General features: G+C 42.4%; 1 protein-coding gene across 2 annotated transcripts; it reads right to left on the reverse strand.

The window, feature by feature from the left end:
* Positions 1–5,445: 5,445 nt before the first annotated feature.
* On the reverse strand, positions 5,446–85,932 carry PRICKLE1 (prickle planar cell polarity protein 1). 2 transcript variants are annotated; one of them, XM_040343879.1, is made up of 8 exons: positions 85,770–85,932; positions 15,540–15,720; positions 14,083–14,196; positions 12,083–12,220; positions 11,022–11,225; positions 10,413–10,599; positions 8,677–9,540; positions 5,446–7,373 (listed from the first exon to the last, which is right to left on the reverse strand). In XM_040343879.1, exons 2-8 carry the CDS (start codon positions 15,663–15,665, stop codon positions 6,511–6,513), a joined length of 2,496 nt encoding a protein of 831 aa, XP_040199813.1. In that variant the 5' UTR covers positions 15,666–15,720; positions 85,770–85,932; the 3' UTR covers positions 5,446–6,510. The 2 variants fall into 2 exon arrangements, with proteins under 2 accessions (XP_040199813.1, XP_040199814.1); XM_040343880.1 differs by lacking the exon at positions 85,770–85,932 and adding an exon at positions 21,622–21,762.
* Positions 85,933–144,179: the final 58,247 nt, after the last annotated feature.

Raw genomic sequence — 144,179 nt, forward strand, 5'->3', positions numbered from 1 at the left:
GCTCCCAAAAGGCCCCTGCCCATTGCAATGAATGGGCATGCCCTATCGAAGCACCTAAAAAGTGTTTCGGAAGTGCCACAACACAGGAGTTTTTAACCCCTTTTATGCGCTTAAAAGTGCTCCACTAGCGGACAAAAAGCAATGCAAAAAATGAGCAGCGCTTCACCACAAACGCTGCCCCAGTGTAAAAAGGGTCTTAGTGAAAATGTCCAACTTGGGCCCAATTAACCATTTTCCCTCCTCAATGACATGTGACCAGTTAGTGTTACAAGGTCTCAGGTGTGAATGGGGATCAGGGGTGTTAAATTTGGGGTCATCGCTCTCACTCGCTCATACTGGTCACTGGAAATTTAACATGGCAAAGAACTCTTAAAAAAAAAAAAAAAAAAAGAACTGTTGCTCTACATAAAGATGGCCTAGGCTATAAGAAGATTGCCAAGACCCTGAAACTGAGCTGCAGCACGGTGGTCACCATGATCGACCGAAGACATTAAGTGCACGTGATCAGCATCATATCCAGAGGTTGTCTTTGGGAAATAGACATATAAGTGCTGCCAGCATTGCTGCAGAGGTTGACTTTACAAAAGAGATTATACCTCAATCTAGAGAGGTTCGTCTTTTAGTGAATGAGCATTTCACTTACCTTGGTAACAGGATACACTCCAGAGTAATTTCTTGATAAATCACTTTATTTTTATTGTTTTGGGACCAATTATACACTTGTGATTGAACACAGGATTATATATATTTGTGTATGTGTGCTGGAGGATTAGTTACTACAATTTGTGTAATACAGATGATAGTGTGGTGCTATAATTCTTGGCTTATTAAACAGCAGTAGCTTGTTATTGAATCCGGAGGCTAGGATGTTTACATCCAAAATGTGCCATCTTTGGCATATCAGACGGAACACATCTGGAGAGACCCTTCCCCCTTGGTCCAAGGGCTGGCAGCTGCTATAATCCACCTGCCAGTTGTCCACTCTTGGCATATGGACCACAGCACTGGAAAGAAAGTTTCTGTGCACAAGAGAATCTTGTTTTCTTCATTGAAGGGGAGACAAGCTCCTTGTGTCCCTTTGATTGATATATGAACCTGGGGTGGCATGGTTGGACTGCACCCATATTGGGTGACACTCCCAAAGGAAGGCCCAGTGTTGAAGGGATAACCTGACCACTCAGCTTCAGAAAATTGATGGGGAGCTTGGCTTCTTTTCCTGACTCTGTTCCTTGAATTCGAGGATTGAACACTCCTCCCCCCAGCCTGCTAGATCTGCATCTGTTGTAACAACTCCCCCCTCTGTTAGGGCTTGTGTGGTAATCCACCAAGATGAGGAAGTTCTTGCTTGGCTGGATGGGACCATGGGTAAGTCAAGGAAGGGAAAGAGCCTGCTTTTTTCCATGCCAACAAAATGTTTTGTTGGAGAGTTATTTATTGAATTGGGCAAAAGGCACTGCCACGAAGGAGGCAACCTCTAGACCTATAACTCTCTCAAAGAATCTCACTGTGGGATTTCTATCTCAGTTATCGAACATAAGCTCTTGAAGAAAGATTTTCCTTTTCTGAAAGAAAGACTTGCACTTGGGGTGTGTCCAGGACCAGATGCAAGCATTCCAGGCAAAAGGTTGGAGAGCAGACATTACACTAAGTACCCACGAGTGCTTTGGGCACTTGATCGTGCATAAAGGTAAACAGAAGCTGCCCCTACAAAGTTTGGTCTGGGTATGGCTCCCAAGGTTGCATTGATCCACATACAGTGTTCCAATGCCTGCACAGAAGCTGTGGGGTTGATTAAGGAATTTGAGGGAAATGAGAAACTAGTAAAGCCAATGTCTCTGTGCAGAAGTCCATTACCTTAGGACAATGGTACAAACGTGAGGATTTAAAGGAGAGAAGCAGGGTTATAGGCGAGGTACCTGAGAGGGGCATGTCCTCAAAGGATTACCAGTGTCCATCACCTGAAGGTTCATGCGGCAGCATCACAGCTCTCAAATATGGTTTGGTAGAACTTGGTGGTTTTTGTGCACTCTGTATGCACTTATTTTAAAATGAGATAGGGCTGTTAGGTGGACTTCAGGCTACCCTTGAGTTCTCTGACTGAATAAGGGGGTAGGGTAAATAATAGATAGGCAGAAATAGCAACCTGGCTGATGCAAGGAAACACCAGAAGAACAAGAGGGTGACCAGAAAACAGGGGGTGGTTGAGGCCTGACCGAGGAAATCTGCAGATCCTGCCTAACCTTGAGAACAAAACATGGCTCCAAGAATCTCCTGACCAGATCCCAGTCCATAGTCATGGGGGAAATGGGCAGGAACCTTTGCTACACCGCTAGCAACATTCACCCGATTTAGAATAGAAGCGAGAAATGGTTTTGGAGATACTTTCTCATAGGGCTGAGGATCAGCTACAAACAGAGGACATCTTTCTCTAGGTGATCAGGTCCTACCAATGCCTTTTGGACACAGGGGGTACCCGCTACCAAAATAAAATTTAGAAGGGTAAAATTCCTCCGACGCCTCCACAGATCTCCTATGTTGACTCTGCAGCACACTCTGGCCACCTGTGGCGCTGCTAATCAGAGTCAAGTGTAGAGCCAGAGACACCAAAGGGCTTAAAGTGGTTGTAAACCTCAGAAATGAAATATGAATGAAGCAGTCCCTGCTATACTGTGTAGACTGATTTTACTGTTGTGGGTTTAGCAACACTTTAACCACTTAAGACCTGAACCAATATGCAGGTTAAGGACCTTGCCCCTTTTTGCGATTCCGCACTGCGTCGCTTTAACTGACAATTGCGGTCGTGCGACGTGGCTCCCAAACAAAATTGGCGTCCTTTTTTTCCAACAAATAAAGCTTTCTTTTGGTGGTATTTGATCACCTCTGCGGTTTTTATTTTTTGCGCTATAAACAAAAATAGAGCGACAATTTTGAAAAAAATTCAATATTGTTTACTTTTTGCTATAATAAATATCCCCAAAAAAGATAAAAAAAACTTTTTTTCCTCAGTTTAGGTCGATACGTTATTCTTCTACCTATTTTTGGTAAAAAAAATAAAAAAATCTCAATAAGCGTGTATCTATTGGTTTGCGCAAAATGTATAGCGTTTACAAAATAGGGGATAGTTTTATGGCATTTTCATTAATATTGTTTTTTTTGTTTTTTTACTACCAATGGCGGCGATCAGCATTTTTTTCGTGACTGCGACATTATGGCGGACACATCGAACAACTGACACATTTTTGGGACCATTGTCATTTTCACAGCGAAAAGTGCTATAAAAATGCACGGATTACTGTGAAAATGACAATTGCAGTTTAGGAGTTAACCACTAGGGGGCACTGTAGGGGTTAAGTGTGACCTCATATGTGTTTCCAACTGTAGAGGGGCGGGGCTGGACATGTGACTTCAGCGATAGTATTTCCTATATCAGGGAACAGACAATCACTGACATTGCCACAATGAAGAACGGGGAAGGTGTGTTTACACACACACCTCTCCCTGTTCTTCAGCTCCTGTGACCAATCGCGGGACACCGGCAGCGATCGGGTCCGCAGGTCCAGTGGGCGTGGTCACGGAGCTTCGGACCAGGTCTGGGCTCTTAAAGAGGACGTACAGGTACGTGCTTGTGCCCAGCTGTGCCATTCTGCCAACGTATATCGGCGTGAAGGGGTCCTTAAGTGGTTAAGAAAAGACTAACTGCCAGTTCCTAGAATCCCAAAAGGGGATCGCAATCTCATCCAGCTTAGTGGCATTTCTCGTAAGCTGGGCCCATTGGTGTATCCACATTAAAACCTGACCACAGATTAACTAATCCCCTCTCAAAAAGGAAAAGTTGCTACACTCAGTGAGGTCCCAGGACCCTTTAGGGCATTTCAGTCTGCATAGAGGAAGGACTTAAAAAGCAGGTGTAGTGAAAAAGGTTTCATAAAGCTTCTTCAGCTGAAAAGAGCTAAGGCTTAGAACAGCAGGCTAAACCTCCAGATGCAGGGTAAGATGCACCCCATCAATAGGGTTTGAAACAACCCCCTGTATATCTGAGCGAACAGCAGGAAACTGCAGTGCCTCAAAAAAGACTGTTGAAACTCTGAACCTAGGTCAAAAAAAAAAAAAAGTAATGGTGTAATTTAAGGCCTTGTTTGATTTAAGACCTCAGCAGGGCCACAGACTGTGAAGGGGATGGCTCTGGAGCCCCAGGAGCTTAGAGATTCAGTGGGTAGAATGCCCCAGTAGTTGAGCAAAAACAGCCACAAAGTCCAGAAAGGACATAGGAGGTCCCACTATGGACATGGGTAGGCCTCAGCCTCACCCAACAGTGCTGAAGAAAACCCCAAATATGAGGACTAGCAATAGGTTTTAGATTACAGGCGTTTGTGGTTCTGGGGGTTTTACCCAGTATCCCTGAAGGAACCAAGAATGTGCTAAGGGCACACGTGGCAGCAGGACTGTCCTCAAGTGGATGCAACTTGTCTTTGCTACAACACTAACAGTAACGCAACTGGGCCCAATGTAAGGAAAGACCTCAGGTACTCACACCTGGACAACTAGTACTGATGAGAGTTTTAGGTGGCTGGAGGTAAAGTGCCTGTAGGCAGGCAGTGAAAATAGACCAGATATCCATGTAATGCTTTAAGAGCGGGAACAGCAGTGACATGATCCTTTCACAAGGCTGAATGCTAAGAAAGAATGAAATATGCATGAGGCACTCCACTGAGCAGACAACACATGCACTTAGTCCATCATCCTCAACCCTTACAGCAATAAAACCAGCAGTGGTGGGAAATTTGAAAAGTTGGCCAGCTTGACCGACCTTACAAAGTCTACAGGGTCACACCTGGAACTGTGCTACAGCTTTGGACCTAGAAAACGCTCTGTGGCTAACAAAGACAGTACACTAAAGTCTGGAAAGCAGGACAATGCAGAGTCCAGTAGCTGAAGGTCACATTCCAGGCTATAGGGGTACAGTTACAGCCAGCAAAACTGGTGCTGAGGAAATTCTGATCCAGATAACCACTATAGAGAGACCAGTGTAAACATAGGTATAAGTGAGGAATCTCAACTGAAGACCAGAGGGGAAAATTCTATGAAGCAAAGAGGGCTTGCAAACAATAGATACAGCAGCGCTGAAGAAAAAGGTGTCCAACCTTCTATGACACAAAAACTGAGGCAAGGTAGCCAAGGGGTTTTATGGGGTCTCTCCCAACCTCTTGTAGGTGACATTATATGCAACAGTTTCTGAATTTCTGTGTTCTTGTTTGACAAAAAAAAAAAAAAAGTCTTACACATCTGTTCTCAGAATTACCTGGAGTGCTTGCCTTTATTTTTATGTTAGCCATTTCACTGGCTTACACACCTAGTGGAACCAGAAGAAGGAACTGAAAATGTCTCTATTGAATTACAAGACAAAACCAAAGGAAGGAAAGATAGAACACGTACTAAAACACAAAATGGCAATTCATCTATATTTTTATTCACAAAAAGTGTCAATATTTTAGAAATATCAAACAAGTGACCTATGGTATCTAAAACATGTTTTTCAGAGACAGTCTGTTGCTGCACAATGGAGAGATCTGTCTTCTACTAATCTCTGGCCTATAAATAAAACCTACATGTTACACAGGTGTAGAAGAACTTACACCACTGCAGTGCCAAATACAGGGCCAAAGAACTTAGGCGAGGACATATTCAAGGACATGGTTGCTAAATACTGTTGGGTATTGTTTTCTGAACTGCTTGTGGCAACTGAAGAGAAACTAAACTGTAGCAATAAATCATCTTTTGTGTGCCCTATACTTTGCAGAGAAGAAATATAAAAAATAACATGTTCTGCATTTAACATATACACTATATACATTTATTATTTGCACAGTTAAATTAGGGCTAAATTTGTCTGAACATAAATAACTTGCAGCTAAATATTCTACACTTAGCATGAATTTAAAGGCTTTCCAGAGTAAATACCCACTGACATGAAAAATGTATAGAAAAAAAAAAAATATTCGGAATCTTGCAGGTTGAATTACCATTGACCATCCCTAACAAAAGGAATCTGATCTAAATACACAAAGCGTAAACTATGGCCTGAAAGATGCAAACTGTTAGGAGCAAACATCTCATTTGCATGAAAATATACCATATTCATGAGTAAATGATTGCTGGAATTGGCAAACAAGGGTTTGGCCCACACACAATGTCTCCCTTACAGAGTAGGCTCCAGACTTCGGGAGTCTTGGACATGCGTGTCAGGTAAGCATACGGTGCACATTCTAATTTCTAACTTAAGTATTCTGTGTAAAGCAATAAAGTAAACCTGTACTGTAAACCTGTGATCGTCTAAGTAAATAACCTGCTAAACAAACATTTCCATAGTCATTACACAATGTAAACACCAGCTGCTCAGTTTTGGTACACTTGACATGGTATTAAAAAAAAATATTTTGCAAATAGCAGAACTATAAAATAAAATGGTCTCTCTGGACTGAGAATGTCTTCACAGGTATTCACCTAGGGGTTTTAAGAAATGATACAGTTTTTGCCTTTGTGTCCCTTCTTCTTTTTGGATTTAGTGGTCCTTTGGCCAAAATGAGTACTAGATAGTGAAGTTGTGGGACTAGGGAGATCATCTGTAAAATATTGGCATCTTTGTGGTCGTGGCTGAGGAATAGGTTGTCCAAGAAAATATCCTTCCTCTTCTGAGTCAGAAGAGGATGAGGAACAGGTTGAACACCAAGAGTCATCATCTTCGCCATGCAACCCAAAAAATTTATTCATCAATTGGCTTGGCAGTCTATAATCTGAAGCAGCATTTGTATACTGTCCAAATAGTTCACCATTTTGCATATATGCTTGCACCTCTTGAGGGGGTCTGTTCTGAAAGACTCTGTCATAATCCTCAGACGTGTAACATCTTGGTTTTTCCCGTCCTGGAGGTTTGTGGTCTGCTGCAAGATTAAGTGCATTTTCAGAGCGAGACTTCCTATTTTTCCTGCGCCGGTGATGTTGGCGTGGCCTCTGGCTACTTTCTTCAAGATTGTAAACCCTTCTCCTACTCCTCTCACTCATTGGGGGCCGTCTGATTTCAATACTGCCATAGTCGCCATTGTCGATCACATCATCAGAAAATTTGACTTGTGGCCTGGTCTGTGACTTAGACCTTCTTAGTGCTGACATATGAACTGGCTTTTCTTCTGGAAGCGGCTTTTCCTGGCACAGTTCTGAACTTAGACTTTTCAAAGATTCAGTGCTCCTGTTCAGCATGGAAGAGTTGAGAGTACCCATGTTGCTCATTTTCTCACAGTCCCTTGAGTCCAAGTCTTGGAAGCTTGGATAAGAAAAGTGTGAGGTCCGAGCTTTACTTTCCCCATCAACAGATGCTCCTGGAAAAAAAAGAAACAAAAATTATTTGTAGAAAGCAAAACCACAAACAGAGCACAAAGCTTATCAAACATAGGTATAATGGACTTAAACTAATTTAACAGGTTTCCCATGGATACCGATTAGCTAGCAAGCTAAACTGGACAAAGATTAAAAGTGAACTCCAGCAATTTATAAATCATAATAGGCTTTGCTTGTGTTCATTATGGTTGTTACAAAAGACAGATTTATACCCATGTAGAAAAAAACCTGAATATAAAACATGGGAAAAAGAAAATCCTAAACAAAAAGGATGCAAATTTATGAGATTTGCTAGTAATTGTACTATTAACCTGGCTAATTGTGTGTGACTGTGGTGGTGACAGATGCAAGATAAACTTGAATAGGGGACTGATGTGAATGGCTCAATATATCCTTAAAAGCAGAACTTGACTCAAAAAGAGGAAGTTACGCTCTCCCTCCTCTGCCACATTTGTAATACATTTTTCTTGCTGGGGGGGTGCAAGTACCTGGAGTTACCCTCTCCCCCCCCCCCTGCAACCTTTTGGGCTGCAGGACCAGTCACAAAACGCATGGGTGGCTCATACATACACATTGGGAAGTCAACTGTGAAGCTGCAAGTAGTCCCAGCCAACTGACAACACACAGACGCTGGGGACCTGAAGACCGGTGAAGAACCAGCTTGGGTGAGGATGGCGCTGGATTCTTGGACAGGCGAGTATCTGTCTGTTAAATGTCAGCAGCTGACATTTACCTGACTGAAGCTCCTCTTTACAGGTTCATGCACATTTTTTTCATTTAGACACCCTTTCTCCTTATAGTGCCACAAAAAAATGTGGTAAAAGCCAAGTTTTTGCATATGTATCTATGTGCATTTGTGCAGAATAGAATATAATCTGGCTATTAAGATGTATTAACATGTGAACACACATTTATTTCAGCCCAAACACTGCTCTTCAAAATGCACAAGTGGTGTTTAATTTTTTTCTGCCTCTAAAATGCACGTGTATGGACACAGACTGACATGGAGGAGTGTTTAGAGGCAGAGCATAAACAGGTGCTTTTGAGCTGCAGTGTGCATAAAGCCTAACAGAGAATCAATTGGTATCAAAAGGGTAATATAGATCTAAAATCAATTCTAATATTAGTATATGTTATCCTAAAGATCATGGATGTCAGTCATGTGACACATCAAATTCTGTAAGCAAAGGATTTGCATTGTATCAAAATATTGCTATGCAAAATATGTTCTTGGACCAAATGGTTAAAAATGGAATAAGTCCAAGAAAAAAAAAAAGTCAGTACCTGTTATATTGGACAATGCCAACGAATCCATTGAATCACGTATGTTTTCAATCTGTGGCTTCATATCATCAGACAAGCATTCCAGAGAACTCTTGTACCAAGGTATCTTGTCAGGTTTGTAACCAGATGCACCATGCTCTAAATCCAGCTCTTGTATTTTCCTGCTGCTGGCAGGGCCTGGGTGACTGCCATATGCCGAATCTCCAAGTCCATCCTGTGACTGTGCCCAATACATATCAGTTTGATACTTTTTACTTGCCAAACTCTGATTTTGCCTGCTCCTTTTTAGGTCACTATTCATTTTGGAATTTTCAGACATCCAAGGCTCACTAGATCCATGATCTTCAGCAGGCTGCTGAAAGAGTCCCTTGTCACCAAACTTTAAAAGTAATTGAGTCATGTAGTCATCATGCTCAGCCCATTCTTCATGGTCCTCTGGAGTATCCCGCTCGTCCCTTCCTTTCCAAAAGTCATTATCAAAATTGGCCCCATGCCTTGATACGCCAACGTCATCCACCTTCCGAGAGAGCGTATCATCAGCATTTCCAGAAAGGCCAGGAAACTTGTAATTCAGTGCTGGAGACAGCAAGAGAGATTGTCTACATTGATCTGCGGACCTGCTGCTCTTTCCCATTCGCACGCTTCTCCTTGATTCCCTGGATCTAGCAGATTGGAAGGCAGAGTCGGAAGAATCTGATGCGTGCATATCTTCTCCCAAGCTGCAGGTCTTGGAACAATAAATGCGGCCTTTTTTTGGCAGAAAGGGACAACCCAGAAGTGAAATTTTGCACTGAGCACAACAAAAGCAGTTTTCTGTAGCATGCCAGTGTTGGCCATCATAGGTCATCTGAGCATGATCCACACCTAAAAGAAACATAAAAACTCTACTTAATCAAAGAATGCAATACAACACATGACTTCATTATAGCACACTACTTAACTATGGCAGTGCAAAAGGTTAAAGTAGAATTATAGGCAAAACTCCCCCCCCATTTCGGATAAAGTAAGGGAGGGCCATGAACCATGTCCATTTATTTTTTGCCATTTGTGCCACATTAGGGAGATCACCCTTCACTTCCTGCCCCATAGTCAGAACAGAAAGCGAGTGGAAAACCCTGCAAAGTAAAAGAATTACTTGAGGACCACCAGGTCACTCACCAGAACTAGTGTCCCCGTTGGAAATGTTCCCCTCTATTACTTTTCTGGGCACAATCCAAAATTTGGGATTTACTTTTACTTTCAATGATGATGCTAAAGAGGACAAATAAAGAGGGTGAATCTCCCCAACGGGGCCACAGACCTTAATAAAAACCTGACAGGTGTTCTAATCCCTCACCACTCTACCCAAAACATGGGGGGGGGGGGGAAATACCTTTAGTTATACTTTAAGAGCTCTTAGTACATTATTGGCATTACTTGGAATGCATACAGTTCCGGAAAAAAGAAAACAAATCGCCATAAGAATATTGCGGCTTTAACGGTTACACAATGGGGTTGATTTACTAAAGGCAAGTGCACTGCCAGTGCAGTCACTGTAGATCTGAGGGGAAGATCTGAAATGAGGGCAATCTCTGCCGATTTTATCATCCAATCACATGCAAGCAATGCTGTTTTTTCCTTGCATGTCCCATTCAGATCTACAGCAACTTCACTACTAAGTGCACAGTGGTTTTACCTTTAGTAAATAACCCCCACTGTACCGCATTTTCAGTCTACTGAAAAGTGAGCCAACCTACCTATATGTTCTCCACAGGATTCACAGTACTCTGCATAATGAGATTCAAAGCAACTACAACAGAAGGGGCGACCATCCTTCATTATATATCTCTGTCCACCAAGCACAGTTTCACACTCATAGCAACAAAAATGCTTCATATGCCAGTGACGCCCCTCAGCCTCTGTGCATTCATCAGAAAAGATAATCTGAAAGAAGAAAAGAACTCATAAGCAATATATAAGCAGAATGACAAATGCTGTAGCATAAAATTACAGACAGCCACAAAAAAATAAAAAAAATATACAATGAAAATGTGTTTATATATAATAAATATTAATACAGTTGCACATCTGATTGTAAGCTATTGGTTCAAAGCTATTATTAGCCCTATATTAGTCCTAAGCTATTACTAACACTTCAGACTAGGCAAATGGATAGAGTGCCATATACATTCCCAGTGAAAAGTAAAACTAAGCTGCCAGCTGTACACATTTTTAATAGACTCAGAATTTGACACATAGGCTTGACTTCTACATTCTATTCAAACAGTGCCAGAAAGCTTGCAATAAAAGACAACTGCAAAACGAACATGTAATGGGCATTTGCCCAAATAAGTCATTTTATATACCTCATCACAGGCAGAGCATCTTGGTTTGAGCAGTTCAGCATGATGCCTGCCACAATGTACTTTTCCATCCTGGTAAAAGTATATGAGATCAACAAGCAGCTCATTACACGTGGAGCAAGCAAAACACGCTGGGTGCCAGCATACCCCAGGACCGGCTCTTGAAACAAAAATTCCTATTTCTCCACCATTAATCTTTTCATGGCACTAAAGAGGGTGAAAAAAAAAAAGAAAAGAAAATTACAATATAAACTATATTTAAACACATCTATTCTATACCATGTTGACTGAATGTTGGCACATTTGTTACAGTTCACATTAAAAGGAAAAATACTACTTCTGACATACAACCAGCAAAGGAGTTTAAACACCCATTTAAAATCCAAAAGGGAGAAAAGTCGAATAATCTGACCATAAACGGATTCTAAACCAAGAAAAATATTGCTGATGTATGTTAAGTAGATATTTAGAGGACCACTTAAGCTGGTTTTCATTATTTGAATGTGGTTTTAATAAACTTAGCCATCTGGCTACAATTTGACACTTCTCCCATAGAGAAAATACATTATTATCCAAAGCCCGCACATACACGAGACATGAGAATGTACACAGACCAGCTCGGGGCTTTCTACGGGATATATTTAAGAAAAAAAATCAATCATAGGACAACTGCGGTATACGGCATAAATAAGCAGTGTCACTTTAATCGTGAGTGACCCTAGATCCAAAATGTTTTATTTAAATTTAAACGGGCCCTGCATTTTACTACTAAAACATAAGCGACAGTACATCTTGAAATGGAATTCCCTCAAATCCTCTGAAAGGCTCTGTAGTTGAAGCTCCATTTCTTTTACCCCCTGGCCATGTGTGGGCATACAGACACTACCCCTGCAACAGTCTAATAAAGCTGAACAATGACAGCCTTCCCAAACCTTTATGGGTTCTTTTCTATTCAGAACATGGCATTAGAGCTCCTTGTTATTGTCCAGATTAGTAAAATACTGACCCCAATATAATTGTTACTAACAAGATTTCTCTAAAATGCTCAAAAGCATGGCACATACCTGCTCACATACTGCATGCATCGCAGCCCTTGATAACAGTTTAATATTGCCTCTCCCAAGGGCCTCTTTCTTGCGCTGTGTACTAAACATTATTAATTCTTTCTTCTCCTCCTCACTTAATGCCTGGCAGTATCTCACCTATGGAAACAAAAGATTTATGTCTTAGCATTAGCAGACACTTGACTGTCACATTCTTACAGAGGTGCAAGCATTCGGGTTGTGCCAATACTTGGCATTTGCATGAGCACTCGCACAATTGTTGCAATACCTGAAACAGATACTTTTGTGGTGCGATTTAAACCCATATAAAATGAATGCAGTGCAATTCCTGTCCGAATCACATGCGGTTCCCTCACAGCTTCTGTACAAACCCAGGCTTGTCATAGGGACTTCAGCCTGAGTTCACACAGGAGCATTGCGGGAAACCGCATGTGATTTTTAGTGCAATTTGATATCGGGATTGGCAAGTACTTGAACGAAAGTATAGGTACTTGTACTCACCGGTAAGAAAAAATGGTTTTGGTGCAACCCTAGCAAGCATGCTACTCTAGTTTTAATTTGCCAACTTACAAATCTTCACATCTCTGAACTTCCGATGCTGCAGGTTTAGAAGCGTCAGGTTATCTGTGAAAAAGTTCCAGACGAAAACAAGGACCTGCACCCCCTTCTCCAGTCAGAAATGCGCTTTCGTTGCTTACACTGCCTGCAACAGGATCTGTGAATGGGGGAAAGAATCCTTTGACTCTCCCCCATTCACAACCTGTGTTACAGGTAGTGGAATCAATAAAAGCATGTTCTGCAAAAGAGAATGATGATGGGTCCTTGTCTGAAGCTTTTACACAGCAGCCATCAACCCTCGCAGTGGCAGGTGGTCAGACAGAAAGATGACAGGCATCCCTGCAGTGAAGATTTCCACAGTATTCAGCTGCCTGCACAATGTGAGACATTCTTCATTAAAGTAAGTTTACCCACTAAAACTTTAGCTTTAAGGGTAAGCATAATCTCAAAATTAAGAAAATGTCAAATGGCTAAAAAAATTAAAAACAAACACACTTATAACTAAGTAAATGTATATACCGTTTGCAATGAGACAAAAACGAAACAGTAGAACAAAACTATAAACATTGGAATTTAAACAGCCTTGTAAATGGGAAGGAAAGCAGTTAAACACTTTAAATACAGAGAGTGTTAAAAAGGGCACTGGACAAATGTTATTTTTAAGATGCATCTGGAAAAGGTTTGTCTCTTTCAAACTATTGACCTGAACAACGGGCAGAGCCAGCTGTCCAGTAGCAGTAAAGGGTACCGTTACAAAAAAATCATAAAGTACAGCAGCGAGCAATTATATTTCTTTTTAAAACACTGCACAGTCTAGGGGGTTTTCATTTTTGACTGGTTTCATACATAAATGGGAACTCCTGGCTTGCAAAAGTCTTGCATGGCTGTAAAATGGTACTGGATTTGGAGAAGAACTTGGACATCACCACTGGATTATATGGTGAGCATTTAAAAGGAATGATTTGTATGCATATAGACCCTCATAGCTGACTTATTTGAATAGAAAAATACATGGATGTTACCCTCAATAGCTTAATAAGGAGTGAAGTGTAGGCACAGGGCACATTGCTGGTGTACAACACGATGGAACAGATGATAAAATGGAACCGAAGACAAGTCCTGATTGGATTACCACTGTCAAAAGGTGAGAATTCCCCTTGCTTTAGGAAAAATGTAATTCCAATTTCCATTAGGTTTCTGGTACAGAAAAAGGGGCGATATAACCCCTAATAATAGGTACAAACACAACAGATTCTAACCTCTCTCACCAAGTCCAAAACCATTTTAATAATGCATTGGTGTGGAAAGGTTGGCTCCACACAAGGGTGTGTTCTACAAATGTGCTTTTTCATGCTTAAAAAGGAAACAGAATAAAAACCTGATGCCCATTTGCATGCTTCAGATTATGTAAGGTTTTTACTTTAACCATGCTGCAGTCTTACCTCATTGTCATGTGGAGGAAGCTGGTACAGAAGCTGTTTGATTCGATACTTTTCACCCACGCTGTTGACATAAGGGACCTTTTCTTCAGGCAGACAGGAAAAATATAACTGAACCTGCATTAGAACAATCAGCATTATTCATTTTGTTGTTTTTTCCCCCCCCTCAAACAATGATCAGCTTGTACTGCAAGCATAAGTAGAGCGTGTTAAATAAAGGTGAAATGGCCAAGAGAAGAAAACAATGTAACACCAGGTCTTGGGCAACTTCAGACTTATCTGATAATGAGCACCAGATGAGCCGGCTCAGCACAAGTAGAGATGATCACTTTGCACCCAGCTGCTGAATTGCTCTTCTGGAATGCAACTAGTAGAGACTATTAGGGGGTATCATAAACTGTGCACATTTAATGTGGCAATTATGCCCAGCTCCTTTAACAGTAGTCAACAACTCTATGGAAACCTCAACTTTTTTTTTATCAACAATTACTCTGCAAAGCGCGAGAAGCCTTCTAGAAAACAACCCCTATAAACAGGTTTAATTTGCTTCTTGCATTTTACACATTGGTGAGACAAAAGCTGCTTTGTTGGCTCCTGCTGGTAGGTTCATCCCAAGCCACAGTTTCATTGCTTCCATCTGAGCTCTTTCCAGAGAACCTGAAGTCAACTCCGTGGGAGGGGTCACATCTGAACATGTTTCAGCCAGATGCTGTTTCTACTGTTTAACCAATCATTCTATCCAAATGCCACACTACAGCCATGTCCTGGATATGTAATATGCCTTTAAACAAATTATGTAGCAGTAGATGGGCCCTTTCATTTTACAAGCTGATCTAACTTTATTGGCACTTCTAGCAGTGCACAACATTCTTAAAGCAGTGAAAATACACTAAAATTAAAAAAAAAAAATGCCCAAATTTTGAATTACTTGTGATCTGGAATAGTTTATTCTAGGTATACAAATTTTTTTATATGCATATATATTACTGCTATCAAACAACTGGTTTTGTAGCTCAACTAAAGTCAGCAATAAAGATGACAGTGCAGTGTGGGCGCTATATGAACAAAAGATAAAAGGAAATGTACATTACATTCATTCATATTAAAACGGGTTATAAAAGGTTTGTTTTTATTTTCTAAATAGGTTGCCTTAAGCGAGTGCATTGTTGGTTCACTTAGCTTTTCCTTCGATTTCCCTCCAAAATGTTTTTGTTTTCTTTATCTGAATTTCTCACTTCCTGTTTCTCCTCAGTAAGCTTGCCCCATCATCCATTGGGGTTAGTCAGCCAGAACAGCTTACTGAGGAGGAACAGGAAGTGAGAAATTGAGACAAAGAAAAAAAAATTAGAAGGGAAATCGAAGGAAAAAGCAAAGTGAACCAACAATGCACTAGCTTAAAGGAAACTATTTACAAAATAAACAAACTTTTACAACCCCTTTAACTGAAAACTTCCTCTTACCTGTTCAGGACGCAGTCCTGGTGGAACCCAAGTATACTCCTCCATAGCACATCCAGAGTCGTCATCTGATGTGGAGCTTCGCTGGCACCCATAAGTTAGCTTACAGATTTTCTGCTCCATTGCCATGGTTAAAACACTTGGCAATATTCTATTTTTGGTTGTTCCAGCACATTAAAGTACCCTAAAAAAAAAAAAACAGTAAAACATGTAAATATACTACAGTAGAAGATAGAAGTTTAACAGAAACACATATTTGTGCCCATTCAACTACACAGCTACCAACTTTGAAATGAATGGGTGCCATTGTAGAAGGTAAAAGCCGGTTCCTTAGATGTCGGCTCAAAAAAAAAAAAAAATCCTTGTAGTATAGAAAGTTCATTTAGAACATCAATAAACAATTTTCACATAGCTTCATGTGTGAGAAACTTAAACAGATCAAAGAAAAAAGGTCATTTGGCAAGAAAAAAAAAAAAAAAAAAAAAAAAGTATGAGCCCTAGTACAGGCAGTATAAAAACAGAACCCATTTTTTTGAACACTTGTAATATTGCATAAAATGTAGAGTTTATAAAATACTACTTTTTGTATTTGGCAGAGAAGCAAGTGAATTCATAGGTAGTCTCTACAAAACTTGGAACGAAATGTTTGACATACCACAAAATTGTGATAAAGGGGGCTAGAGGCAGAACACCAACAAAGGAAGCTACAGTTTCATCCTATGGGGAGCCCGACCTTTTGACCTTGGGCAATACTGGAAAACTGTTCTGCCTCTTCAAGTACTAACAGTTAAGCAAACTTCTATTTAACAGGTGCAGACCAGCCATTCACACCAACCAACTGTTCACAAGTATTTACGTATAACTTGTTTTGATGCCTTCGGTTATGCTTAATACATTGATCTGAAAGTGCATGCATTGGGGGAAAAAAAAAAAAATAAATAAAAAAAAAAAAAGCATCTATAAAAAGTTTCTGGCCTGTCACTATATTGCATTTAACTTCATTTTGGTCACACATTTAGAAATAAAAAAAAAAAAAACTTAGCACGCACCCACCCACCCATTACAGTTTGCATTACACAGCAGATGTTTTGTGAAAGAGGAACCTTTAGATGGCCCCACTGTAAAAAGTCAAAAGAAGAAGTCAAGACCCCCATCCACAGCCTACCCTAAAACGGAAGGGACATGTGCCATGAACGTGAGCAAAAAAAGGGAAGCACCACAACATAAAAAAATAAATTCTAAAATACACACACATGGCATGGGCACCTAGCAAGAGACTGTTACTTCTGCCAGGTTGATCACACTACTGTTACAGCCACGCCCATCGCATGACACTAGCTGGCAGGAAAGCAACAATTGCAGTGTAATAGAAAAGACGCAAACACAACTACCTGAGCAAAATTAGTATAGAATAGGATTATATTGTAAATTCACACCAAAATAGAACTTGATTACACCAATTAAAAAAGGTTTCACTTTTTTTTTTTTTTTTAACCAAAAACCGTTCCAGGATTTTGCATCCAATCTTTGTGTTAAACAGGCCAATACATTTCAAGAGCTTAAAATTCATACCTGAAATTATTACTATTTTTTTTTATTCCAAATTGCTGAGGATCATACATTGGAGACATCACCCTGGCAAAGGCAGTAAAGCTCAACTGTGTAACGTTATTTGGCTTAGAAGTCGTTACAAAGAAGGTCTTATCCACGTGAAACATGATGGTTTAACCAGACTGAAATATTAGCATCTGCATACAGTACAGACACTGTGATACACGTATAATGGCCAAGTTGTCTTCACAGCTGCTCACTTGCAGGTCAAGGCTTAAGGTTTTGAATAGACATTTTAAAGACTACACTACACATTCATGATGCAATAAACTGATTCAAATTCATATCCACATGAGTGGAAAGCAATGCTTTGGAAAAACATTTGCTACTTTGGTAGTTCAAACTACATATTTTTGATTGAATGTTATGATTTCAGCCATGGTATGTAAAATATACAAGCCAAGCTAATTGAATTTATTGCATAGGTTGTTAACACACTGCAAAATAAGCTAATTCTGTTATACTGGAAAGGGAAGAAATAAAAAACACTTCTCAAATGTGTCATACATATTTAGGGCCATAAAAATTAAATGTCAATGTCTTAAAGGCAACCAAAGTCAGCAGTCAACTTTTCTTTTTTTTTTTAATTGAGCCAGTGATGGGCACCAAGAAAGTAGGCACCAGAATTTAGTTCGTCCAACTGTGCTTATTTTTAGACTAAACCAACCCCAATTTTAATAACTGAAGAAGTGCCCAATTCAGCCACTGTTGGCAATCAGAGTACACAGAACATATACCAGACACATTCTACTTCTAGGGTTTATTAGCATGCTGGAAGATCTTTATATTTAGAGAGTGTTGCATCCCCCCATTAGATGCCACTAGAAACTCTGCCATTTGCTAAATATAGAACATGTTCTGCCATTTAGGTTTTAGAAATCTTTGTGTTTAAAGATGTGTTACAAATAAAAGCCACAATGGCCAAGAAGCTAGATTTCCAAAATTCACAGAAATGGACAATATATTTTGCGTGGACTGAGAAAAACCTGATCATTGGGGAACGATTTTACAGCACTATTACCTTCCTTCCTTCCTTTAAAAATGTCAAGATAGACCATGTAAGAGATTCTTGAAAATGACCACCACTGAGACCTATAACTTTATTGCAGGGTAATGGCGACAAGCTAACTGCCATTTAAAATCCAGTGCCCTGAAGTCAAGTGGTTGCTTACACCTGTCAAGATTAATGCGACTCCCCTGGACTTCAAAAAGGGAAGAGCTTTGACAGTTGGAAATGATAAAAAGCAGCATCCAATTATTGGGCTCCATCCCCGCCTCCCTACACAAAATGATGGTGGCCTCGAATTCTTAAAGGGGAAAATAAAAATACTCAAACCAATCTGTCCAGAAAGATTGTGAGTGCTGACGGAATCACACAAGTAAATGCTTTTACAGTTGTACGCGTTCTTCAAAGGAAGTAGTAATGTGCTGTCCCTGTCAGTGGCAGCCAGCATGTACAAACCAGCTTAGCAGCTGTAAAAACGAATCCTGATAACAAGTCTATTTTAAGGCAAAAGTAGACCGCCATGTATGAATAAGATGAAGCTTTGTAAAATGTGTGCTTACATTTCCTGAATGCCTTTAGAAGGCGTCACCATTAAAACTTAAAAATTAGAAAAATAGTTGACATAATTTTGTGCTATGTGTATTGGATGGGCCGTGTGTAGTTAGTTTTTCGACTCAACAAATGAGTAGTCCCAGCTAAAAGGACACTGAAACACCACAAATCCAGATAACGCCTGATGGAGAAGCGGAGGATACTCAGCTTGCTTAGGTTTGATTGGGAAAACCTGAAAGCTTGGTGAACAAAGTAGTCAGATTAAGTGAAGAGATTGAAAAAAAAAAAAAAAAAAATGGATAAAGTCCATAAAGAGTGTACACTAAAATGTTTCTATTTGAAATGTAAATAAAAAGGGAAGGCCTCTGCCTGCAAACCGTTACGTGTGAACTAGGTTTCTTCCCGAAGACCTACTAAATTCAGAGCTTTTCCGCTTGATAACATGCGCCTCAAAAGTTAAGGCCAAATGTTTCAAGTAAAGGTGGCTTTTTCCAGAAGTAAGCAGGCAAGGTCAGTTATTCAGGGACAAAATACTGTACATTACATCCCTGTTGCAAGTCTTAGTCAGGACAGGAGCACAACATGGTGGAAATAACCTATGTCCAATGACTACAATCATTTGGACATCAACTTTTTTTGCAAAGTGTGGAAGTTATGGTCATTGGTGTATTACATGTGCCCCATACATCCATTATGGAGCTGGTATCAAAGCATAGGTCAGCATAAAGCTACAAGTCATTGCACCATGTGGGCTTTTAGTGTAGAACTTCCTAGTCCTGTGTTTCATTTGTATTTTTTTTAATGGTTACAGGTACTTTTTATAGCGCCATCAATTTACGCAGCACTTTACATATATATTGTGCATTCACATCAGTGCCTGCCCTCAAAAAGCACACAATCTAAGGGTCCCCAACTCCCGTTCATACATACACATACTAGGCCGATTAAGGCTGGGTTCACACTACTACACTACTTTCATCCTACTTTGCTCTGTGTTCAATGTTTCCCTATGAGAGAGTCTTGTAGCGTCCTACACAAGTCGGTCCGACTTTGAAAGTGCTCCCTGTACTACTTTTGGTCCTACATTGATCCTACTTCAGGCCCATTGAATATCATTGAAGTCGGACCAAAGTAGTATCCTGTTCATGAAAGTAGGATGGATGTAGGACCAATGTAGGATACATGTAGGGCCAATGTAGCAGAGCAAAGTAGGATGAAAGTAGTGTAGTAGTGTGAACCCAGCCTAAGACAGGAGCCAATTAACCCAACTGTTTTTGGAGTACCCAGAGGAAACTCACACAGGCACAGGGAGAACATGCAAATTTTGTATATGTAGTGTTGTGGTTGGGATGTTCCAATACAGGGGTCTCCAAACTTTGTAAACAAAAAAGGGCCAGTTTACAGTCCTTTATACTTTAGGGGGGGGGCATACTGTGGCCAGCAAGAATAGAACATTTTGTATTAGGGGGAGGAAATCACCCCATTGTTGGCATGTGTGGAAGAAATTGTGTCCCATTGTTGGTGTCATTGGCAGGACTTATGCCCCATTATTGGTGTCCGAATAGCACAGATTAGTGTCTCAGTTGCCACAGTTTGGAGACCCCTGTTCTAATACATTACTTTGTAAAGCTTTTAAAAAAGGGGCATATATCAACTACCTGGGAGGAAATTACCAAATCACAACTCAATAAGGTTTTAGGAATAAAGGGTAAAACAAAAGTAACAAAATATGTCAAGAAGTGCCATCCAATTAGGATGCTTCAGTTTGTTCTAATGCATTTAACAAATTTAGACTATCAGAAAATAGCACCATTTTGGAGTCATTTCTCTACCTTTTCACATGAAAAGGCTGGCAAAGGTTATATAAAAGTCTTGACAGCAGAGAAGAGGTGGAGTTCTAGCGATTGATTTGTAACCAGCACAAACAGCAAGATTAGTTCACAACAATAAAGTTTTAGTAGCCATAATTATGCAGTTTCTGGGATTTGTCCTGCTCTGACCTCTTGGAAACAGTAGACGGGCCATTCCAATGTACACAGATATTTACATCTCACACTGTCACCTGCTGGACTGAACAACACTCTTTTGTCTTTTATATTAGCAGAGCCATTGAAACCAACTTCCCAGGAAAAGGAGAGGAAAAAAAAAAAAAGAAGGACAATCGTGATAGTTTGAAAACCTGTACAAAGACCAGAGGAATCCCTTTTCAGTTACACATCCAGTTTGTGTGACACAGACGCTGAACATGCTCCTTAGGGTAATCTTACAACGAACAGCATACCAGAACCTCTCTATAGGAGATTTAGGATTAATAGGAACATCTTTTGTTCAACAAAGTTATCAGCAATGGCAAAAGCCATGTAATAAAGCATTTCCCTGAGAAGACAGAAAATCACAGCCATTCAAAGATGAAATTTAAAGCGCACTCAGACCACCTGCAGATCAGACAGGCCAGCTGACAACAAACATCCACATGCAGCGCACAAATGCAATGTCTGTTCCATAAAAGGGATCAAATTTGGGGCCAACTTGTATGTCAGCAGGAACAGAGGCACACACAGGCAGAGCTGACCCCTCTTAGCTTACAGGTCCATAACTCAGGCATCAACATCCAATTAACCTCACTTAAAGAAAGCCTGGGGATTAAGCTTCTACATTAAGCTGCAGGTAATGTGAATTATGGCTGGAACCATATTCTAGCAGCAAGTTTTAAATACACCTTACAAGTCTACAGCTATAAAACACCAATAAAATCGGCTTCTGCCCATTTCTAGATTAAAATGCTACATTTATGTTTGCCTTTAGATGCCAAAACTATAAACACAATGCAGATGTAAAGAAACAAAAATAATGTAATTGTTCGATATTTTCCAGAATTCAATCCTGAAGATATATTAGTAGATGAATTGTCCTCACCTTCTTTCAGAAGATATCGTTTTCAGTAAGTCCTGTGATAAAGATTCAGTGAGCAGCTAGAGACATAGCTAGGTTGTGTCTCCTGAGCTGGTTACCATCCTCTGAGTGAGTACAGCAGATCATATCCTACCTGTAGTTACAAGAGCCAGCCCACTACTTATTCACACCCTCATTGGCCAAGCCCCCCCCCCCCTTTCATCCCTTTGGTTACACAGAATTCCAACAGTTAGGTCAGATGACCACCAGCATTCCCAACTTCCTCTACCTAAAGTTCATACATGTGAACTCTGCCCACTCCTCTGTGCATCAAAAGCAGAACAAGGAAAACTGCCCATTGAGAGCTCTTCAAGCACACCGGGAGGCTCTCTACATAAACAGCAATGCATGTGTGCAAAACATTCCTGCTGTACAATGTGGAAACAGAGACGCTCCTGCACAGTATGCCCAGCTAATTAGGGACTTTGGATTAAAGCTCTACCACAAGTTTTCATTTTTCACCAGAACACCATCTGTAAAGACAATGCCACAAAAACAATGGAAATCCCTGACTTACAAAAACAAAAATCACTTAATCTGTTCAGAGGAATGAAATCTCATCACTTTATACTCTTTGTTCTAAAGTAACTCTCCTTTGTGTGTCACAACCCCAGACTACAGATTGTTTTACTCAACTAATCCCTTTTCATTACTACAAACACAGCGACCACTATCATGTCTTACTATAGTCTGGGTAATGAAGTGCATGGAAATATTGTGCATCAGTAGTGCCAATCAATATGGATTTGTATCCACCTTAAAAAAGGAAAAAAAAACACACACTTGAGGCACAAGTTAAAAACAAAGACACGGTTCACACTGGGGCGGCACAACTTTGGGGACGACTCGGCAAGGCGTCCTGAAGACGACTTCAGAGGCGACTTGCAAAATTACTTCTGTATAGAAGTCAATGCAAGTCGCCCCCGAAGTCGTACAAGAACCTTTTTCCAAGTCGGAGCGACTTGTGTCGCTCCTATTAGAACGGTTCTATTCAATAAAATGGGACACGACTTGGCAGGCGCTAGAGTCGCACGATGAGTTCTCCCCCAGTGTGAACCGGCTCGAAGGCAGTCCATACAATAGGCCCGGTGCACACTGATGCAAACCGAAAGGCATAGATTTGTGTGTCATCTAAAAATACATTGTTTTCTATGAAGGCCGTTCACATCGATGCGCGTCATTTTTATTCGGTTAAAAAAATGGTCCTGTGCGAGTTTAGTGCGGGTGCGGAGCAAAATTTATTCTCCAGCTATGCAAGTCCCCTCAGAAAATCACATTAAATTCACACCTGCCAAAACACACATCGCACCAATTCGCACTGAATCAGTGTGAACTGAGCCTTCTGCACTTATTATTTCACACGTTGAAGAAAATAAAATTGCTTAGTTTCACCAACATGAACTTCCTCACAGCGCTACTGTGTTTTGCCAGCAGGAGCCTTCCCCACCAGCAGAATAAAATGATCACTGATGGTTGCTATAGCTGCCGGGAGTGATCGGGCGATAAAAAACTCCACAGGCTGGTTGTATGGAACTCGAACTCGAACGATAGATTGACTTTAGTACAACCAGCCCACCCATAGACCGATTAAAATTTGGTCGGTTCCTGCTGTTGGGCCGAGTTGAACCAATTCCCCATCCACCCATTTACTGGGTCATTGTATTTTGAAAGCAGAGGAGTCAGCTGGACTCCTCTGCTGTCAGAATACACTGATCAGCGCTGCAGTGCTATCTGAACTTAATTCACCAGAACCAAAAAGGGAATAAAATGCAAATGTTCAATGTTCGGATTTACATACACAGCTCAATATTTTGGAAATCTTCAGAAATTTGAGCCATGGCTGACCCTGTCTGTACCACCCGGCTTGACAAACTTCATGTGAAAAAAAATCATAGAAACCGAGTGGGAAATTCTCTGCCGAAAAGGGAATACAGCCAGATGCAGCCACTGTTCAAGTATTCTGACAGCCATGGGCGCTGCGACTGACTGAATACAAATCGGAAAGGGGAAATTAATCCATCCAGGCTGTCCATCGTGGATGGAAAATTCATTTCCCTAGTTCAGCCTGATAGCACCTACAAGATGATGTAGGAATCAGGACTAAAGTGTATTTGTTCTGCATGGGTAAAGCATAGGTTCAAGTGACAGCAAGCGCTTGCAAGCTGTGCAACATACTAGGAGATCAATGTAATTGATTAGCGGTAATTCCCTTTTCCAAACAGTAAAGAGAACTCTTCACAGCAGGTCTGCCACATTCATAGGTGAGGAACGTCATGGCAGGTCCTAGCAGACCAATTTAAATACAGATCTCTTCACAAAAATGTAAAGAAAAAAAAAAAAAAAAAAAGTTTGCTCCTTTTACCCATCATTGCATCTAGAACTGCTCATATATATAGAATTGCACATAATAAATCATAGTTTTACAAAACTGATCAACTAGCAGTTTCTGGATTTTTTGTCCTCATCAGTACAAGATATGATGGCGTATGGCTTGGGTGTCCAGGGGAACAGTACAACCATTAAGGTTGCGGTGAGGCGATATCAAGGACCACCATGCATGTCTTAACTACAACCTGTTCCACTGTATAGTACTATATAAAATATTTATATAAAAATACTGCTACAGAAGTGCCGAATTAAAAAATAATGGTGATGGCTAAGCGAGGGTAATTTTTTTGAGTAAACCATACACTTAAAAAAAAATCTATTCAACAGTTTAGCGTTGCTTTAAATAGTGCAGATTCTGGGGTTCTATCCCCATGCTGAATTCACTGCTAGAGTCACTGACTTGGGAAAATCATGTAGGGCAGAGAATCTAACTTTAAGTAGACAAACCCTAAAACACAAACATTTGCCAGCAGGTAGGGTCCTTCGGTAGAAGAGAACTTTTTTGATTCTCTTATGCCAAAAAGCTTTTACTTACCTGCTAGCATTTTTTTTTAAATCTGCACGAATATGGTGCATGCGTAGTACAGCATGCAGTCCCAGGCATGGAGCCAAGTGTCACCATACTGTAACTCCAGGGTACATGCATGGGAGTTACTGCATCAGTGCCAGTCTGATGGATGAAGCCAGGAGCACCTGGAAGAGAAGAGCATGGCAATGTTGGGGACAAAATGGATGTGGTGAGCTATGACATCACATCGCTGGAGGAGTAATGCATCATTTTTTTGTTCAACTAGCGGAAAAAAAACCTCAATAGGCTGGTTGCACAAAAGTTGATCAATAGATTGGTTTGTGTGCAACCAGCCTGCCCATACATAGATCGAAATTCGGCCAGTCCCTGCTGAATTGGCTGAAAAATTGATACATTAAAGGCATGGATACATGGATCGATGTGCAAGTATGAAGTGCAGAAATCCTGAAAGCAAATACCACTCAAAGACATTACAAGATGCATGCTTTCTTCAGGTCAAAATGACTCAGAAACAGAAGCCAGAGCAGGAACTATACCTAGTCCCATTGATCAGACAAAAAAAAAAAAAAAAATACTGCTTTCACAGCGATTGTACGATGATCGGATCATTTGGAACAGCTTTCAAGAGTTGATCACGACAATTCATGTGAAATCATTAAGGAGAACACACACAAAACATTATTACATCACTTCCGAAGTTGTATTCAGTTGTATGATAATTTTCATAACTTTAGTAACCTATTGGTTTTCCATACAAGACCAGCATGCAAAAACAGAAATGGCTGATTATTCGTCCAATATTCTCATTGTGTGTACGAGGCATAACATCCCAGAGTCTGCAACTTTATAAACAAGTCGGCAATGACAGCTCCCAGAGACGGCTAACATTCTCCATTATCATACAGTTTATTTACAAACAAATACTGAAACAAATTTTTCAGAAGAAGCTGTTTACATTGTTGACCCAACTGAGGTTGGCCATTAAATGGTAGACGTTTCCTCAAGAAAGAGGAAACGGGCTTGTGTTTTGTAGCCCTGAGGCGTGTGTTTGTGTGACTTTACTGAGAACTGCTAATGTGCACTTCCGTCTATTAAACGCTTTGTACTCCTATGGAGAATTTACAACAATTTGGAAAACCACTGTAAATAAAAACACAATTATTCCAGTGGTGAGAAGTGCTTGTCGAATTTCTTTTCAAAATCAGAAAGTTTGTTTTTTGTGATCCGATGATGCCACCATTGATTTTCAAAAATTCGGCCGCCCAAGCCTTCACGTTGCTTCAGAAAATTTCTGGCCGGGAATTCTTTTCTTGCACATGCGCGTTTTTTTTCTATTACATTTCTCGCACGATTCTCCCATCATTGATTAGAAAATCGTTTGTTTTTCAAAAAATTTCAAACATGTCCGATTACTCAAATTTGATTGCTGCACACAAATTGGCTGTTGCTGCAGCCCTATAACGGTGAGAAAATTATTTCGGGAATTCAAACCGTGTATGGCCAGCTTTATCAGCCCCATTAGCCCCCATTCACACCTAGGCGTTTTGTCGCCTGTAGTGTGACGCCGCAGCAGCCCCGAGACGCTGGAGGGATGAAAACACATTGCCCTCTATGGAGATGGTTCACATCTCCACGCCGAACGCTGTACGCCTGCAAAATGTCCCGGACCTTTTTTTCCGGCGGCTTTCGGCATAGGAGATGTGAACCATCTCCATAGAGGGGGTGAGGCTGCATTCACAATCGCGGCGTTTTGTCGCCGCAAATCGCGGTACAAAACGCCGCAATTTGTCGCCGCAATTCGCGGGACAAAACGCAGCGATTTTGTACGCCTAGGTGTGAATGCAGCCTTATGGCTTGAATTGATTCAATTGATCCAAGTGTCATCAGTGCTGGGAATGCAACAGTTTTGGGCTTCCGTAAATTAAAATTCAGTTGGCTTCCAAATCAGACATTGCTGCTTCCATACTGGTAAAAAAAAAAAAAAAAAAAAAAAGAAGAAGGAGGGTATATGCGGCATACACTCCAATATTGCAGAGAGTAGTCAGTAAAGGAATAATCCAAGTACAAAACAAAGAGCTTAAAAGCACTTTAGCCAGGAAAAAAAAAAGTCAGCCACAAACGGAGGACAGTTAGGCACTCGTTAGACAGTTAAAATGAGCAAAAACATACACACTAATTATATATAGAAAGCTATATAATAAGAGAGATCATATATATATATATATAAATATAATATCTCTCTTATCAACTGACAGGAGTACAATGTGACCAAATGGGGTTCTTCGATTCCTGCAACGGAAGCAGACCAAGGTGCCGAGGTGGCTAAGCCTAGAACAGGCCACAAAACAATTATCTCCATTATTTACATTACTGTGCGATTAGTACAAATGCAGATTGCTTGTGCATGGGTGATAGGAAATTGCAGCACATAACAGTGGCATGCTCCGTTTTAAAAATCAGTGATAATGGATGTGTCTTTATCTTTTATCATACAGTGTGGTAAGCCCATAAGTAGTTGCAGTTCAACCTATATGTTGAACAAAGCTTATGCAGCAAAATTACGGTACTAGCTAAAAACCAGCCTATGTACCATTACCCGACACACATTTCTTCCTTTGTCTGCAACATAATGGCGCACACAAAAATGCGCCCAAAATCATTTCTGAAAAGAATATGCATTATGTGAACTTTATAATATTGTAAAACCATTTAATGATAGCGATATGCATAATGTAAGTGTTTAACACCTGCAAATATGATATTTTGCTCATTTGCAATGAATGGATGCATTATGTCGAGAAGCGTCTGATTAGTGATATAGTTAATGTTTACTTTCCTGGCCAGCCATGAAGGGGAATGATTGAGTGCCATTTCTTCAGCAGACTTCCCGCAATGCCTGCTTTGGACATAAGTCAACAACACAGAAGGACTCTGCTGGTGGTTTCTAGCATCCAATAATTTACACTGCTCGACATTGTCAAATCAAATGCGGCTTGAATAATCCAGGTAAAAAACACATCACAAAACACTTAGCACCACTGAAGCCGTTACCAGAGTGCGACATGCATATGTATGGAGAGTTTTATAGGAACAGGGATTATTCAGGCATTTCCTATAATAACTTTATTCAAGGAAGTCTATGTATCCTACACCGGAAATCTTATACACCTACTAGAATACAAATCTGTTCTAAAATTACAAGTTCCCCTGTTTACCAACGACCAGATGATTTCTGAAACTACTAATAAAAATATATGCCATAGTATATAAAGGGAAAATACTATGTCTCCAGATGTAGATAGAAAAATCAGCAGATATTACAGATGACATGGGAGGAAATAGGCAGAGTGCACGTTTGTACAGCCTATGGAATACAAGCACAACCGATAATGGTTTAATTGTTGGACAGTAAAATGGTACATTGTTTTTCTCACTACAGAAAACTATTTGAAACACAAGACAGTTATTTGCATTATACGATACTCTTGTCCAGATATGTATTTATCATGGTTAAACACACATACATATATATACACACACACACACACACACACACACACACACACACACACACTGAGAAAATATATTTTTATTTATATATATATATATATAAATAAAAAGTTATGCAACACAGGGCTCACCCCTAGGAATCGAATAGGAGCGATGACATCACTGACCATAGGGGTAGTTTACGGTGGGGTGAAGTTCACTCCCATATTATACAAGAAATACTTTTATCTAAAAGGTCAGTGTGTAGGACAAACTCTCTCAACCGCCAAGTCTATCAAAATCTGCGAATGCATCTTTTTTTTTTCCCAACCCAGAGCTCAGCTATTGTGTTCTGATAAGGGGACCAGGGCAAGGGGAAGCTACTGGCTGCCAGCACCGAACGGACACCAATCGGCTGGTTTTCCAGCATGTCCGTTTGGCCCGCTTCTTTCAGACAGGCTGATGTACACATGGACCGAATGTCGGCCGATTTCTGTTGAACCGGCAAATATTCGGCCCGTGTGTACCAGGCTCAAAACTACCCTCTTTCCCCAAACTGAAAATGTGGCTGTCCAAAGGAATCTGCTGCACCTCGAGTGTAGTTTAATGCCAAGTACACACGATCCGAATATAACACGACAGATCATACGACTTTTCTCGCTTAATAGTCGCAAGTAGAAATTAAATGTGTTATTAAAAAGTCACGAAAATTCTCGTACGACATAAAAATAAATAAATAATTAAAAAAAAAAAAAAAAAAACGGAAGTGATGTCATGTGTTGTAATGCATTTGTATTGTATTTTCGGACGACAACATTTCTGACTAAACGAAAATCGTACGAGGAAATTTTTCGTGCAGGTCTGAAAATAATATTGAATGAACTGTCATGATCGACTCTCGAAAGCTCTGTACCAACGATCCGATTATCGTATGATTCTTCCTCGGACGACATTTTTCGTACAATATTCGGATTGTGTGTACGTGCCATAAGGGGTTGCACCCGATTTTGCACTTTCTAGCTTTAGTAAATCAACCCCTAAACCAGGAAGTGTTACTGGCTTAATGACCAGGTGAAAAAAATAAAAAAATAAAACACACACACACACACACACACACACCTTAAAAATAAAAAAAGGAAACCAATGCAGCCGCCAGATTTAAGGATTGGTAAATGTTTTGTTTTTTGGGTTTAATACCACTCTGAGGCCTCGTACACACGACAGAGTTTCTCGGCAGAATTCGGCGAGAAACTCGGTCAGAGCCGGATTCTGCCGAGAAACTCTGTCGTCTGTACACTTTTGGCCCGATGGAGCAGCCGAGGAACTCGTCGAGAAAATAGAGAACATGTTCTCTATTTTCTCGTTGTTCTATGGGAGAAGGCGGCCCGCCGAGCTCCTCGGTGGCTTCATCCCTGAACTCGACGAGGAACTCGACGTGTTTGGCACGTCGAGTTCCTCGGCCGTGTGTACGGGGCCTAAGCCCACCTACCAGCTATGCTACATTCTATCCATTACAACTTTAAGCACTTTAGCAGAAAAACCCAACTGAAGAGTAATCTAGTAAAATATGTAGGCAACAGCCAAAACACAACATCTGGCAAAATAAATTTGCTACAAGTCACTCTTGGAGCACAAGTGGTTACATATTACAGGGGAAAGGGCGCAAACAGAGGGGTTTTTATTTTGTTTGTGCCATTATTTATAGTTTGTGTTGTAAATATACAGAAGGCCTTCTGTCCAAACAAGTAAAAAGAGGTCATGTAACAATGCTTTTTCACACCTGGCTTTTATTTACAATAGTGAGCGATTCATGAAGTCTCAGAACTGGGCTTACAAGGGATGCCATTCACATTACGCATGTACGTCATTCAAAGAGCTCCTCAGTGGTTTTAGCACAGTGACCTTGCGCAACAATGAAAATTACCTGTTTATATAAATGACACAAACTATCGTCTCAGCCTCAACGACAATTTGCTCATAAAAAAAAAAAAAAAAACCTATGTCAACGGGTTCCCCTGAGGTCACCAAAAACAAAGTAAAGCATAAAAACCTTGCCTTATATTTTGATTCTCTGATTTCTCATGCGCTCAGGTAATTTATGTATTATTAAATGTCAGCTTGTGTTTAAGTATTCTTGATGGGATCACACATCAAACAAGTCTCATCAGTTCATGTGGAACATAAAACATGCCTCCACAATGACACTACAAAGACTCCACAGAATTGGATAGGTTCTACATGGAAGTGGAGTTCGCTTCTCTCCTTTCATTTACCTGGTGCCGGTATTAAACTCTGCCATAGACGACAGCGGTTCTTGATGTGGACAGACATGACTTAACCACAAGCCAGACACTGACCGAGTCATTGTGAAAAATACTGCTTACACCTCCCACAAATAGGCCTCAGAATAAGAAGCTACCAACATAAAATAAAAAGGCCTTTTAAGTGGTGACTAATGAATGTCTGCTACAGGCTTATCCCTAAACAGAACCTGCCATTACAATATACACAAAATCAAAATCTTTATACATTAGAAATAAATGCTCAGATGGGGGGTGAAAGTAAACAGATGGAGTTGCTGAACTACAAAAACTCCACTTCAGATGGAAAAGTAATGAAAACATCCAGCACTTCAGGTAGGCATTCATATGTCCAGCAAATACACATGTATTGAGAGGCCAAAAGAATGGTCTAATACAAGTGCAGTGCGCTTTACCAGCAGGAGGCCTAAAAAGAACACCATATATACCACAGAAGGCTGGGGAGCCCTTTTGAACTCTGTGTTAAGTATGCAGATTTGGGTTAAAACCTTAATCTCTTCCCTTTTCAGCTTCAAGTAGTATACCGTTTTCTCCAAAACCTATGCAGAAAATAAATCTGGGGGCTGTGGTCACTGACCTCCCCTCCACATCTGTCATGCCATGTCACTGAACCTATAAACAAAAAAATAAGGGTGGATATAAAGCAATGATATAGAAAAAAAAATAATCTGGTTTTTGGATTATCAGATTTTAAAACGTTTAAGTAAAAATCTAAAGATAGTTTTACATTAATAAATGTAGTTTATTCAGCATTAGCTTAGTTATGTAGCATGAGGCTGTATATATGTTCTGCAATATTTACATTTTTAGTAAACTCATTTAGTGAATCCAAGCTGAGATAACATGCACTGCATTGATGCATTCACACAATTTCACAGTAACCATGAGATAAAAGTTTAGGAATAATCTTATCCCATTGTTTTGCAAATCTATGTCCACTACAAACTGTAAGATTGGATCAGTTCTGATCACTTATTCCAAATAGAAAAACCTTCATTTTGTTTGCAAATATTAAAGGATTTTAAACTAAAAGTGAAAATGAGTCCTTACATTTAAAGAGCACCTGTCATTTCAGGTCCATCATAGCAGCGCCTTTTAGCAGCATCCATTCACCTGCTGCCGCCACGTCCCTCCCCTCCCCATTAAAGTGAACGGGACTGTCAGTGCGTCAGAGGAGGAGTCGCTGTGGGACAGAGATGACGGTTGCTCTTTAAAAATTATGATTTAAATAGAGAGTCGATTTAAATCAAGCGATTTTACTAGTGATTTAAATCCAAATCACCCTGGAAAAAAAAAAATACAGATAAATGGTATTGGCTTTAAGCCTGGTACACACGAGGAGACTATCGGACGAATGATCGCTTTTTTGCATGCTAATCTCCGTATAGAAAACAAATGGGTTACTAAAGTACGAGAATTCTTACAACAGAAAAAAAATTCGGAAGTAAATGTTTTGTATTTTCAGATGAAAAGCATACGATCTGGTATCGCACAAGAAATTTTTTTTCGTGCTTGTCCCTTCAGATAATTTTGGACAAAAGCGGTGTACCAACATTCCGATTATCGTACGGTCGCCTCCAAGGCAGAATTTATTGTACTCTCAATATACTGTAGGTTTCCTTTCAATATTTAAATACATCGAATGCTAAAATTCTGAATAAAGTCTTCTGAATCAAGCACTTATTTTAATAATGACAATGTAGTAGAGATCTACCTAGACAACTTTGAGTAACTCAAAGATCCCCGGGGCAAGCGGCACATTTACAAAATAAGCATCTATCAAGCCCCCAATTAAAAGGACAGCATGAAGTACACAGTGTGTCACAATTGTGTCTTCTGTCCTTCACATTACCCCCCCCCCCCCGAAGTAATGTACTCTGCCCCCCCCTCCAAAGCAGTGGCCTTTGCCCCCCTTCACAGTAGTGTCATTTGCCCCTCTGCCCCCCATACAGTAGTGTTCTCTACCCCACTTCAAAGCAGTGACCGCTGCCGCCCTTCACATCACCTACCCCCTTGCCCACAGTAGTGTCCTTTCCTCCCACCCCATGGCAGTGTCCTTTGCCCCCTTTACATTACCCAAACACCAGTATGTAGGTTATACAGCAGAATGGAGAGTGGGCAACAGCACAGTGCTGGATGGAGGGGCGGGTGTTAAAGCTGCCGGCATTCTAGAAACCAATCACCTGCTGGTTAGCTTGAAAGGTCAACTGAGGTAGCTCCTGCTCTTGCCCTCCATGCAGTACTGTGTGCTGCCTCCCGCTCTCCACACTGCAGTGAAGACGAGAGCGGCGGAGCAGATAGTAGGGGGGGGTGGACCGCCAAAGCAAGACGGTGCTCCAGACCTACCCATTGCTTGCCAACAGGTAGATGCTGATCAATGGATTGCCAATCCCCAATCTAGCAGAACGTGTTCAACATTGAGTTAGCTGAAAATTTCCAACCTACCAGCTGCAGTTACATTTAGGCATCTCACTGCTGCGAGTCATAATGCTAAAGTGTCTTGCACAATGAGTATTCGTAAATTGCTGACATATCAATATAATGCTTTGGTACTACAGGAATGCCATATTCGATTACCTGCATCAACTATCTCACATACAAATGTTCTTTTAAGAAGAGTTGCCTACATAAAAGCAAACTGATATTGCACATGGGAGAACACTGGGATGTTTATATAAAAAATAAAAAGATCTGTCTATAGGAAAAATTACAACTGATGAACTTAAACCAAACACCTTAGGACCCCTTTCACACTCAGCGGCGGCAAAGTGCCGCTAGGTTTAGGGGCGCATTGCTGTCATTTCAGCAGCACTGGAATGGCATGGGAGGCATTTTTCAGGCGCTATTTTTAGTGCTTAAACGTTTGAAAAACGCCTTCAGTGTGAAAGAGGTCCAAGTACATCATAACTGGGAATCGGTGTTCCTTTTAAACAAGCTTTATTTAGTTATTGTAAAGGTTCCCCAGGGCAAGGTGTACTTTATCCCTCGTTAATATGGCCCACCAAGTGGAAAAACCTGGGTTAACAGCACAAGTTGCAAAAAATATGCAACAGACACAACGATCTTTTTTAGGAGTACAAAAGGATCCACTTGCCAGAGATGAGCATCCCACTTGTTATGTTTTAAAGAGGACCCTAAGCAGTGTAATAAGTGGATAATTACGTATTTAATAAAAATGACAAAATCTGTAGCAACCAGTGAGGTTTGATGATTCAGTATTGTTTTGAAAACACTATTGCCTTGTGTACTGTATCACATTATTCACACTTTTTAATCACACTTCCCGACTGTGTAGCTTGACTTCTCATCATTAGGCATATAAAAAAGGTAGTTTATTCTTGCACATTCATCAACTTTATGTTGAACATGTAGATTAGAGACTCCTGCAACCTACTGAGCCTTTGTCCATTTTAAAATTGAGGGTAAGAAATGATTGACCACTACCAAACAGAACAATTAGAAGTTTCTTGTGCATTTTAAAACACTTGATATAATAGAACAGTAGCCAGTGACAACACTCAGATCCCTTAATCTTTAAAAGTGTTACTACTGAATAATAAAATCCAATCCCTGGATAATTACAAGGAAAAAAATGTACTGCTGATTAGTAGGTTTCCTTCCTTTGTTGGAAGTCTCACCTTCATACAAAAGGTCCACTGCATTGTATGGACTCCACAGAGAGTTGTGAAGTTTGTACATAAAATGACACGTAGTCTTCTCTGGAATTTCTCTCCTATTTGCAGAGAAGGTGATTTAGATTAAAGCAGGTGGATGTGTGCCTGTGTTTATCAGCTCACTTTGCGGATCTTTACATTTGTAAGGAATCTGTCACCTTTGCATAACATAACAATAGTCCAGTTATCACACATGCAGACAGTGGAGGTTCCTCTACTTCCCTTCACTCAAGTCATGTCTCAACAAGTCCTCTTAACAGTGCCTGCTGTTTGTTCATATTTCACCAAGCCCAGCAACAGCTTCAACCTGGGACACTATTTACCTGTCCATTTTAAAGCATGATATAGGATTTTTTTGTGGGTTATTGGTGATTGTGTAGCATTGTGAGAGATCATGATGAGTCACAGCAGTAGAACTACATAAAGATAATATATGGTTTGCATTTTATTAGAATTTTATCCAAACAACCAACAAGTGCCTCCAAGTACGACTAAAGCCAGCCATAGCGAGATCGAATCTTGACTGGTTCACCAGAGACCGGTCGAAATTCTATCCATCCATGGACAGAATAGTTATACCGAAGTGGAGCCATCAATCCACTTCAGTATAACCAGCCTGTTGGATTTTGTGCATGCAAATCACTGCCCCGGCTATAGCCAGTAGCGGTGATCATTGTGCACTGCTGGCAGGGAAGGCTTTCTGCCTGCATAACACAATAGCGCTGTGGGAGGGATTCCTCCAACACTGACTGTGTTGATGGCGGAATTGAGCAATGTTTTCCCCTTCTATCCATGAAAAAAAATGTTTTACTCTATGGCTTGCTCAAGTCCCAAGCCATCATCTACAAGAAACCCTCCAACTGATCTTAACTTTTAACCTAACCCCTAAAACAATACATTCAACCTCTCCTTAACTTCACTTTAAAGGGGTTGTAAAGGTACGTGTTTTTTTCACCCCAATGCAGGGGTCTCCAAACTGTGGCCCGTGGGCCAGACGTGGCCCTTTGCTAGCCTTTATCCGGCCCTTATTCCTCCCACTGATATGAGGCACTATTCTTCCCACTGACATCAACAAGGGGGCACAATTTCTTTCACTGATATCAATGATGGGATACAATTACTCCTACCAATAGGGGCACTACTCCTTATCCTACTGACTGCAAACTCTGAGGCCATATTTATTCTCACCAATGCTGGGCCAGGGATATTTTCTACCCCCACGGGCCACAATCCGGCCCTCCTAAAGTCTGAAGGACAATAAACTGGCCCTTTGTTTGAAAAGTTTGGAGACCCCTGCCTTAATGCATTCTATGCATTAAGGTGAAAAAAAAAAAAAAAAAAAAAAAAACATCCCAGCATTAGCGCCCCCGATTACTTACCTGACCCTTCGAAAGACCCGCGCCGTGAACGTGCAGGCTTCTCGGCTCATTCATTGGTTGATTGAAAGCATCCATTGGCTCGCACTGCTGTCAATCATATCCAATGACGTGGCGCACCGTAGGGGCGGGGCCGAGTGATACAGTGAGCCGCTATAGCCACTGGCTGTATCACAGGAGTGCGCCCGCAAGGACTTTCCACCATGCGAGAGAGCTTGCATGAAGGTGGAAAGTTCTTGCGGGGGGGGGGGGGGGGAAGCCGAGACAGCTGCAGAGGGACCCTAGAAGACCAGGTTCGGGACCACTCTGTGCAAAACGAGCTGCACAGTGGAGGCAAGTAGAAAAAAAAAAAATCTTTTAGTGATCCTTTAACACTTAAGGCATGTATACAAGTTCGGTATTACAACAATTGTGTGATGGGACGTGTTTTGTCGGATAATCTGACCGTCTGTATCCTCCATCGGACCTATGTTGTCGGAATTTCCTACAACAAATAATGGACGGTCATGCTCTCAAATTGTCCGACAACAAATGTGTTCCGTGGTATTATCCAATCGTGTGTACACAAGTCCGTCAGACTAAAATCTAAAGTACAAACACGCATGCTCCGAACTAATGCTAACCATAAGACAACATAAGACGTTGACCAAAGGGTGGCGCTAAAGAGCAGAAAAAACACGCAGTTTCGTGAATGCTGGCTGAAAAAGTTTTGCCGTCTGTATACAGAACAAGTTCACGGCCAACGCCCTTCGGACAAAAATCCACGGATTTGTCCGATTGAAATTCCGGTCATGTGTATGAGGATTTAGACTCTTAAGCAGGCCATACATTATGCAATTTTCTTTCCTTCCACCACGGGTCCAGCATTTAGAGTGTTAGGGAAATCCCTCTCGCAGCACCATTGTATTCTGCAGGTGTGGAGCCCGAGGAGCCTTCCTTGCCGGCAAAACATTGATTGTTGCCGGTGATCTGCCAATATGGTTCCTCCTATCGATATAGTTCACCCCTTGACTGCGCAGGCGCAATCCGAGCCGACGGAAATCACTGAACCTGATCAGCTGTAGCAACAGGTCCAGGGCGACTTTGAATTTGCGGTAAGTGGCCAGTTAGCCTCACTTCGCTCAGACGGCTTGCTCTCCTGGCTCTTTTAAAAAAAAAAAAAAAAAAAATTTAAACTTCCACCAATCCACGGGGATGGTAAGGAATGAGCCTGGATGCCGCCCCGAGCTGCGCATGTGCCGCGTACAGCCGATTTCCGTGGGCTTAGTCTGTGCCTGAGCAGTCAAGCAGGGAACCATATCGATAGGAGAACTAGCTCGACAAGACACAGGCTTATAGCCTGGGGGAGTGTTTTTCAACTCCAGTCCTCAAGGCACCCCAACAGGTCATATTTTCAGGATTTCCATTATTTTGCACAGGTGATTTGATCAGTTTCACTGCCTTAGTAATTACCACAGCCGTTTCATCTGAGGAAAATCCTGAAAACCTGACCTGTTGGGGCGCCTTGAGGACTGGAGTTGGGAAACACTGGCCTGGGGCACCAAATATTCGGGTACACAAGTTGATCCCTGATGAACCAGACACATTTTGATCCATGTATGGCTTTATACTTTACCTCAACACTTAACTTCTAAACTGGTGTCGCAACACCCCAATCCTTACAAATACTGCCCATCTCCTGGTGCACTTTAAAAAAAAAAAATGCTTTCATTGATCACTCTTCTCACCAAGTACACAATATACAATATGATTGCATAGTTTATGGCCATCTTTATACAAGTACATAGGGAGTGGACATATCAATGCTTTCCATTAATTCTACAGACACATGCTTCACTGTCCTCGTGGAGGTTTGTACAATCAGATTGTATAGCCATCTTTATACACCTAAAATTACTCGCTGTGCTTTCAGTAACATCAATTGTTAACGGCACACAAAAACCCAGAAGCAAACACACACATTTTGCCATGTGGAAAAATAAGTGGCAAATGCTACACGTACAACCCACAAAATGCCAAAATGTCCCATTAACCACATGTAGTACAGCCCATTGAAATCAACGGGCTGCCCTATGCATGCCACAGGAAAAATTAGACAAACGTTCGCTCCCACTATGCTAGATGTGAATGGGACCTGAAAGTGAAATTGGTGCATTTACACAAGAACAACAAGGCTTCATTTTATAATAAGTACATGAATGCTATAATGGTACATAGGGGAGCTGGAATTTAGAGAGAGAAAAAAAAAGTGAAGGTGAAATTATCCTTTAATGTGCTTCTTGAGCCCCTCCTTTGTTGCCTTTGCCGTGTGTTTTGAGTCATTGTCATGCTGGAATACCCATCCATGACCCATTTTCAATGCCCTGGCTGGGGAAAGGTGGTTCTCACCCAAATTTGATGGTACATAGGCCCCGTCCATCATCCCTTTGACGCAGTGAAGTGGTCTTGTCTCCTTAGCAGGAAAACATCCCCAAAGCATAACGTTTCCACCTACAGGCTTGACAGTGGGGATGGTGTTCTTGGGGTCATAGGCAGCATTCTTCCTCCAAACACGGAAAGTTGAGTTGATGTCAAAGATCTCGATTTGGGTCTCATCTGACCACAACACTTTCACCCAGTTCTCCTCTGAATCATTCAGATGTTGATTAACAAACTTCAGATGCGCTTTCTTGAGCAAGGGGACCTTGCGGGCGCTATAGGATTTCAGTCCTTTACGATGTAATGCGCTACCAATTGTTTTCTTGGCGACTATGGTCCCAGCTGCCTTGAAATCATTGACAAGATTCCCCCGTGTAGTTCTGGGCTTATTCCTCACCGTTCTCATGATCACTGAAACTCCACGAGGTGAGATCTTGCATGCACCCCCAGACCAAAAACACTGCAAACGACTTTTTTGTTGAGCAATCATGCTGGAAAGCCAACATTCGATCAGCGCATGCAGCCAATAACTGCATCAATGTATTCCGACAGAGTTGAGTCTCCACTGTCAGAATACATTAGCACGGCAGGGGAGATCCCTGCATCCACATGGCTTTTGTGCATGCATGGATGCATTTTTATTCCAGCGTGCTGTTTTTTTTTCAAAAGACTTATTGGTAATCAAGAAAAGACTTGCAAGGGAAGTTAAATCTTTGTAACACCCATCTATGCAGTATATAGACAGCTTCAAATGGAGAAAGTTACATTTTAACTACATTTTCATGCACTTTTTAGGAACAAGACCATTTACATTTTTTTTTCATATTTACCAAATAAAAGTTGCTTATAAGCATTCTACATTTCCAATTGCAACCAGAGAGTGGTGCTCAAAGTTACTCTGCAGCCCTTTAGCCTATCCACAGGATAGCAAATGTTGCCTTGAATAGTCTATACGGTGATAAGATGGGAGATAAATTATGCCGAACACAGCTGAATTGGTCAAAGAAGACTCAAGTCTTCCCCTTTCCTAGCAGATGTAAAAGATATAGATTTTGGCTTTTGCTCATAATTAGCTCATTACTAGAATCTCTACGAGCAGGCTCAAAAATAAAGTGAAGCACATCGGAGGATGAATTTCAGGGGGTCTGTCCTGCACCAGACTATTTATTACATTTTCAACTTTTCCAATTTCAAGTGTGGCTGCCTTCTTTTTACTAGTACCCCATTCTGCGTTGAATTATAAACCACTGGGGAGCCAGCACCCAGGCAGGAGTCTACGAGTAAAAAGGTATCTGCAGGAGAGCACAGCACCTTTTAACCCCTATACCACAATTGTGACTTTGCCTCCGTGATTCATGGATAGGGCTGTCAGAGTCCTGCAACGCCTCATGGGACTTTCAGCTTCTCCATAGCTGGAGTGCTAAGGTTGACTAATCCCTTTATACAATACATACTTAAGTGGACCATATCCCTTTATATGAACATATAAATAAAAGCTGATTATTTTTAAAGTGTGAGCTGGAGTTTGGCTTTAATCTGTTAGTGGTTCTAACTGTCAGTGGAAGACCAGTCAAAAAAGATTCCCCCCCCCCCCCCCATTACGTTAAATATTGTCATCTTTGATATTATCCATTTTCCACCTTAGATTAGACTTTAAAAAGAGGAGTTCCACCCAAATTTGAACTTTCGGTTATCCCACTCCTCACCCCCTTACATGCCACATTTGGCATGTAATTTTTTTGGGGGGGGGAGTGGGGGCTTCAGGAAGAGTGGGACTTCCTGTCCCACTTCCTCCTTCCTGCAGGCGACTAAGCTTAATCGCCTACAGGAAGGGGCTGCTGTAGGCGATCGCCTAGGACACGTCACAGGTCCTAGGCGATCTCCTGGCCAATTACACGGCGCAGCGCCGGGCCGCGCATGCGCAGTGGGTGCCCGGCCGTGAAGCCGAAAGCTGTCACGGCCGGGTGCCCACACTGAGAATGAAGACGCCGGCCGGGGAGCGGGGGAGAGGAGCGGAGCCCCGGCCGGCGCGTCGCTGGAGCAGGTAAGTGTCTGTTTATTCAAAGCCAGCAGCTACACTTTTTGTAGCTGCTGACTTTTAATAAACATACACATTGGCTGGAACTCCCCTTTAAGTGACACAAATCGGCTGCTTCCTGTTCTTCACTGACAATGCCATCTCCATTTAACTGGGAGAGGGAGAGAGGGAGACCAAGGCTGGATACAAACTATACAATTTTCTTTAAAATGTACCAAAACCATATAATATGGTCAACCCTGAAGCGCGGGTTCTCATTGTCAAATTGCATGCCAAATAGGCGATTGCCGGCAATGGCACCGGCCGAATCGGTGCTGCACCGATTTCCAAAAAGTCGTTTCTGTACTACTTTTGGTGCCATCGGGGGTGCAATTTCCATGGACGTCTGTGCAGGAACCCGCACAGATGTCTTTGAAATCGTCCCCGAAGTCAGACTGACATGCAGGAATTAAATTGTGCGAGTTCAGCTGAACTCGCACAATTTAATTCCCGCTGTCAGTCAGTTTTGGTAAATTCAAAGGAAAGAAAAAACAAAAAAAGTCGTAAAGTGGGTATCCAGCTTACGATAGATTACAAAGCAACATGCTGCAGCATTTCTACAGTGTAGAACCACGTGGTTGTTTCTGCATGGCACTGCGATGGAACGTGTGCATGGTGTGGGACACTCCTAGCTCAGGGAGCTACATGTGAGTAATGAGTTTAAGGCTCCATTTCCACTAGTGCGACTTGTCATGAGACTTTGGATACAGTCGCATGACAAGTCACAGCCCACTGATTTCAATGACAAATGTTCCCATCTATGCAGCTTTGAAAAAGGTACCTACACTACTTTGATGTAACTTTTATCCAGAGTGTAAAGTTGGATCAAAGCTGCACTCAGTCGCACAGCTTTGAAGTCGCACTAGTGGAAACGTAGCCTAAGGCTAAAGTGCGACTTTTGAGCGTGACTTCGATGCAACTGAGAGCAGCTTTGAGACAACTTTACACACTCTAGATCAAAGTCGCATTAAAGCATTGCAGGTACCTTTTCAAAGTCACATAGATGGGAACGGTGCCATTGAAATCAATGGACTGACTTATCATGCAACTTTATGTGTCCAAAGTCGCATGACAAGTCACACTAGTGAAAACAGCGCCTTAGTGTGGTTGCCTGCACTATGATCCTTGTAGACTGAGCTGAGACCCCCAGAGCACATTTCAAGCTGCACTGACAGTTTCTCTCTTGCAGGGGGCCGCTTTATTTCTTTTTGGGGACACTGTCAATATGCCAACTATGGGGGATGGAAGCTTATGAAGATGCTGTTGCTGTGTCCATTTAAAAGGCCCTGGCTGGGTATAAAGCTGAAAGTGCTTGCGATCCCCCGTAATAAGAGATCATAGGGAGTCGGTAAGCAGCAGTGAAATCAGTGGTGGAAGTTATCACTTTACACATCATGTTTCTTGGGTGTATTGTCATGATGTCGCTTCACGGGATAGACTATTAGTTGTTATTACTTAATTATAATTTGTACTAATTTTTGATCATTAGCGCAACTTATTTTTTGAAAAATCAAAGCCCATGCAGTGATGTCCCTCACAAAATCATTCCTGTTTTAATGCAGTTCTGTCTGAGGGCCCGAAACTCATGGGCATCCAATAGTGTGCTGGCCTCATCCATTAAGGTCAGTTTTCTACAGATTTGTACTGTAGATAATGATATAAAGTCTTTGTGATATTACGCTGAGGAACATTTTGAAATTGTTCGCTTTTAACAGATCGGTGAACCTGTGCCCATTTTTACTTCCGAGGCACTCTGACTCTCCAAGATGCCTTTTTTATAACCAATCATGTTACTGACCTGTTGCCAAATGTTCTTCCAGCTCTACCTGGTTAGTACCACTTTGACAAAATTTTCTTGCCCTATACCAACTTTGAGACGTGTTGCTGCCTCCAGTTTCAAAATGACCCTTTTCTTAAAATGGTACATTTTCTCTTTCCTATTGTGAAAAAAATACTGATTCATAAGGTTTGTTTTTACATAGTGTTCAAACTTTTTTCCATTTGGGGTTGTATGTATGTTTTTCCTTAACACAAATCATGTTTACTCACTTGCAATGTGACTCTGAACATTTCCCTTGTTGCACATTATAGCCCTCTGGCAGTGCCCAATTACACTCTATGCTGACCCAGCTCTTCTGCCTCGCTACACAATTTTTTTTGTAGCTACCAGGGGGTGGGGGTATGCTATTTAGGGATGCGAGTGAACACTTTAGGGTTGATTTAGTTCAAATAAAGTGCAAAATCCGGTGCAGCTGTGTATGGTAGCAGTTACACATACTGGTGATCTATATTTCAAATATTTGTTAAGTTTAATAATGAAATAAAGAAGGGTAGAAAAAAAAAATACTTTTCCGTTTTGTTCAGAATTTCAGTATTAATACACCATATATTGACGGCTTACTTCCTAAAATATCCAAGTGCAAGTCTTTTTGACAAATAATCATTGTACTCGATGTCTAAAAGCCAATATGAATGATCAGTGCACATACTCCCCATACTTCCCCATTTTCCACAATGCCCACTAGTGTTTTTGTCCAGTATTTTGTGTGCAAATCTCTACAATTCCTAGGTTTCAGGCCATATACCAACTACAGATTAGGTAGCAATTGCCATTGTGATACAGTGCCCTCTACTGTCCGGTCTGGAATACTGCAGGCTTAAAAAGAAAAAAAGGGCTTTGAGGTAGGGAAGACTGTTTACATAATTCATCCAAGCTGTGAATACACATTTAGGCAAAATTGAAACACATACATCATGTTCTAAAAAGGCATACACCACTTGATGAAACCAATATAATACATGGTAAGCTCAGTACATAACTTGTTACAGTTGATTAAACAAATATATTAGGTCATGAAATGCATACGTTGCATAGTGAAATCCATAAATCAAAATACCAACATTTGTAAATGTTAAGATTATGGTAGAGGCCAAAAGGTGGAACTTCGAGAGATGGAAACAGACCTATTAATCTTTTTATTAAATGAGAGGCTGGCTCTGGTTTGCTCAAGAGTCTATAGAGCTATTGTTTTTATGTCCTCCACTGAAAGCTGGTTTACTGTGTAATATCACACCAGCATGACCAAAGTCAATAAGGCGTTTGTTAGGGGGTTTGAGAGTCCCTTATGTATGGTAGCCACAAATAAAAAAAAGTCTCCCAAATAGAATCAGCCTCATTATTTCACAACAAAACAAGCTGTATTTGTAAATCTTATTCCTCGACAACCAACATCATTAACTGCTGATTTTGCATGACCTAAAGACAGATTGGATATATATTGCCAACTTGTAAATATACAAAAAAAAAAAAAAAAAAATGTATATGGGCATAGCTGGCAGATCTATTAGGCCTCGAGGTTTGTCTAGTACAGGGGTCTCCAAACTGCGGCCCTTTGCTTGCCCTTATCCAGCCCTTGGGGCACTATTCCATCCACTGACTCCAACAATGGGGAATCATTCTTGTTGCTGAAACCACCAATGGAGCACTATTCATCCAACGGATATTATAAAAGGGGTACAATTCCTTCTATTGACACCAACAATGGGGCACTAGTCCTCCCACTGATACCAAAGATATTGTATTGTTTACTCCCAATGGCCACAGTCCGGCCCTCCTAAAGTCTGAAGGACAGTAAACTGGCCCTTTTGTTTAGAAAGTTTGGAGACCCCTGGTCTAGTACATCGCTTCAGTAGACAATATTGTTAAGTGCATGCAAACCTAAACACTTTCAATTTTTATCTTTTGTAAATGAACTATTGGACAGTAGACCGAGAAGCTTAATTTTTTTTGCTTAAAGGGGTTATAAAGGTAAAAGAAAATGTCTCTAAATAGCTTCCTTTACCTTAGTGCAGTCCTCCTTCACTTACCTCATTCTTCGATTTTGCTTTTAAATGTCCTTAGTTCTTCTAAGAAATCCTCACTTCCTGTTCTTCTGTCTAACTCCACACAGTAATGCGAGGCTTTCTCCCACTTGAGGGGGCGAGCAGGACGCCCACTAACACACAGCTCCTTTCTCTATCTGCAAAGTAGAGAGTGTCCTGACACTCCTGCTCGCCCCCTCCCCCTTAAGAGGCTTTCTCCACACCAGGGAGAAAGCCTCGCATTACGGTGTGTAGTTACAGACAGAAGAACAGGAAGTGAGGATTTCTCAAAAGAAATAAGGACATTTAAGAGCAAAATGGAAGAATGAAGTAAGTGAAGGAGGACTGCACCAAGGTAAAGGAAGCTATTTAGGGGGAAAAAATTACCTTTACAACCCCTTTAACGCTCATTTACTCAAAACAAGCATTTAGTACCACATTGTTGTTTGGTGAAATAACTTTAATTTAGGAGGATAGGGAAAAGAAAGCACAGAACTTTAATTTTAAAAGTTTTTGTGTATTTTGGTTGGGCGATATGGGAGGCCTGTAAGTAACTTACAGCTGTGGCCAGCCTTGTAACAACTGAACCATCCTATTCTACAAGTTTTTGGCATTGCTGTGCCAATATATAGTATAACAGTCAACGGATACTATGGAATAGTGGACACCATACAGGTCAGCACATGAAAACTCCCAATTCACCCCGGTAGTAAACGCACATGGTGTGCATGCTGTTTTTTCTCCATGTTAACCCCACTGTGCTTCCCTATCCCACAGCAATGCAATTCAGCCATTGTGGAATCGAGGAATGTTTAACTGACAAAAACAACAGTCTGTACACTGACTGGGTCAGGGAAATCTAAGCAAGACTGAGCTGCATATAGACAAACCGAAGACACCTACATGCAACTTATGCCTGCTACTCTACGGTAACAGGACACTTGCATAACACACCAATGCAGTCATTACAGAAAGAATCAAGTCGAGCGTCTGGTATTTCTTCTATTCAAACCATGCAACTCATGTTTACTAGCAACTTGCAGGTGAATCACTTGTGCAAGGTTGTTAAAAATGATACACAAAACTCAGCTTTCCATGTAAAGTCAAGCTTAGTGCTGCTCATTCACTTTTCCTCCGTTTGGCCCTTTAACGTTATGGATGGCCTCACTAACCAAAAACGGGAGTTGGGTGGGGCAAGGCCACACTTCGCTTTTTAGGAAAAGTTGGGATTTGCATATTTTAGCCATCTATCTGAATCTGCTGAATTTTTAAACCAGTATTAAACTCAAAAACAAAACATATTGCGGCTTACCAATTCTTAGATGTGATGGCTGTATTAGTTGCCTTTTTTAGGCTTTCATTCTAAAAATTGTATCTGTCCTTCCAGTAAGTCGGAGGTCAGTTACAGGTATGAGACAGGCCATTTAACACTGTTTGCTGTAACCAATTATAAAAGTATTAGCTTTAATTTGTTGCAGCATTTAAATCTGCTAGTACATCCAACACTACCCTCTCTCCAGACTGATCATGCCGCTGTCCAAATCTGTCCCCTGTGCTCATTCATCCAAAGTGGTGTCTATAGTACAGGAGGTATGTTACTGGCCAGATCACCGGGGGAAAAAGCCAAAGAAAACGAATACAGCCCCCAGATCTAATGATTGGTAAGTTGCAATATATACAACATTTTTGGTTTTGGGTTCATACTGCTTTAAGTAGGGCCCATTTTGAATTGCCCAGAGTCGTAACAGGTTTAGAATATGCACACTTGTCAACAGGAGGAATGAAAACATGGGATGAATACATGCAGGTTTTTATGGTTATAGAATAGTTATTGGGAAACCAGACCTACCCAAAGCCTAGTACCACCTCATAACACAAGGTTATGAAGGTCTATGGCCAGCTTTAGTACCACCTGTCAACTTTGTAATCAGTTGCCCTTTTTATATGGATAAAAAGTAGTCATGTGTGCTCCACACTAGACATGGAGCAGGGAAACCAAAAGTAGAGAGTTGTCTGAGGCAATCAGAAAGATAATCTTAAACTGGCCAAAGAGAGTTCTTTGTCGTTCAGCTGGAAAAACCCCAACCGATGCCTCCATCCACGCTGTATACGATTTTGCATTCTAGCAGGCTTCTTCTACAAAAGTTGATCCAACGGTCGACTTTTGTTGAACATCTTTCGGCAACTCATGACACGCTGTATGCGACGGTCGGAAGCCTGCCAATCAATTAGGAACGCCCAGTCCCGCAGATTATACCCGGAAGCCGCGGAGAACATCCATCTCTAAAACGGTATGTACTGCAATGGATTTAAAAAAAACACCCGATTGTGCTTTTAACAACTCGCCTGAATCCAATATTAAAAATTATTTTTTTGGGTGAACCCCCGCTTTAAAGCACTCAAAAGCCAAGAACAAAACATTGGAAATATTCTGAAGTGGACTTCTATTAGCCCTAATCTGAATCCTATTGAACATCTATGGAAAGAGCCAAGATATATAATCTAGAAAAGGCACCCTTTTATGTAGTGATGATCTCCAAAGGCTGTGCAACAATATAATTAGGTTAAAGATAAGTATGGGGGGAAAAAAATTAAATTATACTCACCTAGGTGAATGAATCATCAGTCCCTGCTGCTCCTAAGACTGAGAACTGAGCAAGTAAAGACAGCTGGATAGTTCGGTCTTCAGCCTGCAGAGAACTGGTGACTGACAGTCACCAGTTCCCTGTTCTGCCCATCCAGCACTCACAGGAGCACTAGACTGTTCAGGGGGCTTGAATGGCTGGATGAAAGACTGGGCTGGCTGGCTGAAAGGCTGGGCCAGCTGTAGTCCAGGCATTGGAGTTGATCCAGACTGTAAAGACGTAATTAATCCATGAGCTTGGACCGGCTCCGTGGCAGCCGACAGCAGGCTTTAGCGCACTGTTGGTTGAAAATGGGTCACAGGGGTGCAGAACGAATTGCACTCCCGTGATCCATAAGTGGAGTAGGGCCAAAATAGCTTTGGCCATTCTTTTCCTTTAAGGGTCTCATCAATTTTGTCCATGCCATTTTCATTTGTTTTAATTAAAATATTCTGTTGAATCTTGAAAAAACAATAGGTGCTACCAACAAATTTGCCCATGGCCAAATTAAATTTATCCCCTTCTGTCTGCAAAATAGGCAACGATAAAAGAGCTATATACATAGCATCTTAAAAATTACCTGACTAGACAGAAATAAGAAAAGGTAAAAATAAAAACAGTTTTCCATTAAATAGAAAAATGCACATTAAAAAAAAAAAAAAAAAAAAAAAAACACAACACAAAAAATATTTATGTTCCAGACCTCTCCATATAGAATATATACTTTAGAAATGTTCTCCATGTCATTCAGTCACATATACACACACATGCTCCTACTAAGTGGAGGAAGAATGGCCTAGCCAATAGTTCAGCATCTGGTTAATTACAATCATTTGCTTTCATTCAGAACAGAAAACATCTGCTTAATGATAAAGCCCCACTGTAATTATTTGTAGGGAAAATGTGATACAGTCAGCATAAAAGACACCGGAAGGAAATATGTTGGACAAAAAAAAAAAAAAAAAAATAAAGTTTACAAAGGATTCAGTACTTCTATTATCGAATGCATGTGTCAATACTCTATCTTCCCCACAACCCTTGATTGTGCACTCCTTTAGAATACTGGATTTTATAAGTCTATGATCAAAGCATAAAGCACGTAAAAGACTTTTAAAACAAGGCCAGCATGACATGCACACTTTTAACTTGACATTTAAGCTCACACAACTCCCCTTCCCCCCCATGAGAAGCTCTTGGAAGTATGGTGAATAAGTGTCTCACTTTGAACTGACCATATCAGTAAACTTTCAGTGATAGCAACAATCAGGGCTGTTAACAGATGTCAGGGGTCACAGATAAATGGACATCTCTTGTTTATTTTTGGGTACTTTGTTAGCTTTTTGGGAGGAAGTACATGAGCCACTCTTCTTCCTCCATTGCAAATACTGACCAGTTTAAAAGTAGTCACACAACTTTTGATTGTATGGTTTTATATCACCAATCTTCTGATGCACTATTAGCATGTTCCAGGTGATTAGGGTTATTGCCCAATCTGTGTTTAGAGTCAGCTGCAGGCATTTTGTGAAGGTTCTAATTGCTGGCAATGTGAAGAATTGCTTGTCAAATCTTTCCTTTTTACCCCTGAGATCTTTGCTTTTCCTATACATCTCACATATGCCTTCATGTTCACCAGCCATACACCAATCAGATTTTTCTTCCTAAACCATTTGTACAAGGACATCAACAAGTAGTGGCATGGACAGGTCTTGAAGCACGAGAATGTGTTCAAAAAATATTTGTAGAATAAAGTAGAATTGGTATTTGTGGATCAGGCTCTTTATCTTCTCAGATGGTAAAGCTGCCCATTCCTCTTGGCAAAAAAGCCTCCAGTTCCTGTAAATTCTCGGGCTGTCTTGCATGAACTGTATGTTTGAGATCTCCCCAGAGTGTCTCAATGATATTGAGGTCAGGGGACTGAGATGGCCACTCCAGAACCTTCACTTTATTCTGCTGTAGCCAATGACAGGTTGACTTGGCCTTGTGTTTTGGATCATTGTAATGTTGGAATGTCCAAGTACGTCCCATGCACAGCTTCCTGGCTGATGAATGCAAATGTTGCCAACAATTTGGACCAAATTTCCTGTGCCTTTGTAGCTCACATTTCCTAAACATCAGTGATCCACCTCTGTACCTTTCATCATAGGCCTTGTTGACTCCTTTTCAAATGTAGCGTTTATGGTTGTGACCAAAAAGCAAAATCTTGGTTTCACCACTCCAAATGACTTTGTGCTAGAAGGTTTGAGGCTCGTCTCATTGCCATTTGGCGTATTGTAAGTGGGATACTTTGTGGCATTTGCGTAAATATAATAAACAATCCCATATACACAATCTTATATCTAGAGGCAGGCGAAAAACCCATCAAAGCAGGATCCAAATTTCTGAAGCAAGGGAAAAAATTCCTTCCTGATCCCAGAGAGGCAATCGGATTTTCCCTGGATCAACTTTACCTATAAAATGTTAATACCCAGTTATATTATGTACATTTAGGAAAGAATCCAGGTCTTTCTTAAAGCAATCTACTGAGCTGGCCAGAACCACCTCTGGAGGGAGTCCATTCTATATTTTCACAGCTCTTACTGTGAAGAAACCTTTCTGTATTTGGAGATAAAATCTCTTTTCCTCTAGACGTAAAGAGTGCCCCCCAGTCTGCTGTGTTGACCGTAAAGTGAACTCAACACCAAGTTCACTATATGGACCCCTTATATATTTGTACATGTGGATTATATCCCCTCTTAATCTCCTCTTCTCAACTTCATTCAACTACCTTTTCTTGCAGATCCTTTGACAATTCTTTTGCTTTGCCCATGAATCAGAATCTAGAAACAAAATTACAAGCAAACAGATCACAGGTGAGAACGGTTACCTTTATTAATAGCAATTCAAACCCTATTGAGTCAACATGTGCGCATGTTATCAGGCCAAAATCACTAAGGTATGTAAACTTTTGATCAGGGTCATTTGGGTAGTTTATGTTGTCATTAGGATTAAAAAAAAAAAAAAAAAAAAAAAGTTGATTGATAATAAATGGCTTCAGCCAAACACTAACCATGAGTGAAAGAAACATTTTTGTATTATTCATACACTCAGAAAAATGACCAAGAAATCGAATTCTGCCAGGGTATGTAAACTTATGAGCACACCTGTATCTGCCGTTTTCAGCTTTATATACGGTTTAGAAAGTTCAGATTGTGTTAGATTTTCTCTTCCTGTTCAACACTGAGTGTGAAGTCTGGGCGTACAGCCAAGACAGCTGATTGGAGGAAAGGCACCCCCCACCTCCACATGGGCAAAGGAAGAAAGGAATGCCAAATTAATAGCAACCTCCCACGACACAAATTTAAGGCTGGTTTTATCTCCTGTGTCTGAGAACTTGTCAGAAGTTATAACAGAAAGACCGAGCAAAAGAAAGTGACAGGAATTAGTGCTTTGAAGAAAGATAAAAAAACAGTGCAGATATGTGCCCAGCTCAATTTTCATGAAAATCAGGTTTACATTCACTTTGTAGAATACAAATCTATTTACAAGATTATTTATATTCTCGGTAGACAGGTAGTAAAACATCCGCTTACCCAGGAGAAAAAAACAAAAAAAAAAAAAAAACCCACATTGATTCTCCAAGGGTCAAGTATCCAAATTGTTACACCAGTTCCCAGATATCATGGCCAATATTGCAATAAGCATTAGACCTCCCCCTAGTCCCAAAAAAAGGTAACTGCCAACAAGTGGTTAAAAGCGGAACTTCAGTTATTTTTTCAACTTTCCATCTATTAAATCCTCTTCCCTTGTGGTTTTATCTTTGGACAGTAAAACTTTTTTCTGCCAGTAAATACCTTATACAACCCACATCCTGTTGTCTGGTAAAAAGCCTAGGCTTATGACATTATGCACAGCATTCGCTCACTCTTGTGAGAGTTTGCCGGGAAGGGGGATGAGTCATAAGAGGGCCAATGAGAGCTGCAGAGTTGGAGGCGTGTGTGTATATAAATACAGGAAGTGAACAGGCAGCAGTTTTAGCTGCCCACAGTACAAATGGCTGCAGCCAGACTCGGGGTGGGGAGATTTCTGCTGCATATTTGGCAAGTACAGAATCACAGTATAAATAAAATATGCAAAGTGATTGGAGGGAAGCTTCAGAATGGCAAAGATGTTTTTATTACAAACTATGTGAGCAGACTGCAGTTTTAGTGGCATAAGATTACAATTGCCCATATAGCGTAAAACCTGAAGTAGACCAGCGAATATAGAAATAATGTAGAGTTCAATAGGAGGAGTTAAAAACTCAATAGTAAAAGCTAAGATGGGAGCTGTAACTGAGGGCAGGGCCAATCCTGGGCGGGTGCGAGGGGTGGTCTGCACCCCAGCGCCACAGAAGGGGGGCGCCGAGCGGCCGAAGTGTCAGACTGCTCCGCTCCCTCCTCTCCTTTAGTCACACACAGAATCGGCAGCTGCTAGGGCGTCGGCAGAGCACTGAAGCCGGGGGTGACTGTCTGAAGAAAAGTTACCCTGCCGCCGCCCCTTTTCTCATCTAGTTTAGCGGCACAGGCACAGTACCACAAAGAGCACCATGAGAGGCAGGCACAGCCCCCCCCATATGAACTCTAGCGGCCATTTACAGTGGGGCGGAATCAAGGTCGCACTTGCGCCCTGGCATTCCGCCAGTGTGGAGGGACCCCACACCTCCCCTGTACCTCTGATCCGGCTGGCATCTCCAACTATACAGGGGAGGGGGGCGGGAGGAGCAGATCGGCCGCTCTACGATGTCTGCGGGATGTCCCTCTCAGCACAGTTTAATTCCCGGGTGTCAGTGTATACAAAGGAGAGGGGAGGAGCCTCTGACCCGAGCAGGCACCAAATTCAGTGCACAATTTTGTCCCAATGCTTGTACACTCTGAGTTTTGCTGATACATGCTGGGGTCAGAGGCTCCTCCCCTCTCCATTGTATACACTGACACTCAGGAAGTGAACTATGCTGGCTGGAGGGACATCCTGCAGACATCGCAGAGCTGCAGATCGGCCCCTCCCCTGTATAATTGGAGATGCCAGCCATCACAAAGGAAAGAATGTACAAGGGCTGCTGCTTATTACATTTTTAGACTTCTCATGTAAGGTAAGCCCAACACTGCCCCCCACCTCCGACACTGGCCCCTTGGCACAATACTCCGTCATACTGCCCCCCTCTTGTAACACTGCCCCTCCATCATTCTGGCCCCTTGTCAACTTCCCCCTTCTGTCATATTTACCCCCTCCTCGTCATACTGCCCCCTCATTACACTGCCCTCCTCCTGGCATACTTCCCAGGTATCCTTTTCCTATCACACTGCCCCCCCCCCCTATATCCCTGTCACACTGCCCCCATCATACTGCTCCTTGTCACACTGCCCCCATCGTACTGTTCCTTCTTGTCACACTGCCTCCATCATACTGCTCTTTCTGGTCACACTTAGGCAATTGCAACACTGTACCCATATGAAATTATCTTTTGGTGGCATTTGATCACCACAGATTTTTTTGCAAAACAAATGAAAAGGAGGTTTTAAAAAAAAAAAAAAAAAAAAAAATTGTTTCCATTATAACATTTTGCAAATAAGTAATTTTTCTCCTTCACTGATGTAACTGCACTAATGGGCACTGATGAGTACTGATGGGGTGATTGAACACAGCTGAACACATGGGAAAGGGCCGCTGTGATTTTCCCTTTACTGTGGTCTGTGAACTCTGCGGACTCTGATGTAAGAGGGGCACTGAGAACCTTGATTGTAAGGTGGAAATGTTGGGGACTTTGTTGTAAAGGGGAATTTCATTGTGGAAGGGAGGGTGTGTTGGGAGGACAGTGGGGGGCACCAAAATACACCTTTGCCTGTGTAGACAAAAATCCTTGCACCAGTCCTGGTCACACATACCGCACTGAGCTTTCTGAAATGCCCTGCAGCACTGTAACAAAGTCCCGTCTCCTAGACCGGACTCCTGTAATAGTAGGCACACTGATACAATGCTGTGAAATTGAATCAGTGTGACGTGCATCATAGGAGCCCGCAAGTTTGAATCCAAGCTCCGTGACAGCAGGAGATTGCTGCTCTGTGTGATCAATCTAAGGACGCTGGTAGGCTGCAATTGGTGGGCACTGATATACTAGTAGGCTACAATCGGTGGGCATTGGTAGGCTGCAATTGATGGACACTGATGAGGCTGAAATTCCTTGTATCATGTCTGCAGTATCTGACCATCTCCTGTAGTATGTCTGGTGGCTCTTTCTAACAGAGGCCCTCTCTGTGTCCATTAGAGAGACCCCCCCTCTAGGTCCCATTAGAGTAGTCTTCTTTTCTTCCTGTATTTTGTTTATTGTTAAGAGATGATGGGAGGATCCCAGGCTAACAAAGACTCCTTAGAGGAGCATCCGAGTCGTTGCCATAGAAACATTTGTAAAGGAGGGGAGTTGGCAAGATGACCACGCCCATGTTGGGGCGCCAGAAATATTTCTGCACCCAGGCGCCTGTGACCCAGTCCCAGTTAAAAAAGTAGAAGCCGTTGACTAACTATGCCCATTAGACTACTCTTAAAATACTACTTTTAGGTGCACTTGCCCTCTAAAAGGGCCATGCAAAGAACAACCATGACTGACTCGTATAAAATCTCAGTTTATTGCCGTCAGATCGGGGTAGCTGGTATCCAAATTGGTTGCTGGGTTTTACTCAATGCTTTACATTTGTCCTTTAGTCTGCAAATGTGTATTCATAGCAAGAAATAGAGTTTACAAAAAATACAGGGTCGATTTACTAAAACTGAAGACTGCAAAATCTGGTGCAGCCGTGTCTGGTGGCCAATCAGCTTCTAACTCAGATTGTTCAATTAGGCTGCATTCACATCTGAGCAGAGAGACTTTCAGTTCTTGAGCATTTTTAGAAGTAAATTACAAATGTTTTACAGCTTCAGGCAATTTTTATTTAGCCAATAAAAAAGGCACTAGAGGGAGGCAAGATGGGAGAGATTAGGGGGGTGGAGAGCCGTTTAAGCAGAAAGTGCACTCGTAAAAACGCTCATGTCTCACATTTTCAGGCGTTCCCGTTGAAGTCTATGGGGCCCAATCTGGCAAAAAGAAGCTCATGTACTTTGAGCAACAGGCGTTTTGTTTCAGGCAACAGAACACTCAGATGTGAATAAGGGCCAGTGAAATGAATGGGATTGGTCTTGCTGAGCATTTTAGAACTACAAGCTTCAAAAGAGAAAATTGCTGTGAACGGGTTCTTAAGCTTTAAAAACCTGGAAGCCGATTGTATAGCTGCACCAGATTTTGCGCTCTTGTTTTAGTAAATCAATGCCACAGCATGGAAACCGTACATAAAGTTGCAATAAAGCCACCTATTTAGGAATGTCTGCACGCCTAAAAAGAGCCTCAACTGATCTTCCACAAAAGTTTGTTTTCCAATGTGCTTTAAGGGGTTGTAAAGGTAAAAAAAAAATAAAAAAAATTCCTACCTTGCTTCCTTGAACCTAAGCCAGTCCTCCACTTACCTTGTGTCTTTTTTTACTCTTAGAAATTCTCACTTCCTGTTCTTCTCTCAGTCGCTTCACACAGTGCAGCGAGGCGTTCCCCTTGGTGGGAAGTGCCATGCTCGCCCCCTCTCTTGGACTACATGACCTCGTCAAGACGCTCTCCACGCTTCAGAGACAGACAGGGGCTGTGTGTAAGTGGGTGTGTTTACCGGCCCGCAGTGCCGCCTCTTGGCTTAGTTCTTAGAACTTTGCTTGTTCTCGTAATGCTGGATTATTAAAAAAACGGCTCTGCGCATGCGCGACACCGCTAAGCATAGTGGGAACTGTAGTTTCAGTATTGCGGTGACGTAGCTGCAACGAACGCACACTGCAAACCCAGAAATAGATCCCAGAAGGATTACAGGAAAGCCGAATGACTATATACATGCTCTCTTTCAACAGGTATATACATGACTTATAAGAAAATTAATACTTTTACCAATATAAGTACCTCATAGACAGTTATACAGGAAAAACATTTTTTTTCTTTACAACCCCTTTAAGAGCAGCCTTAATACATTTTTCAACAGATCTTTGGTCAAGTAGAAGGATTGCTTTAAACCAGATGGATGATCAGCAAAAGCCTATCCTTTCTGTACAAAACGTTTAACTGGGTTTTGATTAAAGTGTGCTACGTGATGCATAGAACAAGGTATGATATCACAGCTGAACAATTTGCTTTTGACCAGACAAAAAAAAAAAAAAAAGAAGAAGAAGTACATGGCTGTAAGGTCACATGGCAAGAGTCTCATTATGTATATGTAGCCCTCTTGTCAAGCAAGTCTCTGCCAAGTCTTCTTTCTGGAAGACTGCCTGTTTCCATCTCTCCCAGAAGTCTGGATCCTCTCACGGGGAGGTAGATTAAAGGGATAATGGTATCAGGATTTAACAGGAAAAAGGTGCCCAGTTACAGATCATCTACAGCTGCAGGGCAAAAGAAAAGCTGCATGACAGATGCTTGGCTCCCTTGGTAAAAGTATTTCCCATGTGTGGTACCAGCTCTGCCTTGAAAGGAAATGTTCAGGGGCACACTTTGTAATATTTGGTAATGTTCATGTAACTGAGGCTTTATTGCTAGCTTCAAAGAAAATAAGCCATTAAGGAAAGTATTTACATACAATGTATTCTAGGGATGAGTCCGATGGTACAGCTACCACTGCTTTTACCTTCTGAAAATACTAGCTGCCTGGTTGTCCCGATTCTCTAGGTATCAATTTTTGGAACCCTCCGGTGTCACATTTGGTACCTTTCACAGGGGGAGGGGGGTGCAGATACCTGTATAATACAGGCATTTGCACCCACTTTCGGGAACAGACTCCCGCGGGTGTCACCCCCGCTGTCTTCTGGGAAACACACTGGTCCCAGGAGACAGTGGGGACCAGTGAGGGCGTGCGGTGCGGCTCGCGCATTCGCAGTAGGAAACCAGGCAGTGAAGCCGCAACACTTCACTTCCTGATTCTCTCACTGAGGATGGCAGCAGGGCAGCTGCCTTTAAAAAAAATAAAAAATAAAATAGTCGGGTGGACTTCCGCTTTAGTTTCTATATGAAAAAGGCATTTATCGCCTGTCCCGAGCAACCCGATATATATTTCCACATTTTCAAAGACCCATGTCCATACCCTAAAACAAGCATAACACTAACCCAAGTAGTTTTTTGCTGCATTTTCACCCCCTGAATCTGCATTTATAGGTTTCTTCTGGTGCCAGGATGCTATCTGCTCCCATCTATAGGAACCTTTAGTTTGATGCTAGTATTTATTTTACCCATTTAGATTATATGAAAGGCCACAACATTTTTTTTTAAGTTTTGAATAGTAAAAGGAGATGGTTAAGACAACTCACTTTTTCTTTTGTGTCATTGCCCCGTCAGGGAGATTTCCCTTTACTTGTTCTGTCAGATACAGCAGGAAGAGGAGGAGATATCTTCAACGAGGGACTAGCTCCCCCAAAACATATGTTGCCAGAACACCCTATTGTAGGATTTCTCTTCATCGCCTGTTCCTGTGATAACTCAAAAACTTTGGATTTCCCATCACTTTCTGTAGTGAAAATAATGGTAACTGGGACATATATATATAAAAAAAAAAAAAAAAAAAAAAGGGTCAATCTTCCCAGCAGGGATACTGGAATATAAAACCCAATTGGGATTGTAATCCTTCTGTACTAAAAACTATTCAATATTTCTAAACTAAAATAATATTATATAAAGTTTCACATACACTTAAAAACAGTGGTGGCTTCTTAGTGTAGTAGAGGAGTGACTTGGACAAGCAGAACAGTAAATTCAGGCAGGAATCGCTCACTTTTCAAACCCAAGAGAGGCCTACCTGAATTTTTCCATATCAGGTTTGGATGCACATACCCTTTCCGGTAAATTTAAGATAATGTAAATCATGGCTCCCCTTCTTGTTAAAGATGGCAGATAATAGTGAAAAATACTTCGCAAAAGCAGGCTATGGCTTCGAATAGGTTTAATGCGAATAGGTACCCCCGATATAAAAAGTCATACTGCCAGACAAGATAAGAACGAGATAAGCAGACATTTCAAGGCACTGAAAAGATTATGTAAAGGAAGCGAGTTAAGTGTTATACATTATCAAAACAACATGCTCTGAATACCCATCAGTAACAGAAGACTGGTATGCAAGTAGTAATAGTAGCTTGCTGAAGTGTGACATTTTGAAAACTACGCACACAATGAACACAGACTCCACTACACAGTATGAGTGTCAGGTCCAAGGTATCTTTAAAATGGATGGTTTTGAGAGAATCATAATGTACTTCCATAGAAAACTGGGACATATTAAAAATTGCATTTTAAGAATTTCCATGCTGCTTTTGCCCCTGCCTTGCAAGCGGTGCATTGTTAAGGATGTTTTTATCTTCAATTTTGGAAGGGAACAATAGTCAGAATTACATTCTGGCTTTATACTACAAGATTTACTTGCCAGTTTTCCCAGTATTTGGGTTTTATTCTAAATATTTCATAATTATGGCCAGTGTATGCATCTCAGCATGAGGAGGTAAAAGTCTGCTTTGAAAAACACAAGGGAAACCTCCCCATACATACACATGTACACTCATCTCTTACACAACTTGGTTATTGTCCGCAAAATTCCCATCTGCTTTAGAAGCCCATTTCCTAGGATGCAACCGTTAACCGTGTATGCCTTGAACCATAATTTGACTAGACCGGTGAAATTTGGTGACTAAGGTCTATAGACACTTCTAGGCATATAATGTGATTGCAGAAGTAAACACACTTTTTGACATTAAAATAAGCTTATCAGGGTCTGCTTTGCTGACTTTTTCTGCAATTGCAAGTTGCCTAAAATGACCAGCTATTTTCTGAGTCACTAACCAAAAACAGAACAGAAGAGTCAAAAGTCCTGATCTTCAGACTTGTTTCGGATTAATGACTCCAAGTACTAAAGAAAGACTCCCCATGACAGCCAGGTAATGGCAGCATCTGTTACAACAGATTTCCTTTCATTTTACAAGGTTGTCCTTGCCTCCTTTATACCAAGTCATTTACCAATTATCCTTAATGCAGATACGCCACCTAGTGACAAGGGTATATGGTTTGATTTACCTCCATTCTAGCCAATGGCCCCACCCTTGTACAAAAACAATACAGTCACTAAAAGTTTAGAACGAGATTACCCCTTTTTGAATATGCATCATTTTTGAGCCATAACAGTTACAGGGAAATGGACTAATGCGGGGGAGTCATCAGGACAAAGCCAACAATATGCTTAAAGTCATTAATGCAGAAAGCTGTAATTTATTATCCTTTGTTGAACGATGTAATTAAATGCAGTCCCCAAAGGCTACCTCTTGCTGACTGCTTAGCTGTGACCTCACTAGACTTTAGATGGATAGATAAACAGACAGGAAGAAAGTACACATTTGCTTAAAAAATGTTCTTAAAAAAAAAAATTGCAGATCCAGGAGATTGATTGCTTCACATTTGAAGTTAATAGTTCAAGTAAAAAATAAAAAATAAATGATAAAAAGAATAGTTGACTCAATATAGTTGCCTCAAAACGAAAAGTGCTTCAAGATCAGAATTTGTATTTAAAAATAATAATGCATAAACGATTTTTTAGCAGCACAACGTGTGTCCAAGGTATGCAGGAGTGCCATTAGAATAAACAGCACCACACTGCACCAACGCAATAAAAACATGCAATGCTGCGCATTATTGCAACATGGTGTAAACAGCTCCTCAACAATAACCCTTTTGTGAAATATATATATTACACACACACACACACACACACACATATATATATACTGTACCTGTCTGCTGTATAAGCTTACTGATTGACACAGATTTGCATAATTTGTGGGCACAGGTGGCATACCTGGTGGGCATCCTCAGAGGGGGCTGTGCTGATAATCAGCCCAGACCCCCCCGTCAGGAGAGAAGCCCTCCTCTAGTCGTGTCTGTCAGACGCAATAGAGGAAAAGCCGATACATGGCTGTTCGTGTTTACACCATGATCAGTTGTGATTGGACACAACTGATCACGTGGTAAAGAGCCAATAGATTTAACCTGCGTTTTTCCAGTACAGTACAACACACAATCAGCATATCACTGGTGCCATGCAGGTCTCCTGCAGACTGTTGGCCCATACATCGTATCGGCAGGCAGTTTCACACTGACAGAATCAATGTACTACCACAGCACTGTGCTAGTTCATCGAGAACTACAAGCCGACAGCCTCAATGGATGGTAGTTGTAGTTCTCCCATGCACTGAACTCTTAAACTGGAGAAGATTCCCTGCTAGCTGTCACAATGGGGTGAGGGGGGGGGGCAGTCCTAGAACATGTTACACCCTGAATACGGTTGCAACATGTACAAAAGGGTGAACGTATCCTTTAAAAAGGGGCAATTGGCACTCATTAAACTTGTGTACAACATTTCCAAATACGAGCTGAAGGGTGCGTTAAAGGCTTAGAGAAAGCTACGTGAAGCTTGCCAAAGGCTTTGCAAAAGCTTCATAAAAGCTTGCTGTTCACAATACTCTGAAAGTTGAAGCTTGTGTGAAACAGGCCACAGTAGCTTCTTTAGAAAGTGTAAACTCTGACCTTGCCATGAATCAATTTTGAAGACCTGATCCTTTTCAGACCAGTGGTTCCCAACCTCAGTCCTCAAGTACACCCCTGCGCTCCAACAGGCCATGTTTTGGGAATTTCTCCTAGATAAAATAGCTGTCCAAAATACCAAGCCATTGACTGATTTAAAGCACCAGTGCAAGATAAAGGAAAACCTGAAAACATTGCCTGTTGGGGGGTACTTGAGAACTAAGGCTGAGAACCACTGGCCTAGACAACTCAGATTTATACATCGAGAAAACAAGCCTATAGCATTCTTCTCTTAGCCCCAATTTTGATGATTGACAAAACATGTGAATAGGGCGAACAATTGTTTCCCTAGTATACCTACAGAGATTCAACATTATGTGATATACACACCACACTCAGCTGTTGCACTTTAAAATTCATTGGGCAGCAGTTAGTAATTTCAAGGGCAGGACTGGCTGCTGTATGAATTCTTTGATCTGGCAATGACCACTAGCAGAAGCCGTTAACAGGCAGGATATAGGTGGTGGAAGAGAAAAGCTGCTAGCAGGGTGTAGTTTGATACAGCAACATTGAATCATTCATTAGCAGATCCAAAAAAAAATATTTTTTTTTTAATTAAAAGCAAAGACAAATCTGCAGAGTCAACATCATACTTTTTTTCCCCCTTTTAAACAAATCCTTTAAGAAGCCAGCTTGAAAACTTCAGACATCTGCTTTTTCTGTATGTCATTCGGCAAAGATATTTATTTTGAGTCAAGGCTTGCCCTATGTAATAATATACATGAGCATCCAAAGTATCTACAAATAAACTCTAGAAAACATGGCGTCGGCCAGCGGAAAAATGTCCTCCCTGCCCCCACTCAAAGATCAAATATAATCAAGTATATTTCTTTAGGCAAATATAATTTAACAAGGCTACCTTTCACAGTAATAGCGACTTTGAAATCTGATGTAAATATGTACAGCCTGGCACGGGTTCAGGTAGCCATCACTGTATGCTATTTATATTATAGATTGCAAAGCAGAGCTTGCCAAGGATATTCTAGAAGTAGTTAAAAAAGGCCAAATGAGAGTTTTCGCTTAATCTGGTTCTGCAAAGCTGCATGTAGTTAAAGAGACCGATCCAATATCTGGAGGTCTAACATGGAAGTAAAAAAAAAAAAAAAAAAAAAAAACACACAACACAAGCGTAAACAGTTGTTTAGTGTTTCAGAACATTCCCCCGTTTTAGGAGACTTTATGTTATTGGAACTATGAAGGCTCTGCATTCCTGCGCAGGGATGGTAATTTTAGGCCATTATAGAATGGCTGAAGGCAGTGCAGCTGTTACAGTGAATCTCAAAATCCTAATCAGTGTAACCAAAATACCTGCATGTCTGGCAAGCTAATGAATAAATGGCACAGAGAATGCCCATGCTATAGCTGCACTGCAGCTTCCTATCACACACTATCGGAAGGAAGGTCTAGGTTTGGTTTTGTTGGCTATTATATTTGGCAAGACTACTATCCACATTGGAAGGAAAGTCGCTCCCCTCTTTGGAATTTTTATTCTTGAATATTAGAATCACAGCTGTGCACCCCACATATCACTTTCAAGATCTTGGCATTTAACTACAATCAATTTGTTTTAAATGGAAGTTTTTTTTTGTACAACTACAACCCACATAACTAAAAGGGTAAGATACAGGATGTTGTGCCACCCTTAGCATTTTTGTTTGCTAGAAATGCTAAAAATTCCTTTAGAAAAACTAAAGGGGAAGAAAACTAATTTACTAAAGTTTTTATATATTTTTATTTTCAAACCACATCTGCACTCAAAGGGTAAAGTCAGGGGGAGTGTATAGACTGGCTACTGAGAGAAGTCAAAAGTCTTTCAGTATTAACATGCAGCTGCCATTTTGGCCAGAAGTGAATTGTGGTGGCTCTGTATAACAGCATGGCGTCTCAAAAAGCACATTCTAGTCTAGTTTTTATATTAATTAGCCTTTATGGTGACAAAAGTTGTTAAAAGAAAAAGAAGACTACCACCCATGTGTGCCAGGACAGCGTTAATGATGAATACATGCATTATAGCTAAATACAGCCTAGTCTACAATATAGTAAATTCACCAGGCCTTTAGTAGATGCCAATTTCAAATCGGCAAATTGTATAAATAAACTCTTTAAAATAGGCATCCATGCAAAGTTGATCACCCAGGTGTCTGTGACTATGGTAGGACTTGGCACCACCACGAGGAATGATCGTTCGATTTTTATATATAGTGTGTACACAACTTTGAACATCCCAATTCAGACTTTCCAAACAAATAAAAAAAAAAAAGGGACCAAGACCTTTTTCCTTGTACGTGAACAGAAAATGTTTTTTGCTTTATGTGTACCGTTTTCATATGTGAAAAAAATCAGATACAAAAAACTGCGCATGTTCAGAAAAAAAAAAGCCTTTGTAATACGAGACTTTTCATACATTATTTCTATCCTTGGTTTTGACTTTGTGACACATCAAGGAAAACCAGACGATCATTTGCCTGATTTTCTTAATGTGTACCCACCTTAAAGGGGTTGTGAAAGGTACAATTTTTTTTCCCCTCAATAGCTTCCTTTACTTTGGTACAGTCCTCCACTTACCTCATCCTTCGATTTTGCTTTTAAATGCCATTATTTCTTCTGAGAAATCCTCACTTAGTGTTCTTCTGTCTGCAACTCCACACAGTAATGCGAAGCTTCCTCCCTGGTGTAGAGTGTTGTGCACGCCCCTCCCTTGGGCTACAGGAGGGTCAGGACGCTCTCTACGTTGCAGATAAAGAAAGGAGCTGTGTGTGTTAGTAGGCGTCCTGACTCTCCTGGAGCCCAAGGGAGGGAGTGCACACGACACTCCACACCAGGGAGAAAGCCTTGCATTACTGTGTGGAGTGACAGACAGAAGAACAGGAAGTGAGGATTTATCAGAAGAAATAAGGACAGTCAGTCAACTGGCATTTGCAGCATAAGAAGTCAGCAATGGTTTAAACTGACTTAGAGCAGCTTACTTACAATAAATATGGTTTGTCAGCACCCACCTGGTCTGCACTCTGATGCACTTGGGTTTGCAGGAGGGTGTTCACCCCATTGTGGTGTCCCTCCACATATCTAAATGACTGGCTTATGACCTACACACATGTTTGGTCTTCTATGACGGTATTGGAGAAGTTGGACTGCAAACTTTTTGGGCAATGATTGTGGTTTAATATAGAAGAGATATTTTGTATATAAAAGCAAGATGGTCCAGTTTCTGATCTTTTAGGTCTACCAAGATGGAATTAATGATGCATACTGGGCAACAAACATCATTGGCCATTAATCCTTAAAAACGGTTTTGAATGTATTCACGTATTAATTTTAACATCTGTATGCATTATGTTTTTCTATGGTTATATGGAATAGATCTATACATGTAGAACAAAGTGTTTTCTAATCAGTTTAATGCAAGCAGTCAGTGAAAACACCGTGGGCGGCAGCACTGTGAACATGAGGTCTGTACTGCTCTCTAATCCGGCATTAAAACTTAGAGTAAATAAAGCCTGCTAGTGTCCATTTGCTCTCTCCCAGGGCGAGACATGAGGAGTGGGCTTTAATGTTTCCCACACCATTTGCTGATATTTGTACTAGAGAGAGTGTTATTCTTGCCGTTCCCCTCTAAGAACATAACTACCATTAGCCTCAAGTTACAAATAAATCCTTGCATACTCCTAGGCTAGCACTTCACCTCTACTCGTTAGGTCAAGATTTGAACATACGATAACGATACTCTGCAGACACAGACAGCCATCATTTTTCTACATTATGCAATCCAAAAGTCTAAAGCAACGAAAATTAAGATTTATAAAAGTATATATATTTAATGCTCAATACAAGTAAAATTCAGGGTGTTTAATACTTTGAAAATAATCATTAATTTTGCTTATTATAAACACCAGATACCGTTTTCCAAAAAAAAAACTCCATGCAGATAATGCCCTCGGTGGAAGAACCAATGACACCAACACTACAATACATGAAATGCCGACCAGGTGGGTGCCGTCAAGATGTAAATCGCTGCGTAAATTGACAGCATTGTACAAGTTCCTGTAATAAATGCGAACTTTTTAGTTCCAACGTCTTTATTTTCATCCTGGCAGATTACACAGAGCCCTTCTGCTATAGCCTAGGTACAAAATATGGAAAGGTAATGTTCCAAGATTATGGACATTTTCACAGCTACTGAGTTTATTACATTTTCTATAGATACCACAGGTGGCATTTTACTAGAACAATGTATTTCAAAGCTTTCAGATCAAGCAAGGACCCAACATTTGCCTTTTATCAAGGAGGCGACACGTGCTGTGCAGACAGTCTTTTGCATATCTTCTGTTTTTACTAGACAGTAAAACAAGAATTTTAACAAGTTGGTTAAGAAACATATCCATACACATTTTAATCACCTCAGGTTCAGTAAACTTTCCTTTTTTTTTTAAATCAGCAGATAAGACAATTTTGTTGGTCAGCAAGGTTTATAATCCTCAAATACACTCAATTCCTGGAACTGGCCAAATCCCAGAAGCCAATCTTCCCAAAAACGTACATGAGCTCCCCTTATCAATGCTAAGTGGGAGCAGTTTTAAGCACATTTTTAGTAAGGACATACGCAATTTGCTTCAGACTTCCAAACCTTTATATGCATGAAAAACATGGCTGTCCCCATTAGCATATGGGCCATGCTCACACGTCTTCAGAAATTTGGCATTGTACCTAAAGGAGTGCAGCAATGCAGGAGTATGGAGAGAGCTGTAGGCCAGACATGGACCTAAAATGCAATCAGTCTAACATAAAACACTGAAAAGGGTTTTGGCTCACAGCTGTGTTACGCTGCCAATAATTTCTCTAACTGGAAACATTTCAAACAGAATTACTATTAAAATCAGAGGAGTATAATTGAGATTTATGGGATCGGAGCGTCAGATAAGATACAGCTGAAGTGAGACATCTGCAAAATATATAAATATAATACAAGTATGTATTTATTAACATATGTGCCTTTTATGCATCCTTGAAAAGTATTTTGTTATGAAAGATGCATTGTAGATAGGCATTTCTCTCAAAAGTTTGTCTTTATCCATCTCTTGCCAAATAACATCCTTTAAAGTGATACTAAAAGTCTTTTTTTAGTTAACAACAAATATGTCTATACTTTCCTGCTCTGTATAGTGGTTTTGCACAGAGCAAACTAAATCCTCCTCTTTTCGGGTCCCTCTTCTGTGCTCCCAGCCCCTCCCTCCTGTTGAGTGCCCCCACAACAAGCAGCTTGCTATGGGGGCACCTGAGCCAAGCTGCGTTCCCCATATGGCTTCTTACAAACGGGACTTCTTATGGTTTTCTTCTTGCCTCTCTTCCATAAAGGACCAGGCTGTCATTCTGATCCAAAGGCTTCACAACTTTTTAAAACAGACTCCATTCTCTCTTCACTCTGAATTTGCTTATCTGTATTTTTGTTCCAAGTCAGTGTCCCAAAGTATATATTATTAAAAAAAAAAAAAACCCTGGTGACTATGGGTAGCTTTACTCTCCATTAACTGGACTGAGATTTATTTTAATCAGTGTATGGCTGTAGGAGCTGGGGCCCTACAAGTGGCACAGAGTAGCAAACAAGTTGAATGTAAAAAGTTTACACATTTACTGGGGAACCAAAATGTACTTGGTTCTGTGCGGAAAAATATCTGATTACTACAAAACACGTTGCCAATTTCAGCCATTGTCCTAATTAACTTCCCAGCTTGCTCAGGCTCTTTCAAACATCAACAGTCAATAATATGTGCAACATAAGTGCAGATCCTGGAATAAAGAAACTTTGTTTAAGTGAGGGAAGTCAGGCAAGAGTTTGGAAAGGGCAACACTTTAAAACCAAAACAACTGAAATAACAATCCTTGTTTTTGATCTGAAATCTGTTGAAAGTGACTGTCATTCCTGGGAGACGGGTCAACATTTGACGAGAAGGCACAGCTTTAAAAAGACAAATTGTTTAAGTATACTGGAAAGGCCATACAGTGAGGAGTATTAAACACCATTACACCTCCAATACGTAGATACAAATAGGCAAAGTTTGCAGCACACATGAAGCATGCAATTGACTTTACTGTATTAATGTAGCGCAAGAAAAAGTATGACTGAAGGTTTTTTGGCCATACTTCTTTTCTGGGAAACAGAAATGCATTTACTTTTGCTCTCCTGTGACCCAGAATCAACCGACAACAGGTAAATGGCTGCTGTCAGCTGAGGTCACAGGAGCTGCTCCAGGCTCCGGAAGAATCTGGACCATATTGTCAAGATCTACCCAGCTGCCTGACTCATATCTGGCTCCAGCTCTCCGTGCATGGCTGAGTGCCATAGCCAATTGTCCCCTCCAGCTTGGCTTGAGCAATGGAAGAGCGGTGACTGACACTCACTGCTTTCCACTCTGAGAGAAAAGCGATCAGTGGTCATCCGATCTCTCATGTCTCTGTCTTAGAGCCAATGTGGGACGGCTGCAGCATGGAGGAGGAATAGTTTATTTTTCTCCAAGCCCAAACTTCTCCTTTAAAGTAGATCTAAAATCTTTAAATTTTTTTAGCATTTGGCATAGCATGAAATTGTTAAACCGCCCAACATCTTTCACCGAGAGCTTCACCTTCACTTCTTGTCCCAGAGACTCAAAAGGAAGGGAGTCAAAAAGCCCTCTTCTACAGTTCCTACAGATCGGAAGTCACTCTTTGGATTTACCTGTATTTTCTGTCCCAGTGAAAATGGTCACCATGATAGCAACCAACGACTGACAGGGCCTTTCACACTTCCTTCTAAAACTTGCGTTAGATGCATTTTAACCACTTTGGCCCCGGAAGAATTCACCCCCTTTCTGACCAGGGATTTTTTTGAGATACAGCACTGCATCACTTTAGCTGACAATTACAGCACTGCATCACTTTAGCTGACAATTGCGCAATCAAAAGACATTGTAACCAAACTAAATTCATGTCCTTTTCCCCCACAAATAGAGCTTTTTGGTGGTATTTGATCACCTCTGTTTTTTATGTTTTGTGCTATAAACAAAAGAGTGACAATTTTGAAAGTAAATTCACCCTAACCGGATGAAATTTAGTCGCTTTATTGTAGTTTATATAGCACTCTCTAGAATGCTGAATTGTGTACCTTGGGGGCAGCAATACAGATCCTGTTTACTACAGGTAACAACATGAATGTACTATAACAAGCCAACCATCTGTTTTAATCAAATATTACATTGAAACAACCCAAGCCAAAACAATGTTTTACACAGGGTGTATACAAGCATTAATTATGCAATAGGCACATTGGGGTTTATATAATCACAAAGGAACTGGCTTCATGATTAAAGCATGACCAACATCAAGTACTTCACTCCATATGCCTTTAAAGAACGGAACACTGTAATTATTCAGCAGCAATTACACATCACCACAGTTTATTTTCAACTTCAACAAACTTGGGACAAAAATGATTTGTGAACAAGTTTGTCATTCTAATGAAGCACAGAACTTGGTGTAAAGGTATATCAAACGACTCCAATCCTTTGCTAAGGGTTTTGTACAGACGCCCAGCTCCCGTGTTTCATTCCCAGCTGTTATTAAGCCTTGTACACGCAGGCTGAAAACAGTCAGGGAGTGGCCTTTTGCCCGTGTGTACAGTGGTCTGTTCTACAGAAGCTGGTTTCATAGCTAGCTTTTGTCAAATGGGCATTCAGCAAACTGGGTTGAACAGAAAAAAATAATTAATTAGTGTGCATCAGGCTTTACTTTCTTGGTAGGGAAGGCAAAGGTTTACTTCACTTAAGTGAATGGCCATTGCAGCCAAGGATGGTGAATGCAGGGATGTGATCTATGCGATTGCCTATAAACCTAGAAGTGTCAGTATACTCTTTAGGCCCCATGCACATGGACCATTTGGCTTTGATGCATGAGACTCCAGCATTTAGGTGCAGGGGGAAGGCACAAGTACTCCATCCAGCTCCACTACCAGCAGCCTGCAACTATGAGAGGCTAAAAGCTGCTGTGGTTGGACAGAGCACAGAGTGGTACTAATGTTTAGGGCCAAATGCCCTGAACACAGACTTCTTGCATCCCGGGTATTCATCCCTGGGCACATAGTGCCCTAATCGTTTATCTAATTCGGTCCACAGCAGCCTTCAGCCTCCCCGAATTTTACATGCTGCCAACAGCAGGGCTGTACGGTGCACCTGTACCTTCTATCGGCACCTAAACAAGTCTCATCAAGTAGGGCCTAAACATCCAGTGTGTATTAGGCCTTAGAACCAGTAGCTGGGGAGTACACAAGATGGTCTTAGCATCTGTGTGAATGCTCCCTATAAGCATTTGTGTGAACAAGGCCTACCTGCTTGTAAAGCATGCCCGAAGTACTGCTATACTATCAAAGTGCTAGCTTTTTCATTGATGATTTAGGCTTTTGCTCTATAAATAAGTGCAGATTAAAACACAAATTGAAGCCCCTCAAGTATGCCATACACAAGTTGGGTCAGGGGCGTCTTAATAGCATCATGGGCCCCTGGGCAAAGTAATGCTCTGAGGCCCCTACAATGATGACCGTGCAGGTAAACAGACATCAAGTAGGTAGGAGGTAGACTGTCTCCCCTGTATATTTATCACTCTCAGTGCCATCATGGGGCCCCCAATTTCTGGGCAGCGTGGGCTCAAGAACCAGCTGCTTTGGGGAAAGTGCAGGGCCCCCCCCATGTAGCTGGGGCCCCTGGGCAGTGCCCAGGTGTGCCCTCTCATTAAGACAGCCCTGAGTTGGGTGCGGGTTTTAGCTGCTCTTACAAACAAATGTCCACTGCCCCCACCTATAACTGGTCTTTGCAGCAAGTAGCAGTTGGAAGGGCAATGCTTATCAAACTAAACCAGGGAAAATTCCCAGCTCAACTTACCAGCCAGCCTGAAACCCAATTATCCTAGCTAAGAATTTGTGTTAAACGCAGAGGTTTAGTTTGCACTAATTTGCAAATACAGGCAAAAGCTGCAGAGCCACTGGCCGGTAAGTTGAGCTGTTAATTTTTTATTGCTTTGTTTGACATGTGTCGCCATTCCATGTTCTCCTTGCTGCAAAGGGCAGGTATAGGTGGGGCAGTGTCCATTTGTTTGTACTGTGGTGAGGAGACGCACTGGACACCTTTGCTGCCATTATGCTGGCTGTCCAGTGTGCCCCTGTGACTGTAAGGAGGGGTGGACTCCCTCCAGGCTCACCCTGCACTCTATCGAACCATTATTATGCATGCGCTTCTACTATGGAGGCTCTCACAAATGTAGTTAGGACTGCAGATAATACTTCAGCTCGTTCAGCTCAATAGAGCCGACTTGCTGCAGTAAAAGTAAAAGTGCGGTAGCAAGTGGTTAAAGTGGATGTAAACTTGATTCATGAAACTTGAGCTGGGCACATATCTGCAGTGTTTGCTTAGCTCTCTTCAAAGCACTATATTCTGTAGCCATCTCCTGCTCCATTCTTCAGTTATCAGCCTGATAACTTCTGACAAGTTCTCCTTCAACTGATATAAAAGCAGCCTGGATTTTGTGTTTGGGAGGATGCCATCAATAGATTAGCAGAGTGCTGAACTATTCCACAAACAGAGCTGAAAGTCTCCCTATGATGAGAGGGTATGTGTGCCTTTCCTCCAATCAGCTGTCTTGGCTGTATGCCCAGGCTTCACTGCAGTGCTGAACAGGAAGAGAACATTTAACACAATCTGAACTTTCTAAAGAATATATAAAGCTGAAGACAGCAGATATACATGCAAAACACGTAGGGAGATTTGTTTCATCCCTGTGTATCATCTGGGGCTGTTCACTTCACTGGGTGTATGTGAGGGTTGACATTCACATTAAGTTGTTTTGCCTGCAATATAAGATTTGACCACAAGATGGCAGTGGTAAATTTACATTTTTTGCAGAAACGCACAACTGTTCCTTTAACCCTTTCGTGCCTACGCCTATTTGACATTTGTTGCTTACAAGTTAAAATACATATTTTTTTGCTAGAAAATTACTTAGAACCCCAAAACATATATACACACACACAGTAAAACCTTGATTTGAGAGCATTATGAAAGACAAGCAAAGTTTTTAAATATATTTGACTTGATATACAAGCGATGTCTTGATACAAGAGTAGCGTCATGTCACAACCGAGTATAAAAAAAAAAAAAAAGAGAAGAGCGGCGCCTCCAAGTGTAGCAATATGGTTACATTTACTGAAGGCACAACATTTAGTGACATATTGCTACACTTAGAGGCGCCTCTCTTTTATACTCTGTAGCTTCTGCTGGATTTTACTTATAATCCCCTAGTGGAGGCTTCCATTTGTGGATGGACTGTTTATGGTTACACAACCTGGTCACATTGCAATAATCTTTTTATATGGACTATAAACTGAAGAACCCATGAGTAAATAGTGGCAGAACGAATCATCTGAGTTTCCATTATTTCTTATAGGGAAATTTGCTTTGATATACAAGTGCTTTGGATTACAAGCATGTTTTTGGAACAAATTATGGTCGCAATCCAAGGTTTTACTAATTATATATATACACTAGCTGAATACCCGGCGTTGCCCGGTCTTCCTATCTTAACCTTTTGGGGAGGAAAATCATAGTAATATAAATATACCCATCTTTTATATAAGGGTGTAGGTAAGGGTTAATTTAACTGTCATATATTTTTATTTGGCATATAAGTAATATGTGTACCAGGTATTAGTGAAATATCTCCAGACGTACAGAAGTTATGTGGGAACATACATTTCCCATTGATTTGCATGGGACTTTAAACAAAAACCCCGACCCTCACAAATGGGGGTAGTTAAGGGATAAATTAACTATCCTATAGTTTAAGTGGACATATAAGTAACATGTGACCTAGTGTTATGGAAATATCTACAGCCGTTTGGAAGTTATGAAGTAACATGTATTTCCCATAGAGTTGAATGGGACTTTAAAGAAAAACCCCGACCATGGCAAATGGGGGTGGGTAAGGGTTAAACCACCTATCCTATGTTTGTTGCTGACATATAAGTAACATGTGTGCCAAGTTTCATGTTAATATCTTTAGCCGTTTGGACGTGATGCTGGAAGATAGATAGATAGATAGATAGATAGATAGATAGATAGATAGATAGATAGATAGATAGATAGATAGATAGACAATAAAATGACGATTGTTGCAATATTTTATGTCACGCTGTATTTGCGCAGCAGTCTTTCAAACGCAATTTTTTTTTTTGTAAAAAAGACTTATGAATTTAAAAAACGAATTTTTGCATAATGCAAAAGATGATGTCATGCCGAGTAAATGGATACCGAACATGTCATGCTTTGAAATTGCACACACTTGTGGAATGGCGACAAACGAAAAATCTCCATAGGCAGCGTTTAAAAAAATGTAAATAACGGTTGCCAGGTTTGAGTTAGAGGAGGTCTAGTGCTAGAATTATTGCTCTCGCTCTGACTTTCGCAGTGATACATGCGTTTTGAACACCGTTTACATACGCTCGATAAAGTGGGGAAGGTATAAAACACCAGTGTGACTTTTATTGCTATTCCTTTACTTTCTATCCCGCTTTAAAGCGCCTTCATATGCAAATTGGGTTGTCGCCGCTGTTTTCTTGTTGGAAATCGCGATCGTGTGTACGAGGCATTAGTCTGGCTTAATGTCCAATAGGAGGGTTTAGCTGCATGTAGAGCAACACACAGGGAAACGAGTAGTGGGGATAGAACAACCCTCCTTACATTACATAGAAGAGGAAAGCTAGATAGGTTGTGTGGATGCAAAATGTGACCAATATAAAAGCAGTTGTACCAATTTGGCTGGAAAAGTGGAAATACACTTTATACTGCAGTAATCAAGCACTTCAATGTTCTATTCTAAGCTCTAAGTGAACGTATTTAATAAATTGCCAACATATTTGGAGAGACTGCACTATAGGCAATATAAAAGGGTCTCTAGTTGTACCGTGTAGTTCTAATCCCCGTTAAACAAATGCTGACATAAAAATGTATTAGACACTGGTAAAAGGTTTCTAAAGACATTAGTGACTCTAAGGTGACAATCTAATGTCCATTAGCTCCCCGCAGACACCTCCAGCTGTATCTCAGAGGAAAAACATCTAGACCTATAATAAAGCAACCATTCATGTTAAGGGATGAGCTGGCCAACACAGATGCCTGAGGGTGGTTGGATCATCCCTGCATGTCTGACCACCCTCTGGGATCTATGGCCTTCTTAAAGAGGAACTGCAGTCTGCTCACATGATTTGTAATAAAACCAGCTTTGCCATTCTGAAGCTTCCCTCCAACCACTTTGCATATTATTTTATATATACAGTGGAACCTTGGATTACTAGCATAAAGTTCCAGGAGAATGCTTGTAATCCAAAGTACTCGCATTTCAAAGAGAGTTTCCCCATTGAAGTCAATAAAAACGAAAATAATTTGTTCTGCATTAACTTCAATGGCATGCAATACCGCATGTAGCCAGAGGTGGGGGGCGCCGGAGAGCTTTGGAAACCCCCATCCTCGGCTGAACTCAGAAACTGAGTATTTCCGAGATTTTCAGAGCATTTCCAAACGGCTCCGCCACCCCCCACACCAAATTCCAAACGTGGTATTGCACACCGCTTTGGCTTGAATCCTGCTCATTTTGCGAGACAACAAACCGAGTCAGGATTTTTTTAAATTAGAGTGCTCGTTAAATCGCATTACTCACAATTTGAGGTTCCACTGTACTGCGATTCTGTACTTGTCAAATATTCTGCAGAAATCTCCCGCCACAGAGTCTGGCTGCAACCATTTTAATGTGGGCAGCAGTGTTAAGTTTGGCAGCAAATTTCAATGTAGTTTTAGTCTTATGATTTAAATGCAATTTTAGTTTTAATCGTATTTTGGTCAACTAAAATGTTTTAGTTGACAAAATGAACACTGGTGGGGGGCAGCTGAAGCTGCTGCCTGTTCACTTTCTGGATTTACACAGACACACGGCACTATACCGTCGGATTTGCCGCGGGATTCGGCCGCTAGCGGTGCGGTATTAACCCCCGCTAGCGGCCGATAAAGAGTTAATACCGTCCGCAATGTGCCTCTGCAGAGACACATTGCGGGCGGTATGGCCGCCGTTTCCCATTGTTTTAAATGAGGAGCGGTAAAGGAGCGGTATACATACCGCTCCTGTCACCGCTCCAAAGATGCTGCTGGCAGGAGATTTTTTTTTCTCTCCTGCCGGCGCATCTCCTCAGTGTGAAAGCCCTCTGGCTTTCACATTGAGTATGCAGTGCAGGAGTTTTTTTAGGTGGTATAGCAGCGCTATTTTTAGCGATGTACCGCCTGAAAAACTCCTCAGTGTGAAAGGGGTCTAAGACCTTGGATTTTCCCTCAATTTCAGTCCAGACAGAAGTTGCCAGGGCTAATAAAGAGTGCAAATCTACTCAATTGGGACAGATACAAGTCTCTCCTTTAGATTTTACATTAACCACTTAAGGACCTTGCCTGTTTTTCAGACTTGGTGTTTAAAAGATTAAAACACTTTTTATTTGCTAGAAAATTACTTAAAACCCCCAAACATTATATTATTTTTTTCCCAACACCCTAGAGAATAAAATGGCGGTCAGTGCAATACTTGTTTTTCACACTGTATTTGCGCAGCGGTCTTACAAGCGCACTTTTTTTGGAAAAAATTCAATTTTGAATTGAAAAAAAAAAATAAAACAGTAAAATTAGCCGAATTTTTTTTATATTGTGAAAGATAATGTTACGCCGAGTAAAATGATACCCAACATGTCACGCTTCAAAATTGCGCCCGCTCGTGGCATGGCATCAAACTTTTACCCTTAGAAATCTCCATAGGCGACGTTTAAAAAAATTCTATAGGTTGCATCTTTTGAGTTAAAGAGGAGGTCTAGGGCTAGAATTATTGCTCTCGCTCTAACGATCGCGGTGATACCCCACGGTTTTAACACCGTTTTCATATGCGGGCGCTACTCACGTTTGCGTTCGCTTCTGCGCGCAAGCTCGACGGGGCGCTTTAAAAAAAATAAACATTTTTTTTCTTTTTGTGTACAAATAAATAAAATGGGTCACTTTTATTCCTATTACAAGGAATGTAAACATCCCTTGTAATAGAATAAAAGCATGACAGGTCCTCTTAAATATGAGATCTGGGGTCAAAAAGACCTCAGATCTCATATTTAGACTAAAATGCAAAAAATAAAAATAGAAATTTGAGAAAGAAAATGTGCCTTTAAGAAGCATGGGCGGATGTGACGTTTTGACGTCGCTTCCGCCCTGCTATGCTATGGGGACGGGTGGGGGCCATCTTGCCTTTACTCGTATGCCAGCCGAGCAGGAGAGAGGATCCCTCTCCTGCTGCCGATAACGGTGATCTTGCGGAGAATCCGCCGCGGAGATCACGTTATCGTTTAAAGGACCGCTCACAGGAAAGATTGATATCTCGGTTGTGGCAGGGGCTGCTGCCGTTACCAAGATATCCCTCTTTAACCACTTAAGACCTGGACCAAAATGCAGGTAAAGGACCAGGCCCCTTTTTGCGATTCGGCAACTGCGTCGCTTTAACTGACAATTGCGCAGTCGTGCGACGTGGCTCCCAAACAAAATTGGCGTTCTTTTTTTCCCACAAATAGAGATTTCTTTTGGTGGTATTTGATCACCTCTGCGTTTTTTATTTTTTGCGCTATAAACAAAAATAGAGCGACAATTTTGAAAAAAAATCAATATTTTTTACTTTTTGCTATAATAAATGTCCCCCAAAAACATATATAAAATATTTTTTTTCCCCCTCAGTTTAGGCCGATACGTATTCTTCTACCTATTTTTGGTAAAAAAAAAAAAAAAAAAATCGCAATAAGCGTTTATCGATTGGTTTGCACAAAATTTATAGCGTTTACAAAATAGGGGATAGTTTTATTGCATTTTTATTATTTTTTTTTTACTACCAATGGCGGCGATCAGTAATTTTTTTCATGACTGCGACATTTTGGACAATTTTGACACCAAAAAATGCATTTAAAATGCACTGTTTATTGTGAAAATGACAGTTGCAGTTTGGGAGTTAACCACAAGGGGGCGCTGAAGGGGTTATGTGTTCCCTGAAGTGTGTTTACAACTGTAGGGGGGTGTGGCTGTAGGTCTGACGTCATTGATTATATTAGGGAACACACAATCGATGACAGCGCCACAGTGAAGAACGGGGAAGCCGTGTTTACACGTGGCTCTCCCCGTTCTTCAGCTCTGGGGGCCGATTACGGGACTGTAGCGGTGATCGGGTCCGCGAGTCCCGCGGCCACGGAGCTTCGGACCGGGTCGCGGGCGCGCGACCCACTGCTGGGCTTTATACAATCACGTACAGGTACATGATTGTGCCCAGCGGTGCCATTCTGCCGACGTATATCGTCGTTAGGCGGTCCTTAAGTGGTTAAAAAAATGATGTACATGTACATGAGCGGGTCCTTAAGTGGTTAAGCAAAACTAAATGAATTTAAGGCTACAATTCAAAAGCACTGGTAGATACATCCATGCCTGGGACAATATCTCCCAGTCTGCCAATGAGGAGATATCTGCCTACAGCACTTTCTTCATCATAAACAAAGCCAATAAAAATGTAGAACATCTGTAGAATGATCCAATCCACCATTGCTTTAAAGCCTCGTACACATGATTGGATTATCAGTGGACAAAGCCTTGGACTTTTGTCTTGCATACAAACCGCACACAATTGTTGGTCAACAAAACACGAACGTAGTTACGCACTACGTGATTTTTTCAGCTCTTTAGCACCACCCTTTGGGCACCTTCTGCTAATGTCAAGTTTGGTGAGCATCGATTCCGAAAAATCCGACAACAGACCATTGTCCACAGAAAATTTAAAAGCCTTCCACCCCCATTTGTCCGCGGAAAATCCAAAAACTGTCCAATGGAGCGTAAAAATCTGTTGGATTTTCCACCAACAACCTGTCACACAATTCCCGTCGGAAAATCCGATGGTGTGTACGAGGCTTTAGGGTCTATTTCCTCACAGCACTGGCATGGCCATACACAGCTTGATTACACTATTCAGCCCCACAGGGTGAACAAAAGAAGCCACTTGATTCCTCCATCTCTACTAAACATCTCGACTGCCGAACAGCGAGTGCATCTGATTGGATGCAGTCAATGTTTGGCTCATAACTCAACTCTGCTCAGCTGATGTTTAAAGGAGTTGTAAAGGAAAAAAAAAAATTCACCTTAATGCAATCTATGTATCTTTGTTATGATGGGGTGGAGTCTTCAGGGCCTCGCAGATCTTGCATGTTGAGCCATCTACGCCTAAAATTCTCCTGAAAGCCAAACCTCCTTTTTTGTTATTTACCCTATTCCAGATGAATCTACCTTTAAATATCCAGACCATGCCTGTATAGCAGTCAGCAGATACAGATGTGTATTCCACTGATAAAAGTATTTACACAACGACCTTCAACTGGCAGACAATACCATCCAAACAAGGAGATAAGAGCAAGAATGTTGTAAAAAACAGTTATTGTACATTATAGTGACGCCCGCTTACAAATATTTGATTCTAAGAAAATGTATTTCAATGAAATCCCATTCATTCATATGTGGCAAGTTGACATCTATGCCCTGCAGGTTAAAATGGGCATGTTAAATTTACAATGAAAAAATAAAAATATTGGACATGCTGCATTTATACAATTATGAGGTTTTGCACACGTCTGCTCCATGGAAAGCCTATAAAAAGCACAGAAACGCATGCAGTATTGCACACATTATAAAGGGCTCATTCACGGGCGTAGCTATATATATACACCCATGCGAAAGGCCATGTTTGTGCATCGCGTGCAGGAAAAGACGGCTCTTTGCACGGGCGAATAGATAGGTGACAAGGCCCTGGGGAACGAGGCCTAAAAGAGCGTAAGTGTGAAAAGGCCCTAAGATGCAAATACACAAGAACATTGAGGTTGATTTACTAAAGGCAAATGCACTTTGCACTACAAGCTCACTTGGAAGTGCAGTCGCTGTAGATCCGAGGGGAAGATCTGAAAATCAGGGAAATCTCTGCCGATTTCCATCATCCAATCACGTACAAGCAAAAATGCTGTTTTTTATTTTCCTTGCATGTACCCCTCAGATCTACAGCGACTGCACTGCAAAGTGCATTTGTAGTGCAAAGTGGATTTGCCTTTAGTAAATAAACCCCATTATCTAAAATCAAAACATTGTAACAGGCTGTCGCAGTGATGCAAAGCCGAGAGAAATTCACCGACGATAAAGATGTAAGGTGCGGTAATTTGAGAGGCCAGTTAGCATGTGTACATGGCTTGTCTAGAACAAACACTGCATTGTTGTCCACAGCAATTTGTGTGGTTGGCACCTGTCTGAATCATGAAGGCCCAAAGCCGGTTAACCATTACAACACTGGAGGGTCACAGACAGAAGAGGAGCATCACTGCAGGGAAAATGTCCCCAGGATCCAACCGACAGGTGAGTGAGATGTAGGGTTGGTTTGGTTTTTCTTTAGCTTGCTACAAGATGTTACCAAAGCCGAGTCAGAGCTCCGCGTATCCATTAAGACATGGAGTCCCGACTTGCCCCATGCCCGATTGGCTGACTGATTGACAGCCGCGGGAGCCAATAGAGCCGCTGCTCTGACTCAGCCAATCAAGAGGAGTGTACTGGATGGCTGAGGGGCTCGTGGATATTGCTGGAGAGAGAAGGTGGTCAGGTAGGTAATTGGGGGGTGCAGGGGAGGCTGCTACACACAAGATTTATCGTAATGCATAGAATGCATCAAGAAAAAAAAACTTCTGCCTTTACATCTCCTTTAAGTAGACCTTTAGTCCCCTTATATTTTGCCCTGCCCCTCCTCCCTTGCCACTATGCATCTCGGCACGCATATGAAGATGTAAGGTCTTAGGAAGCAAGGAGGAAAAAGGTAGAAAAAAAAAAAAAAAAAAAAAAAAAAAAAAAAGGCATAGATCAGTGGTCTACAAACTACGACTGGGGGCCAAATGCGGCCCTTAGCTTACCTTTCCAGCCCTTGAGGCACTATTCCCCCCACTGACACCAACGATGGATCCCTATTCCCCCCGCTAACACCAACGGTGGATCCCTATTCCCCCCGCTAACACCAAGGATGGATCACTATTCCCCCCCCCCCCCGCTGACACCAACGATGGATCACTATTCCCCCCCGCTGACACCAACGATGGATCACTATTCCCCCCCGCTGACACCAACGATGGATCACTATTCCCCCCCGCTGACACCAACGATGGATCACTATTCCCCCCCGCTGACACCAACGATGGATCACTATTCCCCCCCGCTGACACCAACGATGGATCACTATTCCCCCCCGCTGACACCAACGATGGATCACTATTCCCCCCCGCTGACACCAACGATGGACCACTATTCCCCCCCGCTGACACCAACGATGGACCACTATTCCCCCCCGCTGACACCAACGATGGAACACTATTCCCCCCCGCTGACACCAACGATGGATCACTATTCCCCCCCGCTGACACCAACGATGGATCACTATTCCCCCCCCAATGACACCAACGATGGATCACTATTCCCCCCCAATGACACCAACGATGGATCACTATTCCCCCCCACTGACGCCTACGATGGATCACTATTATCCCCCCACTGACACCAATGATGAGACCATTCCTTCCAAGCACACCAACGATAGGGCGCTATTCCTCTCCCCAATACCAGAAATGCATTGTTTACTCCCACTGATGCCAGGACAATTTTTAATCCCAATGGCCACAGTCTGGCCCCCTAAAGTCTAAAGGACAATAAACTGGCTCTTTGTTTAGAAAGTTTGTAGACCCCTGGCATAGATCAACTTTATCAAAACAAAAACAAATTGTGCAGCTTTGACCAAAGTTGATGAATGCCCTTGCCATGTTAGCCATTTATCTACCCCATGATGCGTGACTGGAAAAGTCCTAGGACATTGCTAAGAGAAGCCTAGCTGTTACTGTCCCTGTGTTACCATCACGGGAACAAGCTCTTTCTCCGATTCAAACCTCTTCACATGCGTTTTATCTCTCCTGATGCAGTAGCTCTGAGCTCAGTGATTGACACCTTGTTTCTGTGATGTTGAAGGTGAACAACAACATCTAGCCATCTCTTAGCAACGTCTTGGGAGTTTGAGTAAAACTGCATGATGTAAATGGCCTACAGCTATAGAAAGGCATTATTCAACTTTGGACAAAGCTGCAGTCTCACGTTTTGGGTTTTATATTTGGTTGCCCTTATCTGCACATGCAGTTTTATTTGGCAACAATGAACTATCCCTGAAGTATTCAGAATATTCTTTATAAGTTTGTTTTCTTGAAATACTTGTGAAAAAATTAGATTCAGTTGTCATAGCGGCTCCTATGAAAACTCGTTGCTTGGCTACCATGATGGTCCAACAATTAAAAATAAATAACCAAAAGCAAAGATTTTCTTTTTGCAATGGATAGAGTGGAGAGGGATTAGAACACCTTGAAGTGAAAGCAAAACAAAATCTCATATTTTGGAATGTCCCCAGAAAAGTATAAAAAAGTGGAAATCTTCCAATGGGGACACTAGTGCTGGTGACCTGGGGTGCCCCAAAGGATTTCCTTTCACTTCCTGTTTTAACTATGGAACAGGAAGTGAAGCAAAATCTCTACAATAGGACACACATGGCAAACAGGGGTTATAATCCTCACTATTTAAACAGAATAAAAAAAAGTTTTACCTATGGTTCTACTTTAACACTCCAAGTTGCCAACCTGGAACAAATATGCATATTAGGAGAAGATTTGACTTTACTCGCTGCAATAATGGACTCACAATCTATTGAACCCCCAACTTCAACAGGACAAGCAAGCAACTAGCACTTTCAGCAGGTGGTCAGCAATGGCTTCAAAGCACAGCAACTGTCTGTCACCTTAAACATGAACTACAATTTTTTTTTTACAAAAGAAGTCAGCAGCGATAAACACTGTAGCTTTTGGCTTATAATAGTCACTTACCAGTCCTGGAGTCTAGCACTGTCATCACCCAGGCCGGTTCTTTGCCAGTCTTTGGGTCCCTGGTGCCCCACCATCTTGCTTGTGAGAAGTTGGCTGTGACTTTCTGCTGCGTCACAGCTGGCTCCCTACTGCACATGCGCAATATGCGCTAAGCATTCAGACTGGTTCTGCAGCCTCCTGGGATTTGTGATGCATCTCAGGAGGTTGCAGGCAGGCAAGGTAGGGCTGAATTACCACTTTTCTCGCCTCGGCAAGAAGAGCTGAAGTGGGGGGGGGGGGGGGGGGTCGGTACTTTTGGCAAAGTGGCACTTTTTAGGTGAAGTCCCACTTTAAAGTGGTTGTAACAGGAGGAGGTTTTTTATTTTAATGCATTCTATGCAATAAAGCGGGGGTTCACCCCAAAACATCTATATACTGTTACATCCAGCATACTGCTGACATCAACAGTATGCTGTACTTACGTTTTTTGGCATTCTATTCACCCAGCTTCCGGGTGAATAGAGTAGGCGTTCCTAAGACGAGGCATAGATGATTGACGTGCGGGTAAAGCGCGTCATCGCCTTCTGAAAATATCCGAGGGACACCCAACATTTTACGGCGCAGTCAGGTCTACATGGCAGGCGCCGTATATCGCCGTAAAGCGCTCGGCTGTAGGGGACTCTCCCTCCTGATTGGCTGAGACAGCAGCGGGGTGCCATTGGCTCCTGTTGCTGTCAGTTAAACTCAGTGAGCCAATAAGGAGAGAGGCGGGTGGGGCTCTGTGCCCACTGAATGGGCACAGAGCTGCATAGCAAGCTGCTTGCTTTGGGGGCACTCGGGGGGGGGGGGGGGCAGCAGCACTCTAGAGGGACCCAAAAAGCAGAGGATCTGGGCTGCTCTATGCAAAACCACCACACAGAGCTGGCAGGTATAACAGGTTTGCATTTTTTTTCCCTTTAAAACAAGACTTTAATCACTTTAAGGAATTTCAGCCTTCAATTTCATATTCACATCATGTTAAAAGCCTGATGTTTGTGGTTTGCATTCTTCTAAACATTTCTACAATTTGAAGCTGTAGCCCTGACAAATTCTCATGCAAAGAAACAAATGTGATAGATATGGAAGAGTAAATTTCTTGGTTTTGAGTAGGCCACTCCACAAGTGAAGGATAGGGTGGGAACCTTCCAGTATACTGCATTCCAGCTACTACAGAGAAGACTCTATATAAAGTCCCAGAGTGAATAAGTAACCTCTCATAACCCGAGACCTAAAACGAGGAGGATCGGGCAAAAGATGCTGACTAAAGGCAAACTGGCATTTATTTTTAACCAATTCATTTGTGAAATTGCTGGTGGGATATTCCTTAAAATACTTTTAGAACAGAATTTTTTTTTTAAACTTTCATTCTGCATTAGGTGAACAGGCAAATGTCACAGCCCCATACGAGACTACAATAGACATTTGCACATGAACCCTCCCATATCTGCTTGGGCAGTGCCTCTTGTTAGATATATCTAAGGGGAGCCCTATGTAGCACTTGGATTAGAATCCTGCATGTCTAGTGTGCCAGGCTGGTGCCGTTCATAGGAAAGGCTTTTTATTTTTTTATAGAGTGGATTCTGAGAAGCTTGGACATTCCAACCCTTGAACAGTTTTAACTATGGAAACCTAAAATATGATTGGTTGCTTCAGTGCATTCCTTTTTTTTTTTAAACTAACAAGTTATTTTAGTGTATGAATGTGTCATTGTAAAGAACAGCTTTCTGTAACTAATAAAGCAAAATATCATTAAGCAGAAAAGTCTGGCTCAGCTGCTGCTAGGCTTGGCATAAATAATTACCTTTGCTAGTAACATGGGCCTAAAGAGTCGCAGACTAATGAAGGTTTACCTCTGTGCCCCTGTTCCCTATGGGATATTGTCAAGAACAGACTCCCTTGTTGCTTTTTTTTCCCTCTCTCTTTTTTTAAGACACACATCTGCCTCTAATCTTAATAGCTAAACCATTAACTATACAAAGTTTTTTTTTTCTCTCTCTCTTTGAGCGTACGGCACATTTCTGCAAATGCTCAGAGCTTAACTCATTCCAATTCCTATTATAATCCAGACAAACAGCAGCTTCCTACACATCTGATTATAAAACATGATAAACTGTTTTACTTGTCTTGGCTTTCTGTGGCAGAACTGATTGAATCTGTCACTGGAGGTATATTAATTGCTTTTCTGAACAGCGTCTCCTAATCACCACTTGCCTTACCCACAGTAACAGACACTGGAGACCGTAGGCAGAAAAAATGTTGATGGCACTGCTAGTGTGGATAAGACACTATTTGCCAACGAGAGAAAAAAAGAACAATTATATATATAAAAAAAAAAGCCATGTCACATAATCAAAACACTTTCCAGAAAAGACATTCTATTCTAAACATTCTGTCATGCTACAAGTAAACCATGTTTTATAGAATTTGTGCTTACGGAGAAATCTGTTTCGGATTTAAACTCTTTCTTCTACTCTAAAACCTATTAAGGAGTCCCAACTAGGGCTTCCCGTCAGTCAGACTGCATTAAAAAAAAAAAATACTTGTAGCATCACCCACAGCCTCTTTTTTTCATTCCTTTAGACCTCCAGCAGAGGTACAATGATAGATCTCTGTCCAAGGGCAAAAGACAGTCACCATAAACTGAGACCACATTGAAGTCAGACTAAACTCCACCTAGCCTGACAGAATGATAAATGGTTACTGTTTAATACCTCCAGTGAGAGTAAATATTGCTTAATAAAGAGGATTCCTCAAATACTGCCTCATTCTTCCAGGACTCTGTTGATAAAGACAGCAGATAGACAAACGCCTGTGACCAGAAGACCAAGAATTCCATGGAGGTGACTAAAGAGCACATGGCTTACTTCCCATGGTCTACAAGGAGCTTTATAAAAATACAAGTGTCTGATTATAGGCGAGGAAGATGGGCAAACAGCAGACATCTCCCAGTGGCCTAGTAGATTGTTTTTACTGACGCAAAGTGGCGGAACATTGACACCTAGTTGAGCAAAATGGTGAAGGCAAAGTTTATTGGAAAAGGATCAGTTGTCACCAAAGTGACAGGGAACAGCTGAATTGCCACATCTGGAGTCTCATTTGGGCAAACACTCTGAAACTCACACCCTCGTAATCCTGGGCTGCTAAAAAGACAGATGGAAGTGTTCTATGCAACATATGCACTCCAAGCTACACAGTCATGTGTTTAAAAATAAAGAAACAAAATAAAACATAGTAACAAAATGTACATATTGTAAAACAATCACAGCTGATAACTCACTTAATCAAAACAACAAATCTGAAAACATTAGACAGAATAGTTTGCAGAAACCTATACAGTCAAACTTCATCTTGCATTCCTATGGAGCAGCTAAAATAATGAGAGATGATTACCGATTGGCTAAGGGACATTAATTTAATTTCTGCATGCAGAGGTTCAGTTTAAGCTCTACTCGAGGAAGGGGGTTTTCTATGCACAGAAAGACTGCTTTTTTTGGACTTTGCCTACCGGACCCAAGCATTACTTTACCACCTTATATGCAATTTTTGCACAATGGGTTATCCTTTTCACTTGGATTGGTTACATTGAATACTGCTATATGTATACCAGGGGTCTCCAATCTGCCCTTTGCACAATATTCCTTCCACTGACACCAACGACGGGGGCACTACTCCTCCCACTGACATCGATGACTAGGGGGCACTATTACTGACACCGACGACTAGGGGGCATCATTACTGACACCGACGACAGGGGGGGCACTATTGCTCCCACTGACACCAACGACGGGGGCACTATTCCTCCCACTGTCATCGATGACTGGGGGGCACTATTACTGACACCGACGACTAGGGGGCACCATTACTGACACCGACGACAGGGGGGGGCACTATTACTCCCTCTGACACCAACGACGGCGGGGCATTCCTCCCAGACACCAACGATGGGGGGGGCACTATTACCTCCCACTGACACCAACGACGGGGGGGGGGGGGTGTGTGGTAGGGGAACATTCCTCCCACTGACACCAACGACAGGGAGGCACTATTACTGACACAGACAACTGGGAGGCACTATTACTGACACTGACGACTGGGAGGCACTATTACTGACACCGACGACTGGGGGGGGGGGTACTATTACTCCCACCAACGATGGGGGAGGGGTACCATTACTCCCACCAACGATGGGGGAGGGGTACCATTACTCCCACCAACGATGGGGGAGGGGTACCATTACTCCCACCAACGATGGGGGAGGGGTACCATTACTCCCACCAACGATGGGGGAGGGGTACTATTACTCCCACCAACGATGGGGGGGGTACTATTACTCCCACTGACACCAACGATGGGGGGGGGGGAATATTCCCTCCCACTGATACCAACGATGGGGCACCATAGCCCCCCACTGAACAACAATGGGGCACCATTGCCCACCCCCCCCCAATACCAATGATGGGACATTGTTTACTCCCAACTGGGTACAGTCCAGCCTCCTAAGGACTGTAAACGGGCCCTGTTTAGAAGGTTTGGAGAGCCCTGATGTATGATATCCATATATCTATAAAGCATATGAATATAATATAACTATTATCATATCCTGACTTTGTTCAAGTATCTTTAAAACAACCTATTTTTGCATTAGGTGTTTGCGGGTGTGCTGACTTTCTAGTCTGACATGTTTACCTCTGGGTCTTGGGAAAAACTCCCAAATCATGTTAAGCACCCCTGTACTCCCCTACTAATGTATACATTACTTTGGAAAGTTAAGGACAGGAATAAAGTGTAGAGACTCTGAGGTCGGATTTAATAAAACTGGAGAGTGAAAAATCTGGTGCAGCTCCAACGACATGCTGGTAGAATAATTGGCTCCTGTCTATGTGTATGTGGGTTAGAGACCTTACATTGCAAGCTCCTTGAGGGCAGGGACTGATGTGAATGCACCTATATGTAAAGCACTGTATAAATTGACAATGCAATACAAGTTGTATTATTGTACCTGCAATAAATTAATAGAAACCAATTAACTTCCAGGGGTTTTTTTTGTCAAAAAAACTTTAATTGAACAAGCTGAAGTTAGAAGCTGATTGGCTACCATGCAGCTGCACCAGATCCTGAGTGCTCCATTTTTAGAAAAATCAGCCCATTTATATTCAGTTACAGAATGTCTGCACTAGGACTGAAGCTGTGTTGCCATGGATTACCACAATTTGCTAAATCAAAAAGAAGCCACTTTTAATCATCACAAGCATATGTTATAAGAGAAGTGGTAAACCATAAAATGAATGCAGTCCGGTTTATACCTCTTCCATAGATCTGCAAGCACAGCAGGAAAGTGCATGAAATGAATAACAGGCAGGGTCTATTAGAAAGGTCTTTGCTACATAAACTTAACGAATAGAAAAAAAAAAAGTTTCACAAGATAAGTTTTCAGTGCAACGGGAAACAGCCCAAAGTGACGGAATGTTTTAGCCAACCCTTGACTACCCCCCTCCCAATGTCCCCAGTTTATAATCAATCATGCTTGCTGCAACTCTCACTAAGAGAGAATCAATACAGGAATTAAAAAGCATCATCTCCTTTAACGGGTAACACATTCACCCAGCACTACCATGCCTGGACTTAAAGTATCATTAAAGCACAGATCCTTATCTTTAATGGATGGAGCCTGGCATGACTTCACTGTGGAAACAAAGCAATGTTTGGCAAGTTGTCTTGCGCACACACATAGACACAAAGCAGGGACTCCACTCAGAGCTCCATCAACCTTCAGCTGTGATCCCTGTTGATCCAAGCAGGACTGGAACCCTCTGGCCGCCCCTATAGAAATCACAACACACTGCCATACTGACACAAAGATTAGCTTTGTTTTCCTAAGCTGTCTGCAGTATTAAACACACTTGTGCTGTCTCTGCCATACACACAGGAGAGGAGGAGGAGGTGATGCAGCCTTGTCTGACTTTACTAGTGTCCCAAAAGGCACTTAGATCTTCTTTCTGTGCCCCCAGGGATGAGAGTTTGCAGAGGATTTGCAGCTCCTCCACCCTGACAGATCCCATAGACAGGATGATGACATCTGGAAGCAGGGTTCTCTTCACATGTGAGCTGCCCTTCAACCTGGCATGCTGATAGAACAAGCACCCCACTTCCCTCCCCACAATAATGGGAGCCAGATGAGGCTGGCACACTCAGGGGAGCAGTTAGCTGTTTGTGCATGGATGCTCATAAACAGTTCAGTGCAATGATGAGGAGGGCTCCTAATGAGACCATTGCTCCTGATCCTTCCAGGGACATCAGTGACAGGACAACTCCTCTGCAAATGCCCCATCCAGCCTGAAGGTGCTGCCGTTCCTTCTCCCGCCGCCAGGGAGCGCTGCTGAGCAATGCCTAGCGGGACTGCTCGGAGTGAAGGGTTAATGCAGCAACTGGTGACCCGACTACAGTGTGTGAGACATGGCAGCGATAACGGGGTGTAATATTATATATAGGGGGACATGGGGGACGGGGGGCGACATTCCTCAGCAGGAGCTTGAGGGAAGGCTGCAGCGAGCCTCTCTTTCACAAGTTGTATTAGAAGGCAGTATGTAGGGACACACACTTACCGCAGCACGGTGAGTATCCCGTGTACAGGTCACATGGGTGGTGGAAGCAGTTCCTCAGCCTGTCGTCCCCGTACAATACTTCACATGTGAGGAGAGAGCTCCGTGCCGCCTCTAGGTGAGTCCGCTCTACTACTAACTCCAGCACTCCGAGAGCCTTCCACACTGCTAACGTGACATGAGCTTTCCTCTCCGCTCATTGGCCGCGGCGCGGAGCCCTCCTCCAATCAGCGGCCGAGCTGCTATCAGCACGGCATATTCCCCTGCAGTCATGAATCCCCTGCAGGGGGTTGTTGATTCACACAAAAGGGATGTCGCAGCGCCTGACTGCAGACTGCTGTCATCATGTAGTCACCTTACACGACCATTGCAATCCACGTTTATTAGAGTTCACTGGAGCAAGACACGAGATCGTAATTGCTGCCTCTCTCTATACACTTCCACAGCGGAATTCCCCCCCTTGGAGGCTCGAGGAATTCTCATTTCCTTGGTGTGGAGACTGAAAGTCATAAAGGGACCTGAGAGACCATTGGCGACAAATGTCATCCATATACAATTGTGCTCATAAGTTTACATACCAGTGGCGGCTGGTGCTCAAAAAGTTTTGGGGGGGCGCAAACAAAGAAAAAGAAAAAAAAAACATCAAATGTAGCCTCACTGTGCCCATCAATTGTCGCCACTGTGCCATCAAGCGCAGCCACTGTGCCCATCAATTGTCGCCACTGTGCCCATCAATTGTCACCACTGTGCCCATCAATTGTCGCCACTGTGCCATCAATTGTTGCCACTGTGCCATCAATTGTCGCCACTGTGCCATCAATTGTCGCCACTGAGCCATCAATTGTCGCCACTGTGCCATCAATTGTCGCCAATGTGCCATCAATTGTCGCCACTGTGCAATCAAACGCAGCCACTGTGTCCATCAGTTGTCACCACTGTGCCATCAAACACAGCCACTGTGCCCATCAATTGTCGCCACTGTGCCATCAATTGTCGCCACTGTGCCATCAATTGCTGCCACTGTGCCATCAAACGCAGCCACTGTGCCCATCAATTGTCGCCACTGTGCCATCAATTGTCGCCATTGTGCCATAAATTGTCGCCACTGTGCCATCAAACGCAGCCATTATGCCAATCAATTGTTTTCTACTGTGCCATCAAACGCAGCCACTGTGCCATTAATTGTCGCCACTGTGCCATCAAACGCAGCCACTGTGCCATCAAACACAGCCACTGTGCCATCAATTGTCGTCACTGTGCCATGAATTGTCGCCACTGTGCCCATCAATTGCCACCAGTTTGCCCCGTAAAATGCCGCCAGTTTGCCCCCCCCGCCCGCCACTTACCTTTTTTGGGTCAGCCATCCTCCTGCACGCTCCCTCGATGTCTTCTCCCACCCTCGATGTCGTTTCAGCCAATCAGGTGACCAGTAACCAGACCTGAACCTGATTGGCTGAGACGCATGTCAGTGTTAAACAGGAAACGCACACCCTGATCTGACCAAAATGAGGGACAAATGAGGAGGAATGAGGGACAGAGGGACATTGTTCCAAATCAGGGACAGTCCCTCGAAATCAGGGACAGTTGGGAGCTATGCATACCCTGGTGATTTTGGCCTGGTAACATGCACACAAGTTGTCACAAAGGGGTTTGAATGGCTATTAAAGGTAACCATCTTCACCTGTGATCTGTTTTCTTGTAATTAGTGTGTGTGTATAAAAGGTCAATGAGTTTCTGCACTCCTGACAGACCCTTACATCTTTCATCCAGTGCTGCACTGACGTTTCTGGATTCTGAGTCATGGGGAAAGCAAAACAATTGTCAAAGGATTTGTGGGAAAAGGTAGTTGGACTGTATAAAACAGGAACGGAATATAAAAAGACAGGGCTTTTTTTCAGGGGGAACTTGGGGGAATTCAGTTCCACCACCTCTGGCTCAGACCCTTTGGTGCCTGCTCACCACAATCACTTGTAAACACAGAAGTCTGGTTTCTGTGTTTACAAGTGACAGCTCTGCACTCTGTGTGTAACCCCCTGAACTCTGTCTGCACTCTGTATGTAATGCAATCCTGGTATTTAATGACCCTTTAAGACCCTCCTACTGTTTGTGAAATCTGAACAGGGTCGTGGTTGAGTTCCTGTACCTATTTTCTGAGAAAAAAAGCTCTGTAAAAAGATATACAAGGAATTAAGAATGCCAATCAGCAGTGTTCAAACTCTAATCAATAAGTGAAAAATGTGGGGTTCTGTTGACCCTGATCAAAAGTTTACAAACCCCAGTTCTTAATACCGTGTATTGCCCCCTTTAACATCAATGACAGCTTGAAGTATTTTGTGGTATTTGTGGGTGAGACTCTTTATCTTCTCAGATGGTAAAGCTGCCCATTCCTCTTGGCAAAAGGCCTCCAGTTCCTGTAAATTCTTGGGCTGTCTTGCATGAACTGCATGTTTGAGATCTCCTCAGAGTGGCTCAATGATATTCAGGTCAGGAGACTGAGATGGCCAATCCAGAACCTTCACTTTATTCTGCTGTAGCCAATGATAGGTCGACTTGGCCTTGTTCTTTGGATCATTGTCATGTTGGAATGTCCAAATACGTCTAGGGTTGCCACCTCATCCCTTTAAACCCAAACACATATGAATTACACAGGTTCTGAGGCTAATTTAATACAGATAGGGCACCAAGTGAGTTTATTACCACCTTAATCAGCCACAGAACCTGTGTAATTCATATGTGTTCGAGATGAGGTGGCAATCCTAAGTACGTCCCATGCGCAGCTTCCTGGCTGATGAATGAAAATGTTCCTCCAGTATTTTTTGATAACATACTGCATTCATCTTGCCTTCAATTTTGACCAAATTTCCTGTGCCTTTGTAGCTCATACAACCCGAACCATGAGCGATCCACCTCCGTGTTTCACAGTAGGAATGGTGTACCTTTCATCATAGGCCTTGTTGACTTCTCTCCAAATGTAATGTTTATGGTTGTGGCCAAAAAGCTACATTTTGGTCTCATCACTCCAAATTACTTTGTGCCAGAAGGTTTGAGGCTTGTCTCTGTGCTGTTTGGTGTATTGTAAGTGGGATACTTTGTGGCATTTGCGTGGCAATGGCTTTCTTCTGGCTACTTGACCATGCAGCCCATCTTTCTTTAAGTGCCTCCTTATTGTGTATCTTGAAACAGCCACACCACATTTATTCAGAGAGTCCTGTATTTCACCTGAAGTTATTTGTGGGGTTTTCTTTGCATCCCAAACAATTTTCCTGGCAGTTGTGGCTGAAATTTTAGTTGGTCTACTTGACCGTGGTTTGGCTTCAACAGAACCCCTCATTTTCCACTTTTTGATTAGGGTTTGGACACTGCTGATTGGCATTCTCAATTCCTTGGATATCTTTTTATATCCATTTCCTGTTTTATACAGTTCAACTACCTTTTCCCTGCAGATCCTTTGGCAATTCTTTTGCTTTCCTCATGACTCAGAATCCAGAAACGTCAGTACAGCTATGGATGGAAGATGCAAGGGTCTGTCAGGAGTGCAGAAACTCATCAGACACACACTAATTACAAGAAAACAGATCACAGGTGAGGATGGTTACCTTTATTAGCCATTAAAACCCCTTTGTGTCAACTTGTGCGCATGTTATCAGGCCATAATCACCAGGGTATGTACACGTTTGATCAGGGTCAGTTGGGTGGTTTCTGTTGTGATTATGATCAGTGCTTTAAGTGGGCCAAAAGAGGTGCCGGTACTCTATTAGGCGCCGGTGCTCCCCCCCCCAATACTGAACATGAAAATATATATATTTTACAAACCCTCTCTTAGACGAAACCTTACATTTGATTTTGCTGCTAAAATTACATAAACCAGCTGATGATGTCAGAAACTAAAAAAAGAGAAGATAAAATGGGCACAAAGCATGACAGGGGACAGACACCACAGAAAATAGATAGAATAATGGATGTTATTCATCAGTCTGAGCAGTCCATGTGCAAGCTTGCAACAATAATCATACAATGAACATCTTCCTACTTTTCAAGACCGAGAAAATAAACATAAAAGGAAAATAACAGGGCAAGTCTGCATGGCTGTCTGAAACGAGCCATGATAAATTGCAGAGTTCCTAATCTCTATAGGAGGAGACGCTGTGAGATGTCATTCCCCATCACCTCTTCATCCTTCTGGTGTAATACACAGGTACCATGCCATGTATATTACGATCCTGTGAGATGTCATTGCCCATCACCTCTCCATCCTTCTGGTGTAATACACAGGTACCATGCCATGTATATTACAATCCTGTGAGATGTCATTCCCCATCACCTCTCCATCCTTCTGGTGTAATACACAGATGAGTCCATGCCATGTATATTACAATCCTAACCGTTGACATCGCACAGGATTGAGGCATGGTACCTGTGTATTACACCAGAAGGATGGAGAGGTGATGGGGAATGACATCTCACAGGATTGTAATATACATGGCATGGTACCTGTGTATTACACCAGAAGGATGAAGAGGTGATGGGGAATGACATCTCACAGCGTCTCCTCCTATAGAGATTAGGAACTCTGCAATTTATCATGGCTCGTTTCAGACAGCCATGCAGACTTGCCCTGTTATTTTCCTTTTATGTTTATTTTCTCGGTTTTGTCTTGAAAAGTAGGAAGATGTTCATTGTATGATTATTGTTGCAAGCTTGCACATGGACTGCTCAGACTGATGAATAACATCCATTATTCTATCTATTTTCTGTGGTGTCTGTCCCTTGTCATGCTTTGTGCCCATTTTATCTTCTCTTTTTTTAGTTTCTGACATCATCAGCTGGTTTATGTAATTTTAGCAGAAAATGCACCAATATATTGCAAACCATAGCTGCTATGGTTTGCAATATATTGGTGCATTTTCTGCTAAAATTACATAAACCAGCTGATGATGTCAGAAACTAAAAAAAGAGAAGATAAAATGGGCACAAAGCATGACAAGGGACAGACACCACAGAAAATAGATAGGAGAAGTATAGAATATACATATGAGTCTGTGAGCAGCCATAGCAACAAAACATCACTCACCATTAGTACAGAATCTGTACTTCAGATCCAAAGCAAAGTCCGATGACTGATTTTTCACTTTGCTGCACCGTCCTAGGAGGGCCAGTCACCCGCTCACATCCACCACGCCGCACTGATCGCTCCTCACAGGCGCGCGGAAAGGAGTTGACGTCATCTAACGTGAGGTCAACTCCCTGCCTGCGCCTGCACGTATGGCTCAAGCCGTACTCTGCACACGACCGGCCCCCCTCCACTAGCTGATGGCCGGCCCAGCCAATGACTATTATGGAGGAGACGGTGCGCGATGTAATTCGCCCAGCGGCCAGCCACTACAATGCTGTAGCTAGCTCTCCGCCCGGGGGCCGGATTAAAAGGTCCGTCGGGCCGTATCATCATATTCCTGGCCTGGGGCTGCGTTCCGGTACGGGAAACCCACGTACTGGGCGCACGGAGAGGTGCTGGTACTCTCCAGGGCCATTTTTGGAAGTGGCGGTACTGAGTACCGCCGCGTTCCGGCCCAGTTAAAGCACTGATTATGATTTAAAAAGAGTAAACACAGTTGATTGATAATAAATGGCTGCAGCCATACATTAACCATGTGTGAAAGAAACATTTTTGTGTTATCATTCATATTCTCTGAAAAATGGCCAAGTAATCATAAATTCTGCCAGGGTATGTAAACTTACGAGCACAACAGTATATTATAAATAAATGATTAGTATGTTAGTAATTAAAAATCTAAGCAAACAATAATAAATCCAAAATAGCCTTGCAGTGGGGCCTTCCCCACTGAAAAGGTTAGATGTTCATTAGGTTTAGGACAAGGATCTCTAAATTACAAATCACTGGCCACGTGTGTCTGCTACAAGATTATATCCTACCTGCAACTGATGAAACACATTCTCAGTGGACTCTGATAAAAGGAGGGTTCTGATAGAAGGGGGTACACTCATGGGAATTTTGATGTAAACGGGATTCTGATGGAGATCCTGACATAAAGGACGAACCTGATGTAAGGGGGTCTCAGATGTGGACTCTGATGTAAGAGGGGGGCTGATTGGGACCTAATGCAAGGGAGGACTTTGCTGTGGGCTTTGATGTAAGGGGGACTATGGTGGGCACCATGAAGTAAGGGAGGATTCTGATGGGGATCCTGATGTAAGGGGTGGGCTTTGATGGGGACCCTAATGTTAGGGGCACTCTGATGGAGACCGTATTGTAGGGGTGACTCTGATGGGGAACCTGATGTAAGGGGTGGCTCTGATGGGAAGTCTGATGTAAGGGGGGGGGTGACTGATATGGACTCTAATGTAAATGTCACTCTGATGGAGACCCTAATGTAAGGGTGAATCTGATGGGGCCCCTGATGTAAGGGGGCCCCCTGATAAAAGACAGACTCTGATGTAAGGGGGGGTCTCTGATGTAAGGGGCACTCAATTGGAAACCCTAATATAAGGGGGGGGGGGTCTCTGATGTTAGGGGGGTTCTGATGGGGACCCTGATACAAGGGGGGGGGGGCTCTGATGGGAACTCTGATGTAAAGGAGGGACTGATGGGGAGGGACCCAATTGTAAATGGCACTCTAATGTAACAGTGACTCTGATGGGGCCCTTGATATGAAGGGGTACTCTGATGTGAACTCTGATAAAGGGAGGATCCTGATGTAAGGGGGGGGGGGTCTCTGATGTGGACTCTGATGTAAGAGGGATGCTGATGGAAACCCTAATGTAACAGTGACTCTGATGGGGCCCTTGATATGAAGGGGTACCCTGATGTGAACTCTGATAAAGGGAGGATCCTGATGTAAGGGGGGGTCTCTGATGTGGACTCTGATGTAAGAGGGATGCTGATGGGGACCCTAATGTAAGGGATGACTCAGATGTGGACTTTGCTATAAGGGTGAATATGATGGGGACCCTGAAGTAAGAGAGGATTCTGGTGGAGACCCTGATGTAAGGGGAGGGCTGGTAGGGGCCTAAAAATAATTTTCACTCTGATGGAGACTCTAATGTAAGCATGACTCTGATGGGGCCAGGCCATTTCCAATTCCAACTCGTGCTTTATCCCGCTGTTAGCCCAGTACTCTTCACCCCAGGCAGGCTCAATTTACTATTCGCCGTAGACATCCGCACACATCTCTATTGTAAATATCTCCTAAACCGTGGAGGTTTAGGGGATATTTCCAGCACCTACAGGTAAGCCTTAATCAAGACTAACCTGTAGGTAAAAGTGGTTGTACAGGGTGTACAACCACTTTAACCCTATGCATGGATTACTTATGGACTTTGTTTAGGGACTGTTCTGTACTTTTGCCTACTTTAATGATATCTTTCTATTACAGGGAAGCCTGTACATTAGGCTAGAAGCGCCCCAAAAAAATAGAAAACCATTTAGGCCCCTTTCACACTACCGCAACTTCAAAGTCCTGCGATTTTGCCGTGATTTTACAGTGATTTTGGCGTGATTTCAGGGAATGCCTGTGTAAACTTAAGGGCCCAGATTCTCAAAGGAGATACGACGGCGTATCTCCAGATACGCCATTGTATCTCTGAGTCTGAGCCGTCGTATCTATGCGCCTGATTCTTAGAATCAGTTACGCATAGATTTCTATTAGATCCGACTGGCGACCCGCTAGGGGCGTGTACGCTGATTTACGCCTAGAAATATGTAAATCAGCTAGATACGCAAATTCACGAACGTACGCCCGGCCGACGCAGTACAGATATGCCGTTTACGTTAGGCTTTTCCCGGCGTAAAGTTACCCCTGCTATATGAGGCGTACCAATGTTAAGTATGGACGTCGTTCCCGCGTCGAATTTTGAAAATTTTACGTTGTTTGCGTAAGTCGTCCGTGAATGGGGCTGGACGTCATTTACGTTCACGTCGAAACCAATACGTCCTTGCGGCGTACTTTGGAGCAATGCACACTGGGATATGTCCACGGAAGGCGCATGCGCTTTCCGTAAAAAGCATAATTTACGTGGGGTCACATAACATTAACATAACACACGCCCACATCTTCCAAATTTGAATTAGGCAGGCTTACGCCGGCCTATTTACGCTACGCCGCAACTTACCGAGCAAGTGCTTTGAGAATACTGCACTTGCCCGTCTAAGTTGCGGAGGCGTAACGTAAATAGGATACGTTACGCCCGCACAAAGATACGCCGATCTACGAGAATCTGGGCCATGGTCTACAGCATGGACCGCAACTCACATCAAAGTCGGACGAAAGTAGTACAAGGACTACTTTGAAGTCGGTGTTTGAAGTCGCACAGATATGAATGGTACTTATTGGAAATCATGGGGTACGACCAGGGCCGTCTTTAATGTTGATTGGACCCTGGACAAAAAAATTCTTGGCCTCCCCCCATGCAATTTTGCTCTCCACCTGCTCTGAGACATACAATAAGTATCAGCTAGACTTAAAATCAGTTTACTGTATCAGATCAGGCAGTGATTGGGATTGGTTGCCAAAGGTTACAGCATATCATTACAACTTACTGACTGGTTGCTAGAGGTTACAGCACACATTACAGCTCACTAATTAGTTGCTAGAGGTTACAGCACATAATTTCTTCTTGTTGATTGGTTGCTAGAGATTACTGTACAGCAGTGTTCTCCAAACGGTGGCCCGGGGGCCAGATGCCATCCCTTTGTTTGCCTTTATCCGGCCCTTGGGACATTATTTCATCCACTGATACTAACATTGGGGCATAATTCCTCCCACTGACACCAACGATGGGACACAATTCCTCTCAATTATACCAATGTTGGGGAAAAATTGCTCCCAATGACATCAACGATGGAGCACAATTCCCATAGATGGGACTCAATTCCTCCCAATGACACCAGCAATGGGGCATAGTTTCTCTCAATGACACCAACAATGGGGTCCAATGACATCAGTGATGGGGGGACAATTCCTCACAATGACACCAACAATGGGGCATAGTTTCTCTCAATGACACCAACAATGGGGTCTAAATGACATCAGTGATGGGGCACAATTCCTTTCAATTATACCAACTATGGGGCACTTTTCCTCTGAATGACACCAATGGTGGGGCACTTTTCCTCCCAATGACACCAACAGTGGGGCACTTTTCCTCCCAATGACACCAATGATGGAGCTAAATGACACCAATGAAGAGGCACAATTTTTTCCCAGTGATGTCAGGACCTTTTCACTGACCACTCTCCGGCCCTCGCAAAGTCTGAAGGACAGTAAACTGGCCCTTTGTTTAGAAAGTTTGGAGACCCCTGCTGTACAGCAATACTGCTCACTTATTGGTTGCTAGAGGTTACAGCACATCATCTCTTCACTACAGAGGGGCAAGATATACAGGGAGTGCAGAATTATTAGGCAAATTAGTATTTTGACCACATCATCCTCTTTATGCATGTTGTCTTACTCCAAGCTGTATAGGCTCGAAAGCCTACTACCAATTAAGCATATTAGGTGATGTGCATCTCTGTAATGAGAAGGTGTGTGGTCTAATGACATCAACACCCTATATCAGGTGTGCATAATTATTAGTCAACTTCCTTTCCTTTGGCAAAATGGGTCAAAAGAAGGACTTGACAGGCTCAGAAAAGTCAAAAATAGTGAGATATCTTGCAGAGGGATGCAGCACTCTTAAAATTGCAAAGCTTCTGAAGCGTGATCATCGAACAATCAAGCGTTTCATTCAAAATAGTCAACAGGGTCGCAAGAAGCGTGTGGAAAAACCAAGGCGCAAAAGAACTGCCCATGAACTGAGAAAAGTCAAGCGTGCAGCTGCCAAGATGCCACTTGCCACCAGTTTGGCTATATTTCAGAGCTGCAACATCACTGGAGTGCCCAAAAGCACAAGGTGTGCAATACTCAGAGACATGGCCAAGGTAAGAAAGGCTGAAAGACGACCACCACTGAACAAGACACACAAACTGAAACGTCAAGACTGGGCCAAGAAATATCTCAAGACTGATTTTTCTAAGGTTTTATGGACTGATGAAATGAGAGTGAGTCTTGATGGGCCAGATGGATGGGCCCGTGGCTGGATTGGTAAAGGGCAGAGAGCTCCAGTCCGACTCAGACGCCAGCAAGGTGGAGGTGGAGTACTGGTTTGGGCGGGTATCATCAAAGATGAGCTTGTGGGGCCTTTTCGGGTTGAGGATGGAGTCAAGCTTAACTCCCAGTCCTACTGCCAGTTTCTGGAAGACACCTTCTTCAAGCAGTGTTACAGGAAGAAGTCTGCATCCTTCAAGAAAAACATGATTTTCATGCAGGACAATGCTCCAGCACACACGTCCAAGTACTCCACAGCGTGGCTGGCAAGAAAGGGTATAAAAGAAGAAAAACCAATGACATGGCCTCCTTGTTCACCTGATCTGAACCCCATTGAGAACCTGTGGTCCATCATCAAATGTGAGATTTACAAGGAGGGAAAACAGTACACCTCTCTGAACAGTGTCTGGGAGGCTGTGGTTGCTGCTGCACGCAATGTTGATGGTGAACAGATCAAAACACTGACAGAATCCATGGATGGCAGGCTTTTGAGTGTCCTTGCAAAGAAAGGTGGCTATAATGGTCACTGATTTGTTTTTGTTTTGTTTTTGAATGTCATAAATGTATATTTGTGAATGTTGAGATGTTATATTGGTTTCACTGGTAAAAATAAATAATTGAAATGGGTATATATTTTTTTTTTGTTAAGTTGCCTAATAATTATGCACAGTAATAGTAGTCACATGCACACACAGATATCCCCCTAAAATAGCTAAAACTAAAAACAAACTAAAAACTACTTCCAAAAATATTCAGCTTTGATATTAATGATTTTTTTGGGTTCATTGAGAACATGATTGTTGTTCAATAATAAAATGAATCCTCAAAAATACAACCTGCCTAATAATTCTGCACTCCCTGTACATATGAATGCCGCCAGCCTCAGCTATTTACATATGAATGCTGCCTCTATTTACATATGAATGATGGTACATGTAAACACAGGGTCCGCGGTTGAGTCATCTGTACACAACAATAGGGCAGAGCTGGGCAGCATTAGTAGCAGCACTTCATACTGAGATATCAGGACACAGCACAGGACTAAAACTTCAAGGGAGAAGGGAATTTAAACTGGAATAGTTGGCAAGTATGAGACAGCTGCTTTGGGCCCCACAACAATGAAAGGGCCCCTTTTGCCCTGCCTTAAGGATGGCCCTGGGTATGACTTGTCATGCGACTTTGCAATCCCAAGTCGCAGGACAAGTGTGAAGGGGGCCTTATCATTTTCCTTCCACTTCACAATTATGTGCCACTTTGTGTTGGTCTATCACAAATACCAATAAAATACATTAATGTTTTTGGTTGTAACATGGCAAAATATGAAACATTTTAGGGATATGAATACTATTTCAAGGCACTGTGTGTATATATATATATATTAATTGAAAACCAATATATGTTTATTATGAAATAATAATTTTCTTTTCTGTACTGGGTTCTGAAACAATGCTAATGCTAATGAAAGTGTTTTTGCAGCTGCTGGACCTGTGATGACATTCCCCTGTCACCTCTCACTTTATATTTAAAGCAGACAATAATCCTCTTTAGCCACTTTCTTCAATATTAAAATTACAATATAAGTACCTTCTATTGCTCTCAGCCTCCTCCAAATCTCCAAATAATATTTTTGTTGCTGTGATCTGACTTTTACAGGGAGTGTTAAGGGATAATCCTTTTTCCAACTCAGTGATTTTGTTTTTGATTTTTTTTTTCTGACACGTTGGTGTTATATGTTTCACTTTAATGTTATAAGTTGCACTGTGTAAATATAGCTGGATAAAACAAAAACTGTGTCTGTCTTAATTTCAGGCTGAAAAGCAACAAAGGGTGAATACGTTAAAGGGGGATTCTTTTTATATATATATATATATATATATATATATATATATATATATATATATATATATATATACAGGGCTTTTTTTCAGGGGGAACTTGGGGGAACTCAGTTCCACCACCTTTGGCTCAGACCCTTTGGTGCCTGCTCATCACAATCCCTTGTAAACACAGAAGTCTGGTTTCTGTGTTTACAAGTGACAGCTCTGCACTCTGTATGTAACCCCCCCCCCCCCTGAACTCTGCACTCTGTATGTAATGCAATCCTGGTATGTAATGCCCCTTTAAGACCCTTCTACTGTTTGTGAAATCTGAACGGGGTCGTGGTTGAGTTCCTGCACCTATTTTCTGAGAAAAAAAGCTCTGTATATATATATATATATACTGTACAAATATATATATAGTATATATGAAGGGGGTTACACCACTGCGAATGTGAATTTTGATATACAGTATATGCACTTTATTTTCCTTGTTTTTACTGTTGGGGATGTATGTAGTTGTCGTCATGTTTGCTATCAGAATTATTGCTCTTACATTAAAGCGGAGGTTCGTCGATTTTTTTTTTAAAAGCCAGCAGCTACAAATATGGCAGTTGCTGACTTTTAAAAAATGGACACTTACCTGTCCAGCGCGCCCGCGATGTCAGCAGTCGAGGCTGAGCAATCGCTCGGTCTTCGGCTGCTTCCACCGCCATCCTCGGTGAGGGAATCAGGAAGTGAAGCCTTGTGGCTTCACTGCCCGATTCCCTACTGCGCATGCGTGAGGATCGCGGCGCGCCGTCACTGGTCCCTGCTCTCTCCTGGGAACAGTGTTTCCCAGAAGACAGTGGGGGGGGAGGGGGTGACGTCACAGGCTGGATTCCCCGCGGGGATCCGAACCCGGAAGTGGTGCAAATACCTGTCTCAGACAGGTATCTGCACCCCCTCCCCCCTGAAAGGTGGCAAATGTGACATCGGAGGGGGGGAGGCATCCAAAAAGCGGAGGTTCATTTTTTGTGTGAACCTCTGCTTTAATTAAGTGGGATTTAGCGCTGCCTTTAGCAAGATTAATTTGACCCCATTAACTTTTAGTAAATTGAACAAACTTTCTGAAAACATATTTTTTTTAACAAAATGATAGTGGTGTATGGCCACCTTAAGGCTGCATTCACACCTGAGCGTAGCGTTTTGCGGCGTTTTTTTGCCGTGACAAAGCGCATCGGTTTTTACCGCGATTTGCCGCAATTTTTTACAGGTCTGGGGTCACCAATGTAAAACGCCCAAACGCCCAAATTCGAGTGACAAAAAAGGGTCCAGAACTTGTTTGGGCTTCAGGCGTTCGGCGTCAGGCGTTTTGTAGTGGAGATGTAAACCATCTCCATAGAGAATAATGTATTTTTTCCCCTCTAGCGTTTTGGGGCGTCGCGCTTCAGGCGACAAAACGCTTAGGTGTAAATGCAGCCTTATCCCTAACCAACTGTTCATGGAAAATGTGAGCCTTTCCTGCCTCTTGTGTTCTATGAAGAGAGAGGGCTGATTCACACTATATGCGGTGGCAGACATTTTACTGTATGTTAGAAGTCTTTCACCACAGTTGTTTCCTATGTGTTCTATTCACACTGCAATGCATCCCCATGTTGCAGATTCTGCATCCCCTTATTGCAGATCTCCCCACACAACACTGAATGTCTCAGCTGCTCGCTCAAGGCTTCCATTGATGTGCACATGCATTCTTTGGCAGTATTGTTTTTTTTGTATGGCTCCCCCACCATCCAGAATACAGCTTCATCTGATCTGCACCTGTTCACACTGCTCTCCAACTTCAACACTCTCTCTGTAATACTGCCTGTTGCATTCCATGCAACACTCTCTCAGATCTCTTATTTTTTTATACTAAATTAATTCTGTATATGCTCCCATTTTTTCAGGCACGTGGGCTGTCTATTTTCAATGACAATGTCCATTCTGAAGTATTTTGACTATAAGTGCTGTACCCACTGTTAGTGGAGAGGAACATATGAAATGTACCTAACATATTGTTAAACATGAGGTATTACCTTTTTTTGCTAAGTTCTTCCCATTCCCACTAAGCCCAACATCTTTTAGGCCAAAACCAGCTATTGCAATTCCTCCTATAGTCTACAGTAGGGATGAGCCGAACACCCCCCTGTTCGGTTCGCACCAGAACCTGCGAACACACCAAACGTTCGTGTGAACTTTAGAACCCCGTTAAAGTCTATGGGACTCGAACGTTTGAAATTTAAAGTGCTAATTTTAAAGGCTAATATGCAAGTTATTGTCCTAAAAAGTGTTTGGGGACCCGGGTCCTGCCCCAGGGGACATGTATCAATGCAAAACAAAGTTTTAAAAACGGCCGTTTTTTTGGGAGCAGTGAATTTAATAATGCTTAAAGTGAAACAATAAAAGTGAAATATTCCTTTAAATTTCATACATAGGGGGGGGTGTAAAGTAAGCCTGTGAAATAGCACATGTTTCCTGTACTTAGAACTGTCTCTGCACAATCCTGGCAATTCAGTCATAAAAAAAAAAAAGCGTGGGGTCCCCCCAAATTCAATTACCAGGCCCTTCAGGTCTGGTATGGATATTAGGGGGAACCCCGCCGTCAATTTAAAAAAAATAATTACGTGGGTTCCCCCCAAATATCCATTTCAGACCCTTCAGGTCTGGTGTGGATTTTGAGGGGAACTCCACCCCAAATGTAAAAAAAAATGGCGTGGAGTTCCCCCAAAAATCCACACCAGACCCCTTATCCGAGCACGTAACCCGGCCGGCCACAGAAAAGAGGGGGAACAGAGAGCGCCCCCCTCCTGAACTGTACCAGGCCACATGCCCTCAACATGGGGAGGATGTCCCCATGTTGATGGGGACAAGGGCCTCATCCCCACAACCCTTGCCCGGTGGTTGTGGGGGTCTGCGGGCGGGGGGCTTATCAGAATCTGGAAGACCCCTTTAACAAAGGGGACCCCCAGATCCTGGCCCCCCCTATGTGAATTGGTAATGGGGTACATTGTACCCCTACCATTTCACGAAGGAAGTGTAAATAGTTGTAAAAACACACACACACACCGTAGAAAAAAGTCCTTTATTAAAAAATAAAATAAAATCCACTCTCATCCCCGCTCCCCGCTCCAACGTTGTCGGTATCCAGTGACGGGTGATCTCCTCTCTGGTCCAGCGATGAGAAGATTGTCCGGGATCCAGAGCGCAGCATAGCCGGCCGCTTGTCTCCACCGGAGACAGCCCGGCGAATGATGCTGCTGAAGCTATGACATTTCTTATATTGGTGAGGCAGGGCCACCCGTCACATGACCTCGCCCCCTCTGACGCAAGGGGGAAGCCTGGGCTTCCCCAGTGACGTAGCAGAGGGTGCATCAGAGGGGGACGGGGTCACGTGACGGGTGACGGCGGGGTTCCTCTTAATATCCATACCAGACCTGAAGGGCCTGGTAATTGAATTTGGGGGGACCCCACGCTTTCTTTATTTTTTTATGAATGAATTCCCTCTGAATTGCCGGGAGCCAACAATTCATTATAGCCGCAAGTCAGTTTTAAATGACTTTTTTTCTTTCAGAAATTACACTTTGTGCAGAGACAGTTCTAAGTACGGAAAACATGCAATATTTCACATGCTTACTTTACACCCCCCCTAGGTACGTAATTTAAAGGAATATTTCACTTTTATTGTTTCACTTTAAGTATTATTAAATTCACTGCTTCCGAAAAAACGTCCGTTTTTAAAACTTTTTTTGCATTGATACATGTCCCCTGGGGTAGGACCCAGGTCCCCAAACACTTTTTAGGACAATAACTTGCATATTAGCCTTTAAAATTAGCACTTTAGATTTCTACCATAGACTTTAACAGGGTGTTCCACGGCTTTTCGAATTTGCTGCGAACACCCCAAATTGTTCGTTGTTCGCCGAACAGGCGAACAGGCAATGTTCGAGTTGAACATGAGTTCGACTCGAACTCGAAGCTCATCCCTAGTCTACAGGCAGCTTCTGATTTGCCTCCTCTCTTCACCCCTAACCCATGAATATACCCTCAGTCTTCTCTCTCTTCACCCATTCTGTCAACAACAAGCTCATGTACTGTATATTCTGCCTGTGGAACATGGAAAGGTTTTCTTTGCTCTCACCACTAACGAACAATTAGATTCAACTTATCCCCCCAAAAATGATCACCTTCCTTTCTGCCTCCCTCAGTAAGTACAATTAACCTACCTGCTTAGCCCCCCTGACCTGTAGTTATGGCTCCTCTCCCACCCCAGATGCATAACCACCTCAGACTTCTATGGGGCCATCTACAGAGCATATGCTTCATTAAGAGAGAGATCCATAGAGGTCTATGGGGATCACCTGTGCAGAAATTGTCCAGGGAAATGGAAGATTTTGACTGGAGTATCTGAAGAATATAGCAACTATATTCAGGTAAGAATGTATCTGGGGTGGGAGATGGGGCTAATATTTATTAAAATTATATTAAATTAGGGTAAGGCAAAAAGGATAACTGTACGTGAAAATACAGATATACTTTAAAGGAGTTGTAAAGGAAATTTTTTAGACAGAATAGTGTAATGATTCTGTTAAAAAACTAGTAAATACCTATTAAATTCCTTCATCTATATCACCTCCGGTGTTCTAGTTTCTGTTCTCTCATTCACTTCCTGGTTTGCGGCGCTCGTTCATGTAAGAACTACATTTCCCAGTATGCATTGCCGCACGGCCAGTAATTCACACCTCCTTGAAATCTCTAAGGCCCCGTACACACGGTCGGACAAAACCGATGAGAATGGTCCGACGGACTGTTTTCATCGGTTCACCTCTGAAGTGGCCGTACGGCCTGATGTGTGTTCACACTATCAGTTCAAAATCCGATCGGGTCAGAACGCGGTGACGTAAAACACACGACGTGCTGAATAAAACGAAGTTCAATGCTTCCAAGCATGCGTCGACTTGATTCTGAGCATGCGCGGGTTTTGAACCGATGCTTTTCTGTACTAACCATTGGTTTGGTCCGATGGGGCAGCGGTCCATCGGCTCGGTTTTGAAGTATGTTTTAAAATTTTGGACCGAAGGAAAACAGACCGATGGGCTATACACACGGTGGGTTTGGTCCGATGAAAATGAACTTCGGTTCATTCTCATCGGACCAAACCGACCGTGTGTACGGGGCCTAACACGTAGAGAGTAGGATTTTTTTTTTTTTTTTACGCTGGCAATCCATTTAAAATATAATTAATATTCAGTAATGAGGTCAATATTATTGAATGCTTGTTTACAATAAATATTAGTAAGCAAAATGACTCTTATCATGTATAGATTTTTTTGAGAATCCTATACTATTGTATAACATCAAAACTACTGATTTATTTAAATTATACAGATACTTCCTATTATAGTTTCTTATTATGTTTTCATTTCTATAGCCCACATCTGTTGATGTAGACTGCTATAAATGTAACGAATTAGGAATTCTATGACTGCATTCTAATTATCCACCCATTTCTGTCAATGCCTCTTTTTTCCTAAAGTCCTGCAAGCCTTCTGCACATGATAGGAAGTCATCTAGCAGTACAGGGCGAAATTGTTGATTCTGTACTGTATGTATGTACACATTGCACTGGTCTTTAAAGCAGTCACACACCTTAGCATTTGTAATTATAAGTGCTGATGGGCAAATGAACATTGATTTTAGGTTTGTGTCTCTAGGCATTATACACTCTGATGTCGCTGTACTGTAGGTGTAGCTACAGATGAGGCTCATGTTGGTTGACTACAGCTGAGTACACTGAAAGCCAGACACCTGTTTATTTATGTTGGCAGGCCTAATCCCTTGGTGAGTAACAACAGCAGCTAATAGACCAGCCCTGTTCTGAAAAAAAAGTATTGTTCAAGAAACCTTGCTTCTTCTTACATATATAGAAGATGCTTGCTGCTCCTAAACAGAAAGACATCTGTTTGGGGAAAATATACACAAGCTTACCTCTCAGGATATAGAAACAATTAAACCTATCATAAACCTGGGCTGCTCAGACTGGAAATACAGTGTGCTCATAAGTTTACATACCCTGGCAGAATTTATGATATATAATTTACAAAAATGTTTTGTTCACGCATGGCTAGTGTTTGACTGAAGCCATTTATTATCAATAAACTGTGTTTACTCTTTGACATCAATACTGCTTGAAGTATTTTGTGGTATTTGTGGATGAGACTCTTTATCTTCTCACATGGTAAATCTGCCCATTCCTCTTGGCAAAAAGCCTCCAGTTCCTGTAAATTCTCGGGCTGTCTTGCATGAACTGTATGTTTGAGATCTCCCTAGAGTGGCTCAATGATACAGTATTGAGGTCAGGAGACTGAAGCCTCGTACACATGACCGAGGAACTCGACGGGCGAAACACATCGTTTTCCTCGTCGAGTTCTTTGTTAGGCTGTTGAGGAACTCGACAAGGCAAGTTTCTCCATTCCCGTCAAGGAAAAAGAAGACATGCTCTCTTTTTGGCTCGACGGGATCCTCGACAGTTTCCTCGTCGAAAAATGTACACACAACCGTTTTCCTCTGCAAAAAAAAAAATCCCAGCAAGTTTCTTGCTGGTTTTTGCCGAGAAACTCGGTCGTGTGTACGAGGCCTGAGATGGCCACTCCTGAACCTTCACTTTATTCTGCTGTAGCCAATGACAAGTTGACTTGGCCTTGTGTTTTGGATCATTGTAATGTTGGAATGTCCAAGTACGTCCCATGCGCAGCTTCCTGGCTGATAAATGCAAATGTTCCTCCACTATTTTTTGATAACATACTGCCATAATTTTTTGACCTGTGCCTTTTTAGCTTACACTTCCCCAAAACATCAGCGATCACAGTAGGAGTGGTATACCTTTCATCATAGGCCTTGTTGACTCCTTTCCAAATGTAGTGTTTATAGTTGTGGCCAAAAAGCTAAATTTTGGTCTCATCACTCCAAATGACTTTGTGCCAGAGGGTTTGAGGCTTGTCTCTGTGCTGTTTGGCGTATTGTAAGTGGGATACTTTGTGGCCTTTGTGTAGTAATGGCTTTCTTCTGGCGACTCAACCATGCAGCTCATCTTTCTTCAGGTGCCTCCTTATTGTGCATCTTGAAACAGCCACACCACATGTTTTCAGAGAGTCCTGTATTTCACCTGAAGTTATTTGTGGGTTTTTCTCTGCATCCCAAACTATTTTCCTGGCAGTTGTGGCTGAAATTTTAGTTAGTCTACCTGACCGTGGTTTGGTTTCAACAGAACCCCTAATTTTCCACTTCTTGATTAGAGTTTGAACACTGCTGATTGCCATTCTCAATTACTTGGATATCTTTTAACATCCCTTTCCTGTTTTATACAGTTCAACTACCTTTTCCCACAGATCCTTTGACAATTCTTTTGCTTTCCCCATGACTCCATGAAACGTCAGTGCAGCACTGGATGAAAGAAAGCCTCAGAACCTGTGTAATTCATATGTGTTCGGGTTTAAAGGGATGAGGTGGCAACCCTAGATGTATTTGGACATTCCAACATGACAATGATCCAAAGCACAAGGCCAAGTCGACCTGTCATTGGCTACAGCAGAATAAAGTGAAGGTTCTGGAGTGGCCATCTCAGTCTCCTGAGTCCTGACCTCAATATCATTGAGACACTCTGGGGAGATCTCAAACATGCAGTTCATGCAAGACAGCCCAAGAATTTACAGGACCCAAGAATTTACAGGACCTGCACCCACTTCCGGCCACACAGTCTGCGGGTAAGTCACCCCCCCGTTGTGTTCTGGGAAACACTCGGCTCCCAGAACACAGCGCATCGCGACTCGCACATGCGCCGTAGGGAACCGGGCAGTGAAGCCGGAGCGCTTCACTTCCTGGTTCCCTCACTGAGGATGGCAGCAGAGTGATGAGCGATCGCTCGTCCTCTGCTGCGGACGGCGCTGGACTCCAGGACAGATAAGTGTGCCGATATTAAAAATCAGCAGCTGCAGTATTTGTAGCGGCTGGCTTTTAATATTTATTTTTTTCAGCGGACATCTGCTTTAAGAACTGGGGTTTGTAAACTTTTGATCAGGGTCAACAGAACCCGTCATTTTTCACTTATTAATTAGAGTTTGAACACTGCTGATTGGCATTCTTAATTCCTTGTATATCTTTTTATACCCCTTTCCTGTTTTATACAGTCCAACTACCTTTTCCCACAAATCCTTTGACAATTCTTTTGCTTTCCCCATGACTCAGAATCCAGAAACGTCAGTGCAGCACTGGATGAAAGATGCAAGGGTCTGTCAGGAGTCCAGAAACTCATTGACCTTTTATACACACACACACTAATTACAAGCAAACAGATCACAGGTGAGGATGGTTACCTTTAATAGCCATTCAAACCCCTTTGTGTCAACATGTGTGCATGTTATCAGACCAAAATCACCAGGGTATGTAAACTTTTGATCAGGATAATTTGGGTAGTTTCTATTGTGATTATGATTTAAAAATAGTAAACACAGTTGATTGATAACAAATAGCTTCAGCCAAACACTAGCCATGAGTGAAAGAAATGTTTTTGTGTTATTATTAATTTTTCAGAGTATGTAAACTTTTGCGCAGACCAATCTATATACAGTGGGGATTGAAAGTTTGGGCACCCCAGGTAAAAATTTGTATTAATGTGCATAACAAAGCCAAGGAAAGGTGGAAAAATCTCCAAAAGGCATCAAATTACAGATTAGACATTCTTATAATATGTCAAAAAAAGTTAGATTTTATTTCCATCATTTACACTTTCAAAATTACAGAAAACAAAAAAATGGCGTCTGCAAAAGTTTGGGCACCCTGCAGAGTTAATATCTTGTACTGCCCCCTTTGGCAAAAATCACAGCTTGTAAACGCTTTTTGTAGCCAGCCAAGAGTCTTTCAATTCTTGTTTGAGGTATCTTTGCCCATTCTTCCTTTCAAAAGTCTTCCAGTTCTTTGAGATTTCTGGGCTGTCTGTCACACACTGCTCTTTTAAGGTCTATCCATAAAATTTTCAATTATGTTGAAGGTCAGGAGATTGTGAAGGCCATGGCAAAACCTTCAGTTTACGCCTCTTGATGTAATCCCCCGTGGATTTTGAGGTGTGTTTAGGATCATTATCCATTTGTAGAAGCCATCCTCTCTTTAACTTCAGATTTTTCACAGATGGCATCAAGTTACCATCCAAAATTTGCTGAAATTTTATTGAATCCATTTTTCTTTCTACTCGTGAAATGTTACCTGTGCCACTGGCTGCAATACAAACCCAAAGCATGATTGATCCACCCCCACGCTTAACAGTTGGACAGAGGTTCTTTTCATTAAATTCTCTGCCCTTTCTTCTCCAAACGTACCTTTGCTCTTTCTGGCCAAAAAGTTATATTTTAACCTCATCGGTCCACAGAACTTGTTTCAAAAAAGCATCAGGCTTGTCTATATGTTCATTTGCAAAGTTCAAACGCTGATTTTTGTGGTGAGGACGTAGAAGAGGTTTTCTTCTGATGACTCTTCCATGAAGACCATATTTGTACAAGTATCTCTTTATAGTGGAATAGTGTACCACAACTCCAGTGTCTGCCAGATCTTTCTGGAGGGATCGTGCAGTCAAACGTGGGTTTTGAATTGCTTTTCTCACAATCCTGCGAGCTGTTCTGTCTGATATTTTTCTTGGTCTTCCAGATCTTGCTTTAACTTCCACTGTTCCTGATGACTGCCATTTCTTAATTACATTCTGAACAGAGGATATTGACATCTGAAAACGCTTTGCTATCTTCTTATAGCTTTCTTCAGCTTTGTGAGCGTCAACTATTTTCAGTTTCAGTTTTCTAGACAACTGCTTAGAAGAACCCATGGTGCTGATTGTTGGGGGAAGGTCAGATGAGTCTGGGCATTTAAAACCTTTGAGATTGACATAACCTGGTCTTCCCAGACGATGATTGAGAACAATCCATGACACTGGCAGGTCTCAGCTTTGCAAAGGGGGCAGTGCATGCTATAAATTCTGCAGGGTGCCCAAACTTTTGCAGATGCCATTTTTTGGTTTTCTGTAATTTTGAAATTGTAAATGATGGAAATAAAATCTAAGGGCCAGATTCACAGATGAAAAACGCCAGAGTATCTACTGATACTCAGGCGTATTTTCAAATTTGCTGTGTCGTATCTTTAATTTGAATCCTCAAACCAAGATATGACGGCTTTTGGCTTCGATCCGACAGGCGTACGGCTTCGTACGCCTTCGGATCGTAGGTGTAATTCTTCAGCGCCCGCTGGGTGGAGTTTGCGTAGTTTTCCGCGTCGGGTATGCTAATTAGCTGTTTACGGCGTTTCACGAAGGTACGCGCGGCCGTCGCATTCTCTTACGTTGTCACTAGTCGGCTTTTCCTGGCATATAGTTAAAGCTGGTATTTCGTGGCATATCTTTAGGGCTTGCCATGTTAAAGAATGGGCGTCGTTTCCGCGTTGAATTTCAAATTTTTTTTTTTTGCGTAAGTCGTCCGTGAATAGGAAAGGACGTAACTCACGTCGACGTTCAAAAAATGACGTCGGTGCGACGTCATTTCGCGCAAGGCACGGCGGGAATTTTCAAAACGGAGCATGCGCAGTACGTTCGGCGCGGGAACGTGCCTAATTTAAATGATACACGCCCCATTTGAATTAGGCGGGCTTGCGCCGGACGGATTTACGCTACACCACCGCAAGTTTACAGGCAAGTGCTTTGTGAATCAAGCACTTGCCCATAAAACTTGCGGCGGTGTAATGTAAATTCAATACGTTACGCCACCGGAATTCTATGTGAATCTGGCCCTAACTTTTTTGACATATTATAGGAATGTCTAATCTGTAATTTGATGCCTTTTGGAGATTTTTCCATCTTTCCTTGGCTTCGTTGTGCACATTAATACACATTTTTACCTGGGGTGCCCAAACTTTCGATCCCCACTGTATGCTTATTGGTATTTTTTAATCAAAAATATGTAGCAGAATACATATTGGCTTAAATTGATGAAGAAATTCGATTTTTCCATTTTTTTTTATTGGACATGTTTTATAGCAGAAAGCTCTATTTGTGGGAAAAAAATGCCTGGTTGTGAAGGGGGTAAATTTTCCGGAGGTCAAGTGATTAAACAGGTTTACAATCTCCTTTAGATTTACCAAAACTATGTAACAGGAGGAGAAACCTAAGAAATTCATTCAATTAGTATCAAACCAGGCAGGCCCTTGTAATACACGATTGATTGTATATTGTGCTCTTAGATTGTATAGTAAAGGGGTAGTCTATGTGATGCCTGCAATCTCCCTCACTGGCTGCTGATATCTTTGCCTCACCTTCTCCCAGGTATGTGATCTCTCATCCTAAATTGAGCCCAAAACAGTGCATTGCTTGCACAATTTCAGATTTTCTGTTAAAGTTCCACTTTAAGTTATATAATTCTAATGTTGCCCATACACTAAGTTGTTTTGACTATTGAAAGGCTTTTTTTTTTCTTTTTGCTGAATGTGTAAGAATTGCTTAACAAATTTTAGCAATGACCATTTAGGCCTGAACTCTGGGAGCCGTGTCAACAAAAAGGCAAGCAAAGGGCAAAGCTAGGTAAAGTGGTAGTAAAGTCCATTTGTTTATTTTTTTTACTTACAGGTAAGCCTATAATAAGGCTTACCTGTAAGTACTATAAATATCTCCAAAATGTGCACCGTTTAGGAGATATTTACTTGTGTAACAACCAGTGACGTCACTGACGCATGCGCCCTGAAGGAAGGGCATACCTGTGTCATTCCTTAAGAGCTCTGTGCCACAAACAGTGACTCCTGAGTTAATGTGTGGGAGTGACATCATCACGGCTCAGCCATTTGACCGACCAGAGTCCATGAATCCGGAAGGAAGACTGGGTGAAGATGGAACCCCTGTCAGCGGTAGGCTTCGTTTCAAGGTAAGTTTCACATAATGTACTAGTATGCGATGCATACTAGCACATTATAACATTGCCTTGCAGGGGAAAAGATTTTTTTTTAATTATCCAGTTTACTACCGTTTCAACAGTATTGTGTGTAGTCTCCCTGCAGTTCATCTTTTCTCCATTACTGATTTACCATGCTTTGTTCTGTCTCTGGGTGGTGTAGGCAGTCTTCCTACTTCCTATCCATTCTTTTTGAATGGTCTGGATTTGTGAGTGGGGTGCCCCAGGGCCCTGTCCTGGGGCCAAACTTGTTCATAAATGATATAGTGGCTAGAAAAAATTGTTCAGTCTCTGTGTTTTGCTATAATACAAAGCTAAGCAGGGCAATAAATTCACAACTTTACAAGAAGACCTAGATAATATAGAGGGGTGGGCAGCTCTATGGCTGATGAGGTTCAATGTAGGTAAATTTAAAAAGGGGAGAGAATCTCTGGAGAATCAAGGATGGAAAAAGGTTTAGAGATCCTAGTAGATGACAATCTGCAGTCCTGCATTGTATATAAGGACGCTGAGGGCCCACCCACATACCGAGTACGTCACAGAGCAGAGAAGACCACCGGCTGCATAAGGAGAAAACAATAAAGCCCTGTACACACGATCGGTCCATCCGATGAAAACGGTCTGATGGACCGCTTTAATCGGTTAACCGATGAAGCTGACTGATGGTCAGTCGTGCCTACACACCATTGGTTAAAAAAACGATCGTGTCAGAACGCGGTGACGTAAAACACAATGACGTGCTAAAAAAAATGAAGTTCAATGCTTCCAAGCATGTGTCGACTTGATTCTGAGCATGCATGGATTTTTAACCGATGGACGTGCCTACAAATGATCGTTTTATTTCTATTGGTTAGGTATCCATCGGTTAAATTTAAAACAAGATTGCTTTTTTTTTAAGATGGATAAATAACCGATGGGGCCTACACACGATCGGTTTGGTCCGATTAAAATGGTCCATCAGACCGTTCTCATCGGTTTGACCGATCGTGTGTACGCAGCATAAGACATATAGCTGCTTATTAGGCCGTGTACACACGGTTGGACAAAACCGATGAGAATGGACCGAGGTTCAGTTTCATCGGTCCAAACCGACCGTGTGTATAGCCCATCGGTCAAAATTTTAAAACATGCTTTAAAATCGAACCGATGGCCCGCTGCCCGATCGGTCCAAACCGATGGTTAGTACAGAAAGCATCGGTTCAAAACCCGTGCATGCTCAGAATCAAGTCGACGCATGCTTGGAAGCATTGAACTTCGTTTTATTCAGCACTTCGTGTGTTTGACGTCACCGCATTCTGACCCGATCGGTTTTTGGAACGATGGTGTGTAAGCACATCAGACCATCAGGCCACTTCAGCGGTGAACCGATGGAAATGGCCCGTCGGACCATTCTCATCGGTTTGGAACGACCGTGTGTACGCGGCCCAAGTCTACTCTTAGATCAAAACAAGCATTTACCCAATAGAGTGGATGGGGGCCAACTGCTTGAGTATATCTGTAACCAACCCATTGTTCAGTTTTAATATCACTGCAGGGGAAAACGTAGATTGCTGGTGGATGAAATTCCACTAGTTGAATGAATGTTGTTTATTTACTGTATATTAAAAGGTTATTGTAAAGTGGAAATCTTATGCTGCCATGCAAAAAAATAAAATAAAAAATGTATAAATACACATCTGCTATACAAATGTGCAAATTATGACCGATACTAGGCAGTACAAAGAACCTCTAATATTCAGTACAGTTTCTAGAATTTACAAAGGAATGATCAACATTCAACAAACATGTTATATTATTCATGCATTCATATAACACCCACATATTCTGGAAAACAGAGAACAGTAAACTCTTTTAATAAATCCCTGACTTCACAACACTCTACATTCTAATTAATGTCTCTATCACAGACACAAAGACAAATGCCTTTGCTACAGCCAGAACAGCACACGATCATGGGGAGAACATACAAACTACATGTACCCAGTTTATAAGCTTTCCCTGGGTATGTATATTCATAAAATGTTGCTTGAGATCATGAATAACACGTGACTTTTGGAATTCTATCTTCTAAGTCATGCTTTCCACCTATGGGAAGAAATCCCACACTCTGTTAGAGCCACACAATGTTACCACAAGAAAACAAGGTTAACCTTAAATTACCTGGATGATCAAAGAAACATAAATATTACAATATGCAACAAAAAAAAATACATATAGTACATACAGATTCAGTTTTTTAACAAAGTACTTTAGAAAAGGTGATTTAACAGGATACAGTGTTTTCACTCAACATATCAATCCGCTGGACAGTGCAGGTCACTAATCTATTCCAGAAGTGGTGTTAAGCACTGGTTCAGCTCAGTTTTTATTGACAAATTGTCCACAATTTTCTACCCTATTCAGTTGACATGCAATTTACTAGTGCCCATCTGATGCAGTTTAGTGTTCTTTGTAATTGACATATTGTTTTTACTCCTTGTGTCTGCTTGGCTCCTAACATTGCTTTTTGACATGTTGACCTAAAACATCCTTCTATTTTCTTCCAACAAGGAGTCCGGAAAAATATGAAGGCAACAACATAAAAAGTAGTTACTGTGAGAAACTGCACAGCTGGCATATAAATACAATTTTATGTTAGAGAATGTTTTCTCTTACTCATCCCAAAGTTCATTTTTATAGATGTTTTTCTTTGCATACATTGTATTACCATTAAGGGAATCAGTTATAAAGCAAAACACCTATGTGAGAAAGCTCCAATGAACATTGCCTCTGACTCCGTAATTATTCTAGGGTAGTAAAACTGAACCTATTCAGCTTAACTAAAAGTGTTGTCACTGTCCTGGGGCTAGTATTTTGTATAACAGTTAGAGAAAGGCAAATGGAATGGTACTTATTGACATATTCTATTTGAGCCTAATGGCCCATACATGCGATCAGAAAATATCATGCAAGATAAAAGTTTACTTGCTGATAAAACTAGAACTCTGTTAACATCTTTGATATCACTACAGAATCATCTGAAAATTAAAAAAGAAGAAAAAGAGACAGGTATTTTTTCAAAGCAGTAGATGAATTTGACATCAGTGACCATAGCTATCCCATTTAGGTATCCCTCTGAGATTCATATTGCAACCTTAAAAGCGTAGGGCCAGATTCAGGTAGAATTACGTTACGCCACAGCGTAAGTGCCTGATTCACAAAGCTCTTACCTGTAAACTTGCGGTGGTGTAAAGTAAATCCGCTCGGCACAAGCCCGCCTAATTCAAATGGGGCGGGCACCATTTAAATTAGGCGCGTTCCCGCGCCGAACGTTCTGCGCATGCTCCATTAGGAAATTTCCCGGCGTGCTTTGCGCGAAATTACGGCGCCCCAACGGTTTTTTTGAACGGCGACGTGCGTTACGTTGTTTCGTATTCCCGGACGTCTTACGCAAAAAAAAAATAATTGAAATTTGACGCGGGAACGACGGCCATACTTTAACATGGCTGTTCTAAAGATAAGCCATAATAAAGCAGGCGGAAGTTTGCAACGGGAAAAACCGACTAGCGACGACGTAAGAGATTGCGACGAACGCGCATATCTTCGTGGATCGCCGTAAGTAGTCATTTGCATATTCTACGCCGACTGCAAAGGAATCGCCACCTAGCGGCCGGCCTAGAATTGCATCCTAAGATCCGACGGTGTAAGTCAATTACACCTGTCGGATCTTAGGGCTATCTATGCGTAACTGATTCTATGAATCAGCCGCATAGTTAGGACGGGCGGATCACGGAGATACGACGGCGTATCAGGAGATACGCCGTCGTATCTCTTTTGTGAATCTGGCCCGTAGTTAGTATAGTTAAAAAGTAGTTATTTCTAACCAAGAAGGAAAACAAATAATCATCTGTGAATTTCCTGTGGGGACAACTAAATAGGAGCCACTGTACTTACAATCCGGTGTTAGTACAGCAATCTCCCCTGCTGTTCTATTTTGTTCTGACAGCAGAACAGCCCCCCCCTACCAGAACACTCCGGTCAGCGATCTCAGCCATTGGTTGAGAGCACTGATCCGGGAGGCGGTCGGTAGACCTATTTTGATCGAACGCCTAGCTTCTATCGGATCGACTATAGTACACGCGGGCCGAATGTCGGCTGGTTTCTAATGAACCGGCTAATGCCGCCCAACATTTGGCCCGTGTGTACAGGCCTATGAATTATTGTCATTATTTGCAGCTTATAAACTGCTATAAGGTCATCTAAACCAGATGCAGATATACTGTAAGACAGTGGGCATGCTAGGGTTTCACTCTACAGATCAAGAAATAGAGGACCTGAATATATCTGTTGTACTGTATGTTGTCTACTTCCGGTGGCGTTAAAATAAAAACAGTAGTGCCAGCTGCTGCTGTCAGTAATAGTTATACCCAATTAAAGGGGTTGTAAAGGTTCGTTTTTTATTTTCTAAATAGGTTCCTTTAAGCTAGTGCATTGTTCACTTACCTTCTCCTTAGATTTCCCTTCTAAAGCCGTGTACACACGATCAGTCCATCCGATGAGAACGGACCGATGGACCGTTTTAATCGGTTAACCGATGAAGCTGACTGATGGACCGTCGCGCCTACACACCATCGGTTAAAGAAACGATCATGTCAGAACGCAGTGACGTAAAACACAACGACGTGCTGAAAAAAATGAAGTTCAATGCTTCCAATAATGCGTCGACTTGATTCTGAGCATGCGTGGATTTTTAACAGATGGTTGTGCCTACTAACGATCGGTTTTGACCTATCGGTTAGGAATCCATCGGTTAAATTTAAAGCAAGTTGGCTTTTTTTTAACCGATGGTTAAATAACCTATGGGGCCCACACATGATCGGTTTTGACCGATGAAAACGGTCCTTCAGACCGTTGTCCTCTGGTTAACCTATCGTGTGTACGAGGCCTAAGGTGACTGCCATAAGACAGTATTATGTCTATGGGTTCCTTGGGTTGTATTATTTACTTTATTGTAGGAAATCATAACTACTCAGTGTTATTGGATGTCCAGAAGTTTGTAAAATTTTAATTTTCACATATCCTGCTCTCCGTTAAATGTCATGCTTATGTTTCCAAATATTTTTTCACCTTTCGAAAATTGGACACCATTTATTGGACATAACTCAGGACAATGTATTCACTGGTATTATATATACAAGAGAACAGTTCGGCCTGTGTCGTGCAGTCTGAGTACACTGATTAATCTGAACTGGAGGAATGTGGTCTAGGATTTGGGAGATCACTGATGCAGAGCATTAGCTTCAAAACAGCGTATTTTTCACTTCTGTCAGACAGAATTACTTTTACAAGCATATAGGCAAGAAAAAAAAGGAAAATCACATTTCCAATTTCCTTTGATCAGTTGGTGTTGGTGGCCAGTTTCAACAATATATTCTGAGTAGGAGAACAAGTTAATTGGCACATTAGTATTTGCATGTATAAGGGAAATTGAAATTTGAACCAGGCTAATGGACATGAAAGGTCAAAGGAGTGTCAGAAGGAGAGCCAAAAGTCATGAAAATATGTGGGCTTATTTATCAAGGGTCTGAAAAACTAAGGTAGAAAGTAAACCTGGCTCACAGTTTTTATCCCCAGGGTTGCCCTTCTTCAAGCAATGAGCAAAGGTGACTAGCCCTAGAAATCTGTTTAAAGTATATGGCTTAAGGTTGGTAAATTACTACTGTCTATTGATATTACTATATCAATAGGCACTAAGTTGTTGCACACACATTTAAGGATGACATTATGGCATTGTCAAGTGCATTATTATATACCTGTAGCAAGTAAGCTGAGGTGAGATTCAGTAAAACAATTGTGCCGTTTTTCTGGTGGTATTACTTCTTAAAAAGTACTGCGCCAAATAAAATAAAGCATTGCGGCAGTTTTGTTTAGATTACTAACTCATGGGACGAATTCAGGAAGTTCTTAGTACCATCACTTTTAGAATTAGCTGCTATGTCTGCAGCAAGTTCTAACAGAATTACCATCAGTTTGCAGATAAGACCAACTCTGAATTGGCATACAAGAGACATCGTTAATCAGAGCAGGACATTTTATGCTTGGAAGCTGCTGTGAATATGAGAGATCCTTGCACAGGTCTCTCTGTCCAGTACAGTGTTGCCATCCGCCAGTATTTTTACTGGCAGCCAGTAAAAAATTGTCACTTTTCTCCTGCCAGTAAATGCCCTTAAAAGAAAAAAGGTTGCCAGTAAAAATAATGGCTGTGACGCTTGGCCGAGACCATACGAGTGCCTTCTACAGTGTGTTCAGACTGTGCCGGCAGTGTGTCACGTGAGGTCATGGTGTAAGGGAACGGGGCAGCCGGAGCCTCATGTGCAGGTCTGCGGAATGGAAGGAAGGCAAGCCGGGAGTGGACTAAAGGGACCACCTGGCATTGAGAGAGCGGGTCACTGTGACTCAGGAGGGGACATGTCATGTTGGTAAGGGGTCATTATCATCTGTCCTGCAGCACACTGCTGTCAGTGTCACTGTGAGAGTCAATTTCATGTGTGTGTGTCGCCCATTCTAATTACTCGCCCTCTTGATTCCTGTCCCTGAGCTACCGGTACTTATTTACTATATCTAAAATAAAATAAGAAATGTGTTTTTGCCCTAATATCTATCTTAAATCACTTTGCTAATTGCATTTTGTACTTGTTTGTAGCATAAATACTGAAATTTCAATCTGGTAGGTTGGCAACACTGGTCCAGTATGGCCCACCATGCCTCTGTGCAACAAATTCATGCACCTGTTTATGACAGGTTTATAAATTTGTCACAGGCACTGACATTTGTTGTGTGCAGGCAGGGCACATTTCTAAAGAAATGTCTATGACAATTCCTATAAATTCCAGGGAATATATTTTTTTCAGGGGTATTGGAATGGGATTCATAACAAACAGGATTACTAAAGATTTTGTAAACCTAGATGTCAGCATACCTATTGGAAGAAGCAAGGACTGTGTTGTACAGGCAAACTATCCAAAATGATTTAACTGTTATAAATAACGTGAGGTCATAACCTGGCTGTGCTTTCTGGATTAAAAAAAACTGTCTGAAGAAAATTAAAAATCTTGAGGACACTTACATTGTGTGTATTTTTTTATGGTGTATTCCTAGGATGACTATTATCTCCTCTTCCATTTTGAACATCAGGGTGCATAGGATGCATTGTGTCAGATTTTTTTCTTTTATTTGGAGGTTTAAGCCTGGTACACATGATCAGATTTTCCACGGACAAAGTGTAGGACTTTTGTCCGAATGGCGTTGGCCATGAACTTGTCTTGCATACAAACAAACAAAAAATTGATGGCCAACAAATATGAAACAACGTGGTGATAGGGATTGACCCCTGACACAACCTCAGGACATAACCCATTCTGCCTCTGATTCAAATTGTAAAAGCCTGCAGAAAACTGAGAGGGAGATCTGCTTCTTTCTATGTTCCAGCCGTCAAGAGACCAAACCCTTTTTTTTTCATAGATTTATAGACAAAATGACATCATACACATGAGCACATGTGATTGGCTTAGTCCATATATATAGTCCCTTATTACATGCCCCTGTGACGTCTGTTCTTGGCATGGAGTCCTCGTGGCACACTCAGAGTACAGGGTCCTCTATTCAAACTCACAGGGGCTTTCTTCGGTGGAGGGGGTTTTGGAGTGAGTACAAGGGAGGGGTAACATCTGTTTAGTATTAATAGTTCTCTTGTTTTCACTCTGAGCTGAGATGTTACTGTAACTCTATAATCTGTTACTTAATTTAAGGATAATAACATTTGTTACAATACCCGCACATACATATACATTTATCAAGAAATAAAACAATATAATGAAAGAAAGGCAACATTTGAGTGGTTTTAGTATAAGATAGCATAGACACAAAATATTCATTTTAGTAACCTCCATCACGGTGTTTTTTCAGCTCTTTAGCACCACCCTTTGGGCAACTTCTGCTACTGTTGTGTTATGGTTATCATTGCTTCTGAGCATGCGTGTTTTTACTTTTAATTTTTTTCAGATGGAGTTCTGTACACACAATTGGATAATCGGACAACACACATTTGTTGTCGGAAAATATTAAAACATGCTATCCAACAAATTTGTTGGCGGAAAATCTGACAACAATTGTCTGATGGCGCATATAATCGGTCGGATTTTCCGACAACAGCCTGCCAACACACAATTCCCGTCGGAAAATTTGATCGTGTGTACGGGCCTTTATAGAGACTGTCAGGAGTCACCCTGCTTTAACCTCTTCCCATCCCCCCTAATACATATATGGTGGCGGTCTGAGGTTGTGTGCTGAAAGCACACACTGAGCTGTTACTGACAGCTCTCCACTATGGCTTCTGATCGGGAGCCAGGCGGGGTGGGCTCCCGATCATGTGACTGACATGAGGGCCAATCACAGTAGTCATGTCAATAAGAAGCCACACTGCTTTCCTTCATCAAAGTCCACATGGGGACATTAAAACCAACAGTCAGCTGTGTACAGTGTGAAAAATGCAGTTTATTTTATGCTTCAGTGTGGTGGAAAAATTGTAAAAAGAACTCTGAGCACCCTAGTGGCCTCTGAGTCACAAAGCCAGTAACGTAAACAGGAACTGCAGTCTGCTCACATAATTTGTAATAAAAACATCTTTGCCATTCTGAAGCTTCCCTTCAACCACTTTGCATGTTCTTTTATATATATACTGTGATTGTGTACTTGCCAAATATGCTGCAGAAATCTCCCTCCACTTAGTCTGGCTGCATCCATATTAACTGTGGGCAGCTGAAGCTGCTGCCTGTTCACTTCCTGGATTTACACAGACACACCTCCAGCTCTGCAGCTCTCATTTTCCCTCTTATAACTCACCCCCCCTCGCCTCCTGACAAACTCTCACGAGAGTGAGAGAGAGAGCTGTGCATGATATCATAAGCCTAAGCCAAACGACGTAAAATTTAAAAATTTGACGCGGGAAGGACGGCCATACTTTACACAGCAGTACGCCTGCTGTGTAAAAGTAGGGCTGCCTCACAAAAGTGTAACTAAGCGATGGGAAACTAACGTAGCGGCGACGTATCGAACGCAAAAAAGCTTTGAGGATCGACGTAACTCCTCATTTGCATACCCGACGAGAAATGCCCCCAGCTGCGGCCGCGGTACTGCATCCTAAGATTGGCAGTGTAAAACAATTACACCTGCCGGATCTTAGGAATATCTATGCATTACTGATTCTGTGAATCAGTCGCATAGATAGAAACAGGGATACGACGGCGTATCAGTAGATACGCCGGCGTATCCCTTTTGTGAATCTGGCCCAAAGTAACTAAAAGATATTTATCAAGATTCTGTATATTGAAAAGGGAATGATGCAAATTCTAAAGGAATCATGTATAAATGTATTTTTTTTTGTATTTGGTAAAAAGATTAATAAAAAAAAATTGAAAACAAAAATAAAACAACAAGGGGAGAAGATTTACTAGATGGAAAGATGAAAAAATACTGAAGTTCAGCTTTAAGGAATTTTAGAGGGAAAACCCCCCACAAATATGCATTGGCCTTAAATTGTTAAACCTTTCACTTTATAACTTAAAATTGAAATGCATCCTCTTCAAGGAAAGCTCATTTTGTGCACTGTACTGTACATTATACACATTCCAATACTCTATCCAACTTACTGGAACAGTATCAGCACGGTCTATCCACTATAATATCTCAGAACAGTGACATTTGGGGACTATGACACCTTAAACTCTATACTATTTCAATCTTCGTACTCCAGGGAGCATTCCCTAATGCTCAAGCTTGACAGGCAAAGGTAATCTTGCTCTTGCCAACCTTGGCTATACTCAAAGGGACCATGGAAGTCATACAAAAACACCTCATGTAATCCAACCTCAAGAGAGTGTGTGGTACTTATCTAACAATCTCCTCACATATCATTTATGGGCCTTGCCCTTAATGTTCTCCCAGAGGGGCTTAATACTATTACTTATAGAATCAGCATACCCATTGCAATAGTTCACTGCTTTGTCTCACTTACAGATACTCAAAACTATGTTTCCAGAACCAGTCTATAGGTCAGTTTTAAGCCCCAAGAAACAACAATTGCCACCATGGACAGATTCTCATGCACCATAGACATCGTTCCAACACCTGTTGGTCCAGATTCCTACAAGCAAGAATACAAATGAATGAGTAGTATTTTAAATGGTCTAAAGCCTTGTACACACGACCAAGTTTCTCTGCAAAAACCAGCTAGAAACTTGCTGGGAGATATTTTTTTTTGCCGAGGAAACCGGTCGTGTGTACATTTTTGTCGAAGAAACTGTCGAGAAACTCGACGAGCCAAAAAGAGAACATGTTCTCTATTTCCTTGACGAGAATGGAGAAAATTGGCTTGTCGAGTTCCTCGACAGCCTAACAAGGAACTCGACGAGGAAAACGATGTGTTTCGCCCTAGTTCCTCGGTCGTGTGTACGAGGCTTGAGATATTAGAACATGCACATAAGAGGTTGCTAAATTAATCCCAGTAAGAAAACACATTAAGTAAAGTGCTGTTGGTGTGTTATTCATCTATCTTAAAGATATGAATGCAGCATTTAATACATGTAAACCACCAGACAAAACAAAATGACAAAGACAATGTGTGCCTTAGGTTGTTTTTATTGATATTATAATGTTGCATGTCACCAATGATGAAAGAAGTTGTGCAGATTTCAAACCTGTTTTTATAGTACCCATGTGTAATATGTTTTTGCAAATCAGCAGAATGTGTGTATGGAGCAAAATAATCAAATGAAAGATCAGGCGTTCTATAAAATACAGCAAAGCAATAAAAAGAGTCCGGAGCAGAAGGGTGTTTCCAGGGCTTCAAGCAAATCTGTCATCAAACCTAACATGCAAAAAACAGCATTCCCTGCATTGTAGAATGTATAAACTTATCTTTCCCACTCCATCATAAGGAAATCTCGGTTTGAAACTTAATCAGAAACTGAAGCCTCGTACACATGACCGGTTTTCCCGTCGGGAAAACTGCCATGAGAGCTTTTAGCCGGGAAAACCGGCTGTGTGTATGCTCCATCGCAGTTTTTCCGAGCAGGTTCTCGGTTTTCCCCTTGGGATTACCGCCGGGCATCCTGTATGTGTGTACTAGGCATGACACCTCCAGGATCGTTGATCTCCTGGTTCCCTGCAGTACTCACAGATTCCTCTCACCAACATCTACATCCCTACTGAACACAGTAGTGATGTGGGGGTTGGCGTAGTGGAGGACCAAAATCTTAAAGTGGATGTAAACCCAATTTTTTTTTTTATGTCACAATGTAGAGTATAAGATTTCCTATCATCTGTGTCCAGTCTTGCCACACGGAGTTAATCCAGCTCTGAGCAATCATCTTTTATTGTTCAGTGAAATACAACAGACTTCCAGATAAAAACCAAAGTCCTTGCTTCTGAAAAAAAGTGCACATTTCACATCCCCTCCCCTGTGTTTTGATTAAATGTTTTCAAACTATGGGGTGAGTCACAGTTCAGTGCCATGAGAAAATGCAACAGCCATCAGAATATACATAGAGCTGGAGGGAAAAGGGGAGGGGGATGTGAATTGAGCCACTTTTTACAGAAGCTGTGTATGTATGCAAGCAGTGCACGAGATATGTAAATAACCTGTCACTCAAGCAAGGACTTTGGTTTTTATCTTGAAGTCTGTTTTATTTCCCTGAACAATAAAAAGAGGATTGCTCAGAGCTGGATTAACTCTGTGTGGCAAGACTGGACACATATGATAGGAAATCTTATTCTCTACATTGTGACATCAAAAAATAAATAAATATTTTTTTAGGTTTACATCCACTTTAACATGCCTAGAAAAAAAAATTCTGAAAAAGCCTTAGCCAGGGATTTATTTTCAATGGCGCAGCATTCACTGGTGCGTGTGTCACAAGAGGTAGGTATTTACTTTCTTATTTCTTGGAAAAACTTTTATTTGCACATCCAGTTGGCGACAGAGCCACTTTTAAGAAACAAGCACACATGCTTTCTAGATGACTATTGTGTATGATGCCTGGACAAATAACATTTAAAAACATCCTTGTGTGTACATAAAGTGAATTGGATGCTTAAGGTTTCCTCAAAAACATAACCCTGGCCGTGTTTTTCTTCTAAATCCCCCACAGTGACTGCTGTAGAGTAAACATAATAGATTCATGTCTTTGCAATAGCAAAACAGAATAAAAAGCAACACATGTAAGCTGCCTCATATTGTAGTAATTATGATACTAAACTCTCTGGACAGAACTCAGCCAGTGTTCCCTTGAAACGTCTATAGGTAAGATCTTTTCTGTAGATGTTTTGCAGGGTCTCTGCATAATAACATTGTGGTGTCCAAGCATGGCAGGATATGGCAGGTTAACATGTAAGGTCAACGAAGTATCAGGAGATTTAAATGTGCTGATAGAAAACCCTGCAAAAAAATGTGATCCTTTTTAAACAAGGACCTTTGTGGAATTTCTGGGATAGTTAAAAATTGCAAAAGAACCCATTTGTCAATACTGTTGTCATGGGATGATGAAACAGGAATGAGATTCCGGGTCCAAATATCCACGTTTATTCACAAACACTCAAATGATAATGACAAAACACATTCCTCATCTGAGTATTCCCCGGGATTGAATTAAAATATTTAGCACACAGCATGTCTCTTTATGCTTCACCTCACTTCTCCTTATGCAACACACTACATTGGCCTTTTTAGTCCTCTACATTCTGCAGTAAGACCTCCTGTGAGGAGGACAGCAACATTTCAAATGTGTTGGCCACACACCCCATCCCCTGGCCAGGTAACAAACCGGAGATAGCAAAAGCTTCTCCTAAACACTGCAATGGTTTCAACAATACTTCACAAACACAATCAAAATTATTTATAAAAAGCATGCACTGTGACAACTATATTCGCTCATTGATTAGCTAATGGGTTAAAACTGGTGGCCCTCCAGCTGTTCTAGAACTAAAAATCCCAACATGCCTCTGACTGAGGTAGTCATGCTTGTAACTTTCAGCCTTGCAATGCCTCATGGGACTTGTAGTTTCACAACAGCCAGAGGGCCGTCAGTTTGAAGCCTCGTACACACGACAGAGTTTCTTGGCAAAAACCAGCAAGAAACTTGCTGGGAGATATTTTTTTGCCGAGGAAACCGGTCGTGTGTACATTTTCGTCGAGGAAACTGTCGAGAAACTTGACGAGCCAAAAATAAAGCAAGTTCTCTATTTCCTTGACGGGAATGGAGAAAATTGGCTTGGCGAGTTCCTCGACGGCTTTACAAGGAACTCGACGAGCAAAACGATGTGTTTCGCCGTCGAGTTTCTTGGTCGTGTGTACGAGGCCTGAGACTCCTGGGTTAAAGGAAGAATACAATAGTTTTGGGTCAATTATATTTTTTAGAGTATATTACATTTCATTACATTTTTTTTTTACATTTGTTTTTACTATATGTAAACAGCATTTCTATTCTTTTATTTAAATCATGTAATACAAGGGATTTAGAGCACTGTGGCTTTCCTAAAGATTGTGTATGTGAGAATATAATAAAATCTATGTGTGTCATAAGTATATACAGACACACGCCATATATTATTGGGACGCCTGCCTTTTACACGCACATGAACTTTTTTTTTTTTTTTAACAGAGATGTTTTATTGAGACAAAAAAAGCAGGGTTACATAGACACATGTATACAAAAGCACAGTACTACACAAACATCAGGGGGAGTTTGTAGGGCTCATAGCGAGTCCAAGTCCCTAGCCACTGCACATTGTCAGGGTGAAAAACAGGATGTCCAAATCCCCACCCGTACCATAGGAAACGTATCGGGGTCCTCAACAATGCCCGCCCCCCTCTGAGGATCATACAGGAAGGGGGAGAGCAGTAGACCAGAGAGCGCAGAGAGGGGGGGGCTGGGGGGGGAAGGGTGAGGGGGGAGAAGGCAATAAGGAGCAGCTTTTATTATACATGAATAGTTCAGCAGCCGAACCTGGAACCACCTCTAGCCCCTGGCATCAATCCACACGGACCACACTTTGTCAAACTTCGCCGGGCACTGTCTACTCTCATACGTGATCCTGTACAGCGGGAGCACTTTATTGATAGACAGGGTCCAAGAGTCTACCGTAGGCGGATCTGCCGCCTTCCACTTGAGGAGGATTTCCCTCCTGGCATAGAAGAGGGAGAAAGTAAGAAATAGCTTGGAGTATCTGTCCCCCTCCACCTCCTCCAAATGGCTCAGGAGGAGAAGTAGGGGCTCCACCGGGATCTGCAGCCCAGTCACGGAGCTCAGGACCTCGGCAACCCGGCTCCAGTAGGGCTGGATCCTGGGGCAGGACCACACCATGTGCCAAAACGAGCCCTCGTGGATCCCACAGCGCGGGCAAAGGGGGTCTCGCTGGGGGAAGATACGAGCCAGCCTTTGAGGGGTGTAGTAGGCCCTGTGTAAAAATTTGATCTGGATGAACCTGTCTCTAGCTGCTATAAGTGACGGGATGAACACGGAGACACATTCCTCCCACTTTTCGTCATCCAGGTCAGGTATAACAGCCTTCCATTTTTCAAGTGTGCGGGTCGACCCAGTGTCATACGCTACCGTCAGATAAAGATAAAGGGTAGATAACGGGCGCCCCATGGAACGTGAAGTCAAGAGTCGCTCGATCGAGTCCGATTGGAGTGTGAGTCTGTCCGGGAATTGGGCTCCGTATGCGTGCCTAAGCTGCCAGTACCGGAAAGTCCACTGCGGCGGTATCGAGTACCGGTTTCTTAGCTCCTGAAAAGTCATGAGAGTGCCATCGGATACAATATGTTTAAGAGTTGTTATCCCCTTACTAGCCCACACCGAGGGGTCGGGAAGAGAGTGGAAGTGGGGCAGGAGGGGGTTACCCCAGAGAGGGATATGAGGGGAGACATGGGAGGGTTTAGCGTAGATTCCCCTAGCGTCCTTCCAGGCCCTGATGGTGGTCTGCATGGGAACCGTGACCGAAGGGGCCGCCCGGCAACCCCGGAATGCTAGGTTGCTCAGAGCGGCGTATGAGCCCAGAACAGCAGCCTCCAGCGTGACCGCCGGGTTCTGCTTGGGCTGGGCGAACCACCACCTGACCGTAACCAAAACCGCCGCCCAGTAGTACAGCTGAAAGTTTGGGAGCGACAGGCCACCTCCCGAGAGGGGTAGGTACAGTGTTTTTTTAGCTATCCTAGGGGTCTTACCCGCCCAAACAAAAGCCCCCAGCTGACTCTCCAGCTTCTTGAAAAATTCCCTCGAAAGGTGGACTGGGGTATTCCGAAAAAAGTACAAAAATTTGGGCAGGAGTACCATCTTCAGGAGGTTAATCCTACCCACCGGTGTCAAAGGGAGCGAGCGCCACGCCGCAAGTTTAGTGGTGACCTGTCTTATCAGAGGTTGGAGGTTTCGTGCTACGAAATCGTCTAACACCGCAGTGACCCTGACTCCCAGATATTTAATTTCCCCTACCCATTTAAGCTGCGAGCGAGAATTGGAGCTAGTGGGGGAGGGATGGAGTGAGAAGAGTTCAGATTTATCCCAATTGATGCGGACTCCAGAGAAGCCCGCAAAACGGTCAAACTGGGCCAGTGCCTTGTCAAGGGAAGTGGACGAGTCGGCTAAGTACAGTAGGGCGTCATCAGCGTAGAGGGAGATTTTTTCGTGTAGAGGACCAACCCGAACCCCCCGAATTTCCCCGTCCGCCCTAATAAGAGCCGCAAGGGGCTCTATGGCGAGCGCGAAGAGACCCGGGGAAAGGGGACACCCCTGTCTCGTACCACGCTGCAATGGGAATGGATCCGAGAGACACGCATTTGTAGAGACCCTGGCCCGGGGGGAGTCGTAGAGAAGTCTGACCCAGGAAATATACTTGGGACCAAATCCAAATTTGGCAAGGACCGCCCACAGGTACCTCCACTCAACGGAGTCAAAAGCCTTCTCGGCGTCGAGGGAGGCCACCAGGGTTTGGCCCGTGTCGTCTGCCCTAGCAATATGGGTAAAGAGCCTCCTGAGATTAATGTCAGTACCCCTACCTGGCATGAAGCCCGTTTGATCAGGGTGCACCAAGGCCGTGATGACCGTGTTCAACCTGATAGCCAGGACTTTAGCAAGCAGTTTAGCATCGACGTTTAGTAATGAGATGGGCCTGTAGGAGGGGCAAAGAGAGGGGTCTTTACCCGGCTTTGGAATAACCACAATCACCGCTTCGCCCATGGAGGTGGGAAGAGAGTGCAGGTGGTCAGCAGCCACCAGCACCTCCCGGAGCCTAGCAGCCAACACATCAGGGTACTGTTTGTAAAGTTCTACGGGGAGACCGTCGGGTCCGGGGGTCTTGCCCGGCTGCATGGTCTTAAGTGCTCTAAGTAATTCGTCCAGGGAGATGGGTCTGTCAAGGGTAGTCCGATATTTGTCAGATAGGACAGGGACGTCAACCTCCTCCAAGTAAAGGGCCAAGTCGTCATCGCCAAAGGTCACCTGTGTTGTGTAAAGACGCTGGTAGTATTCTGCAAAGGTCCGGGTGATCTCCTCCGGGGTGTACAGAATGCCCCCGTCGGGACCAGCAATCTGGGGAACGGCCATGCCCCCCGAGTGCTCCCTCGAGAGCCACGCAAGGAGCCTGCCCGATCTCTCCCCCTGTTCAAATATACGGTGGGATTGTGCCAGTAGTCTCTTCTGGGTCAGGGAAGTACGGAGTGTCATAACCTCTCTAGTGAGGGATTGCAGCGTGATATAGTGTTGGGGGTCACGGGATCGGACATACAATGCCTCCTGCGCTGTGGCAGCAACCTCGGCCGCAACCAGCGCAGAACGCCTTTCCCTCCTAACTCGAGCTATAATGGTCTGATACTGGCCCCTGGTGAAGGCCTTGAAGGCATCCCAGACCATAGCCGGGGAGGCCGTGCCCGGGTTAGTAGTCCAAAAGTTATCTAGTACTCCCGTGAATTGCGCCTCAACATCCTGGTCCGAGATCCAGAACCGTGACAGCCGCCACAGCCCGGCTCGGGTCCCCGTGTCTCCCAGACTCAGCCACAGAGGGGCGTGATCTGAAATACCCCTGGGGAGTATCTTAATCTCCCTGACCCTAGAAAGGACCGACTGACCCGCGAAGGCCAGGTCTATGCGGGAGAAGGAGGCGTATGAGGCAGAGTGACAGGTGTAGGCCCGCTCCTGAGGGTGTCTCCACCTCCAAAGATCAGTCAAGCCGTAGGCCTCAGCCCAGGAAACCAGTCCCGGGGAAGAGGGACCCACACCCGCCATCCTGTCCACAGCCGGGTCGGGGGCCATGTTAAAGTCGCCCAGCACTATCATGTGGTCCGAAGCAAAGTCAGCTAAAATAGCAGTTATCTTATTCAACAATACCAGGGAGGCCGGGGGGGGCAGGTAGAGACCCACAATAGACCACGTCTGGGATAGGATTCTAGCATTGATAACCACATATCTGCCGTCTGGGTCCAGCGCCAGGTCCAGGAGCTTGAAAGGCAGGGATTTATTAACTAAAATGCTCACCCCTCTAGCAAAGGTGGAATATGTGTAATGATAGTGGGCAGCAACCCAGGGTTTTTTAAGGGCCAGAGTTCTACTGCCCACTAAAAGGGTTTCCTGAAGAATACAAATGTGAGGGTTATGGGACCTGATAAATTGGAACACCAGTGACCTCTTAACCGGAGAATTGAGGCCCCTGGTGTTCCAGGACATAATGTTAAGTACCGGCATGGCGAGCATCGGGAGGGTAGTGGACCGGATCATAGAAATAAATCTCCAGGGAAACTGGCGCCAGGGCCCGAGGCGGGTCCCACAGCACAAGACTAGACAGTGTACAACACCGTGCATGCTCAATAAAACATCTGGACATAAACTCAAAGAAAAACAAAAAACAAAATGAGTGAAAGGAAAAAAAAGCACATAGTATAACCAGCCCAGAACGGGCAACAAACCCCCCCCCCACCCTGCTCAGTCCCTTAAAACTGGGAAGAGCTTCCATTCCCCAGTCCCACATCAGCACGCTGGCTGCAAACGGGGGTAGATGTGCAAGAGGCGAGCCGGGGCCCACCGGATATCTGGGGGGTGTCCGCTTGAGCACGACGCCTCTCCGCTCCTGGCCTCTCCATATGAAATTAACAAGCAGGTGGGGCAGGACATCAGAAAAAGGGGGGAGGAAAGAACCCCATGACAGCGTTCAGTGTGTCGTCCCCCCTCCCCTGCTAGGGTGCTGACCTCCTACAGTCATGCCACACCTCACATAAACATAAACCGGCGGGGGAAAAAATAAAAATTCTTCTCTTTCTGTTCCCTTCCCTTCTCTTGAAAGAGCCAAAAAAAGAAAAAAAATTAATAAAAAACTTTCCCAAAGAAGGATCCCCGCAGGTGGGTGTAGGCTGCATATCATAGAAAGTAGGCTTAACTTAATGTTCTCCTGAGATACTCAGGGGCTCAAAACTTGTGTTGCAACGTCAGGTATAAACAGAGTGTCTTTGGTACGGCTCTCCAGCCAAGAGACCCCCGAAGGGGGTGTGGAGTCCTCCCAAGGTCCCACCGTATGGCCCCCCCACAGGCCTTCTAAGGCAAGGATAATAGTCAGGGGAGGGGGCCTCGGAGGGAGAGACATCCGACCGAAAGAAGGGGGGCAAAAAGCCAACAACATGGGGGTCAGAGTCTCCATCCAAGATGCGGGGGTTAGAGCAGTAAATGAGACGAGGGAGAAAACAAGGAAGGTACTCACGGCTACTTGCTCAACGGTGCGGAGGTAGGGTGTCAAGCCAGTCAGAGGCCTCTCTCGGGGTGTTAAAGAACCGGAGGGATTCGCCATCTTGGACCCTGAGCCTGGCCGGGAAAAGGACGCTGTATTTGATGTTCCGGGCCCTCAGGGCTCCCTTGACCTGGTCAAAAGACTTGCGTTGCCGTTGAGTCTCAACGGAGTAGTCAGGGAAAATCATCAGCCTTGAGTTCTGGAAACGGATTTCTCCTTGCTGCCTGGCCGCCCGGAGGACCTCGTCTCTATCCCTAAAGTTCAGGAGCCGCAGGATGAATGTCCTCGGGGGGGCTCCCGGAGGTCCTGGCTTAGGGGGAACCCTGTGCGCCCTCTCCGCGGTGTAGTGTGGGGAGAATCTCGCGTCCGGGAGAACGGATCGGAGCAAGTCCTCCACGTAGGCCGTCGGATCCTTCCCCTCGACCCCCTCCGGGAGGCCGATGATGCGGAGATTGTTCCTCCGATTTCTATTTTCGGCGTCTTCGGCCCTAAACTCCAAGGCCTTCACCTTAGTGTGGAGTGTGCGGAGGGAAGCCGAGTGGTCGCTGGAATGGTCCTCGAGGAGCCCGATGCGTTGCTCCGTCTCCGTGACCCGAGAGCGGAGCTTGTCCATGTCCTGACGGATGAGCCCCACATCGAGCTGCACTTCCTCTATCTTGGCCGTCAGGGTGGACTGGCAGGTCGCTATGGCAGCCATCACCTCCGGGAGCCAGGATGGTCTGGAGTCCGCGGGGTCCGCGGGCGGATGAGACGCCATGCGGGAGGAGCGCGTGGTGCGCGGCTCCACGTGGTAGGCCGGAGGGGGCTGAGATACCTCCGTCTGTGGAGGGAAACGAAGCCTCTTTCCTTTACCGGACTGCGCCCGGGGGATCCCTCGCCTCATCCAGGTGGCAGCGGGCGGAAAGATGTGAGGCTGCAGACCACAGGAGCGGATCTAAGGGGAGAAGCCAGCGGAGCTCACGGAGAATGCGACCGCTCACGTCGCCATCTTGGACACGCCCCCACGCACATGAACTTTAATAGCATCCCATTCCTAGCCTGTAGGGTTCCAATATTGAGTTGGTCCACCCTTTGCAGCTATAACAGCTTCAACTGTTCTGGGAAGGCTGTCCACATGGTTTAGGAGTGTGTCTATGGGAATGTTTGACCAATTTTCCAGAAGTGCATTTGTGAGGTCAATCACTCATGTGGTCGAGAAGGCCTGGCTCGCGGTCTCCGCTCTAATTCATCCCGAAAGGTGTTCTATCGGGTTGAGGGCAAGACTCTGTGCAGGCCAGTCACATTCCTCCACCCCATACTCACTTATCCATGTCTTTACAGGCTTTGTTTGTGCAATGTTGCGCAGTCATGTTGGAACAGGAAGGGGCCGTCCCCAAACTGTTCCTCCAAAGTCGGGAGCATGAAATTGTTCAACATGTCTTGGTTTGCTGACACCTTAAGAGTTTCCCTTGGAAAAAAAGGGACCAAACACGACCCCTGGAAAACAACCCCACGCCATAACCCCCCCTCCACCAAATGATTTGGACCAGGGCACAAAGCAAGGTCCATAAAGACATGGATGAGACTTGACTGGCCTGCACTTCAACCCGATAGAACAACTTTGGGATGCATTAGAGCAGAACTAAATTTGTCCACTTTTGACACTAGTAGGAGAAGCTTTGCACACATGTATATAGTGCTTTTTTTCAATCAAAGCAGCACCACATCCACTTCCTATCTCCCACTCATCCTAATTCTTATATCTCTCTGCAAGGGAATGCAGATTGTATCCAGCTGCTGGGGAAATAACGCGTATTGGCTTTTTGTTCTAGTGCGCTGTTATTTTATATTAGTTTCCCGTAGGTACAGCAGCCCATTCAAATAATTGGGCTGCTGTGCTCATGCAAACGTGGCTGCAGGGAAATAGCATAAGTTAAATAAAATGTTCAAAATCACCTATATTATATGTTTTTCTCTTCTAGCCACATTCAGATCTCTATTATTGTCCTGTCCACCATCACTTGCTTCTGAAAACCATTGTGTTCTTTGCTTCCTTTAGCATAATGTTTACTTTAGGCACCAGTGTTCCTCTGCCATATCATCATGTGTAAAGAGTGACTATATTTGCACATATAAACCCCTGCAATTTCAAATTTAGGGCATGACTGTATTTGGTAACCTCATTTTTTTTCCATAACAGGTGACCTGGTAATGATGGACAGATGTTATACAAAAGTATGTCTAAAAAGTTAGCTGTTATTGCATTCCTGTTTATCTTTTCCTACAATGACTGATTCAGTATAGGCATTTGAGGGAGAAAACATATAATTTTAACAAGGAACAATGGTACCCCATTTCCCAGAATATAAGATTTTATTTCACAGAAAGTCCAATTTCTAAAATTACATTGGACATATGTATGCAATATTGATGCAAATATCAGCTAACAGAGGTCTGCTTTAAAGGTCTGCAACCCAATAACTTAGATTATCAGTCCTTAGATATGCTGTCTGCATTACCTTTCCCATTTCAGGCTTTTTTCCCCTTAAAGGAGTTGTAAAGGAAAACATTTTTTTTGCTGAAATGACTGTTTACAGGGTATAGAGACATAATAGTTAACTGATTACTTTTAAAAATGATTAAAAGTAGATACAAATTAATCATATAATGTACCTGCAGTTTCTAGTTTTGTTTGTGCATGTTGTTTCCTGCTTCTGTGATGTACAGAGCCACAGAGCCAATACAGGGCAGTGATGGTTTGGAAAACGAAACTGATTGGTGCTGTGGGGTTTTAGACACACAGTGATCACACCTCCTTGATTAGTGACCACAGAGAGAAAGCTCCCAGTACTGTGGTTATCAGGAAACAGACAACCAGGAAGTGTGGAGATCAGAGAAGAATTACAACAACTTGAGAGCAAAAACGAACAACGAGGACATGAAAACAGCACTGCATTAAGGCAAAGGAAGCTATCAAGATAAAAAAAATTCCTTTACAAACCCTTTAATTTTCACCTGGTGATCATGCCAGTAACACACTTCTTTCCTTCGTAAACAACCCTCATTTAATGTACTGTATCTATGGAGGATCATCATTGTCACCCTAGGACAGGAAGCGCAATAGAAAACTATCCCCCTCTTAATTTCCATAACATGCAGGGTGTGTAATCCACAAAGATAACTGGGAACAATGTTAGATGATAACACTTAACAGAGATAAAAAGCTTATTAGATTTCTGGCAGAATCAACTGGTATTTTTTCACTTATCAAACAGATAAAATAAAGTTCTTTCAATGTAACAGTCCAAAGGTGCACAAATAAGAGAAGTTCAAAGTAATGGTTTACATACACTTTAAGGACAATTTATAGTCATATATTTTAGAAAACATTGTAGTATTAAAATAATGAAAAATTAAAACAAAACGTATGATAAATAACCTCTCTTTACCAAGTAGCAACACCATAGTTTGCTAATTTTACCACCCATATGCTTAGTACAGTAAAATTGCCAGTAAATATACAAAGTTTGGTATCTTGAGAATAAACAAGAGTAAAAGTCAGGCAAAGAAGAGGCTAAATATTTAAAGAATATTCCAGTGGGATCTCAAGGATTGTGCAATCTAAGCATAATATCCGAGGCAGTTAATCGTGTGGTTGTTGTAATAGGCAGCGCCTGTCTGTGACACAACATTGTGCATTGACCAAAGACTCAACAGAAGTTCATTTGTTCACAGCATGTAGAATACCTTCAATGGCTTATTGCAGCCAAAGTGAAACAGCAACTCTATTTCGCCATTCAGTTAAATAATATTCTCTATTGTTTTCAATTTCCCATTTACATTTGTTAGTATTACAGGAATGATCCAACTCAACAATGAAGATGCATTGTTAAACCACACACTAAACTGATGGATTATGCATTGTTATGTGAATCTTGATAACTGGTTTGGAAACCCAGTAACATAAAATCACATTTTTTTGCTGGCCTTAAAATCATTTGTTGCAGGTGCTGATTAGGCTTCATGGCAAAATTTAGAGGGCAATACATTTTATGTGTTATTTTTGGTAGTTTCAGATTTACAGATTCCACACTCTTTCATCTTAGCATCCTTGGTAGAATTTTTTAGGGAAGTAGGTCAGGGTGTTTTAGCAGGAACTCCATTCTCAGCTCTGAGGCCTCGTACACACGACCGAGGAACTCGTCGTAAATGAAACATCGTTTTCCTCGACGAGTTCCTTGTAAGGCCCCGTACACACCATAGAATCCATCCGCTGAAAAATCCCAGCAGATGGGTTTCAGCGGATAGATCCTATGGTGTGTACACGCCAGCGGCTCTTTTTCCGCGGATATTTGTCCCCTGGGATGGATTCCAGCAGATCGAATATTCGCTGACATGCAGAACATATCCATCTGCTGGAGTCCATCCCAACGGATGGATCCGCTGGTCTGTATAGACTCACCGGATCCATCCGTCCGAAGGGATCCCCCGCATGCGTCGTAATGATTCGACGCATGCGTGGAATTCCTTATATGACAGCGTCGTGCACGTCGCCGCGTCATAATCGCGGCGACGGCGCGACACGTCATCGCCAGAGGATTTCGGCGCGGATTTCAATGCGATGGTGAGTACACTCCATCGCATTAAAATCTGCTGAAATCCTCGAGAGGATTTATCCGCGGAAACGGTCCGCTGGACCGTATCCGCAGATAAATCCTCCCGTGTGTATGGGGCCTTAGGCTTGTCGAGAAACTTGACAAGCTTTCTTTGCATACACACTGTCAAGACCAAATCTCGTTGTTCTCAAACGCGGTGACGTACAACACGTACGACAGCAGGGCAAGTTCAATTCCACTGGCACAACCCTTGGGGCTGCTTTTGATAATCTCATGTTACTGCGTGTTAAGTAAAAGTTTGGTAAGAGACGATTTGCACTTTTCAGTCTGTTACAGCGTGACAAATGTGCTATCTCCATTACAAACGCTACTTTTACCGAAGATGCGCTCCCGTCTCATACTTTATTCTAAGCATGCACGGGTTTCTGAGGCCTCGTACACACGGCCGAGGAACTCGACGTGACAAACACATCGAGTTCCTCGGCCAGTTCAGTCCTGGAGCCGCCGAGGACCTCGGCGGGCCGAGTTCTCCCATAGAACAACGAGGAAATAGAGAACATGTTCTCTATTTCCTCGCCGAGGTCCTCGTCGGCTTCCTCGGCCGAAAGTGTACACACGGCCGGGTTTCTTGGCAGAATTCAGCCAGAAACTCGGTCGGAAGCTGAATTCTGCCGAGGAAACTGGTCGTGTGTACGGGGCCTAAGCATTCACAAGAACGTGTTTCTTGTCGAAAACCAGCTCGACGAGGAACACGATGAGGAAATTGAGACTCCCGTCGAGGAAAAAGAGAACTTGTTCTCTTTTTTTCTCGTCGAGTTCCTCGACAGTTTCCTCGATGAAAAACATACACACGACCGGTTTCCTCGGCAAAAAAGCTCTGCCGCCAAGTTTCTTGATGGATTCTGTGGAGGAAAACGGTCGTGTGTACGAGGCCTAATACACACTTTTCTTTAGAGTATGGTTTCAGAAATGGTATCCATCTGAATGGTACTTACAGAGTGAGAATTCCAAATTTCAGAGAATTGCTATTTTTTTTATAGGTTTATTAAACCACACCTGATCACATTTTTCAGACATGTGTTCATCTTAATTGCTGAGAGGAACTGAACTCAGTTGAAAGAAGCACAGTAACAATATCACCAGCAAATATTCACTTTTTTTTTAGCTTAGGTCCACTTTAATTATATAATGTAACTACAAGCCAGTATAGTTGGTACAAAATTAATTTAATGTATATTGTGATATAGAAATCTGAGTATCTGAAACTTATGTTTACAGTGCAGTAACAGGCTGATGTGGTGAATTGTACATATTGAGACCATGTACTCTAAAGATTACCTTTCATCCAAAATTATTTGAGGGTGTATCTCTTGTTTTCAAGTTAAAGCATATCTAAACTCAAAAATTGAAATGTAATATATTGCAGCTAACCAGTACTTTTATTAGTATTTTTTAGGCATTTTGTTCTGCTAATGCTGCAAAGAACACACTTCCTGGCCATAGGTGACTACACTGACTCCTCTACTTAAAGTGAAAGAAAACCCTTTTTGGCACTAGGAATAGATGGCCAAGCCACATTCTAAGGCCTCGTACACACGACCGAGTTTCTCGGCAAAAACCAGCAAGAAACTAGCTGGGAGATATTTTTTTGCCGAGGAAACCGGTCGTGTGTACATTTTCGTCGAGGAAACTGTCGCGAAACTCGACAAGCCAAAAAGAGAGCAAGTTCTCTATTTCCTTGACGGATATGGAGAAAATTGGCATGTCGAGTTCCTCGACAGCCTAACAAGGAACTCGCCGAGGAAAACGATGTGTTTCGCCCGTCGAGTTTCTCGGTCGTGTGTACGAGGCTTCAGAGTAACTCTACGGAGTCCATGTCTCATGTCACCACACAAGCTGAATCTGTTGACTAGCAGACCAGTTACCGGGACTGTTTGACTTTTCTGCTGGCTTTTATCTGGATTTCTGTAAGTTCTTAGCATCACTTTGTCTTAATAAACATCATACAGTTTTAAACTAGGTGGGCAATTTCTTTCTTTTTTATGGGCTGTGAATACGAGCGATTTACACTGTCAGCCATGACACCATCCTCTTCAGCCTAAAGCAGAGGGAATTGCTCTGATCGTTGGTTTATGATCTACTGCTTGTCTCTTCAGCCTAAAGCATAGGGAATTGCTCCGATCGTTGGTTTACTATCTACTGCATGTCTAGACACTTATAATTTGGAGTCTAGTGTTCTGGTAAGCAAGCATTTCATATAATCCATGGTGGAGGTTCACTCTGGTGAAGTTTTATACAGTATCCAATTCACTCATTTGGACACCCAGCAAGATACTTTTTGCAAGTTTTTTGGAGCATCACATGAACTGTTTGCACATTGATGTTTGACTTGTTTTTTACTTGTTTCAAGTGTTGATCATTTAGCAGGACAACTTATGTTGACCTCCATCTACTCATTAGTACTTGTATGCCTCCACTGAGGAAACTATAAAAGTTTAGTTAGGACTACAGGAATGCAGAGAGCTTTGGCGAGGCCTGTAGCTTAACCATATATTTGCAAATGTGTTCAACCAATCTTCTGCTTTTAACATACAAAGTTAGACAGTTGAATTTGGCCTGCTGTTTGGTTGGTAAGTTTTAGCCTGGTTATTACGCATACAACGTTATTTATTTATACTTACTGTTTGCATTTAAACGCATCTCATTTAAAGTCCCAAACCCTTCTCTTTTTTTCCATTATCAGGGATGGAGGCATGTGTTTTTCATATGCCTCATTCAAAGTCCCAATCCATGTTCCATTCATATCATCAGGGATGGAGATGCATTTTTTGATACGTTTATACATATACCTTTATGCGTTTTTTCCAGTGCTCTCTACTACTATACCAATCCTAGATGGAGGCGGTGACACACACCCCTAGTCACCTGCCCTCCATCTACTCATTAGTACTTGTATGCCTCCATTGAGGAAACTATAAACGTTTAGTTAGGACTACAGGAATACAGAGAGCCTTGGCGAGGCCTGTAGCTTAACTGCAACCAATCCTCTGCTTTTAACATACAAATGTAGAAAGTTGAATTTGGCCTGCTGTTTGGTTGGTAAGTTTTAGCCTGGTTATTACGCATACAACCTTATTTATTTATACTTACTGTTTGCATTTAAACGCATCTCATTTAAAGTCCCAAACCCTTCTCTTTTTCTATGTTTTATACTAGCACATTATGCCTTTACCTTGCAGTTTACTACTGCTTTAAAAGGGTTGTAAAGGAAAAAAATGTTTTCCTAAATAGCTTCCTTTAGCTTAGTGCAGTCCTCCTTCACTTACCTCACCCTTCGATTTTGCTTCTAAATGTCCTTATTTCCTCAGAGAAATCCTCACTTCCTGTTCTTCTGTCTGTATCTCCACACAGTAATTCGAGGCGTTCTCCCTGGTGTGGAGTGTCGTGCTCGCCCCCTCCCTTGGACTACAAGAGAGTCAGGACGCCCACTAACACACAGCTCCTTTCTCTATCTGCAACGTAGAGAGTGTCGTGACTCTCCTGTAGTCCAAGGGAGGGGGCGAGCATGGCACTCCACACCAGGGAGAAAGCCTTGCATTACTGTGTGGAGTTACAGACAGAAGAACAGGAAGTGAGAATTTCTTAGAAGAATTAAGGGCATTTAAAAGAAAAATCGAAGGATGAGGAAAGTGAAGGAGGACTAAGCACTAAGGTAAAGGAAGCTATTTAGGAAAAAAAAAAGTGTACCTTTACAACCCCTTTAATATATAGAAGAAGCTATGGTTGTCACTATGAAATAGGACTTCTTCTCTTGATCTCTATTACATAGTGAATGGGGGATTCATAGTTCACAGAAGGAAGATGACATTTCCAGCTCATCTCTCAGAAAGCGACAAGAAAACTGCATTTCACAAGTATTTTCTATAGCCTCAAAAAAGAAAAAAAAAAAAAAATTAAAATTTTGTTCTTGGGTTTATTTATCCATTAAGCTGCCTGTAGACTATATTTCCATCATGTTGACCTGAGCTTTGGGCAACTATATTTTTAATAAATTAGACCATGACCTGGTATGTAAATATAATGCATACTATACCTTATTCTAACTTTGGAACTTAAAAAATGTATTGCACTCATATACTGTACATTAATTTACAGTATAACCCTATTACTCACCTTTACGATTCAGTTTTTAAATGAATTTCAGTTTAAGATAGAAGATGTTTTCACCACACTTATAATTAAATTAAGTCACATGAACAGATAATCTTTTGTGCATGGTCTCCTTGTATCTAAAACAAATAGGGCCAGGCAGTATATTTAATTATCAGTCTTTTAGACTCTATTTAATGAATAAACTTGCAGTTTTCTCTACCAGACTGACATAATTAAAATAATGATAAAGAATGTAGATTAATAAAATCAACGTGATAAAATGCAAGGGGATATTAACCAAGTTATGCTGAGTATTTAATCTGATAATTTGCAAAGTTAGCATTGGCTGAGGATTTCAGCTCTTACAAAGCTGTTATCACATATAAAAGTGGTGACTGAGTGTCACCTAAAGATTAAGAAAAAACATGACCATAAACAAAGTAAATGTTTGTCATTAATTTAGTATTATCTAATGAGGTAAAATGGATAGTGTCCAGGGTTAACCACAAGCTTAAAAGGTGACTATAGACATTCAAGGGCAATCAATTATGCAAAGAAATGTAAGGAAGATCTGACCAACCAGAGACATGTCTATCGTCTATCACCTAAATATGTTTACTTGCTCCACACAAGAGTACACAAGCGTACAGGGACCTGCAATGTAGTGTCTTGCTAAGAATAGTCTTGCAATACCAACTTCCTTTGTGGCTCTGAAATGCCATATGACTGAATGCCGAGAGTCACAAAGAAAGATGATGATAGAAAATGTGAAAAGGCGTGTCACATTAAAATATGTCCGTTAGAACCATACACCTGTCACCAGGCCCACTAATTAATAAAATATCAAGGCACACATTGCATGTAACATATTCTTTATAGCAAAAATGGTTAATGTGTCATCCCTTTGGGTCAAAGGTTCCCAGTCCTCCCCTAGTCATAAGGTGTTTATATTAACGTAAACATGAGATTGATGTCCAAGTTGATTAGGCATAGCTTGAACAACAATAATCTCATGTCCATGGCAATTGTTTACTGTGCTCATAGATATGTTTGGTCCTCTTATCATTAAAAGGCCTACACCACCACTATAAAGAGAAATGCACACCATTTTTAAAGATTTTGCCTGGTAAGTTACCAGTAAGGCCTCGTACACACGGACGGACTGTCCGATGAAAACGGTCCGCCGGATCGTTTTCATCGGACATGTCCGCTGCCGGATTTTGGTCTGATGGTTGTACACACCATCAAACCAAAATCCCCGCGTACAGGATACGCGGTGACATGGCCGTGCCGCGGCAACGTGCGCGACCCTGGAAGGTCAATGCTTCCACGAATGCGTCGAATCACTTTGACGCATGCGAGGGCTTTCGGCCGAGCAGACATGTCCGGTAAGTCGTACAGACGACCGAACATGTCTGACGAACAGGCTTCCAGCGGACATGTTTCTTAGCATGCTAAGAAACATTTGTCCTCTGGAAACCTGTCCGATCTGCCGGAAAATTGTCCGGTCGGACGTACAGACGACCAAACATGTCCGCTGAAACTGGTCTGCGGACCAGTTTCAGCAGACATGTTCGGTCGTGTGTACGAGGCCTTTGATGTCTGTAATTTCAATCTTAAGATTTAGTCCTATGTACCCACCTATGGATATTAGAAAAGCACCATGATTGCTTGATTTTGTTGCTTTATATTCCTATTGTCGTGGTCTGATTCTTACCATGGCTCTATTTGGATGAAAATTATATACATGCCTCCTCATAATAGCAGTTTCATCTGAATTCTCCAATTTCTTTTTGTTGTTAAAGAAAAAAGTTAATTAACAAAGTGAACAATGGAATCAATGCTGTATCCTGGCCTAGACCAACAAGGCCCAGGCCTAGGGCAGCATTTTGCAGGAGGGCAGCATGGAAAGTGTCCCCGCCGGCTTGCGCTACACTGTTAGTGTAGCGCCAGCATAGGTGTGCACAGCCAAATGCATTAGGGTGTACACCCAAAAGCTCAAACACACACTACCGATCACTCAAGCTATTAATTCAGAATGGGAAGGCGCCAATAAATTACATATTTATCAGCCCCTTCCCTCACTCACCCTAAAACATCCCCGCAGCAACAGCAGGCAAGAGAGGAGAGGAGAGAAGTTGGAGGTGCTGTGGGGGGAAGGGCTAGGGCAGTAGGGGGAATCTGTGCTGAACAGGGTCATTAGGGTGTGCCTGGGCACACCTGGCACACCATGTGTGCATGCCTATGAGTGCCAGTCTTATGGGGGCAGACTGGGCTGAGAGGTAAATTAGTCTAAACGCCCCCACAAAGCGGTCGCAAGGCTTCCGGTATGCGGGTGGCCAGCATTCTGCAACTATAGGGGGCACCGCTTCTAATTTTGACTGTCCTATTATCCTGGACCACTTCCTCACTGTGCTATTTTTTCTGCTGCACCATTGACATGGTTATATCTTCTTAGTGCTCTCTATAAAATTATCAGAAATTTGTGCTTAAAGTAGAACTATAGGCAACACTTTTTTTTCACTTTGGATAGAGTATAGCCCCTGTCGGTTTATTTTTACTATCCCTGTCCCATTACAGAGATTTCCCTTAACTTCCTGCCCCATAGCCAAACAGGAAGTGAGAGGAAATGTATGCAAATTAAGGGAATCCATTGGCCCCCCAGGCCCTCAGAACTAATGTCCCTACTCAAAAATTTCAGGGTGGGTCTTAAACAGCAAGGGGTGTGGTTTTGACAGGAAGGGGTGGGTCATATTTAAATTATTTTTTAATAAAGGCCTTAGTCAGGCCTAGGGCAGCACAAAGGCTAAATACACTACTGCATAAAATGTAGGGTCTATGACTCTTATGGATACCTTAGATTGTAAGCTCTGCTGGTGCAGAGTCTGTTTTATCTGGTTTTGTCGTCATCATACTGCCCTTAAGAATATTTGACGTTGCTATCGTATTATGGTAAAAAAATATATATAATTTATACACATCTTATAGCAATATAACAACCTTTACAAGATATTTCCACCCCGATAGTGTTGAATTCAGTTTATTTCAGCCTCCACATTGTTAAGTTAAGCTGTGCTAATAAAAAGACTATAAATACCATCCTGATCACATCATGGACCACAAGACATAAGATGTCACAATAACCTGTGATACTGTCTGTAGTTTTACTTGTTGTATCTCTTATGTGTCTCTTGTAAAATATCCCTCATAATCGGCCTTTACTGTAGGGACTTAAAGAGCCTTGTGTTAAGAGAATAATAATTCTTTATTAGGGTCTCTTGGCAGATCTGTGGTTGGTGAATACACTCCAACATTCTCTTGTCTTGACTGTACTGTTTCTGGAAATATACACTTTCGTGTTGGATGTACTTTTTATTTTTGTAGGTCTTTTTAGATTTCCAGAACCCTAAATATAGTTTCCTAAGATTTTCTGAGTATAAATATTTACACATACAAAAGTTAGGCTTAAAAATTGCATACATTAGAAAATAAGTACATAATATGCATGCAAATTAGTTATTGGCAAAGCATGACATCTGCCAGGGCACATAAAAAATATATTTTAACAACTTAAAGGGCAGCCACATTTGTACTGCAGCAGATTTGTTCTCCTGCGCGAATCACCATCATTGTACATCGGGTGCATACACAGCGGTCTGTGGGAGCCAAATATTCTCTAGTGGGGGAGCCAATCAGCAGGTCCGGCGGACTCGATGCCCGCCGGCCACCCGCGATCACTTCACAGAGGGGCAGAATAGGGATCTGTCAGTGTAAAAAAACAGATCTCCGTTCATTCAGGGGAGTAGAGTGAGATTGTCTGTTCCTAGTGATTAGGAACAGTGATCTCTCTTTACTCCCTTTCAGTTCCCTTCCCCACCAGTTAGAAAGCACCTCCCTAGAGAACATTTAACCCTTTGATCGCCCCTAGTGTTAACCCCTTCCCTGCCAGTGTCATTTATACTACTGTATAATCAATGCATTTTTATAGCACTGATCGCTGTATAAATATCACTGGTCCCAAAAAAGTGTCAAAAGTGTCCGATCTGCCTGCTGCAATGTCGCAGTCCTTATAGCTGCCATTACTAGTAAAAAAAAATTATAATAATAAAAATGCAATAAATCTATCCCCTATTTTGTAGACGTGATAACTTTTGCGCAAACCAATCAAGATCAGTTAATTGGGATTTTTTTTTACCAAAAATATGTAGAAAAATACAGATTGACCTAAACTGAGAAAGACATTTTTTTTACTTTCTTCGGGAGATTATTTATTATAGCAAAAAGTAAAATAGTTTTTTTTATATTGTCGGTATTTTTTGTTTATAGCGCAAAAAATAAAAAACCCAGAGGTGAGCAAACACCACCAAAAGATAGCTCTATTTGTGGAGAAAAAAGGACGTACATTTTGTTTGGGTACAACATCGCACGACTGCGCAATTGTCAGTTAAAGTGCCGTATCGCAAAAAATGGTTTGGTCAATAAGGGGAAAAATCTTCCAGTCCTTAAAGCGGTTGTAAACCCGCATCAATTATTATTATTTTTTTTCTCCTGCAAGACAAAAGTCATATTGAGCTAATATGCACCGCATATTAGCTCATTATGAAATACTTACCTCGGAAACGAGGTGTGTAGCACTTACCTGGTCCACGCCGAGCGAGATTTCATCTTGCCTTGGCGTGTCTTCCGGGTATCGCCGCTCCAGCGCTGTGATTGGCTGGAGCGGCGATGACGTCACTCCCGCGCGTGCGCGCAAGAGATTTAAAACTTGGCAAGGTCCGGCGGCTGCCGGTCCTTTCGCCGTAGATCGCCCTTGCGCATGCGCCGCGTCGCATTGCAAGGGGAATATCTCCTAAACCGTGCAGGTTTAGGAGATATTCTCCTTACCTACAGGTAAGCCTTGTTATAGGCTTACCTGTAGGTAAAAGTCAAAAAAGTGGGTTTACAACCACTTTAAGTGGTTAATAGAGTGAAAAGACTCCTGACACTTTTTTTATTGCTTTGTGTATCTTCCTGTCAAGGTAAAATCTGCTTTTCTCAATTCTTGTATGAGTGTTACAGGGTTAGAGAGTGAAAATCTTGCTAACAGAAAGCTCTTCCGTGCACCATACGAAACATATATCCAAAACTAAAACAAAATATTTGTACCTGGCTAGCCCCCATAATTCAAAGCAAGAGTGTAGCCTCTCAAATAGTCTAGCGTTTTTTCAAGCTCCTATAAGCTGTTTTTAGCTTTTTTTTGCTCTTAGAAGCTAAATAGTGATATCATATGTGTCCATGCACACTACTTTAGGCTATTAGCATTTTTTGAGCTTCAGCTTCTAGGAGCAGAAAAAAAAAAGTTTTCGTAGAGTTTCTTGGAGCGTTTTTGTAAATATGCTGAATGCTCCTAACTGCTTCTAACTGCTACGAAAATGCTACTTATACCGCGTACACACGATCAGGCTTTTGCCCGGCCAAATCCCATCGGAATTCCGACAGAATTCCATCGTAAAAAAATAGAAAATGTTCTATATCTAAACTCTGATGGAATTCATCGGAATTTCCGATGAAAAAACTCTGATGGGGCTACACATGATCGGAAAATCCGATGGAAAAAGTCCATCGGAAATTCCGATCGTGTGTACGGGGCATAAAAGCTTTTTTTGAGCTTTTTCTTTTTTTTTTTCTTCGTGTCGGATCAGTTAAATGCCAATAAAATGCTAATGCCCCTAAAAGCTTCTAAACGCAACTAAAATGCTACAAGAAGCTGGCACAAAAATGCTATTATCAGCATTGTTCATCCAGCGTTTTTCTGGCATTTTTTTAGCTTATAGTGTGCATGGAGCCTTGCTATTGTGTGTCATTGTGACTCCCCTTCACCTTGAGCAGCAAACCAAATATTGCTTTTTAGGAAATTAATTTGTAATTTGTATAATATATGATAATTTTACTTTTTTTTTTGCACAGATAAACTTTAATATGTAAATAAAAAAATAAAAGATAACTCTGCCCTGAAGTCCATGGTTAGTCAATTAAGCGTTGAGTGAAAGGGGGCCACGCAAACGCCATCTAAACGTCATTCTAATCTAAAGGGAAGACTTTTGAAAGTTCAATGGTTAAGTTTACGGGAAACAATAAATAAAAAATCAGCAAAAGGGACACTACTTACCCTCCGTGAGCTGCGTCTCTTGCACTGCTGTGTCCTCTTTGCCCCTAAATCCTCCTCCCCCAATGCCTCCCCCCACACCCTGCTGCTGTAAGCTTCTGACGTGGCCAGGGTAAGAAGAACTAAAGAGCTGGGACAGCCCCTTTCTGCCCAGCTGCTGCATTTATGAAAGCCCTTACTACAGCTTCCATAAATTAAACACAACCTATGAAAGAAGGACAAGCAGAAAGGGTGGGCATTTTTAATGAGTACCTGTCACAGTGCCTTAGGCCTCGTACACATGACCGAGGAACTCGTCGTAAATGAAACATCTTTTTCCTCGACGAGTTCCTTGTTAGGCTTGTCGAGAATCTTGACAAGCTTTCTTTGCGTACACACTGTCAAGACAAAATCTCGTCGTTCTCAAACGCAGTGAAGTACAACACGTATGACGGCACTATAAAGGGGAAGTTTGATTCCACTTGCGCCACCCTTCTGAGCATGTGCCGGTTTCTAAACATACACACGAACGTGTTTCTCGTCGAAAACCAGCCCAACGAGGAACACGACGAGGAAATTGTGACTCCCGACGAGGAAAAAGAGAACTTGTTCTCTTTTTTTCTCATCGAGTTCCACGACAGTTTCCTCGATGAAAAACATACACACGACCGTTTTCCTCGGCAAAAAAGCTCTGCCACCAAGTTTCTTGATGGATTCTGTCGAGGAAAACGGTCGTGTGTACGAGGCCTTACTTCTATTTATCTTCGCCACACCAAATGATTTTGGCGGAGGAGGTGGGGGCATTGGAGGAGGAATATTTCAGGGAAAGGAAGA

Source organism: Rana temporaria, chromosome 3 (genome assembly GCF_905171775.1).
Source record: "Rana temporaria chromosome 3, aRanTem1.1, whole genome shotgun sequence".
Lineage (NCBI taxonomy): Eukaryota > Metazoa > Chordata > Amphibia > Anura > Ranidae > Rana > Rana temporaria.

Bases quoted from the DNA above. Each gene is read 5' to 3' on its own strand.
- PRICKLE1 (XM_040343879.1), bottom strand. From the start codon at position 15,665: ATGGCAATGGAGCAGAAAATCTGTAAGCTAACTTATGGGTGCCAGCGA. The intron at 9,541-10,412 runs GTAGGTTGGCTC...TGTTTCTTTTAG, and splicing joins ATCCTGTGGAGAACATATAG to GTGTGGATCATGCTCAGATG. The intron at 7,374-8,676 runs GTACTGACTTTT...TTTTTTTTCCAG, and splicing joins GGCATTGTCCAATATAACAG to GAGCATCTGTTGATGGGGAA.